Consider the following 144,179-nt stretch of genomic DNA (forward strand, 5'->3'; position numbering starts at 1 on the left):
AAGGTATCTCATTAGAAATAAGGGAGAAGTAACATATAGCCAGCTCTTTTTACCCATTTTTAGTACTCACCTTGTGCTTTCTTCTTCAGGGTTCTAGAAGACCACCCCCACAGAAGATCCAGTGGATGTCTACCCCTTCTTCCTACCCTTGTTTTGTTTCCCTCCTTCCCCACCTTCCCTCTTTTGCTTTGACTAAGTTGAGCAAAGGAGGTAGGTGAGGGAAGTTGGGATTTAGCATCACTTCCATCCATTTTGTCCCTGCAGTAAATCCAGGTGAGCCTTTACAGAACGCGAAGCCCACGTTTTACCTTACTGCCCAGGCGTGATGGAGGAACATCCGATAACATTAGCAGATGTGGCGAGTATGATAGGAAACTTACAGAAAGAAACCCAGGCTCTGTCTCTTTGAGTTGATTCCCTACAGTAAGCCTTTCTGACTCTGCATTCTTCTGATCTGCCTTCAGGCTCTTATGCTACCTCGTTTATGTTTTCTCCTTTCCCATCTAGCACTGCTCCTCCATTGTATCACGACTCCCTCTTCTATACCTTTAGCACCCCCAGAAAAATTTGTGGGTGACTCAGCTAAGTTTTTAACATTTATTAAGTAGTGCCAATTGCACTATATGTGCAAAGCTTCCTGCTTTCCCACTAAGCAATCCAAGGTGGCTTTCGTCTTATCGTATTTAGGTGGTACAGACGCCACTTGGTCAATCCGCTTAGTGGATAGAAACGATCCTCTGTTATATGATTAAAGAGCCTTCAAAGAGGAGCTAAGGCGTTTATTCGACAGGCATTCGTCAATGCAGTCTGTGGACACCAAGTTGTTAAACCTTAAACAAGGATCTGAGGATCTTATGACTTACATCTCCTGCTTTAACAGACTGGTGGCCGAAGCCGGTTGGCCAGAAGCCAAACGAGGTGCTCTTTTTTTACAAACGTTGGAGACGAACTAAAAGATATGTAAGCACAAGTGGTCGACCCTTCAGAAGCCTGTGATGCATTAATCGATCAAGTAGTGAAATTGGATCACCGTTTGCACGAAAGAAAAAGGGAGAAAGGACGTACTGAAACCAAGTACCCTACTGCTAGAGAAAGGAAACTGGACAAACCAATCGAGGAGCCAGAACCCATGCAAATAGTCAATGTTAAAGGACCCCTGAGCCAGGAAGAAAGGCAGAGATGACGGGCTAATAATCTGTGTCTTTATTGTGGCAAATCAGGTCACTTTCTGGGGGATTGCCGTGTTAAACCTCAAAGACGCACGGAGTCAGGAAACTGACTTGCCTGAGCATGGTGGAGACTAATCACTCAGGTGAAACAGGATTAATGGTCTCCCATTTGGTAGGGGTAAGTCCCTCTTCCTATACTCTACAGCATTTTTTATCTCAGCCTAGCTTATTTGGGGTGATCAACTCATAGACGTACAACTCATGCTTGACTTGGGTGCCACTGGGAATTATATTGATTCAGCCTGGGTAGAGAACATGCATATTTCTATGAAACCAAAAAGTACAGTGGACATAGTTAAGACCATTGACGGAAGTCATAAGAAGTCTGGGCCTTTTACTCATACCACCACACAGTAAGACGTGCCCTTGAGACAAACACCATGAAACTATTCATTTCGATGTTATCTCCTCGCCGCAGTTCTAAGCCATCATTGGTCTTCCTTGGTTGAAGAATCACAACCCTGACATTAATTGGGAAGACCATACCATAGTTTTTGCTTCTGAGTACTGTAAGAACCATTGTCTGGATTCTTCTACAACACTGCAACATGTGGCTGGTAGTACTGATTGTACATTACCTTTATTACCTGACTGTTATGAAGAGTTCAGAGAAGTGTTTGATGAAGAGAAAGCCTCTGCCTTACCACCCCATTGGCCTTATGGCTGTCGTATAGACCTGGTACCCTGGGCCAAACTACCGTGTAGTCGCATATTAGCATTGACTGAAAACGAAAACACATATTTGAGGGAGTACTTAGACGACATTTTTATTTATTTTATTTTATTTTATTTAATGCGATTTTATATAGCGCAAACTTTACCCAAAGGTGTCAGAGCGCTTTACAAAAGGACCAATTACATTACATAAGGACTTCGTAGTACATGAGTTACATAAAAGACACAAACAGAAAAACTCTAAATTCACAAAAGAATGGTGGTAAGTACATACGTCTACTACAGATACTAGTGGTTAGAGTTGCATATATACAAGTTGCAAATCACTCAAGATTACTTTAAAAAGCGATTAGGGTTGGACAATTATATATTACATATTTAAAGAGCATGACATTCTTGCCGTTGTTCAGCCAGGAGTTCAGGTGGTGTTGCACTTAGGGGCGGTGGTCTTGGGTCCATAGGGTTCCCCGAGGTGGAGGTGGAGTTGGCCGTAGGGGTAGGAGGGCGGGTGGTGGTGGACGGAAGCAGCATGCTGGATTCCCGGGCTGATTTTGGTGTCGATTGGTGTTGTGGCTGGGGCCCCGCTCCTTTGCCTGTCCCTGCACCGCGTACCTTCTGTCCCGGGGAAGGTCCTCGCCCCGGGATCCTCCAAGGGCACCGCACTTCTCGCTGTGGGCCCAGGCGTGTAGAAACAGACAGCCCCTTTACACAGCTCTAGTTTAGTCACGGGGGAGACAGTCCACTTCGCAGGCCTTCCCAACTAGCCCAGCCCGGGGACATGTTGCATATAGGATTCATTCGCCCATCCCGATCGGCGGCGTCCTCCCCTCTTTTTTTTATACCATAACAGGAAGGGGGTCTTAGGTGCTGCATTGACTGCAGAGCCCTCAAATGCATGACTATTAAGAATCGATACTCTTTGCCCCTGATACAAACTCTGCTCGTTCAAGTAAAAAAAGCCTCTATTTTTACCAAGTTGGATTTAAGGGGTGCATATCACTTGGTTCAAGTAAGGGTAGGGGATGAGTGGAAGACTGACTTCAAAGTTTGGATTGTATGAGTACTTAGTGATGCCCTTTGAGCTGTGTAATGCCACCGCAACTTTCTAATTTTTTATTGATTACAGAGAGACCCTGGATATAAACACCATTGCTTATATTGATGATATCCTGATCTACTCTTCATCTGTGAACATGTCAGACATGTAAAGAGTGTCCTAACACTTCTCAGAGATAACCACCTTTACGTAAAATTAGACAAATGTGAAATTCATGTTCCTGAAGTCACCTTCTTAGGTTTTGTATTGTCAGCGAAAGGGGTGACCATGGACCCCCAAAAAGTTGCTGCCATCACTAAGTGGCCCTCTCCCCGTTCAGTAAAGGAAGTGCAGAGCTTTCTGGGCTTCGCCAATTTTTATAGGCCATTCATACAAGGATTTGCATCTCTTACAACTCCCATCACCAGACCCCTGAAAAAGGGGATGTTGTTCAAATGTACACCAGAAGCTGAAAAAGCTTTTTCCTGTTTAAAAGATGCTTTTGTCACAGCTCCTGTTTTGATACATCCTGACACTTCACAGCCATTCCTATTGGAGACAGATGCATCCCAAGTTGCTATAGAGGAGTGCTATCTCAGAGAGATAGACAGACAGGGCATCTACATCCTGAAGCTTACTATTCTCATAAGCTAACACCTGCTGAAGTGAATTACTCTGTAGGGGATAGGGAGTTATTGGCAATAAAAAGGGCCTTCGAAGAATGGCATCAGTACCTACTCGGAGCTTTGCACACTTACCCTCGTCACCGATCACAGAAATCTGCAGTTCTTGAAGGCAGCTAGGTCCTTATCCATGAGACAGCTGAAATGGACCCATTTTTTGTGTGATTTTGACTACGTCGTTCAGTTTCAGTCTGGCACTAAACACAGCAAGGCTGATGCCCTATCTCGCTTTGGCTATGAGTTCCCTGATGAGCAGAGCACACAAGACCCACCTTTCATTCTAAGTCCTGATTATGTTTTAGGAGGTACTTTCTCAGAAGAATCATTTCGGAAAGAAGTGGCTCATGCACACAAATCAGATGAACTCAGGAACCTAGAAACCAAATACAATGGGGTCAGGATTAACAACTTAGTCTATTTTCAAGGTGGCTTAGTTCTCCCTACACAAACATTTCAGTTACAAGCACTGGTCTGGTGCCATACACACGCTCTGGCTAGCCATCCTGGACACAAGAAAACCCTTGCCCTGCTTAAAAGGCATTTTTGGTGGCCATCCATGAATCAAGATGCCCGGTTGTATGTACAAAATTGTTATGTTTGCGCACAGAGCAAAAGTATCCACTAAGTACCAGCCGGTCTCTTAACTCCTCTGCCTACACCTCCTACACCATGGCATTCCATTTCTATGGACTTTATTGTAGAACTGCCTCCTACTAATCAAGGGCATACTGTCATACTTGTAGTTGTTGACATACTATCCAAAATGTCCCATTGTATACCCTTGAAGAATGTGCCTACTTCTAAAGAACTAGCTTGTGTGTTTCTCCAACAGATAGTGCGCCTTCATGGCCTACCCTCCGTCATTGTATCAGTCAGGGAACCTCAATTCGTGACCCGTTTCTGGAAAGGGATGAACATTGCATATCCATCCTGTCTTCCACGTGCCTTTATTGAAACCCGTCGCCCCTGGTTCTGTTGTACCTGCACAACTTCCCCCTATTTTGGTGGATGATGGTCCTGAGCATGCAGTAGCGTATATTATGGACTCCCCCAGGGTGCGTCGTCGGTTGCAGTACCTGATCCACTGGAAGGGTTATGGGCCTGATGAAAGGACGTGGGAACCGGCCTCTAATGTGCATGCTCCCCATTTGGTTCGCTTATTTTATCGACATTATCCGTACAAACCCGTTGGGGGAGGGATCTTGGGGGGGGGTGTACTATCGGTCTTTTCAGAACGCGCTGGTTGCAGCGGCACCTGTTCCCACATTCGAGGGCGGAGAAGTGAGCCCAGCCTGCTGGTTTCTGTCAGCAGGCGAGGGCGGCTCCTAATTAGTATTTCTAGGAGGGGTCCGCACTAGCAACGCGCTTTGCGTTCCAGCACGGATCCCGCCAGGCCTCCCACTGTTTTTTTACCGACTTACCTGAATCCTGTTGACCGCAGTTTCTTCTGTAGTCTCTCGCTTGTGTTGCTTGGCTTCTCATGTCTCCTTCTTCTTCCTAGGTCCTCTAGTGTTCTTCCGGGGCTTGTCGACACGCTACTCCTTCCCAGCTGGTAACTTTGTATCAAGGGAACTTCTGTTTCTTAACTCTTCACGTCCTGGTAACTTGTCTCTGAAAGACAAGAAATAAGGAAAGGGCTATAAAAAATCATAGTATCTTTGTTTTTTGTTGTATTCGGAGCTGCTTTTTGGAAATAAGAAAAATCACTTCTCTGATGGTTCTATGCTCCTGGCAGGTGATTCTTGAGGTCCTCTTTATTTTTGGTAAACTCCTTTTTGGCTGCAAAGCAGAAAGAAAAAACACTATTACAAAAATCCAAAACCCCACTAGTGTGTTTTTGCTTATTGTGACCTCTGCTCTTTTTGCCTTTTTTTCCGTGCTTCCTCCTTACTAGGGAAATTAGTTTTTTGGTTTTTCCCTAATTGCAGGAGTAACAATTAAATTATTATTTTTGACTAACTGTCCTATCTTCTCCTATGGTGTCTCTATCCTAGGTTTGTATATTATTGTTCATTCCTTGTTTGAATAACAAACTACCGCAGTCCTTCTACATATTGAACATTGTCCTTCCTTTTAGACAGTGTGAGTGTTCTATCGTCCATGGGAGTCGTTTCCTCACACATACTTGGCATAGTCCTTTTAAGGTATCTCATTATAAATAAGGGAGGGGTAACATATAGCCAGCTCTTTTTACCCATGTTTAGTACTCACCTTGTGCTTTCACCTTCAGGGTTCTGGATGACCACCCCCACAGAAGATCCAATGGACGTCTACCCCTTCTTCATTCCTTCCCTTGTTTTGTTTCCCTCCTTCCCCACCTTCCCTCTTTTGCTTTGACTAAGTTGGGCATGGGAGGTAGGTGAGGGAAGTTGGGATTTAGCATCACTTCCATCCATTTCATCCCTGTAGTAAATCCAGGTGAGCCTTTACAGTAATTCCCTGGCCTCTGCAGTCTACATTTCAAGTAGTGGCAGGGTAGAGTTGGATCGTAATTAGAGGTGGCGGTGGGAGAGTAACGTTTGAAGTTCTTTGTTGAAGATAGAGTACAAGGGGTTGGTTCTTGGAGCTGGTGGGCTAGAGTTTGAAATCTTAGGGGTGCTGTCTGACAATGAATCATTCTGAGCACAAGATTTTTTGAAGAGTGGAGCATCAGTTCAAGTTGAAGAAAGGCCACACTAAAGAGTTCATGGGATCACTCAAGATAATGAGTCTGGTGGCCAAGTAGTTAGTTGTCCCCTTGGGTGGATAATACAAACCAGTGTACATTGAGGTTTGGTCTCTATGGGGATCCAGCTGAGAGTAATCAGTAACTGGAAGATGTGGTTATTTTTTGGAAAATGGGATAACTAAATGATCTGCAGAATTGGGTGCTGCTTTTGTAGGGGATAAGGAAATTCTGGGTTTGCCATCCAAAAGGCCATTTCTATGGTCACATTTTAAGGACTAGTGATTGTACTATGTACCTTCTTTTTTCAGAGGAGTCATAGTCAGTGTTACACACTTCTTGCTAAAGCATTAATGTGTGTGGGAAGATTTAGGCTCTTATCCAAGGTGAGGCCTAGTGATTGCTACTACTGTGTTAAGGAGAAATCAGAAGGAATTCAGTTTTCTGGGGGATCATTTGAAGGTGATCTATGATTATCCTGCATTGTAACTCCCTCAGTTTTTTTAGAAATGCAATTAAGTCCTCTGGCGATGATACTTTGAGGAACAATTGAATATATTTGATTCACAAGCAGAATTACGTGTTTGACTTACTTAAGAGAGTTGTCAGGGTTTCATGTGTAAATTGAAAAGTGTGAGGAGAGGGGGGAGTCTTTTGGTGCTCCTAGTTGGAGGAAGTGGGGCTTGAGATATTGTTTGCCAGTTTTATTTATTGTTAGTAGGGTTTGATTCACCCCAAGGTAAACCTGTGCTCTTGAGTCCCATCCTTTTTTCAGGATTTTAACAGGGAGGGATTATTAACTGTGTCAAACAGTGCTGACAAGTCCAAAATAGAAGGCAGGCTTTGGCCTTGTATAAAATATTGATCTATGCATATTCTATGATACAGCCGGCTCTGATTGGTGGGGATGGATAAAGTCATTTTCTATAGTTTTATTGTTCAGTTGTTTATCAAACTATACCACAGGGGTATAACAAGATCCTTGGAATCTTTGCAGCACGGATTATTACAAGAAGATTCTGAGGCGCTATCATATATAGGGAACATTTACATTACAGATGATTACTTCCCTGGACACGGGGGACAGAACAGTGACACTCCTAGTCCAACATGGTATAAAATCAACTTTAAAAATCTAATAATGTGTATTTTAATATGATTTTCCTTGCATATGAATCTTCCCATTGATGATAAAGGATTAGCACCTGACCTCCTGCAGAAGTGCGCTACTTTACAACCTCTAAACGCGTTAAGAAATTACATGCCCTAAAGGTTTTGGTTGAGCTTACTTGCCATATAATACTGAGTGAGTTATGCCCTTGTATGAATTAATCACATCCATATTTTCAAAAAGCAATTGGATGTAAAAACACACAGCTATTTTATGTGGACTACAAGCAGATATGTTGGAGACTAAAGAGGTTATTTATATGTTGGTGGTATGTATACTACATTGCAATGGCGACAGAGTATAAATACCACCAACATGAAGGTCTGTCCACCTAATTTAAATGTGAGCAGACCTTCAGTTTGGCCACAGCGGAGACTACTCTGTCTATGCCATGGCCAAACTTCTCCGAAGATCCTGGGAAGTAAGGGCCGTGTGAAAAATGGCTACATGTCCACCTGCCCAACTTTGATGTGCATGTAGTAATTTTTTACTGTTTCTTATCATCAGGTAAGAAACAGTAAAAAGCACTGTTATGTTCCCCTGCCATGGGAAAAGACTCTCGCATTTCGAGATTATCTTTTTGGAAAGCAAAAAAGAATACTGTTTGCTACAGGGCTACGTCCTATTAATGCAGGCCTGTAGAAAGAGTAAAATGCATTGACAGGAACTACCTTGATGACGGTTCCTGCCAATACTTTTATAAATGACCGCCTGCTTGGCGGTCATCTATAAGTTAGGCTGGAAGTCCCTCCATCATGGGGATGGGGTCATTTTCTCGGTCCCCATGGCGGAACGGTGAGCCGTCTGCTTACATATAAATGTATACTCCATCGCAATAGCCACCATGAAGGCCTGATCACCATTTTAAATGTAGGCGAACTTTCAGTTTGCCCAGAGTGGAAAGTACTCTGTCTTTGCTGTAGCCAAACTTCTCTGATGGCCCTTGAGAGCAAGGGCCTTCGGAGAAATGGCTGCATGTCCACACACCCAATTTAAATGGGCTGACATGTAGTCATTTTTTTTACTGTTTTTTACCACCGGGTAGGCAGTCCCTCCGCCATGGGGACAGAATAATTAACTCTATCCCCATGGTACAACAGCTGGTCAGCCACCTACATATAAATCATCCCCTAAATACTTACAGACACAGGACAATAAGGCAAATCTAGTGATTAGGGCTGTTCTTAGGCCTCTAGGTTACACCCATGTAGTTTATAATGTGGAACAGATGACTCCCATAGTATACCAGTCACATATGCATTTCTAGCTGAGAAACAATTAACTCCTGCTGAAAACATTCTCACTGCAGTACAGACAGCTACACTGAAGAAGTGTCATCAGGCACAGAGAAAATAAATCATTATAGTTACCCCAAACCCAGACTTGTTGCAAGTTCGGACATCGGATCTAGTCTTAGCAGTTAGAGATGGCTATCGACTACTCCAGATGGGTGTTCCCACTTAGGTCTCTTCGTATACAAGGTAGTATAATGAATGCCCTATTCCATTCACATCTTCAGAAGTAAAACGCATTGCTGTTTTTGATTAAATGACTTGATAATTTGACAATATATTATAGAAAAGGTACAATACAAGAGACCTAAGTTGTTGATAGCAACTGACTCAGTCTTAGTTCAAGACTCCATAGGAGAGAAAGTATGACTTTGAAAGACATAACTTTGATTATACTAATGGGCTCATTGAGAGGCGTACTGCTTTTGAGATACAGAACTAGTTATCTGTCTTTAGATGAAAACCTGGGAAAGTATTATATACTGGCAAATCCAACTAAGCAAAGCATTTGCAAGTTGCAAGACCAGGGAATTAATAGTTTATTGTAAATGGTTGTATGTCTAATAACATTGTGACAGAGAAAACTACTGTACTACTGAAAATTACAGTGCTGTAAGTTGCTAGATTAAGAGTTTGAGTACATTACTGAGCACTATGTTTGCATTAGTATGTAATGAGGTTAATTGTATTCAACACTTTAATTTGTTGATTTCATGCAGGTGTCCTTGTTGATTCCAAGCTGGCTTCATTCTTGGTTTGTGCAGACGTCCTTCTATGGTGAATGTAAACCAATGATCAACATTTTTGAAGTCCCCCTACTCATGAATTAATTACAGGTATAAAAATATTCTGATCTTTTGGAAAGGATGGAAATGGGCAACCCATACACTTTACTAATAAATATTCCTTTGTAATTTCAGATCTCCCTCCCTACCCCAACACCCTAAGCCTCACCGGGTCAAGCTAATACCCAGTTCCCCTTTGGGGAAAAATCAAGGATTTGGTGGAGGGAATGTTTTGAGCATCCTATCACCTCTGATGATCATCATGGCCCTGACATTGGAGTACCAATGTATGAGCCTGATCTTGATTTCCCTGGAAAGGAGGCAAAAGTCAAAAGTTAAAGCTGACGAGTGCCTCCTCAAGGTGGCAGAGCTAGCGCAGGAGAAGTTGCCTTACAAGCAAGCTTGGGACCATTTTACAGACCACCTCTACCAATTCTTAGGGTGAAAGGCACTACGGAAGGTAATTCTGCATCCTGGTCCAAAGGGAAAAAAGGAAAATGTTGACTAAGCACACCAGAAACCAATATGTGGCAATTCTGTTCAGCAGAACCCTACCGACACCAAGGGGCCTCCTGAGTAGATGAACACACCCACATTGAAATCTTAACTTCATTCCGGGGATTTTATGAGATTGCTGTGTCTCTAGATTTACACCAAGTGCCAATGACATCAGATAATGCAATACAAGTGTCTGTTTCAACAAGTGAACATGATGCTGCAATATCCACAACTACAACCTATGCAACTGTGGTTTATTATGAATCACCAACAGACCCTACATGAACTGTAATAATACAGCTGCCAGAAATTATGGTTCAGGAAAATGACTCTGATTCAGTTTATGAAGTAAGAGCAATAATCATCCCTCCATTCAATCAGCCCTACAGATGGCTTCTCGCTTGCAGTTTGTACCGTCACAGGTACGTTCTTCCATCATAGTGAAATATTTTTGGATTGGTACTGGAGTTCTGTCCATTTTAGTGTGGGTAATAATGTTGATTATAATTGTGCTACTGGTACATTGGGACAACATCCCTTATAAAACTGTGCCATTTCCAGCGGTTCATTAATTCCAAATGCCTTCTTCTCACAGAGCACAACAGGAATATCATGCTGTGAACATCAGTTCTTATCCTGTGTTGGACGGTGTTTGCGAAAGAGTTCCTTATCAAATCATGGGTCAGACAGAAATTATTCAGACACTCTGGGGCATATTATCAAGACAGTCGATAAAATTATCGCCGCTTTAGCGGCAGAAACTGCCGCTAAAACGGCGATAATGGGCTTGATAATATGCTCTATGGAATTCCAATTGAAGCCCATGCTAGATGTGAAGGACATCTAACATGGGCTTCAATTGGAATTCCATAGAGCATATTATCAAGCCAATTGTCGCTGTTTTAGCGGCAGTTTTCTGACGCTAAATCGGCCATAATTTTATCGCTTGTCTTGAAAATATGCCCCGCTATGTTTTAAAACTCTCATTGGATGACATTGTAATTCCTAGGCTTTTTATAAACTCTATGTACATAAATTCTTTTAAACAGTTAATACATGATTTGAATTTACATGACTCACTGGACAATGAGCATCCTTATTTAAATGCAGTAAATCATCAGGAGATATTTTTTTTCATCATTATGGACATCAACATTTATTGATCAAACAGTCCTAGCGAAATATATAACTACACACAGTAGGGGTATTGTCGAACCCCACCCATAAATAGTCCTACAAATTTCCAGAGAAAGCTTTTCCAATTTAATAGTGATGACAAGTCTGGTCCATCAACGTTTTATCATTCTCATGAACCAGTAAAATGTAAAAAGATGCTGATCACAAAATACAGGTTCACTTATTCCAAACAGCTGATTGATTCATTTTCAGAACAAGGTTATGCATATTGGAAAGAAAGTATAAATGAAGAAAATTTATGGGGTCTAAGTTTTGGCAAATTAAAGACACTGATACCCTTTCAAGCCCGGCCTGGCTTCTAAATTACTTGCAACAGATGCTTCATCCATTCTTTCTTATTGTATACGCCTGAGAAAAGTAATCTAATTAGAACAAATGAAAGTTACTATGTGACGACCCCGAGTTTTGTGTGTGATTTAGCTTTGCAAAAACACTGAAATGTTGTGGTACTACATATATCCTCCCGCAAAGAAATTGTTTGAAAATGTTCCTTGGCTGAAAGTAGATACGATAAATACGTGTTTTTTAAATAAGCTTGTTGATTTTTTGACACAGTAAGAGGTGTGTTTAACCTCCATGGCAGCGACATTTGCCTGGCAAACAACATCCAGAATTCATCAACTTCCGCAGACTCAGTTCCCAACACATTTTGCTGATTTATTGCACATATAAAACAGCATTATATAAAACAGGCTTAGTCCAGGATTTTAAAACCGTCAGATCTTGCTTATTGACTGACTTTAAGACTATGGGGGTCACCTGGTGATGGGGACCGTCCGCCTATAAGTTGGCAGTCCCACATATCAAATCACAATGCGCCCGCAACCACGGCGGCTGCAAAAGGCATTTTTTACACTGAGGCGGGTGCTTCTGGCTGCAGCACCTGCTGCAATGTAAACAAGGCAGGTTTTGCTTTTCCCTGCACTACGTGGCAGGCACCAAGTGGTGCCTGCCACCTGGTGCAGGGAAATGTAAGGGGCACCATAGGTGCAACCCAAGTGCAGTTACAAACTGACCCTGCACGGGGGGGGGCGCAATGGGCCCCCAAAGTCAAACCCCGCCAGCCTTTCCATGGCGGGTTGACCGCCATGGAAAGGCTGGTGGGGAACCTGCATCCTAATCTGGCAGGCAGTGCCTGATAGGTACCACCACCATTCTGTAGATGCGGGGTGGACCGACAGGCAATGGTAATGATTGCGTCTGTCAGACCCATGGCGATCGGGCTTTCAGCCCACCAGCGCACCACCCGCCATTACAATATGCTGGGTGGTAATTGCCCTTACGATGGCGGTGAACCCGCCACTGACATCCTGTCGGTGGCAGGTACACCACCATCATAATCAGGTCCTATGTTTAGATTTATTCCTTCTTTCTTCAGTTCATTGTTTGTCTTTATGAAGAAATAAAACCAATGTGAATGTCAATGTAGATGAAAATGAATTCTATCTGAATGAATGACAATGTTATGAAGTAAAGGCATTCTATTTTGAAAGTGACCTGTTAAACAGGATAAGTGAGAACTGTACTTTGTCATTTCACAAATTTCAAGCTTCCAAAGTAAGAGATGCTTTTTGGTGCATAATGTGTTATAAAACAGTTGTTTATCTGGACATGCCTACGGAACAATAGCTAATAATGGTCTTGACAGTGGGGAAATAATTTGACTGATTAGAGTGTGTTAGACCTGTCAGCCCTTTGGCAGTTCCCTCCTCATTTTATTCTTTTTCCCTTTTCCTTCTAATTTTTTTTCTGTCCACTAACTACTTTTTGGGTGTTGATGTAGAGGCTCTGGGCGCCCTCTTCTTACTATCTGAGGGAGAGGCGCAAGGTGCTTCAATGAAGAAACAGGAAGAGAGAGGGTAGCCTCACAAAATGGTGGTTCCAACTGTCACCTCAGCACCTGGGCCATAGACTGCCATGAGAGGTTCCAGAACCTTCTGGACCACTCTGGCCAGTCAGGCCCCAGGTGATAAATAGAGGGGAGAGCAGGGCGGCCATTTTAGGACGGAGCTGAGAGATGAGATAGTCAGGAGTAAGGCACCTGAGTGGGGAGGTGGCTGCGCTAGGAAGGGAATGGACAGATCTTAGGGTCTGCGTGATTTTCCTCACCAGTGACACCACCATCAACCTTCTGACCGGTCCCTGACTCAGCCAATGACTTTGAAGGTCATCGTTACCCTGGGGACTCCCAGGTAGTCAGTATCCCTGAAGGAGGACCAAGGGAAGAATCGACGTCTGGGACTCCCTTTCCCTCATCCCTGTTGGGCCTGAGATAATGATTCAGACTGGCCTTAGCGATTTCCCATGATCTCTGACTAAAGGGAAGATATCTGTGCCCAGTGAATAAGAAGAGCCCCTTCATCTGCATCGGAGAACTCCTGGCCCCCTTAAGTTCAGCCCCCCCCCTGTCACGAGTCTCTACCTGGAACTATCACTGCCGCCCCCCAGAGGTCGGGAGGTTGCCGGGTGTCCTCCAGAGGTGGCCCGCTGTTGCCGCGGGTTCTGTGGAGAGGCTTAATGTGGGTAACTGATGAGCAAGCGTCACCACTGCCAAGCTGAGGAGATTTGTATTTCGGAAGAAGGGACGAGCTTCGGCCTGGAAGCCGCCGTCCTGCTGTCACATGAGGAGGGGGCCGACGCCGAAGCGCCGCCCCACTGCTGTCATACACGGGTGAAGGCCGCGCCCCCGCAAGCCGTGCTGCTACGGGTGGCTGCGGGCGCGCTTTCCCTGAGGAAGCGGAGTGGTAGTAGCCTGCGCCTGGCCTAGGAGTCTGCTGCAGAATGGGACAGCAGCAGTGAGGGAGTGCTAGAGCGAGGCCCCCTCCAACGAAGGAGTCCACACTACGGGGAAGCCCTTGGGGGAGGTGGTCGGTGGTTGTGCCCTGATTTCGGCCTCGGGGAGATCTCCGTTGTCAGCGTGTGAAGCCCCGTCTGTCCCGTAAAGAGTGGGAACTCCACGCCAGGCTCCGCCGAACTTCCAGAGAGGAGGACACCGATGCGTAATCAGTAAGCGGGGCATAATAAGAAGAGGGGAGAGCACAGGATACTACGGACTTAAGGCCAGCTGATGTCCGGGTAAAGCCGAGTGCCGGTCACAGGGGAAGCCAGGTTTTAAGATCAAAACTCCGGCACGATGTTGTATTCACTCAGGAGACTGTAGTTTACCCATTGAGACTGTCAAAAATAGCGCTAGAAATAATAGATTACTTCCCAGTAACAGATACATTTTCATGTAGGATGCTTATGTGTAACAGCTTGCCTTCCAGTGAAAGAGGGATTTGCTTGTATATTGCCTAGCTGTAACCACCTGATTCACAGCAGCAGAGTAACAGTTCCAAAATAGCATCTAAATGTAAAGTATTGATAATATGCGACAGTATAAGATTTTTGAAGTATAGCGCCTAGAGTAACCATCTGACCAAAGAGCAATGTGTAGACTAGATGACCATTCGAAATCCAGTACTAGGTAACTGTTGTGTGGAGCATTATCTGGGGGACTTCAAACCGGTGCTCCAGGATCAAGGTGCTGGAGTGAAACATCCAATGGTGCTTAGGTATTTGCTATATTGAAGTAAAGAAAGAAATTGTGCTTTTGGTGAATACTATGAAATGCTTTATTCTGAAATGTGAAGCTGATTAACCCCGTTTGAGAAGACAAGATAAAGACTTCTGGAAAACTTTAAAATTAATCGGTGTAGTGTCCTTTTTAAGTGGTGTTGCGTTAAGGTGTGAGCTGAGTATGATGCAAGCACGATATGCCATGTTGGGATAAAAGCCTGTTGGCCTGAGCCAAGCTACCTCTAGGACGTTAGGTCCAACATGTTGGTGTTCAGCGGTGGGATCCTGAATCTGTGCTTGCATCCACTCATTAGCAGTTTGGCGCGTGCCACACCCTACACCTGATTGTTTTTATTGGAGTTTTTCTCCAAGTTGTCTCCCTGATTGGAGTTTTTCAAAATTGTCCTGTCCTGTGGTGTACTTCCTCTTAAAGGAAAGGTCTCCTATTGTAAAGTTCTTTTCTGCAGTGTGGGGTCCCTCCTGGTAGGATGGAGTTTGAGTTGGGTAGGCTGGAAGAATATACTGTGACCCAACTGAAGGAATTCTGCCAGGAGAGGGAGGTATTTTTCAAGCAGGGGGCGAAGAAAATAGAACTCCAAACTTGCTTGAGAGCCTGGGTTATGGCCCACCCTAGCGGGAAACGGGAGGAGGGACCAGGACCGGACATCACAGAAGAAACAGAATTACTTTTCCCCCCTGGGAGCGGCAACATGGACGTAGGACCTAGTGCCCCTTCAAGAGCGGGTAGTAGCGCTTCGGGGGGGAGCCTGTCATCAGCTGATCTGGTTGACAGGAGGGAGGAGAGGCAGTTCAAAATGGATCTGGCTCGCTTGGAGAAAGAAAGGGAGGAGAGGAGGTTCCTCCATGAGCTCCATTTAAAGGAATTGGAACTCAAGACCCTACAGTTTGGAACCCCCAGCAGTCCCGTTGGTGGCAGCGTATCTAGAGAGATCCCCAGGGAGCCCAGACCCTACCTGCCAAAAGATGTAGTCGCCAGCTATGGTGTCGGGGATGACATTGCTAAATGGTTGGCTGCCTATGAGGTCTCCTTACGAGCCCATGGGATCCCCGAAGCACAGTGGGGGGGTGGTCTATATAGGTATATGCCTCTAGTGGGGAGGGATGCCCTGTTAGCTTTGGAGCAGCAAGACCAGACCAATTACCCCACCATGAAGGTCGCCCTAGTTAGGAAGTTTGGGTTGACCCCTGAGAAATTCAGGCAGAGGTTTCGGGGCAGTCAAAAGCTGGCCACCCAGAATTGGGTAGACTTCCTGGACTACGCCAAGAAGTCCTTGGAGGGCTGGGTACAGGGCAGCAAGGTAAAAGACTACGAGGGGTTGTATAATCTGATTTTAAAGGAGCACCTCCTCGAGAAAAGTTTTCCGGAGCTGTGTCAACACCTGGTGGACAGCAAGCTAACTAATCCCAGGAAGCTTGCAGAGGAGGCGGAGATCTGGGCAAGTACCCGGGTATCCTCAAAAGGGACTGGAGGGAATTTCCAGGGGGCTGGACAGGGCGCCCCCCAGAAGAAAGAGGGGGGAGACAAAAAGAAGGAGTTCTCTAAAGGCCCCCAAAAGAGTTCACAAGGAAAGGGATTAGGATTCCCTCCTAAGGTTGGCCCCCACAAACCCTCTTATCCTGACCGTGGTCAGCAGCCTAGGGTTGTCCGTTGTTATGAGTGTGGTGAGATTGGGCACTATAAGGGGGATGCCAAGTGTCCCAAGAGACCACACCCTCCCATTGGAGGAAAGACCCCTGGGGTGGCGAGTGTAGTGCTCGGGGAGGAGTTGTCCCTAGACAAGGACGGTGAATGGGCAGGGCTAACCTTAGTGTCCCTGGGGATTGTGAGATGGTTCCTAAGACCCAGGTGCCCTCAAAAACTACTAAGTATAGGCAATGGGTCACCATCAATGCCCAGAGGGTGGAGGCTCTGAGGGACACAGGAGCCAGCATGACTATGGTAAGGAGTCAGCTGGTGTCCCCAGAGCAGGTGGTTCCCAATGTAATCCACCCGGTTGTGATGGCTGACAACCGAGAGGGTCACTATCCGGTGGTCCAGATTCCCTTTGAGTGGGGAGGGGTTGCGGGTCCTCTACGAGTTGCGATAAGCCCTGCCATGCCGGTCGACTGTCTATTGGGAAATGACCTTAAACATTCGGCGTGGAAGGAGGTCGAGTTCAGGGCTCACATGGAGATGTTGGGGACCCCCAAGTGGACTTGTGCTAACACACGGTCCGGGACTGCCCGAAGAGGGAGTTCACAGAGGTTGGAGCCTGGGACAAAGGCCCAACCAGCTGCCAAAAAGGGTAAGCGGGGTCAGGGGAAGCCTGCCCCGACATCTGCACCTCAGAAGGTGGAGGGGACAACTGAAGTGGTCCCGGAATCCACAGAGGGGGATGTGACTTCCCTGGAGGGCTTACCTACCCCTGCAGACTGGCAGGTGGAGGGAGGACCTACTAGGGAGGAGTTTTGTCGGGCCCAAAAGGAGTGCCCTACCCTTGAGGGTTTACGGCGGCAGGCCGAAGCCCAGGCAGCGGGTAACGATTCGGGGAACTTCCACATATACTGGGAAGATGGTCTCCTTTATAGCGAACCCAAGGCTCCGGTGCATGGATCATCCCGGGCCTTGGTAGTTCCCCAGCGTTACCGAGCCTTCCTTTTGGGATTGGCTCACGAAATACCCTTGGCAGGACACTTGGGACAAGACAAGACCTTTGCTCAACTTGTCCCTCATTTCTACTGGCCTCAGATGAGGATTACGTCCGACACTTTTTGTAGGGCGTGTGTAACCTGCCAAGCTAGTGGGAAAACAGGTGTGAAGCTGAAGGCTCCCCTGGAACCACTACCTGTCGTTGGCACCCCCTTTGAAAGGGTGGGCATCGACATTGTTGGGCCATTGGATCCACCAACGTCTGCCGGTCACAGGTTTATCCTGGTTCTGGTGGATCATGCCACCCGGTACCCAGAGGCTATCCCTCTGAGGACCATTACTGCACCTGCGGTGGCACGGGCTCTTCTGGGAATTTTCACCCGGATGGGATTCCCCAAGGAAGTTGTGTCGGACAGAGGTACCAACTTCATGTCTGCATATATGCGGGCTATGTGGAAAGAGTGTGGATTCACTTACCGGTTCTCCACCCCTTATGACCCCCAGACCAATGGACTGGTGGAAAGGTTTAACAAAACCTTAAAGGGCATGATCAGGAGTCTGCCCGAGAGCCTGCGGAGGAAATGGGACGTCCTCCTACCTTGTTTGCTGTTTTCTTACAGGGAGGTACCACAGAAGGGAGTGGGCTTCAGCCCCTTCGAGCTGTTGTACGGACACCCTGTGCTTGGACCCCTCAGCCTGGTAAAGGATGGATGGGAAAAGACTCCCAGAAAACTTCCCCCGGATGTGGTGAGCTACATGCTGGCCTTTCGTAGACAAATGGCTAGGTTGTGGAAGCAAGCTTCTGAAAACCTAGAAGCCAGCCAGACGGTCATGAAGGAATGGTATGACCGAAATGCTCACCCGGTGGAGCTGGAGCCTGGCCAGAAGGTGTGGGTGATGGAACCTGGAGAGCTTAGCGCCCTCCAGGATCGCTGGTCAGGCCCCTTCGAGGTGATTGAGAAGAAGGGCAAGGTCACCTATGTGGTGGATCTTAAAACCCCCAGGCAGCCCCATCGGGTGCGCCATGTCAACCGCCTCAAGCCTCACCAAGAGAGACCCGAGGTCACTTTGATGATGGTGACTGATGGGTCAGAGGAAGAGGAAAGTGAACCTCTTCCTGATCTTTTTGCGTCCCAAGAGAAGGATGGGTCGGTGGAGGGAGTGATCCTCTCACCATCCCTAACTCCCGAACAGCGGAGAGACTGCCGCCAACTTTTGGAGCAGTTTGCTTCCTTGTTCTCAATTATCCCGGGAAGGACTCATCTGTGTACCCATGACGTGGACACAGGGGACAGCCCACCTGTGAAGTCCAAGTCTTACCGGTTGTCAGATAAGGTGAAGGCTAGCATCCATGGAGAAGTCACCAAGATGCTAGAGCTGGGAGTGATTGAACCTTCAAACAGTCCCTGGTCCAGTCCTGTGGTACTGGTACCCAAAGCTGCCCCGCCGCGCACTACCCCAGAACTCCGGTTCTGTGTGGATTACAGGGGATTGAACTCTGTAACAAAGACCGATGCTCATCCTATCCCGAGGGCGAATGAGCTCATTGACCGGTTGGGAGCTGCCCAATATCTGAGTACCTTTGACCTTACATCCGGGTACTGGCAGATCTCCCTGACAGATGGAGCAAAGGAAAGGTCAGCCTTCTCCACACCTGAGGGTCACTACCAGTTCTGTGTGATGCCCTTTGGGCTCAAGAACGCCCCTGCCACTTTCCAGCGGCTGGTGAACCAGGTCCTCTCCGGGATGGAGGCCTTTTCGGTTGCGTACCTGGATGACATCGCTGTCTTCAGCAGCAGCTGGGAGGACCATTTGTGTCCCCTTCAGGCTGTCCTTCAGGCCTTGCAGCAGGCGGGTCTGACGATCAAGGCCAGTAAGTGCCAGATTGGGCAGGGGTCGGTAGTGTACCTCGGTCACTTGGTGGGACGGGGCAAGGTGCAACCCCTCCAGGCCAAGATTGAAACCATCATGGCCTGGGAACCCCCCAAGACTCAGACGGAGGTCCGAGCCTTTCTGGGCCTCACTGGCTACTACCGACGCTTCGTCAAGGGTTACGGTAACATCGTGGCTCCCTTGACTGAGCTCACTTCTAAAAAGCACCCTCGACGGGTAGTCTGGACCGAGGGGTGTCAACAAGCCTTTGATACCTTGAAGAAGGCAATGTGTGCGGCACCTGTCCTCAGGGCCCCTGATTTCTCCAAGGAGTTCATCCTCCAAACGGATGCTTCGGAGCATGGCATCGGGGCAGTGCTGTCGCAGCTCAATGAAGAGGGTCTGGACCAACCGGTGGTTTTCCTGTCTAGGAGACTACTCCCCCGGGAACAGAGGTGGAGTGCGATTGAGAGGGAGGCTTTTGCGGTGGTGTGGGCTCTGAAGAAGTTGCGGCCATACCTGTTTGGCTCGCACTTCCTGGTTCAGACCGACCACCGGCCCCTCAGGTGGCTGATGCAAATGAGGGGCGAGAATCCCAAGTTATTGAGGTGGTCCATCTCCCTACAGGGAATGGACTTCTGTCCACTAACTACTTTTTGGGTGTTGATGTAGAGGCTCTGGGCGCCCTCTTCTTACTATCTGAGGGAGAGGCGCAAGGTGCTTCAATGAAGAAACAGGAAGAGAGAGGGTAGCCTCACAAAATGGTGGTTCCAACTGTCACCTCAGCACCTGGGCCATAGACTGCCATGAGAGGTTCCAGAACCTTCTGGACCACTCTGGCCAGTCAGGCCCCAGGTGATAAATAGAGGGGAGAGCAGGGCGGCCATTTTAGGATGGAACTGAGAGATGAGATAGTCAGGAGTAAGGCACCTGAGTGGGGAGGTGGCTGCGCTAGGAAGGGAATGGACAGATCTTAGGGTCTGCGCGATTTTCCCAGTGACACCACCCTCGACCTTCTGACCGGTCCCTGACTCAGCCAATGACTTTGAAGGTCATCATTACCCTGGGGGCTCCCAGGTAGTCAGTATCCCTGAAGGAGGACCAAGGGAAGAATCGCCGTCTGAGACTCCCTTTCCCTCATCCCTGTTGGGCCTGAGATGTTGATTCAGACTGGCCTTAGCGATTTCCCATGATCTCTGACTAAAGGGAAGATATCTGTGCCCAGTGAATAAGAAGAGCTCTGTTAGCCCCTTCATCTGCATCGGAGAACTCCTGGCCCTCTTAAGTTCAGCCCCCCCCCTGTCACGAGTCTCTACCTGGAACTATCACTGCCGCCCCCCAGAGGTCGGGAGGTTGCCAGGTGTCCTCCGGAGGTGGCCCGCTGTTGCCGCGGGTTCTGTGGAGAGGCTTAATGTGGGTAACTGGTGAGCAAGCGTCACCACTGCCAAGCTGAGGAGATTTGTATTTCGGAAGAAGGGACGAGCTTCAGCCTGGAAGCCGCCGTCCTGCTGTCACGTGAGGAGGGGGCTGACGCCGAAGCGCCGCCCCACTGCTGTCATACACGGGTGAAGGCCGCGCCCCCGCAAGCCGCGCTGCTACGGGTGGCTGCGGGCGCGCTTTCCCTGAGGAAGCGGAGTGGTAGTAGCCTGCGCCTGGCCTAGGAGTCTGCTGCAGAATGGGACAGCAGCAGTGAGGGAGTGCTAGAGCGAGGCCCCCACCAACAAAGGAGTCCACACTACGGGGAAGCCCTTAGCGGAGGTGGTCGGTGGTTGTGCCCTGATTTCGGCCTCGGGGAGATCTCCGTTGTCAGCGTGTGAAGCCCCGTCTGTCCCGTAAGGAGTGGGAACTCCACGCCAGGCTCCGCCGAACTTCCAGAGAGGAGGACACCGATGCGTAATCAGTAAGCGGGGCATAATAAGAAGTGGGAGAGCACAGGATACTACGGACTTAAGGCCAGCTGATGTCCGGGTAAAGCCGAGTGCCGGTCACAGGGGAAGCCAGGTTTTAAGATCAAAACTCCGGCACAATGTTGTATTCACTCAGGAGACTGTAGTTTACCCATTGAGACTGTCAAAAATAGCGCTAGAAATAATAGATTACTTCCCAGTAACAGAGAAAGTTTCATGTAGGATGCTTATGTGTAACAGCTTGCCTTCCAGTGAAAGAGGGATTTGCTTGTATATTGCCTAGCTGTAACCACCTGATTCACAGCAGCAGAGTAACAGTTCCAAAATAGCATCTAAATGTAAAGTATTGATAATATGCGACAGTATAAGATTTTTGAAGTATAGCGTCTAGAGTAACCATCTGACCAAAGAGCATTGTGTAGACTAGATGACCATTCGAAATCCAGTACTAGGTAACTGTTGTGTGGAGCATTATCTGGGGGACTTCAAACCGGTGCTCCAGGATCAAGGTGCTGGAGTGAAACATCCAATGGTGCTTAGGTATTTGCTATATTGAAGTAAAGAAAGAAAATGTGCTATTGGTGAATACTATGAAATGCTTTATTCTGAAATGTGAAGCTGATTAACCCCGTTTGAGAAGACAAGATAAAGACTTCTGGAAAACTTTAAAATTAATCGGTGTAGTGTCCTTTTTAAGTGGTGTTGCGTTAAGGTGTGAGCTGAGTGTGATGCAAGCACGATATGCCATGTTGGGATAAAAGCCTGTTGGCCTGAGCCAAGCTACCTCTAGGGCGTTAGGTCCAACAGAGTGCATCAAGTGTATTGGATTACAATGTAGTTACCCATCATTAAAAAAGCTATATATGACAAAAGTGTTGTCATCTTGGTCATCACCACCCATGCTGTCCCTGGTAATCATCACACCATCAACAGTATTTTCATGTTTGGATTCCATTGGTGTTGTCATGCAAAAGGAATCAACTTCATCTTCATCTTCAACATCAGCAATGTCTATGTTTCCGGATTCAATTAGTGTCACTCTTCAGATTACTCTGGCTTCATCTTTGACATCTCTAATGATACCACCATATTCATCTTTGGTCTCGATATCATCATGTTTTCCGATACTTATGGCAGCTTCACCAAGAGTCTCATCTGGAGAAAAATCATGACATTGCAACAAAATATGAAAATAAGTGACAGTTTGGGATATGCTTATCATACTTGAAGGTATTCAGCATGGTATATCTAGACCTAATTTTCTATAGCCTCTTTGTGCGAATGGGTGGAAGCTTTTGCATCATGCTTGGCCTACTATTGGTTCTTGGGTGTGTGAAGGGTTAATGGTTGTACACAGGGTGGACACATGTGTTCATGATTTGACATGCTGTCCCCACACCTGGAGCACCTGGCAGATGAATCTTGAGTCTTGGACTTTTTGGCTAAATTTACCAGCAAAAAATCAACTTTAAAACATAAGATGCAGAGCTTTAAACTTAGCGGCCAACGAGATTCTATGGAGTATAGTAACTGGAGCAGCAAAATGATCTATTTCAAAAGGTGTATCATCCAACTATACCATCACTTTGCCCATCCTACCAAGTTGTCAGATCTTTTTTAGGAATAAAAATATGTCGCTTAGATATGTACAGAAAGGTAGAAACAGAAAAAAGACTAGCTGGGGATATAAAACCCAGTTAACCTGCTGATTATTTTGAACACTTGTTCGAGATTAGATGTTAGAAGAGCTAATACAAACAATCTGGCATTGTTTAGTTATTCGGTCTTATGATTGAAAAACTCTGTGTCACAAAAAGTGATACGCAAACTGAAGGGAAGATTCCATTCGGACGGACAGGCAGTGGGATTAAAGATATCTAGCAATGATGGGGAGCTCCAGACACCGATGTTGACAATGCAGATCAGATATAAAATAAAATGTTAACATTTCCCTAAAAGCAGTATTACATGTTAGAATGGCATTAGAGAGATTTTCTTGAAAACTTAACATTGGTATATTTAAGTAACTGATGTTGGGTAGACAGTGTGGTGAATATGCTGGAGATAGAAAACATGTCTGTGAAGTGTTTAAGCAGAATGCCATAAGGTACTTGACAAGAGCTACCCAATAATAAAGCTGTATGGAGGGCAGTGCACAGTATCTTCCACCTATGAGAAACTGAAGAAATGTGGTGGCCCTTCTAGGTTTTTAGAGCCCCAGAATGTGTGGAAGTAACATATACAGAAAGGGTTCTAAGTAAATATAATAATTTGAAAAGAATTATAATTTTTAATTAAACTTATTCTACCTGTAAAACACAGTGGTAAATATTCCACTCTTGTAAGGGTCCAGAGGAATCTTTTTAGTGCCTTATCGTAGTTAAATAGAGCACACAGCTATCATTATCAAGGTCCACCCACTAATGCATACATGGGTCATATCTTTGTTTACTTTAAACCTGGACACAATCTCAAATTCAAGAGCGCCTTTCTAATGACCCGAAGTGCAGTCATTGCATACTGGATATAAAGGGCATCATCATCTACAAAGATTGTTTTCCTAACTGCCATTATTTAATTAAAAAAGGAGGATGAGTTTTTGTGCACTATGCATCTTATTAACGGCTCCATATTCAATGCAAGAAGAAGAGGTGATGGGGGCATACCTGATACTAGAGATGGAAAACTCAGAGGTTACTAATTTTCTCTCTTATACCACTGCCTCGAGATCAGCATAAAGCTGACCAAAGAAACCCCACTCCACTTGTGAAAAGCTTACTCAGCACTGAGTGGAATGTTTGCTATATGGTTATGAGTCTCCACGGGACAGTCTACAGTAACAGCTTCTCCGCTGGTCTGTAGAATGGTTTCAAGCCTTCTGATGAACTCATGTGACCAAAGAGAGACCTATTTGCAGCATACATCCTCATAATCTTCTGGCCACAGTGCTCATTTAGTTATTGGTATTGGTATTTAAAAGCAATGTTGGTCACACTTAGGGGATCAATTGCCCTTGATCAAAGGAAGCTAAGTACTTCTTGGATACTAGAAGGGAAATCCACCATTCCTGATGTCTGTGGTGCCAATGTGGCTAAAAGGTTTTATCAAACAATTGGTGAGGAAGGTATCCAAGGTACAGAGATTTGAATACCAATGATGAAAACAAACCAATAACTCCTGCAGTTCTATGCACGGACAGTTTGTTTTATTGCGCAAAAGGTGGATAATTGATTTATAGGACAGTAAAACAGGATTAGAAATTACCTTTCACATTTGCTAGTGGGACAATTTACAGTGTTGCTAAATTAAGATTTAAGCATCAAGAACACCTGCTGGTAGAACCAGTCTCCACTAACCTTCAAACCAACAACAATTAACAATGATCCATGAGTCTGTTTTTAAGGATGACATGCTATTTTTGTGTTTAAGCACACTATTCCAGGCAATGATGTAATAATGACTCTAGAAATATGAAATAAATGTGCACCATGTGAAACAAAGCAAAATAAATGGTATGTAAGGCCGATGAAAAGGATCATATTTGACGTTGTAACATTTTGCAACGTTCTTGATTCCAGGTCCTTTCAGTATAAACTTTCAGTCAATGGCAGTGACATTAAAGTCAACCCAAGTCAAATGGGTTCACGCAAACGACCATAAAGGCATGAAAGACCGGATTGAACCTGCCAGAAACCGAGTCCATGAACATAAATTCCCATACAGACCACAGCAGTAGTTACTCTACAACCCAAGCTTTAACTAGCTGCTTCAACCCAGATACTCAAGAAATGAGTATTTGGGGAAAAGTATCAATATAGCTGTATCCAATCTCTACTTGCCCCAACATAAAGCAAGACTCCAATAGTAAGTTAGAGTCAGTAAGTCTTCCAGTGGAAACCTTCTAGACGAGAAGGCTACATTTTGATACACTCTTGCAATAAACAGCAAAGCTCTGTTCTGCTGCTATCCTACAGTCCGAAAGACTCCTGAACATTAATCACAAGGAAGAGAAAAGCATAAATAAATATAAAGAGTGACTTATCTGAAGAATACAGACTCAGGGATATATATCATCAATGGACCAGCAGTCAGCTTGCACAGCAAGCCACGGAATATGCACAAGGCAATTTCTTAGCCATCTAGCTCATGGTTCATTATACTGCCATGGTATTGCAATTCTGGAGACTCCTTCAAATGTGAAAAGGTTAATGTCTGAGGGAGTGTGAGGTAGGTGGAGAAACATCCATAATCCGGAATGGTTGAGATTCCAAAAGTGACAATAATGTAATGTTCATTCCAACCGTGTTAGGATCACACACAGCAGATCCCCTCAGCCCCAAAGGTATACTTTACCATTTCAGAGAATTGCTGAGCTAAAAGGTGTCTCTCCATCTCTAACAAGTTATTCTCTCTTAGACGGCGGGGTTAGGATTCAGGTAATTCTGTCAGAGAATCTCTTATCTGCAGGCGATTATAGAGTAGCACTCCACCCTTGTATCCTAAATCAATCCCCATATACAATGATTGGTATTTCACAATTATACAATATTTTACTATGCAGTTCTTGATAACATAACAAGTATAGCAGAATGATCATAATTATTAACAACTCAGCAACTAATCTACAAAAGGAGGGTGAAGGTTAAGAAAGCATCAATCATCTTTCATCACACATCCCTAACCTGTTAACCTAGTCTGCACCCAATGAGTCTATAAAAGTTTTAGCCATCCAACTTAAATGGCTGTATTAATTCACAAAGCATTATTATGCCAAGCCTTACTCTGTCATTCAGTCAGTAATCCAGAATTCAGCCCTCCAGCATCTTCCGTCAGCAACTGGTCTATGTATCTAACTCTGCCCCTTAATCTAATTGATGATCGAAGATAAAAATTGTCAAGCCACACATCATCTTAGTCTAATGTAGATAAATGGCAAACAGTATCAGTGTTTTCAGGGCATTCTTAAAATAATTGTGTGTTCTCGTGTGCACCTTGTTCTCAGAGGTTAGATAAAATCAGTATGATTGCAGACACGAAAGTATGGATGTGATATATATTTGAATGTTGTCGATTTGAACTTCAAGATTTTACCTTTAAATATATTTGAATACAATTAATGTTTTTTGTATATTCAACTCTTGTGTTGCCCTCCATTGTTATAATTATATTTTGAAATTAAGATCAATACAAATCCCAGCACACACAGAGCCAGATGTTTATGTGTCCTGTGTGGGAGACGCAACATCACTGCTGCTTGTCTTCGCAGACGATGGTCCCTGTACTACCTCATAGATCAGTTCAATCAAGCAAAGATGATCTTCTTCAGTTCCCACAGCCGATGCTGGGGAAGCATTTGAAACATCCAAAGCCTGTGTGCTTATAGTAGAGCTGGTATCCAGTCCAAAAGGAGCTGAAGCATCACATGGTAGCTCTAAGAATGCTGACATCAAATGGGAATACGATGAGGACACTGTAGTACGTGGGCCTTTAACGGGTCCAACAATACATCCACGCCCAGTGGCACAACCGATGGAAGTGTTAGACAGAGATCCAATGCACTTGTCCACAGAGCAAGCAGCGGAGAACAGGCAACACACAGTCAATCCAGAATGGTCGGAAGGATTGGAACCAAGACTCACTTAGCTCCCGAATTGAGGTGTGCCCAGATGGAGTACCATGGGGTCACGATAACGCCGCTCCAAGAGCATTCTTTCCATCTCCTTGGTGACTGAGACACCCATTGCGTAGCAGAAATATTTAAATCAGTGTTCACAATAGCAGGATTAGTGGAAGCCATCCAAAAATGTTTCTAAATACGGAGTGTAAAAAAGCTGGACTCGCTCCGAAGACTGCCTGAAAGATGCTTAACAGTCCAGAACCTAGGGTCTTAAACAGGTGTCCTATACCCTTGTATCAGACATGTTAAAGATAGGCTGCATGATTTCTCCAAAATGGAAATGGCAGTTAGTTCGTACCAGTGCCTGTATCTCTGCTGAGGACCTTGCGACCTGAAATTGATAAAAATTCTCTCGGGCTGAGTTTAAGGGCACATCTTTTTGTAAAAGCATGGCTTTCCTTCAGCTCAGAGTATCAAACCATATAAAGGAAACAGTCAACGAAGGCCATAACGGCGCCTCCCTGACTGTGTTGGTCAATGGAAACAATACTTGCATACAACAAGTAACCCTGGAACTTACTGTGATTAGATATGCGATGCCTGGAAGCATCCCACAACAACCTTGATCATTCAACATCAAGTAACTCCCATTTGAGAGCAGCTTGAACACCGAATTAATCACAGCAGCTGGGGAACCCTTTAAATGACAGGATACATTCGCAACTGAACCGTTGCAAGCCCTGTGAAGCATAATATCCTGGCAAAGTAGAGACCCACTTGATGAAGTCTCGGAGTCTGTACTGCTGAGGAGCACTTCAGTGTCCCCATTCCTGCATCTAAATCTATACAGTAATTCCCAAGATCCATGGATGAAGTCCTTACCCATTGCTTCATATGTGCCTACCTGGTTGTATTCTAGGCAAAACTGAAATTGGAAAGTTGTTACTGGCAATGATATATGGCCATTAATTAACCATTCTGTGGACGGTGATTCTGCCATGATGAAAGGTAATTGGTCTAATTTCTCAATGTGCAGCATTGTATATTTTGCATCTCTTTGTGCCATTCTCGTGTGTCTCTTGTGACAGTGTCAAGATTAGTAGCCAATCTAGGCAGAACTTCCCAACACTGTGGGCCCGATTCACAGAACTAACTTAAGACAAAATCCTAAACTTACTACCATTTTGGTATTCACAGAAGGCACTTACTAATTTTGGTATTCACAGAAAGCACTTACTCATTTCAGTATTCACAGAAGTTAGGAGTCCTAACTTTAGGACTCCTAAATGCCTTCTGTGAATACCGAAAGTCTTAAAATTAGGATTTTTCTCAGTTTAGTAGTAGTATAGTTAGGACTCCTAACTTTAGGACTCCTAAATGCCTTCTGTGAATACCGAAAGTCTTAAAATTAGGATTTTTCTCAATTTAGTAGTAGTAAAGTTAGGACTCCTAACTTTAGGACTCCTAAATGCCTTCTGTGAATACCGAAAGCCTTAAAATTAGGAATTTTCTCAGTTTAGTAGTAGTATTAGGACTCCTAACTTTAGGACTCCTAAATACCTTCTGTGAATACCGAAAGCCTTACAATTAGGATTTTTCTCAATTTAGTAGTAGTAAAGTTAGGAGTCCTAACTTTAGGACTCCTAAACTGAGAAAAATCCTAATTTTAAGACTTTCAGTATTCACAGAAGGCATTTAGGAGTCCTAAAGTTAGGACTCCTAACTTCTGTGAATACCGAAGTGAGTAAGTGTCTTCTGTGAATACCAAAATGAGTAAGTGCCTTCTGTGAATACGAAAATGGTAGTAAGTTTAGGATTTTGTCTTAAGTTAGTTCTGTGAATCGGGCCCTGTATGATTTCACCATCTTCAGATGTTCTCGTTGTACATAGCGTAAGTCGGGCCTTTGGATACTAACCCTTTCCGTGGTACCCTTGAATCTTGATTGACACCTATTCATGTCACTAGGCCAAACCAACCATCCCTTCCAATTGGGACTGTCGAATTGTAAGAAACGCCATGCATGATGTCATCTAGTGTACCCTCACCATTTTCTGTAAAGTTTTGCCATCCCTCAAACTGTGTAGGCGAGGGAATACAAGGTGTGTTCAAGTCCTTAATCCAGGCTAACCCAAGACAGGAAGTCTGTTGCACACTGTGGCTCAGGAAGATAATTTGTTGTGGTATGAGGCATGCTCTAAATAGTGCCTCAGTTCTTTGAACCTGCCATTCCTTAGTACCCAAGACTGATTTTATATCTATAGTGTCCTTCCATAGGTCAAAACCCTGTTCAGACAGTCGGGGAATAAAGGACGCAGAGTATATCTTCTTTGTGTTGGTAATCATATTTTTCTTTGCAGATGTACGTGCAAGCTTTTAGTAATATGAGCGTGGATCTGATGTATTAAATCCAGAAAAATAAGCAAACTTTTATGCAAACATTTGGGAACTACCTTTCGACGGTGTTGGGCAATGTTCTCATTGGTGGTATGTGAAAACATTGCGTGGTGCACTCGTTTTAGGCAAAAAAATCATGTCCATAATGTTGGTAACAGTACATAGTGTCAAACTCACATGAATCATCAAACATATCATTTTTTGTAAATGCTTCGGACAGTTCCAAATCAGACAGCATACTATTTACAGTTTCAAAATCCCAGTCATCAGAGTATTTACTGGAGGTGATGATATAATTTTAATAATTTTTAAATACCGGTGGTATTTTCAAATGTTCAGTAGCACCAAATACATCATATGAAACTCTATCCCAAACTTCAATTGTTTAAATTTTCATATAAGAGAGGTCTCTTTGTTCACGATGAGATGACGTATGAGTTTTCAGTACCAAGTTCACATGATACGTTCTGGGCGATAGTGTCAATTCACAGGCAAGAAAAAGAAAGTCACTAAACCTATCCTGAAGAGTAGGAACTGTATGCCAGTTGCTATCCAGAGCTGTAGCCATGGCGAGAATAGGTATGTTTTTTCAGCCAAAGGTAGAAATCATGAAGTTGTTCTTTGCGGGAAATCGGAACTGGCGGTGACTGATGTTCACTTGGAACCAGAGAAAAAGTGTTGAAATCAGAATGATGCAGTTTGATCTATCTTTGGTAGCTTAGCAGGTTTTGTTCAACTTGCAGATGTCTCCTGTAGAATCATATTGATTTAGATGTTAGTGGTAGGCCGAATTGATATCTGTGTTTCGTTTGTGAGTTGATGTTCAATTTCAGTAGGACCAAGTTCCAGTTCATTGTTGGTAACTTCATTACTACGTATAGAAGACTCTTCAAATGTTATCAGTCTTTCTGTCTGAACCTCCTGTATGGTAGCGAGAGGAGATCGGCGGCTACCCAGGAGCCCACACGGCTTGCTATTCAGTATTGGCCACATACTGTGGTTTGATCAGATCAATGGAGACTATTTCTCTATTCTTTTTTGCCGGCAAGAGGTGGAAGAAGTACTGTTCTTGTTCGTACAACAGTCAGGACAGGTAAAGGCGTTCTGTCAGATGGCCCAAATTCTTTCTTGTCCACATTCTTTTCAGTAACTAGATCCCGATTTTTGGGGCCCAGGCAATTCTTGACATTACTGTTTTTACTTCCCCAGTGGCAGTGCATTTTATTTGGACGTTGCTCTCTAGTGCCCGGAATTCATTGAGTTCCTGTAAAACAGCCAAACAGTTATCGATGTCAAATAGTTTTTCATCTACCACTGTACAGGCACAATCGAGGTCAGGTACCCACATTCTCGTCCCAAATAGGACCTTGAAAGCAGTACGGCCTCCTAAGGAACTTCTTGGCATGTTATTAAGAGCCCTCTGGACCCCATATAGGTGATTGACCCAACTGCCACCCGAGCCTAATACCCTTGCTGTTAAGGATTGCTTTAAGTCCCGGTTTTTTCTTTCCACAATTGAATTTCCCTGGAAATGATACAGATAGGAGTACCGCAATGCTACACCCAAACTTCTCATGGCTTCCTTGTAAGCCTGAGAGCTAAATGCGGGGCCGCGGTCAGAATGTAATGTGCCAACTGTGTATTCCCCTATGAAGACTCGCAAATCCTTTATAACAGTTCGGGCAACAACCCAGTGCTGGGGCCAAACCCACAGGAATCTAGAGCATGAATCCACTGCCACCAAGATCACTTGTAAGCCCCATCAAATTGTAGGGGGCCACGGTGTTCCAAATAGACACAAGCAAGAGGTCTGTCTGAAATCAGTAGTGGTGTTTGTGGTTGGCGTGCTATGGTTGAACCCTTCATCTGCTGACAGATGCTGCACTTAAGGACAAATGCTTTTTTCTGTTTTGTTAAACTTGCCACTAATAGCGTTGTTTTATCAGTGAAACTGTCGCAGTAATCCCTGCATGTGCTGAACCCAGACCGTCGTGTGCAGCTAAAATTAAACCAAATCTGCGGTCCATCTTTGGTCTTACTCTATCCCCCACTCCTAGAATTTAAGCATACAGAATATTTTGTGCATCTAGCTTGTAGGAGTACTTGAGTGGAAAGCCTTTTGGTATGGCTGAGCTGATTTTGCGTCAAACTATGACAGCTACCATTCTCTGTCCGTCTATTCTCGTGCTAAAATGAATGATTGGAGCTACAGCAGCAGTTTGCATGGTCTTGGCGGCTTCATGAGCCAATGAATTCCCTTCTACGTGAACGCCATCACGTTGATGATTCAGCGTGTGTATCACGTGAGCCCTTGGCATGTCTTTTTTCAGTTCTGCCACTTGTTCCCAAAGCAATTTGTGCCTTACTGTGCAACCTTTTGAGTCTTTAAACCCATTCAGACCCCAATAGTGAAGCTATTCACTGTAAGATTGGACACAGTGCAATGAATCGCACACTATAAGTGAGGGGAATACCCGATCCATATTTATTAGTGCCAGTAATAGGGCTTTTAATTCTGCCAGCTGTGCTGTGCAGTCTCCTAGAGACTGTTTTTGTACTGCTAGGATGGAACTTGCTGTCCCGCATATGTACTTTACTTTTACAATCGCACAAGCTGAGCTGTATTGCTGTTTACTTCCTATGGCAGGCTGTGTAGAACCATTAGTGTAAATAATGTATTCATACTGATCAAAAGGCATTATTTAATTTGGGAGAGGATATTCTTGTTCATATTGCAGGAATGCTTGTGTTTTTAATGTAGAATCAGATTTCTAGTCTACATCTGTTGCAGCAAGAGAATTTGCCCATTGTATCCTTCGTGGATGCAGTGCTTTTGCGTTTGGAATGCTAGCTTTGTAACAGCCTATAAGGCCAGTACTGGAGTTACGACAATTATTCGTTTCCCCTGAGCCAGTGCTCTTTCTCTCACTACTGCAGTCTGTACTGCTGTCAGAATTTGTTCTGTAGAAGCAAAATGCATTTCAGCGTTTGTGTAGACGTGTGATTTGTATCCTATGGGTACTTTTTAACCTTCATTGAAGGTTAGGTAAGTGCACCCTGATTGACCCGCGATTACACGGCTCACCAGATTTGTGGTATTTACACATGTGTGTAGGTGTTAGGAAACTATCATGTCAGCTTGTAACGAACAAAGGATATCCATTTGTTCCTGTCTCCAATGTCGAACTGAAAAATCAGGTCTGATAAAATTGTAGAAAGGTTTTACTTTTTCTGCGTAATCAAATATGTATGTTCTGCCAAAATTTAGGAATCCCTATATAGATTGTACGTTTTTCAGACTTTTTGGTGGTTGGAGCAGCGTGCACGTCTTCAAAAAGTTAGCTGCTAGTCTTTTCCCTACACTTGATAACTCTTATCCCAAAAATAGGACATTGAGGTGGGCTATTTTAATTTTTTTTATGTTGAATTTGTAGCCCTCAGAGGCGAATCCCAAAATGATGTTGCTCACACTGATCAAATGATCCAATAAATCGTCATCCGTCCGATAAACATTATCTACATTGGACAATGACTCCTTATCAAAATTTAGAAGTAACTCTAGCTGAAAAAAAACCGAGGGCTACTTTTTTTTTTTTTTTTTTAACAGATTTTATTGGCATTTAATATCAAGCTGAATGATTTTACATCATGAAACCCATACATTCTGGACAGATCCAAAGGCAAAATACCATATGGCCCAGCTCGTGGTCCCTTCCTTCAGAGTCCTTTTTTCTGTCGTCTCTTCTTGGTGCCTATTTGTGGACCGCTGGATATGCCCTTTTAACCCCTCCTCCTCCTCCTCCCAACCACTCAAACGATTAACTGAATCCCCCCTCCCTAACCCACACTGCTGTCTTCAGTATATTTCCAGAACTCGGAAGGATCCCTCCTTGTGTCAGACCGTGTGGGAAATTCCGCTGCAGGTATCCCCAGGCCAGTAGCTTTCCGTCCCTGGAAGAATGGTAAATGTCCATCCCTATTCAGGATCCCCTGTGTAATCTCTCCCTGTCTCCACCGCTATTGAGGCTCCTGCTGTGATGGCCTCTCAGGGGTAGAAGCGTCAGATGCCTGCCTGCGTGCTGTATGTCATTCAGCAACACCTCCCACGCCCTGGCTCTCTCCTCCGTACCTATCCCCCGCTGCGCATTCCTCATAAGGATCCTGCTCTCACAGCCTGCCCATTTTACTAGCTCCGCTTCCACCCCTGTACACTGGGGCCCCTCGGGTCTTTCCAGTTGAGGGTAATTTCTCGCTTCGCAAGGACAAAGGCGAGGTCTTGGAACCTGTCCGTGGTTCTAGTTTTAGCCGTATGTGGGAACCCACCCAGCAGTACATGTGTCGGTGTGCATGGAATTACCCTCTCCGTGATTCTACCCGTCTCCTGCTTCACTTCTGTCCAGTAATGTGCTAAAGAAGTGCAGCTCCATATCACGTGGAAGTATGTCGCTCCCACCATAGTACACCTCGGGCGTCCTCACTGGCAAAATATCGATTAATACGCTCCGGGGTAAGATAAGCCCTGTGGAATGTATAAAAACGAATTAGGTTAAAGCGGGCATTTCTGGAGACCTCAGCCGTTCGTTCCAGCGCTTTCTCCCAGTTCTTATCCGCTATTGGAACGGTGATATCCCCTTCCCAATGGTCCTTCAGTCGGTCTAGTGGCAATATGGTATCCCTCCCAATGGCCCTGGAAAGGCATGCGACCGCCTTGATGGTTCCCCCCGCCAGACTTATATATTCGCAGGTGGCCTGTCGCATCGATTCCGTCATCCCTGTCCCCCAATGTCATCTCAGGGCCCCCGTAAATGCCCCATAGAGTAGGAAATGCTCCTGGGGAATGCCCCAGTCAGCACTAAAGTCCTCAAAGGATAGCAGCTCCCCCTCTCGGAAAAGATGTCCCACCGTTGTAGCCCCCACCTGCACCCAGTCATTTATATCCCACCAATTTCCTCCATGTGGTAAGGCGTCCAGCATCGTCATCACCATTTCTGGGGAGTATGGCCTATTCGTAGTGGTTTTCTGTCGGCACCGACTCCAACACCGCCTGATCACACTATGCTTGTTCCTACTAGCCTGTCTGGGCCGAGCAGTTCCTAACAGTGTGCGAAACACCTCCATCCTGTCTGGAGTGAAGGGTGGTACTCCTCTGTCCTGGTCAACACTTCCCGCCACCCACTGCGTTAGCCTCTGCAGTTGCCTGCCAAATAGTAAGTCTCCATATCTGACAGGGCCAGGCCCCCCTCTACTTGGGGTCATTTCAGCGTGCTCAGTGCTACTCACCTCCGGCCCGCTCCCCATATGAATGCCGAAAGGCAGGAATCCAGTTCCCGGAACCAGGCCGCTGAGATCCACACCGGTAGTGTGGTAAAAAATGTAGAGCAGCTGAGGGAGAGCCACCATCTTAAGGAGGGAGACCCGGCCCATCACCGAGAGAGGAAGTTTCTCCCAAAAGGACATGCTATCCCTAAGGGAGCGTCGTGCTTGTTCTATTTTCCCCTCTTTTACATCTGCCATGTCATGAAAAATGCGCACTCCCAGATATCGGAAGCACCGGGGCTCCCACCTCAGGTCACCCAGGCACCCAGGTGGAGGCATGTCTGCCATCAGCGGGAACAAACTGGACTCCTGCAAGTTTACTGTAAGGCCCGATAAGGCCCCGAACTCGTCCATCATCCTCTGCGCTCCTGGCAGATCCTCCCCCGCCCGCCGCAGGAACAGGAGGAGGTCATCTGCGTATAATGCTATGTTATGCCTCTGTTCCCCCAACTGCAGCCCACAATAATCGTTGTCCAATCTTGCTACACATGCCAGTGGCTCCATAGCCAGGGCAAACAGCAGGTGGGAGAGAGGGCACCCCTGGCGCGTACCCCTCTCCACCCGATACTGTTCTGACATCATGCGTCCTGTGCGGACTCTCACCACTGGGTCAGCATACAACAACTGTACCCATCTCAGAAACACTGGACCCAGGCACATCTTGTTCAGAACCGCATACAAGAACCCCCATTCAAGGCTATCTAAGGCCTTTTCTATATCGATAGTAAACACTGGCCCTGCCTGATGGTCGCATGCTCCGAGCTCAAGGACCGAAAGCAGGCGACAAATGTTCATGGTTGTATTCCTGTGGGGAATAAATCTTGCCTGATCGCGATGCACCAGAGATGTCAAATGCGGTAGCAACCGCATTGCCAGTATCTTACAAAGAATCTTAAAGTCGAGATTCAGCATCGACAAAGGCCGATATGCTGCACAGTCCCGGGGGGGTCTGTCGGGCTTCAGCAGTGGGATCACCACTGCCTCTCTAGTAGTGCCTGGAAAGGTGTCCCCTCTCTGCCGCCTCTGCATACATCTACACAAGCTTGGGGGTCAGTTCTTCTAAGTATGCCACATAAAATACTTTGGGGAGCCCATCTGTGCCCGGGGACTTCCCTCTGGCCAGTGCCTTAACTGCCACCCTCACTTCGCGTTCCGTGATCACAGCCCCCAGCTGGTCTGCATATTCCACCTCTAGTGTAGTCAGAGGAAGGTCCACTAAGTAGCCCTCTATGTTCCTGTCTCCCCATGGCCCGAGCTCTTGTAGAGCTGCTCGTAATAGTCACAGAACCTCTCGTTAATGGCATTCTGTTGGTATAGGGAGTGTCCCTCAGGGCCCGCAAGCTCCAGAATTGTATTGCCCCTAAAGGCTGGACTAGCCAGCCATGCTAGAAGTCTACCGACCCTGTCCCTCTCCGCGTGTGTCCTTTCCATGTAGGTCTTATAGTCGAAACACCTCAGTCGTTCCTCCTGCACTGCTACCTCCTCTTTCTTGTCAAGCATCGACTGGCAGAGTTCTGGGTGGCCCGGGCAGTGAAGTTCCACCTCTTGCAGCGCTTGGTCAGCTCATTCCATGTCTGTCAGTAATGTGCACCTCACCCCAATGGAGAGCGCCATGCATCGCCCCTTGATGACCGCCTTGAAGTCCTCCCATTCTGTCACCCTCAGTCTGAATCTCATGTAGGAGCACCTGGTCTTCTAGTGCCTCAGGCTTGAGGCGCCATGTGGTAATGGGTTGCCGCTGGGCCCCCCAGTGTAACCTGGTAAGTAGCGGGTTGTGGTCCGATACTGTGTGAGTGAGGTATTCCGTCCCTTGTAACTGGGCATGGATATCCGAGGAGCACAGGAAGGTGTCTGACCTGACATGTAAGTCATGCACATGGGAGAGGTGGGAATATTCCCTGTTCAGTGGGTGCATACGTCTCCACGTGTCGACCAACCCCCAGTGAGATTGCCAATCCCTAAACGCCCTGGCTACTCTGTGCACTGGGGACTTCCAGAGTGGTGGGTGAGAGCGGTCAAGGGTCGGGTCTGCTATACAATTAAAATCCCCCCACACAATAATTGACCCTGTCAGATACGGTGCCAGAGCCCCAGACAGGTGCTCCAAAAAGAGACCCTGGTCGACATTTGGGCCGTAGATATTTATGAGTGCAATATCCTTCCCGTCTAGCCTTCCCGTAACCACCACATACCTCCGCTCCGGATCTACCTTGTGGCCAGTATGTTGAAAGGGGACCCCCGCTCTAATCCAAATGAGGACTCCTCTGGCAAATGCTGAGTATGCAGTGTAATATGCTTGCCCTCTCAACCTGCACTATAAGGCCGCCCCCTCCGAAGCCAGTGTTTGCGTTTCCTGTAGCATCGCTATATGTATCCCTCACCTGTTCAAGAGGGAGAAGAATTTGTAGCATTTGTGTATAGAATGCATCCCTCTGACGTTCCAGGAGAGGAAATTATATATTGGTTGTGTCATCATCGCGGAGTAGCTTCTCCATGAAGTCACCTATTCATTGTAGCTTGTGTCCCTTCGAACCCATAGACAGCAGTGCCCCCAACTGAAATTAACTAAACTTCCCCAACTCCCCTTCCCCAAGAAAAGTGAGAACATCTCCCTCATCCAAACTGCCCTCCGGCACAGTATCAGTCAAATACTCAACGTTCAGGTGGTAGCTAAACAAATGCTCGACTGGAGGGTAACCCTCTCCTCCACCCCCCAGGTCTCTCCATCCCGGAAGTCATTGTTGTGTTGCCCCTCCTGTGTCCCACATTCCCCAAGCAGTCTCGGGCTATATCCCCCTACCCCCAGCTGCAGAATTCGGCATATACTTGCGTGCTGTGGATAGTTCACATCAAGTCATCCGCCATTCTAGGAATCACGCCCGGCACAACCTGACTGGCATCCCCCACTGTGTTTGAGCTGGTGTCAGAGTCCGAGTCCCTCTGATCTTCACCCGAAAGGGAGGGGTCGCCCTGTGGGCTTTTGGCACTCAAGGAGGTTATGGCCGCCATGGCGCTCTTCCTGTCCCGGCGGGCCTCTTCCATTGTCGGTTGGCTCTGAAGCATCCCCCCCTTCCCAGGGGAATGTGCGCGAGCATTCTCGGGCTGGTCTCTGCCACTACATCGCCGTTCCCGCAGTCCCGCTCCTCTAACCAGTCCCACACATCCTGGGGGGCAGTAAAGAATTTGGTCTCTCCAGCATGCACTATTCGCAGTCTAGCAGGGAATACCATGGAGTGCGACACCCCCAGTTGTCGCAGTTTCCTTTACGCGGCCATGATGGAGGCTCGCAGTCTTTGGACCTTCCTGGAGAAGTCCAGGAAGATCTGAACAATATTGTTCTCCACTTTGAGTTGGCCCTTGAGGCACGCTTGGCTTAGCACGTGGTCTCTGTCCTTGTAGAACAGCAGGCGGGCCACCATGGGCCTCGGAGGTCTCCCCGGGAGGAGCACCCGGGCTGGGACCCTGTGAGCCCATTCCAGCGCGAAAAATGGCGACAGGCCCTCCACCACTACTTCGGTGTGTAGCCAGTTCTCCAGGTAGGCTACCATATCTGCCCCCTCAACTTTCTCGGGCAGTTCAACGACCCGTATGTTATTCCTTTGTGCCCTGTTTTCCGCGTCTTCCGCTCTCTGCTCCAGCATCAGGATCTTTTTTTCAATATCCATGATCTTGTGTGCGGATGTGAACACTTGAGGCTTCAGGTCACCGACCTCTCCCTCCACCAGCGTGACGCGGTCCACCCCTTTCCGATGGTCTGCCCTCAGGAGGCCCAGATCTTCCCAGAGTGTGTCTATCTTTGTTTCCACAGCCGTCCACGACGTTTCTATGGCCTTCAGGATATCATGGAGTGATGCGTCTTCTAAGGGGGGCGGTTTTTTCACTGCGAGTCCCGGGGCGCAGTCGCGTCTCCCCGCTATCTTCTCCCGCTGACTCCTGTTGTTCTGTGTCCCGTCGCTTGTTAACTCTCCCCATCCTGAGAGCTGTATGAGTGCAGTCCAGGCAGCAGGGGCACCAGCGATGTGCAACTCCGGACGTGTGTAGGACTCTTCCGCAGCAAGGGACCTGCGGCGTGCGCCTCAATCGACAGGCGCAGTGTCAGCCCAGCAGCGAGACCACCCCGAATGCCGGCAAGGAAATCCTCCTCAGCAGTGTGCCCCGCCTGGACGTCCCACTGTCCTAGCCAGCAGTATGCATTCAGCCCGGCCGGGTCACCAGGACAATACGGGCTGGCTCCCAGCCCCAGGCTCAGTCTCTTACCAGCCCATCCCCCTCTTCCAGCCTGTAGTTGTGCGGGTGAGAGCTCGTCCCTCAGCACCGCCAAATTGTACACCCGCTCACAGCCACCGTGTCTCGGTCGCCTCCACTGCTCCAGTAGCGCAGAGAGTGGGAAGGAAGCGGCCAGATGTCCACTGCTACAGTTCACCCACCTCAAGCTCTCCCCGCCCTGCAGGAGCCACTCCCCACGTTCTCCCTCTGTCTGCACGGACGTGCACGGGGATCAATAAGTGTAGCTGCAGACCCTCAGTTCCAGGTGCAGGAGCTGGGCCCCATCTGGCTGCGGCTCTGCCAGCTCCTCCCAGGACCTCCCAAAGACTCTCTCGGGTCTTCTGGCCTGCTGAGGCTGTATCTCGCACCTCCCTGGGGGGGCCCTCATCTCCAGTCGTCGGTCTCAGCGTATGTCGTCCCTGGGACCTCAGCGGCTCAGGGCTTCCGCCGCCGCGTCACTGCCTTCCCTTGCTGATCAGGGCTCCCAGCCCTCACGCCGGTCACAGCAGACTCCCGCGGCAGCATGGGGCCGGTGAGCCGCCGGGTGTCGTTCCTTCCGGCAGAAGCCCTCCTCAGGCCCTCGGCACCAGGCTCTCCATCCACTATGCCCGTGCCGCCCGGTCCCTGTTAAGTCCCACCTCTGGGCGCCAGTATCTGCCAGGTTCTGCCCCTCAGCTATCGTACCGGAGAGTCGGTTGCCAGCTGCTCCCCAGAGCCGGAGCTCAGAGTGCAGGCGCCATCTTGCCCGTCTCTACAGTGTCTCTTCTCAGCAATGTTTTCAACTTGAAGGCGAGCCGCTGTTTCTCGAACGCCGACACCCACCTGCTGCCCCAGACTTCCTCCACCTGGGGGTGGGTTTATTTCTCGAGGGGCACCTCGATATCGGGCAGGATGGGCTGTGATGGGGGTTCACCGGCAGGAGCTCCGGCTTAGGGTCCCTGCTCCATCGGCGTCTAGCCCAAAACCCAGGGCTATTCTTATACCCTTGGGGCAGTCTACAAAATTGCCCCTGGAGCCTAAGGATGAGAACTGCTTTTAGGCACTATATTTTGGCAGAAAAATCCATTTGAGATATCTAGTGTTGTTTTGTATGTAGTGCGGCAATGAGTGCATTCTGTACTGCAAATGTATTTGTGAAGGCATTCAAATGTCTGTAGTCTAAAACTAGATGGTATGAATTGTCAGGCTTCATTAAGGGAAACAAAGGATTGTACATTGGAGAGGTGCAATTTTCTATTACCCCCTAGTATTCAAGTTGATCTAAGATCTCCGTGACTTGTTTCTTCGCTTCTTGTTTTATTGGGTACTGTCACTGTGGAGTTGGAGTCATTTTTACTGGGATTAAATGGTGAGGTGACTTAGCATCCCACCCTACATGATTGCGATATAATGTAGGAGCTAATGCTTCTGCCCACTCCTGCGCGTATAAATGTTGTAGTGATTTGGGAATGAGTTCAGAGAAAGCTGGCAACATTTCTGTTTCTCCCTTTGGGCAATCCATAGCAATTTCAGGCGACCAATATTTTTCAGTCAAAAGGATGCCACAGCCATAAGTCAGGTTCTCCCAAAAGAGACCTTTAATTTTTCTGTATTTTTCCCCCTCCATTTGGAGTGTTATTTTATATAACAGGTGTGGGACACTTAACCTGATTTCAGGTGTCTCCACTGTGATATATTCATTCAATGCCGCTGTCACCACAAATTCCATCAGGTTCTGGCAAGCTATTGGTACTTCTGCTGCACTGTCTAGCAGTGTCAGAGCCCATTCCCCGTTCAGAAGTTGAGTCCTCAGCAGCCTGGGCATTTCTTATTTTAAGGCCAGCTACTTTCCTCTTTTTAAATTGAGGTTTTGATTTTGGTGTATCTTCTTTTATATTATAATCTGAAGTGCGATGTGTGTCTCTGGACTTTGTTCGTTCTTCTGATCTGTGGTCTGACCGTCCTCCCCTCTCTCTTTGATGAACCCTGTAGGAAAGAGAGGAACGTGTACCAGTATCCTCAGGTTTTTTTTTTTATGTTTTCACAATTCCTAAGGTTGTACCTCCTTTTCGGTGGGGTCCTGCTGAGGAGACCCACCCTTTAATTGCAATATATTATCTCTATTCTTTTGTTTTTTACTATCCCATTTCTTTTTGGAAGAATCAGGTGCTTGGTTGGTGTTATCCTTTTTGGGATCATCCATGAGTTGAGGTTTTGTTGCTCTAGCTCCCAAATTATCTCTACCTAATTCGGCATATGTATCTTTGATGATTGTAGGTAATTCATGCTCTTGTTGTACAGGAGTGAAATTGCCACCGCTGCTGCCTCCCCTTTTATGTTTGCCAGCATGATCGTGCATACCTGGGCAAAATTTCCCAACAATTTCATCCCGAAGTTTAGAGCAGGTTCTGCTCCATACTCATTTTGTATCTGTCTCAATACGTCTGGGGTCATTGCTATTGAAGGTATACCATGAGTTCTGGTATAGAGAGAAGCGAAAACTGTACCCCAAGAGGTACAATCTTCTATTGGGGGAGCTATCACCATTGTTAAGCAGATTGTTAGCATTCTGTGCTTTTCTCGAGTGTGGGAGCACTGCCTCTAACTGTGTGATTTGTTATGCTAACCAGAATGGCATTTGCTCACGTTTAGTGTGCATTCTTTACATAAATGCGTTTAGTGTTTTTGGGGTAATTTTAGTTGCAGTCCCTTGTAGATGAGCTGTTGGTGAAACCCTCGTAGGTTGAAGTGAGAGTGTTCTCCTAACGAACTGTGTTAAATTTCTGTAGAGTTTTATTATTTCTTTGTGAAGTGGACGTAAGTCTGCTACTGGCATTGTGTCAATGTCTGAATGTGGTGTGTAAACCGCTGGGATAGGCCAAGTTGCTCCGTTTCTGCTGAGCAGACCAAGTCTTACTGTATCTGTTGTGTGTGGGAGGGCGCCTTTAAACCAGTTTATGTGTTCCTGGTAGGTGTCAATATTCTTCTGGTGTTTCAGCCAGAGTGTAAGCATGAAATGCATTTGTGTGTGAATTTGACACATGAATAAAATACTTCTGTCCTCAAGGACTTGTGTGCCTCAACCACTAATGTTACAGTCCCACCTAATGCTGAGACTCCAAACTTGGCTAGTTTTAAAGTGAGTGCATGAATATTCATCATACTCACTGCAAAATGTGGCCAAGCTGTAAAAATGGTTTGGAGTCTTTTGCTTTCACTACTTCTACCAGATGTTCTCTTTTTAAAATCTATCTTTCTTCTATTTATTTTATTATTGTCCATAACATCTTCTCACCAATTGTATTTCCTTTGTATTTTGGACTTTTTTTGTATGCCTTAACACCAGCTCTTAGTATTATTTATCTTCCTCTAGGTACATTGCTGGAACATGTTGTTTCTAATTGTGTTTGTCATGGATTAAAACTTTTCAGCAGTCCAGTTCGTATGTGTTTGTTTTTGGGGGTGTGATATGTACAGTGTTGCACTTCAGTCACTTCATTTTGCCTATTATCTTGGTCTGTGGTTGCATGACAATGGTTTGTGAGACCATTGTTTTTTTTCTCTTTGACTTGGGCCATCATTATTTTGGATACCACTGTCAAGGCAGCACTGCTGAAGGCCATTCATTCATCTCTGATTCCCATTCTGCATGTGTGTGTGCGGTCATGATTGAACAAATCCTTATGCACCCCTAAGCAGACCAAAGATTCCAAATATTTCCACTCATTTTTTTTTCTTGTGACTCAGTTCAACTAAGTCACAAGATGGCTGCCAACACTTGAAGTGTTTGCAACCAATCAGATCTCAGACACAAGATCATGAGGGTTCATGGATCGACTGCAGCCACAGTTGTATCTCTGAGAAATGTTTACATTTCTCAAAACCTACTGAATGGATTTACACCATTTAGCAAAAAGAGTGCTTACTGGACCAAGAGCTATTGTTCTTCCAAATTTGGGGTAATTTCGTTCAGCAGTTCAGGCTGTAGCCATGTTTAAAATTTCCAATTCAAATTAACATGTAGAAAAAGCTTTTTGGGACCCTCCCATTTTCTAGGCCGCCACTTGACGGGTCACCCCAAAACTTTTAACACAGCAGCCCATTAGTTTTGAAACTTTCTCGCCAGAGTTGTTGGCAAATCAAAAAACTCTTTCCCTATTTAAACTAGGTCCTAACTATAACTACCTATAACTAAATATATATATATATATGTATGTATATATATATATTATATATATAGATATATATAGATATATATATATCTTTTCCAAATGCTGCAAGGTGGCACACACGCGAGCAGAGCGTACTGGCTGATTCAATCCTTCCGTAAAAATTCAAATAGGTGCACTCTCAGTATAATGGACATACAACCAACTGTTGAGATGCAAAACAGTTTATTCCACATTATGCTGAGAGCGCACCTATTTGAATTTTTACTGAAGGATATATATATTTATATATATAATATATATATGTATATATATATATTATATATATATATATACATATATATATATTCTCCTCCTGTGTGATCACGACTGTTCGCAGTCGAAATACATAACTGAACTACATTTCCAACTGCCATGCATATTCTCCGTGAGTGTGCGCTTTGCTTTGCCTTGGAGAAGAATTAATTAGTTCGATGCACTCCGCCAGCACATGGCACCACCTACCTACGGGCCCGGAGATCGGAAGGTGCTCTTTCGTGCTGTGATGTATATATATATATATATATATATATATATATATATATATATATATATATATATATATATATATATATTTATTGAAAAAAACATTGGTTTCAGGGACGTTATAGTTAGTTGGACATTTCACTCATACAAAACCATAGAAATTCCCCTGCTATAGTTAGTTCATCAGTGATGTCACTAACCATGCCAAGAATGATGTAATATGTGACGTCATCAGCAGTGCATTGCAGTGCATTGCGGGTGCGCGAGTTATAGTTAGCTGAACTAACTATAACGGGGGAATTTCTATGGTTTTGTACGAGTGAAATGTCCAACCAACTATAACGTCCCTGAAACCAATGGTTTTTTCAGTGAATTTCTAAGGTTTTTTAAGTGCTAATTTGTAACTATAACGTGCCTGAAACCTATGTTTTTTTCAGTGAATTTCAATGTTTTTTTAAATGCCAGTTTCTAACTATAACGTGCCTGAAACCTATGTTTTTTTCAGTGAATATATATATATATTATCTGAGCTAACTATAACGGGGGAATTTCAATGGTTTTTTACGAGTGAAATGTCCAGCTAACTATAACATGTGTGAAACCTATGGTTTTTTAAGTGAATTTGCAAGGTATTTTAAATGCTAATTCCTAACTATAACGTGTGTGAAACCTATGGTTTTTTAAGTGAATTTGTAAGGTTTTTTAAATGCTAAGTTATGTATGTTTTATCATATTTTTTATATATTTATTTTACAATAAGCTACCTATGTATACAGTTATAGATTGACTGTATCCTGTAATATGGAATGGCTCGTTTAAAATGTTTTTTTTTATTTTAAGGTTTTTCACCATGCACGCACGGTGCGCGCACCCCGCGTTTTTTTGAAAAAAAAATTAAATGTCTTTTTCACCCTTCGGGGTCCTTCAGGGACCCCCTGACAAAGGCTAGGGGGTCAGGAACTCTCTACCCTGCCCCCTTTTCACGTTCTCCACCTTTCTTTTTCACTGTCACACACAAAACACACAAAATGGCGGCCGACACTTCCTGATTTCGACCGATTCGAATGTTGACTGACATGTAACCACCAATCAGAATTACGCTCCCTCACGTTACGGTGCGCGCCTATAGATATTTATGTACTTTTAACTGCGATTTTCTTAGGAACTACTGAACAGATTGACACCATATATGCAAAAGGCACATGCCTGACCTCTTTGCCAAATTTCAAGTAATTCTGTTCAGCCGTTCGGGCTGTACCTTCGACTAAAGGTCCTATGGGAAAATGCATGGGGAAGACGTGTTTTGGGACCCCCCTTTTCTCTCAGCCCCCGCTTGACGAATCACCCCGAGACTTTCAGGGTAGGAGCTGAGCGGAGCGCCCCATTAGTTTTGAAAATTTCGCGAGGATTCGTCAACCGGCGCCAAAGTTATTCAAAATAGAATTTTCAGATTTCCTATGGAAACACGGTCCTAACTATAACTATCTACTGGCGACCGCCAGTAGATAATATATATATATATATATATATATATATATATATATATATATATATATATATATATATACATATACATGTATATATATATATATGTATATAAATATATCGAGAGAGAGTTAATGAGAGAGAGAGGGGTATAAAATTATTGAGGGCCAATACAGCGTAAAAAGGTCAATGTTTTCCAGGACACCTCCAAAGCACACATACATGACGGTGTGTTTTGTGTCTACAGTAGACTTTTCACAGGTATTTTGCAGAGTAAACTGTAATTAATATGTCATGCAGAGAATTATAACAATGGTGCTCTGTTGCACACAGGAACATCATAAGGATAAGGTCAATTTTTTCCAGGACACCTCCAAAGCACACATACATGATGGTGTGTTTTGTGTCTACAGTAGACTTTTCACAGGTATTTTGCAGAGTAAACTGTAATTAATATGTCATGCAGAGAATTATAACAATGGTGCTCTGTTGCACAGAGGAACATCATAAGGATAAGTAAACTGAAAATCTGTGAACATTCTGATGACTGGGAAGGATTATCTACAGTTATCAGATCACTGAGAATGAATGCGAACATGTTTGAATTTACAACAGTCACTAATTTCTGCTTATGTCTACCTTAAAAAAAAATGAGCTTTAAAAAAAGGAAAAAAGTAGGTATCAAGAGTGTGCACGCCGCTGTGGCCTAACAGAGGTATTGTCGCCCGAATTAACAATCTCCTCTCCTCACCTGCCGATTACAAGCTACATCATCCTACACTGGGCATGAGAGTACGTACAGTTTAAGCTTGTTAGGCCCAAAATGTAAGTAATGTGGCCAGTCCGGTTCATTACGGCAATTTCACAATACCATCCCTGAATGGAGTGTAAGCGCTATGGTGCCCGGAGGCCATGGAATTCAGCAACGCTGCTAAATCCTGCAGAAACGCACACCTGCCACTGGACCTGTTGATTTCAGCCACAAGAAAAGCTTCCCGCTCAAACAGTTCAAAATCACTAGTTACTCCAATGGACTCATGGATCTTGTGTTTACAACTTTATGTTAGGTAAAAACAGGTGCTTGGCACTCAGGGGGAGCAGAGTTCAGAAGCTAACTGAAAGAAGGAAAACAACCTGAAACAAGAGGGGCGTCGCTTGTTTTCGAATGGTATGTGTAGCATTAGCTTTGGCACAACGCTATAAAATGACCCAGGTTTGTAAAGTGCCAGGATACCCATATTACCAATAGTGCTCTGACACGTGTAAACAGTAGCATGTGTAGCAGATGCACACTGCACTTTCAGTTCACACAAATTACTTGGAGAGGTGGAGGACCGAGGGCTCTCATGTGTCAAAGTATTTTCCCACAGACATATAAGACCTGATTCACAAAGGTAAATTACACTTTTGTGTACGTTTACAATTAAGATTAAATTTACTACTGTTTGGTACTCACAAACTACACTTTTGTAGTAATGTACACTTTTGTAGTAAGTCCAGCACTACACATGGCAAACCACTGGTACTGCAACACCCTCCCAGAGTAAATAATAGGGATAGGGATTTACTACAAAGGTGCAAGTTACTACAAAAGTGCAGTTTGCAAATACTGCCAAGTAGTAAACTTACTAAAAAGGGTAATTTACTATAATGTGCAGCTTGTGAATAGCATTTTGTAGTATGTTTTGTAGTACTGCAAAACATACTACAAAGTGAAGTTTATGAATCAGGTCCACTATGGAAAAAGAAGACCTTTGTCACAAGGGCCTTACTTAAGACAGACACACTAAAGTGATTTATTTTGTTGAAATGCAATTCACAATACTGTCTATTGGCTGGTAAACATGTATGATTCAAACATGCATTGGCAAAGCCAATCGGACTCGCCTGTGCAAGAGCTATTGGCTTTGTCAATGTTTTTTAGCCATGTTATACACCAGAATGCCTGCTGTTTAGCATGGCCAAAATTTAGTGGGGTAAAAAAGAGTGGTGTGGAATGGAGGGTCGTAAAGCAGTGTAGAGTGAAGTGTTATGGAGTGGCATAGGGTGGTAGAGTGGCGTAGAGTAGACTTGAGTGAATTGAAGTAGTGTGAAGTGGAGTGTCATGAAGTGGCATAGAGTGAAGTGGTGTAAAGTGTTGTGGAGTGTCGTGAAGGGAGTAGAATGTCATTGAGCAGAATGGCGTTCAGTGGAGTTGAGTGGCGTGGAGTAGAGTGTCGTGGCATAGAGTGTCATGGAGTGGTATGGAATAGAGTGGAGTTGCATAGAGGATGTTGTCTAGAGTAGAGTGGAGTAGAGCAAAATAGATTGTTGTTGAGTGCAGTAGCATAGATTGGAGTAGTGTAGGAGAGTGGAATGGTACAGAGTGGAGTAGGGTGTTGTAGAGTGGAGTGGCATAGAGTGGAGTGGCATAGAGTGTCATAGAGGGGAATGGCAGCGGAGTGCAGCAGAGTAGAGTAGTGTGTTGTAGAATAGAGTGTAGTAGAGTGGCATAGAGGGAGTTGGGTAGAGCATCGTAGAATGGAGTGTTGTAGAGTGGAGTAGAGTGTTGCAGGCTAGAGTGCCATAGAGTGGAGTAAAGTTTAATGAAGCAGAGTGTAGTGTCGTAAAGTGGAGTGTTGTAGTGTACAGTACAGTGGCCTAGAATGAAGTGGCATAAAGTACAGTGGTGCAGAGCAGATTGGCGTAGAGTGCATTGGTTTTGAGTAAAGTAGTGTAGACTACATTGGCTTAGAGTGCAGTGATGTAGAGTAGTATAAAGTAGAGTGGTGCAGAGTAGATTGCAGTAACGTAGAATTCAATGGCCTAGAGTGGAGTAGACTGGCCTAGAGCATAGTGGTGTAGAATGCAGTGGCATAGTCAGAGTAGATGGTTTCAGAGTAGATGAAAGTGGTGTTCAGTTGAGTAGGGAGGAGTAAAATGGTGTGGTGATGAGTGAAGTGGTGCAGGGTAGAGTGGAGAGGTGTAGAGTAGCATAGAGTGCAGTGGTGTAGAGAAGAGTGGTTCAGAGTGCAGTGGCATGGATTACAGTGATACAGAATAGATTAGAGTGTTGTAGAGTGGAATAATGTAGACTTTAGTGGCATAGACTGCAGTAGAATGCTTTAGAGTTGAGTGGGGCAGAATAGGGTGCAGTAGCGTAGAGTGCAGTGGCACAGAGTGCAGTGGTGCAGAGTAGAGTGGTGTTGAGGTCAGTGGTGGAGAGTGCATTCTTGCAGAGTAGACTGTTGTACAGTGCATTGGCGTAGCACAGAGTGCAACGGTGCAGAGCAGAGTGATGGATAGTAGAGCGGTGCAGAGTAGACTGATGTAGAGAGCAGTGGCGCAGAGTAGAGTGGCACAGAGGGCAATGGAGTAGAGTGGCATAGCATGCTTAGATTGTTGCAGAGTGGAATATAATGGCATAAAGTGCAGTGGTGACGAATAGTTGGTGTAGAATGCAGTGGCGTATATTGCACTGGTTTTAAGTAAAGTGGTGTAGAGTGCATTGCCATAGAGCACCGTAGCGTACAGTAGAGTGGTGCAGAGTAGTGCAGCATAGAGTGCAATGGCATAGAGGGGAGTGGCATAGAGTGCAGTGGAGTAGAGTGGATTGTTTCAGAGTAGAAGGAAGTGCATAGAGTGGAGTTGTGCAGGTTAGAGTATAATGGCATAGAGTAGAGGCATAGAGTGCATTGGCATAGAGTGTAATAGAGTGGTATAGAGTGGAGTGGCATAGAGGGGAGTAGCAAAGAGAGCAGTGTCGTAGAGTACAGTGTTGTAGAGTGCAATGCGTAGAGTAGAGAGGTGCAGAGCACAATGGTGTGGAGTGGCATAGCATGCAGAGGTGCAGGGTGTCGCAGAGCAGAGTATAGTAGCACAGAGTGCAGTTGTGCACAGTAGTTGGCGTAGAGTGCAGTGGCATAGAGGGCATTTGCATAGAGTGGAGTGGCATAGAGCGCAGTGGCATATAGTGCAGTGGCGTAGAGTAGATTGTTTCAGAGTAAAGGCGTACAGTGCATTGGCGTAGGGAGCAGTGTTGCAGAGTAGAGTGACTTAGAGCGGAGCGGCCTAAACTGGAGTGGTGTAGAGTGCTGTGGCGAAAAGAGCAGTGGATCATAGTAGAGTGGGGTATAGTGCACTGGCATAGAGTAGAGTCATGCAGAGTAGAGAAGCGTAGAGTGCAGTGTGTCACAGTAGATTAAAGTGGCATAGAGTGTAGTGGCATAAAGTGTAGTGGCATAAAGTGAATTGGCATAGGGTGCAGTAGCGTGGTGTAGAATAGAGCTGTGCAGTGTAGAGTGCAGTGGTGCAGACTAGAGTGGCAGAGAGTGCAGTGTTGCAGAGTAGATTGGCAAAGAGTGGAGTGGTGCAGAGTAGAGTGGAAACTTTCTGAATGTCTCCAAGATGTCATTAATGAACCAGACAGCTGGCTGTCTGGTAGGCTTTGAGCCAAAACCACTATTGATTACAGTGTGTTTGGATACAGCTGAAAACAGTGCGGAGTTTCTCTTGCCTTCCTGACGCCTAAAGCATATTACCCATTATACGAGTTTTGTGTGAAGGTTATTTCTTGGAGGCACACAACACCTGTTTATAAGTACACCAACATGTTTGCATTTTCCAAACAGGCAAACATTTTAAAAATGGTGAACTCCGTACTAAATCTCATGACGTATATATTACTACACAAGCCTATTCATTATTTAGGCTGTGAACTGACACTGACGTTTCCGATCTTTTGTACACTATACATTTCACATTGCTTTTATTATGTTTTTAACATTGACGGGCTGCTTGTGTGATTTCAGTAAAAACAGTATTGAACAACAATATGTTAACATTCACTGTGATTGTGCTTGTCACATGTAATAGGTTTGCAAACAGTGATGAAGGCAAGGAAAAAGACAGAGACAGAACAGGAAGATCCGTACACTTTACCTTGTGTGAACTGAATGATGCTGTGGTTGCCTTTATCCAGGTTGATCAGGAAGCCGTGGTGGGGCCCCTCAATGACCCGGAAATACCCTTGGCTAACTCTTTAATGCCCCTGGTTTGCTCTTTAATACCCATTGCTGCTCTTTAATACCACTTGTATGTTCTTTAATACCCCTGGCCTGCTCTTTAATAGCTTTAGCTCGCTCTTTGATACCCTTGGCTCACTCATTAATACCCCTGGTTTGCTCTATAATACCCATGGCTGCTCTTTAATAGCCTTAGCTCGCTCTTAGATACCCTTGGCTAACTCTTTCATATCCCTTGTTTGCTCTTTAATACCCATGGCTGCTCTCCAATACCCCTTGCATGCTCTTTAATACCCCTGGCCTGCTCTTTAATAGCGTTGGCTCGCTCTTTGATACCCTTGGCTCGCTCTTTGATACCTCTGGCTTGCTTTTTCATAACCCTGGCATTGCATTTGTGAATCTTGGCCAGTGTGTGTTGATGCAATCCAGTCTGCAAGCTGTTAACCCAAATATATGGAATGGAGCACTCACAGGCATCTGAGGTTAGTCAAACATTATTTTAAATGTACGTTGGGTGCATGCTTGCAGGTGAGAGTGTGTTAATGTGAGAGAAAGCATGCGTATGTATGAGCATCATTATCAGTTTGCATGTGTAAGAATGTGAATGTGAGTGAGTGACAGGTAGTGAGTGAAAATTAGTGAGACAGCCGGGAAACATACATTAAAACACAGTCATTAAATCGCACTTCTTTTACAACGCAACTGTTACAATGCAACTGCCTTAACATCGCATGCTATTACAACGCATACCATTACAATGCATGCCATTACAACACATTATAAGGTAGGTAATGGAGATTTTTAAGTTTTAGGGTGGGTATGGGTTTTGGGGTAGTTGGGAATAGTAATTTTTACCCCTATGCTATCCAACACTTTCCCTACTGTTGCACTCACTGGAGTTTGATTAGTAATTTTTACCCCTAAACTATAAAACACTTTCCATACTGTTGCACTCTCTGGAGCGGGAATGGTAATTTTTATCCCTACGCTATACAACTTACCCTACTGTTGCACTAAAAGTATTATGTGTTGTAATGGTATGCGTTGTAATGGAATGTGTTGTAATAGTAGTTCTTAAAAATGTGTTGTAATGGGCATGTGTTGTAAAAACATGTGATGTTATGGTAGTTGTGATGTAAAAACTGTGTTGTAAAAGCATGCGTTGTAATTGTATGCGTTGTAACGTCATTTATTCGAGACAGAGTGGTGGTAAGTGACCCAAAGTGAGTCAGAGTGAGTGAGAAGCAGAATAAGTGTGACTGCATGCAAGTGAGTTAGTGTAAATAAATAAAAAGAAATGTAGGAGAGTGTTAGAGACTGAGTGAAAATGAGTGTGTGTGAGAACGTGATATTGTCTTATTTTTGTTGCACTTTGATGGGTGACAGAAATGAAGCTGCTCACCAGTGCTGAGAGGTACTTGTGGCGCCGTAGAGCAGAGAGGGTTTTACTGGTGCATGAATCTTTGTTTCCAGTACATATGGTGCTACCTTCTTCAGTAGCCGCAGTTGGTACCAGGCTGTGTGTTTGTGGCTGTGTCTGCAGGTGTAAAACATGAACAGTTTTCATGCAAGGCAGGTAATATGACCAGGTGAGACTTTGACAACAGTGTGACTACAAGCTTGCCTCTTCACCGATGAACTCATGAAGCACTACTAGTGTTTTATATACGTATTACGGATCAAAATACACCAAGTAGGTGTATAGTTTCTATGTTGGAAGCAGAGTGTATGATGTGATAACACTTTGTGCTTATAAAAGTAGGAGTGGTCTAAGGGTGTGAGATTGATTGTCCTGATGAAGGCCACAGGGAAGGATGGCAGACACATGTTGACCGAACTTGTAAGAAAGTAGCGCTATTATACCCACGTTTACTTTATGCCTTTTTCTTCCCCTATTTTTCATCACACTGCCTTGAGGACAGAATAAAGCATATGTTTTCCTACCAGACAGGTATTTTTAACTTCACTTTAAAAACAACCTTCAACTTCTATCCAACCATTCGGATGGATGAAGTACAACACAGTGCTCCATGTACCCACAGGTCGCAGCATGCCCCGCTCCGCAGTGGAACAGGAAGAACCCTATGAGGAAGCATGGGGTGAACCTGGTGGGTGAAGGTTACACTATAGAAAACTTTTTACTTTTTTGCCCTGTGAGAAGATTAGCCCACATAAATGAGTAGGGCTCCAGATTGTTGATGTACTTTCACAAATAGAAAGGATGGGCCTCTGTAATACCTCTTACAGTCCCTGTCGTTGATATATGATGAAGTACTGAGTCAGCCCTGCTGGTGTTAAGACCTGTCATTTGCACTTTGAATACAGCTCTTGGAAGCATAGACTCCACCTACAGTACTTCTTTACCATCGCTAACAATGGGATATTCTCAAAAAGAGATGTGACCCTGGAGTGAATGCGTCATCTGAGCCACTGAGTGCTCCAAGAGAGGGAATGGCAGCTCAGTCAGTTAATGCATCTGCCTTTCAGCTCAGTGCGTCAGCTGTTGGTTTCCATAAATAGGCCCGCTACAATGAGCCAGAAAATTAACTGACCTCCCCCTCTGCACCATATCTCTTATGGCACCAAGAGAGACAAATAAGTGAGCCAGACCCTCCCTAGAAGAATCCCCTTCACCCATCTCTCTGTCCATTATTTCACCCTTCGATCCAGTCCATACAGCCATCCACTCATCCTTTCACCCTTTTCCATCCATACTTTCATCCATCTTTCCTTTCAATCTTTCCTTTCATCCTCCAATGCTCCCTTCCATCGACCCATCCTAGCACCCGCCCCTTTACCAATGCCTCGTTCTCGCCCTTCCACCTATCCCTTCACTTCCTTTCCTCTGTTCACCCTTCTTCCACACTTCCATCTACCCTTTCACTCTTTCTTCCTTCTGATCACTCTTCTTTCATAATTTCATTCATCCTTTCTTCTGATCACCCTCCATTCACCTTTCCATCTATGCTTTCGCTCTATTTTCATTCTGCCCATTTTATTTTTATTCTCCATCGATCTTTTCACTCTTTGTTCCTTCTCTTAACCCTTGCTACACCCTTCCATCTATCCTTTCACTCTTTCTTTCTTCTGCTCACCCTTCCATCCGTCCTTTCACTCTTTCTTCTTTCCGTTCACCATTGCACCTTTCCGTTCACTCTTTCTTCCTTCTGCTCACCTTTCTTTCACCCTTCCCTGTAGCCTTTCAGTTTCTTCCTTCTTTTCACCCTTCTTTCTCCCTTCCATCTATCCTTTCACTTTTGTCTTTCTGTTCATACTCCTTTCACACTGCCATCTGCCCTTTTACTTTTTCCCCTTTGTTCACTCTTCTTTCACTATTAGATGTATCTTTTTACTCTTTCTTTTTTCTGCTCACCTTTCTTTCACCCTTCCAGCTAGCCTTTCACTTTCTTCCTTCTGTTCACCCTCCTTTCACCCTTTCATCTACCTTGCACGTTCTTCCTTCTTTTACCATCCTTCCACCCATCCATCTATCCTTTCACTTTCTTTCTTCTGTTCACCCTCCTTTCACCCTGCCATCTGTCCATTTACTTTTTCCCTCTGTTCACTCTTGTTTCTTTCACTATTAGATGTGTCCTTTATATCTTTCTTCTTTTTATTCGCTTTAGCTTCATGTTCATGCTTCATCCTTTCCCTTACCTTCTTTCATTTTAACCATCCTTTTCACAGTTTCCTCCTTTTCTCTAAAAATATATTTCTCCATCTCTCGCGCTCTCCTTTTCCCCTTGTTTATCTTCACTCTCTCTGTCTTGCTTGCTGTACTTGTCTTGATTAGAAGGTTTGAGCCACAACATTTTGAAGTTTTCTTTGAAAACAGAAGCGTCCCATGGAAACTCCTCAAAGTGTGTGTGGCCCTGTGACAACCTACTCCCCCTTCCGTCCCCCTCTTTGTAGCTGCTAGAATGGGGGTTTGTGACGCCTCTGCCCTCTGGGATGGCCAGAAGCAGCCCCCGCCTTTCTACAAAGCCACAAACTGCAGCAGCCAGCCCCATATAAAACCAGCTAGTTGTTTAAGGGCCACAGTGCATCCCTCCTCCCCCATTCCCTACGTGTTTATTAACCACATGTTGCTTGAAGCTGTGATATAGCGGCGCATGTTAGTTCTTCTTCTTTACTACAGATTTTCTAAGTTTAATGAACTGGCCACATCCCCCCCTAAATGCCTGTGCAGTGAATCTGGAAGCCTTAATATCGCAAAAGAGCCTGGCAATCAGGCCGTCAAGTGATGGATAAACGCCTCTCTCCTGAGCAGTGTTGCCAGATTTTTTCACAACTTTCAAGCCCAAAAGCAACGGAAAAATAGCCCAAAATAGCCCAATGTTTCCACTCCATTAACTTATGTATAGCCTGACTACAACATTCAAAAATATACTTCTATTTCAAGGATTATATGTTTAGTACCCACATTAATCAGATTACCTATATTTTGTACACTAAAATCAAAGTTGGTCAGTCAGGAAAACAGCCACTCACTTGATATCACATGGTGTGGAGCAAGCTGCCCAAAAATGTTCTGGGTCCAATTTTGAGGACTGCAACTGCGTAAACGTTCTTCTTGGGAAAAGTGCACTTCAGCATGAAGTTCCTTTTGCATACTCACGTCAGGCCACCCAGAGAACAGGCAATATAGGCCAATGCTCCATGTTTTTTCACACTTGTTTTAATGCTCCAAGACCAATGCTGAACATCTCTCTACATACGCAAATTACGTATGTTTCATACTTTTTGGTACTCATCAGAAAATAGCAGTCCATGGCATGGGGTGCAGAGCTTGCTGCTTGATGTTCCCATGAGCTAATACCCGATAACATATTTTTTCTTGCAGATTGCATATGTTTGCAAAAAATGAATACATTACAAAAATTGCATGCATGCTCGTGCCAAGCAAGTTGGCTATAACAATCCTTGCTTCAATTGCAGCTGCAAATGAGACAGCAAGATGGAAAAACTAATTTTGAAATAGAAAACGGTGGATTGAGGCAGGTCCTACTGCTTAAATTATGAAGGTACTATACCAAGGTCTGGCGGTAATTTTTGTGGCACAGTTTGGGATTTCCATAATGTGGAATAGGTAACGTAATGTCAGACTGTGGCACTCCGGTTGCAAGGCGTTGTTGCCAAGACAAAGGTCAACGCTGCACTACATGGGAAAATATAGCACAGCTACAGCTTGTGCTTAGTTGCTGACAAAAAGACTGTTGGGCGGGTAATGAAAAGCTTTGCATCACATAGAATCGAGGCCTCTGGACCATGAAGTGTACATACAGGCAATTCCCAAGAGTAACAGTACGATGGCTGCACTCTCAGCAGTGCCGTGACCTGAAAAGACCATGCCTTTCTTGTCTCCTGAAGTCTGGTGACAGCACCTTAAATATTTACTGCCTTAAAGACGTATACTATCATTAGTGCAGTGGGTGTGAGAGGCCTACTTCACTCCAATTAGGGGTGAGAAGCCTTTCCTCCATGAGTGCGCCCATCTCACGGGCCACAGTGGTTGCAAGAACCTACCTACCTTATGATCCTTTTGCTTACAGGAAAGGGTATTTAATCCACAAACTCATCACAATGTGAAAGAAACACGATTTTTAAAGTGTACCAAGCTTAATACAAAATATAAACCTCAAATGAAGGTCTGCACGCATTACAAACCTGCCAAATAAGCTAGGAACTACAGATACTAACAACGAAGTATGGACGAATTACATTCGGACATTCACATTGACAATAGCCCAACCTCCAACAAATGTGAGAACAATTGAATTCCAATGCTTGTTTCACACAGCTAACACAGTTCTGTGTGCGCGGCGAGGTAACATGAAGTCTTGTGGCCTGATCAAAGAAAAATGGTATGAAAGCAAAGAAAAATGGTACGAAGGTGCCTGCAGGCGAGTCATAGCTGCCTATGTTTCAGATTGCTTAAGTGTGACATTTTCAAGTTTTTGGTGTAATTATGAGTGACATTCAACGACTACGAGTGACACTTTCCCACGAACAAAAATCGAGTGAAGAAGATGAGGGAAACATATAAACATCAGAAAATACAGCCCTTCCAGCAACAAGAAACTCTATGAAGATCTTAAAACTATTTCAAAGCACCAGAAATGGAAGGACACTATCTGAAATGGAAAATAGACTACAAAGTTGCAACGTTTTAAGAGTGCTTAGGTGACCCATTTTCAAGGTTTCAGAGTACTTATGAATGACATACAACTACTAATGGTATGACACTTAGAGTGACACTTAGAACAAAATCAAGAAATTAAGTACATGGGAACAGATAAAACAAAAGAAATTACACTGATTTGAGCAAGGACAAACTATAAAAGAATTGCTGCAGAGCACCTGATCCTACTGTAAAATGATCGTATGCCCACAATCTACTCACATTCTACATGATTTTACTCTTGTGATCACTACTTCTGCTTTGCGAAACCACAGACAAATTGCACGAACACCGTGACAGGAAGCTAGTCGAGTATTTCATATGATTTTGCCTTGGTCCTGCCAGCGTAGCAGCAATGTGTTTATGGGGGCCCAGCAGGATTTGTTAAAAAAAAAACTGATCCAGTCTGGTGCTAGTCACGCGCTGACCAGTGACAGAACCTGGCAGGCTGCTGAGGCATGAGTGCATTAAAAGGAGTTTGCCCTGCCAATAAACAAGTATTTCATACCGTGGGCGGTGCCTAAGCCTATTTTTTATAATCATCAATGTTATTGTTGAGTGTGATTGAGGAATGGCGTCAGGGGAATATGCGCGCTGGTATAATGCAAGTAGAAAACCCCTCCCTCCACCTACTCTTTTCTCTTCTGCCCCTACTTACTCTCTGTGCCTTCGTTCCCATCCCAGTGCTGCTCTGCGTCTCTGTCCCTGTGTGTGTTTCCCTCACCCCTTCCTGACCCCCTGTATCCCACCCCTCTGTGTGCTCATCTGCCGCCCTGGCTTCCCTCGCATTGCCCTGTGTTTTGTTATCACTCCCTAGTGTTCCCGTGTACTTATATGCCACTTATCGCCGCTGTGAGAAGTTGGCCTGGCATATGCTGGTCACTAGTTATAGTGGCCACCTTGCACCAGTCCAATTCGACTCTTATGGTAGATAGGTTTAAGACAACCTTTTAAAGAAAGCTCTCCTAGTGGTAGCTGTGGAGAGCAGCCTTCAGGCTAAGTCTCAGAGGAATGTAAAGCAGCTTGTTTTACCTTATAATCTCTTGAATTACCAAATGAAAGGACACCACACAGGTATATATATCAAATATATATGTATTTATTACTAGACACACTCTACTAATCTCTTTATGAGATTAGAAGCCAGATACACATTCAAATGTCAACGTTTCACAATAAATTAGGCACAAATATGGCTGGAGCCCTACGGGTGTACCAGACCATATACTAAAAAAATGATATAAGAATGTTGACTTGCAAAATGACAAGGCCTAGGGCCTGGGGAATCGCTGGGGCTTCACTACTGCAGGGTTAGCAGGTAAGTAACAGGCCCACGGGAGACGCGTGCAGTGTGTGAACACAGCCACGGGTTCCAAGGTGCAAGTCGCGGTTTGATTTTTAAAGTTCTAGGGTACTTCGAGGAAGTCTACAAGCAAGCCACTTACAAAGTAGTACTTCGAGGGCCAACACACACTAGGGCACCGGAGTGCACAAGTTACCTCACCCAGGGAAGCCGGGTGCATAGGTGTCTTTTGGTGTCGGGTCGCGTCGCTGTTTTCTATGGAGACCAAAGAAGACTTGCTGCTTGCGTCGACTGAAGAAGTGTCCGGTGGAATCCAAGGGTGGATTCAAGATGGAGGCGACCTGAAAATTGAAGGGACAGTGTTCAAAGTCACTTGCCAGTGACCGGTGGCCAGGAAGATGGCTGACCACGCATGCCGGGTGATTTCAGGTCGTTGATGGTATTTTGACTCTTCGCTCACGAGGTCCAGAAGGGATCGACGATGACCAGCAGCTGGATTCGGAGTGTCCCATAACGTCTGCGGCAGATGGCGGTGTCGGCACCTGGATTGGAGCCAACAAGCCTTGGCAACTGCAAGTCTTGTGTAGACTGAAGAAAGTCGATGGTGCAGACCAGCAAGGGTGAGTGAGGGCAGGCCTGGAGCAACCAGGGAAGCCCTTTTAATCGATAAAGAAGTCTTCGGGGGACCCACAAGCCAACGGGCAAGGGATTGCAAAGGTGCCTCTTCAGGAAATGCTTCACAGGAGCCCACGGTCACTCGGGACGGGATAGGCCTCTGATTTTCACTGCAAAACCTGCTGGAGGATTGGGCCACAAATGGTCTAATGCACAAGTTCATTGAATGTCGTGAAGGGTTTGCACTCGGCAATAGTGCCCGGTCCCCAGGTATTGCTGTTCCTCGTCATTCGTGGGGTCCACTCACCACAGCTCTACTGGGGACTCAAAATGGCCGTCGAAAAGTCAGGAAATCCACTTCTGGGGCTGCAGGGACTTCGAACTCCGGCAGGAGCGGGAAAGTTTGCAACCGTTGATTAAGGTTTTTGATGCCTGCCAAGCAGGGGAGTCACTCCTTGACTCCAAGGGAGATTCTTCTGTCTTTCAAAGGTAGTGGAACGTCAAAGGGCCAGGATTCTTCTTTGTAGGGCGTCGTCCAGGGTTATCTGTTTTGCAATGGTAAAGTTTGCTATCTGATAGTGAAGATAGGGGAGGGACTAGCTCTATGACCACTCCTTTAGGAGGGTCAGGGGAGGGGGTGGTTACACCCACTTCCCTTTGTCCAGTTTCACACCAGAGCAGGGACAGGTAGCCCCTGAACCGGTTTGAGCTGGCATATGCACAGAGGACCCTACTGCTCCCCCAGTGCAGGACTTCAAAGCACTCTAGGAGAGCACCCACCCAGCTCCAATACACTAAATCCTGTCTGGAATGTGGTGACACCTTCCTGTGACAGGATGCCTTTTGTTGGGCTTCCTCCACTGCGAGTTTCAGTCAGCAGCAGGAGGGCAGCCCAGTGTCTGTGCTGGTAGCATCCATTTTGTCGTTTCACATGTTGTCCCCTCTAGAAGGGTGGGATCATGCTTCCACATCATGGACTGATGTGGGGGGTATGATTCCAAGTTGTTTGACACCAAACACGACATGTTTTGATGCAGTCATTCCAAAGTTAGCATTTTAATGCACTTAAGAGTATATGCTTTAACCGCATCCACAAACAGCCATAGAGAATAGACTCTGGTAGCTGCAGAGGGGCCCTGCTCAGGCAGAGGCACCCCCTCACATTGTAAACCACGCACCCTCCCCTCAGGATTGATAGGGCCTGCCATAGGGGTGGCTGATAGGTTTATAAGTGTGTGTATGGTGAGATATAGAAACCTATATCTCAGTGAGGAGTGCTAACACTACCTCACACAGGCTGCAGTAGCAGGCCTGTGGTATCAGATTGTGAATGCTTCCCAGGGGTGGCATAATACATGCTGCAGCTCCTGGTAGGCCTGTGAAGTGCCATTGCCCTAGGTACCTAAGGTACCATATACTAGGGGCTCATAAGGTACCACAGTATCCAATCACTAGTGCATCTAATATGCACAGCAAGTCGTTTAGAGAGAACAGAGAGACTGGGGCCCTGATTAGCAGGGAGCCAGCCAGACTATAGCCAGAAACCAGTGTATACATCAGAAAAAAAGTGGGGTCAACATAAGTGCAGATCCTACTCTCCTACAGCCGCCCCAGCATTTCTCTGTTCTCAGCCCTCTCCTTGACTTCATCACCCCTCCCAGTCCCCATGTTCCACTCCTATGTGCACACATCTGTCACCCAAGCATCCTTCTGTTCTTATCCCCTCCTTGCCCTGTATTTTAATGATAACGTCCTATGTTCCACTCTGTGTGCTCATCTGCCCCCTCACCCCTCTAGTCATCCCTCTCTTTGCCCTGCGTTTTCATCACCCCTTCCTGCCCCCAGTGTTGCACTCTGTGTGCTCATCTGCCACTCCTCGCCTCCCCTACTACCCTCTGTTCTCATCCTTTTCCTTGTCTGGTGTTATCTCGCCCTTTTTTGCCCCCTGTGCTCCACTTCTCAGTGCACACATCTGCCACTCTCTGTTCTCACCCTCTCCTTGGTTTTGTGTTTTCATCTCTCCTTCCTGTCCCGTTTTCCACTCTGCGCTCATCTGCCAATCCTCGCTGCCCCCTGCATCCCTCTGTTCTCACCCCTCTCCTTGTACAGTGTTTTCATCAACCCTTCCTGACCCCTGTTTTCCACTATGTGCGCTTGTCTACCGCTCCTCTACTGAACGGATTTACACCATTTAACCAAAAGGCACGACTCTGAACCAAGGGCTACCTTTTTGCAAAATTTGGTGTAATTCCGTTCAGCAGTTCGGGCTGTAGCTGCGACTAAAGGTTCCTATGGAAAATTGCATAGGGAAAACACGTTTAGGAACCCCCTTTTTTCTTGGCCTCTGCTTGACGAATCACCCCGAGACTTTCAGGATAGGAGTGGACCGGAGCTGGCCAAAAGTTTTGAAAATTTTGCGAAGATTCGTCAACCGGCATCAAAGTTATTGGGACTAGAATGTTGCGGATTTCCTATGGAAAATAGGTCCTAACTGTAACGACCTACTGGCAACTGCCAGTAGGTGATATATATATATATATATATATATATATATATATATATATATATATATATATACATACATATATATATATTATCTACTGGCGGTCGCCAGTAGATAGTTATAGTTAGGACCGTGTTTCCATAGGAAATCCGCAACATTCTATTTTGAATAACTTTGGCGTCGATTGACGAATCCTCGCGAAATTTTTAAAATAGGTGGGGCGCTCCGCTCCTACCCTGAAAGTCTCGGGGGGATTCGTCAAGCGGGGGCTGAGAAAAAGGGGGGGGTCCCAAAACGTGTTTTCCCCATGCATTTTTCCATAGGACCTTTAGTCCAAGCTACAGCCCGAACGGCTGAACAGAATTACTTGAAATTTGACAGAGAGGTAGTCCTCAGGTCAGGGATGTGCCTTTTGCAGGTCTGGTGTAAATCTGTTCAGTATTTCCTGAGAAAATAGCATTTAAATCAATATATATATATATCTATAAGCACGCTCCGAGCGCATACGGTAAGCTTACCGTACGCGCACGCTGACGTGCGCGAGCTTAATTCTGATTGGTGATTACATGACTGTAAACATTCGAATCGGTCGAAATCAGGAAGTGTCGGCCGCCATTTTGTGTGTCTCAGACTGATAAACAAAGGAGGAGAACGTGAAAAGGGGGCAACGAAGAGAGTTGCAGACCCCATAACGTTTGTCAGGGGGTCCAAGAAGGTCCCAAAAGAATGAAAAATACATTTAAATTTTTTTTTTTTAAATCGCGGGGTGCGCGTACGGTAAGCTTACCGTACGCGCACGGCAGAAAAAAAACAATAAAAAAAATAGAAGTAAAAATCAATTTAAGTGTTTAGATATTAGGGGGCTCTAAAAAGAGCCGTTGTGTTTATGAAGTGTTTTTTTTGTGGTACCTACAAGTAAGTACCGATGCAGAGTCTAAAGTTCAAGAGGAAGACTCTGTTGCCTTCATCAGTGAAATGTACACCGTCTCCTCTATAAATGCCTTGCATGTTGTAACGCAAGTTGTTGTGGTATATAGAACCCATACCATAGTCTCTGAGGAAAGCAGAAATAGATTTGTTGACGTGCTTTCTTGCTTTGTCAATCTGTGGACAAAATTGGTTGGACCAGTTCCACTTTTGCCTTTGGCATATATTAGAATATACAAAGGCAGATTGAGGAAAAAGCGACATCAATTGCACAAAGGTGTCCTTAACAAGCATTTCCAGACCTACCCCAGTTAAAGTGCCTAGGTCATTTCCACCACAGTGCACAATAATAAGGTTAGGCTGTGGGAGATGTAGAAAGGTTTTCACCAAAGGCATTAATTGGTGCCACTTTAACCCTCTCTGACCAATCCATTTAATGTCTACATTTGGCAAAGCAAGGTCTCTCACCATACCTCTTTTTTCTGCATACTTTTCACTCCAGAAGACATAGTTGTGACCTACAATCCACACTGTGAACATCTTTCAAGGAGATCTGGATGCACTCAGGAGGTGTCTTTTAGTAGAATGGCAATATGAAATGAAAGACAGTTGTAAAATGGAGGCATAAATATTTTTTTAATGAAAAGAACTCATTGGCTGTTTCAAACCATTCTACACTAAAAACTAGGCTGTATGTTTACAATTATAAAAGCATGTTTTGCATTGGTTGTGAAAAATGTGTTCTAACAGAACATTAGTTTGGATTTGCTGTTAGGTTTGAACAGTCAAGCACATTTGCTCTTTGGATTTGAAACATTGTGTGCTGAACTTCTGACCTCTCTGCTCACACCAGTGTTCCATGAGCTGTTGCTATGGTAGCAGGCAGAAGTGAAGTTGGGGGAAGGGTTCATTTGGAAAGGGGTTGAAGTTTTCAACCAATAGAAATGTGTGATTTCATTTGAAAAAATGTTGGAAGCACTGAGATTTGTAATTAACATGTATATGTGTGAAAAAAGTGAGGGAAACATTGCCATTTACTGGTTCTGGTGGGAGGAGAGAGGTGTACAGCTCAGATATTCTAACTCTGAAAATCTGCTGTTTGAGTGCCACATTTCTTTCTCAACTAACTAATTTTAAAGGTGAGATATGAGTTTGAGAGGGGATGTATGTGGTGATTTTTGATATAAATATTAGAATTGTGATTCTTCTTTAAAAGTTATGTTTTACATTTTGTGGTTTGGGAGATATTTAACTGTCTTGAACTTGTAAAATATTATGGAGTATGTTTTCATCATAAGTTAAGGTGTACTGGTATCACTGAGGAATACTGTTTTGTGCCTAGAATCAAACCATGAGTCTGTGTGCACACAGGAATTGTTGTCAGAGATTTTATTTGTGTTGGTCCGGTTCTGTAAGAATGGCATTTGTAGGAAAGGGTCAGCTTTTTTTTTATAAATATGATGGTTTTATTAATAAATAAGTTATTTTGGTGGTCAGGTAAGTGTGCAATTTCTGTATTTATCACACATTTAGTTTCATGCTCCCTTTTTTTCACTTCTCGTCTGTCTGCTTTTCTCATTTCCGTTGTACTCCCTCAAGGACCTTGTAGGGTAAAAAAAAAATTCTTCTTTTTAAAAATAAATAAATAAAATGCGCGCACGGTAAAAAAAAATTTAAAAAATGTATTAAAATGTTTTTCAAAAAGTTGTGAGGTAAGGTTGGCTCTTAAAAGAGCCGTTGTGTTAATACAGGGACAGAGGAAAGAAAGAATGGGAATATTAACAAGGTCCACAGATGTGTTGGTCTATCTTATTGTTTATTAGGGAAACACTGGTCTCCCCATGAACAATTAGACCATAACATGTGGTGCACCTCATTTGTACCCTCTGAAATCGAGGGTTTGTTTCCAGAGGAGCAGAAGAGGGTGATGCTCCCACCGCAGAGGAAGGGCTCGGCTGAGCTGCCGAAGATGTACTCGGCTGAGCTTCTGCAGGTGTGCTCGGGGGACTTACTGAAGGGTTTGCTTCAGTATGTCGAGCAAAAGTCCTGGGATGTACATCCCTAATGTGTCTTGTCATAGTGTGATTACCAAAGGAATACTTCTTCCTTGGGTTACCTCTAGATAAGACACGGTCACAAAGTGAGCAGGTGACTAATGGAGCATTTACCTTTTTCTGCCCCTCTGGAAAAGTGAAATACTTCCAAACAAAATAATTCTTTTGTTTCCTCCTTCTCTGTCTGATGATGCTGCTGCCCTGCTCACTCTCAGAAGAGGTCTGCTGCTCTGCCATTGTATCCCAAAGACAATTCAGCTCCTTCTCCTAGAGAATCACAAGCAGTAATGAGGGGAATGGGTGTGGTGTAGGAAGATTCTGGAACTGAAAGTAGTTTAAACCAATCAAAAGTGTTGTTTCTTGATCACATGACCAACCGTACGCGCACGTTAAGCTTACCGAGCGCGTACGGTAAAAGTACGCATGCGCGTACGAAAGACACGCGCGCATGCACATTACAGGCACGCTCGTACACTTCCGCGTAACGTGCGTGCGCGCGTGCGCGTGTGAGGCATGCGCTTACGCGTCGCGTAGGATGTACGGACGCGTACGCAAATTGCGTAAGCATGCGCAAACATAGTATAAATATTACGTACGCTCATTGTACATAAAGCGCAGCGTGCGCTTACGGTAAGCTTACCGTACGCGCACGGTAAAACATTTTTTACAAAAGAAAAATAAAATAAAGGTTTGTTGAAGATATTAACTATGTTATACAACTATATCTAACCATTTATTTAAAAAAGGTGAATCTTTCTATATTGAAGAATGCATTAAAACCATGAATATATACATAGGTAGAATAGTGTTTAAAGGAAAAAAGAAAAAAAAAAAATGATGTAAAAAAATAAACAAATTCAATGAAAAAACCATAGGTTTCACACACATTATAGTTAGGAATTAGAATTCAAAAAACCATGCAAAAACACAGAAAAAAACATAGGTTTCACATGCATTATATTTAGAAATTAGCTTTTAAAAAACCTTGCAAATTCACTGAAAAAACCATAGGTTTCACACACGTTATAGTTAGGAATTAGCATTTAAAAAACCTTGCAAATTCACTGAAAAAACCATAGGTTTCACACACGTTATAGTTAGCTGGACATTTCTCTCGTAACCATTGAAATTCCCCCGTTATAGTTAGTTCAGCTAACTATAACTCGCGCACCCGTAATCCACTGCTGATGACGTCACATATTACATCACTCATGACATGGTCAGTGACATCACTCATGACATCACTGATGACATCTAAAATGACATCACTGATGACATCACAAATGACGTCAACAATGTGATAAATTACAACATCTTTTCACACCCTTATAAAACCTTTGATATACCAACTCAAAATTACAGAGTTCCATTCTCATATCCATAAATAATGCAATACCAATAACTGCATACCCACAAATTAACTTTTAGGTCTTCATACACCTCCACACACTCACGTGTAAAGTCACTCATAGTTACAGTCACTCCATAAAAAAGTATCATATGAATTTATACACACACCTATATAGACACTCACACACTACCAATCATCCATAGAGGTACTCTCACACCTAGTCATTCATACAAATAATCACACTGCCATTTACTCACCTATGCAGTTATACACAATCAAGTTCCCTTGCTCACAAAAATAGTATCACATTTTTATGCTCTATTAGACTCATTGACAAAAGTACACACTCATCCATACAGTCACTGTCACAATCACACATTCTCACATCTAGCCACTTATATACTCTTACACACATATATACTGCCTTTCACATATGTCGTTAGTCACAAATGTACCACTGAGATATACATTCAATCCCTAACACACCCATACATACACTCACTCAACCATACAGTCCATCACAGATGCACTCTTAAAACCATGCAGCCATAGAATCACCCACTCACACATCTATGCATAGAGTCACACACAGCCTACCACACAAACACTCAGGAACCCATACAGATACTGAGACAAGCAATCAATAACTCATATAGACACTAATATAGGTATTCACAAAACCATGCCGCCACTTATACACCAACATACAGACACATACAAACATTTACACAGTTTAGTCACTAGTCTGCAGTAAGATACATTTAATGACTCACTTATAGAGTCAGTTACGCACCACAGAAAATCATCCATTTACACACTTGTACACCCACTCATTCTTCAACAGGCCTTTCCCTATATATATTAAACATATTAAAATTGTTAAGAAACACAGACTCAATGGATGACGTCATCAGTGATGTCATCAGTGATGTAATTTTAGATGTCATCAGTGATGTCATGAGTGATGTCACTGACCATGTCATGAGTGATGTAATATGTGACGTCATCAGCAGTGGATTGCGAGTGCGCGAGTTATAGTTAGCTGAACTAACCATAACGGGGGAATTTCAATGGTTTTTTACGAGAGAAATGTCCAGCTAACTATAACGTGTGTGAAACCTATGGTTTTTTCAGTGAATATATATATATATATATATATATATATATATATATATATATATATATATATATATATATATATACATAAATAATAAGAGAGTCCCTAGATAAGAGAAACAAAGACGCTCCATTGATAATTTTGTTACAGGTTCAAACCCATTTGGTACTGGGTTAGTAAAAGAAACCTGGGAACAGAGGGCGTGGTTCCACAATGACTACCTTCTGACACAGGTTCTCCATGGATGGGAGAACCTGTGTCGGAAGGTAGTCATTGTGGAACCATGGGATGTTATTGTTTAATCCAGTCTTGAGTGTATTCAGGTGAAAACCCCATCTTTGTTATTTTTCAAACAGGAGAGGCTGTACATTTGTGTTCTCTTTAACTGATTCAGCACACATAACTCCAAATCATTTTCTGAATGTTTCACCTCCAGGTAGTGTGTACTCATCTTTGTTGTTACCCTCTTGTATCTGATGCCTCTCCTATGTGCACTGATGCGAGTTTTCATTGCTCTTGTCGTCATCCCTACCCATCTCAAATCAGAGGCACCAGATCAAGGAGACACAATGTCTTGTGTTGCAGTTTGTGTGTTTATTAAAGATCCACATTTTGTAATTTCCTATTTCAATAAATTTGTGTGGTTTAGTAAACCAATAGATATTGATTTGGCCACAGGTGTAGTGACCCGTCACCGGGGGTAGCATTCATTTGCTGTTATTTTTCTGGAATGATTTCTGTAGAGGTGTAGTGTGGATTAGATACGTATCAAATTCCTTGTGCATTTGAAAGTAAAACGTGTACGATCAAAATTCAGGGTACCACTGTCGATGTGCCATCTTTTGTTAATAATCTTTTTTTACTGTGTTAGAACATGGAGTATAGGTAGTGACACCCGAGTGAACTGCTAGTGATGGGGTCTTTTGGTTCCAGTAGCTCTTCCCTTTTGTTATTCCTGGCTCGCTTTTGAGTCTTATTGATGAAATGGTGTGGGTATTTCCTCTCATGTAGTATTTCTCCCAAGGTCTGAGCTTGTAGGTCATAGTCCCTGAGGTTACTACATTTCCTCCTAATCTTGAGGAATTGTCCAAAAGGAAGATATTTCCTCAGTGCTCAAGGGTGATAGCTGACAGAATGGAGTAGTCTATAGTGATTTACCGCTTTTCTGAAAGTCTTAGTCCTTAAAGTCCCATTTTTGATCCTGGTGGTAAGGCCCAGCAACAGGAATTTCTGATCAGAAACGCGCTTGGAGAACAATAGGAATGAGCTCAGACTGCTAATGCACGCGATGAAGTGATCAGTAGTTGTCAGTTTTCCTTTTCATTCTATCAGAATGTTATCTATAAATCTTCGCCATAGGTTGATGTTGTCCTTATATGGGTTCTCATTGCACAAGATGTGATTCTGCTAGAAATGTGACATGCACAGACAGGCCAACCTTGAGGTATAGGTGCTCCCCATTGAAGTCCCTTGTTTCTGTAAATATAGAGTATTCTCAAATTGGAAGAAGTTTTTCTTCAGTGCTAAGAATGCACAGTCCATGGTGAAGTGTATGGGCATTTCTGGGCTCTCAAGACTTCCTCAATTACGTCCAATGTTGCATCTTGGGGGATTTTAGTATACATTGACTCCTTGTTGAGGGTGATCAAAAGATCAGTAGGTCCCTTCATAATCTCGTCAGATTTAAAACATCATTGCTATCTTTTAGGAACACTGGCATCTGTTCCACTAGAGGTTGTAGAAAGAGGTCACAGAATTTGGAAAGGGGTTAGAAAAGGGCATCCCAGAGTGGGTGACAACCCTCAAAGTATTGTAGGTACAGTCTAAAAATATTGTGTCTTTGGGTCTTTTTATGACGAGGAACTTGGCTTCTCTTTTCGTGATCCATCCCATTGTTTCCCCTTCATTGACCAAGATTCGGATCTCTTGTGACAGTTTGTCAGATGTGTTAGACCTGGCATCCTTGATGTGGTTTCTCCTGACTTTTTGCCTTCTGACCTCCTGTTTTGCTGACTTCATTTTTTCTGACTTTGGGACTCTGGGCACCTTACCACTGCATGTGCTGGCTACTTAAAACATGGTAACATTGGTTTATCCACAACTGGCATATTTAATTTATTTATAAGATCCTAGTAAAGTGCACTACATGTGCCCAGGGCCTGTAAATTTAATGCTGCTAGTGTGTCTGCAGAACCGATTGTGCTACACACTTCAGTAGCCATTTAAACATGTCCCAGGCCTGCCATTGCAGGGCCTGAATGAGCAGTTTTAAACTGCCATGTCGACCTGGCAAGTTAACCCTCTTGCAAGGCCGAAACCTTCCTTTTTAATACATATACGCCACTCCTAAGGCGGACTCTGGACAGCCCTAAGGGCAGGGTGCAGTGTATTTATTTAAAAAGCTGGACATGTACTTTTACTTTTTTCATACCCTAGTAGTGAAAAACATGTAAATTCATTTCTCACTACTGAAAGGGTCATCACTCCGATAGGGTGACATTGGGATAACCTTATTACGTTTTATAAGTGTGATTTCCAAATTGGGAAAAGATAGACTTTTTGAGTTTGGTGTCTCTGGACTCACAATTTAAGATCAAAACTTATGGTAAAGTCAGATTTTAAGTTGCAAGTCTGAAAATGGCACTTTTAGAAAGTTGCAATTTTCTTACTTTAAACATTCTGTGCCTTCTGCCTGTCTCTAAATCCAAATCTGGGGTGAGTTACAGCTGGGCTTTGTGCATTTCCTCTAGACAGCCACACCCAATGGAAGCGTAGGTATGACTGATGGGTCATCCACATCCCGGTACGGCTATCCTGGGCAGAATGGGCAGGAGGAGCTGACACATTTGAATAGGCTGTGCCTGTTCCCATACAAAGAGCTGCATATCCCCCAGTAGTGAGTCTAGAGTCAGGGCAGGAAGGGCAGAGTCTATGTGCACTTCAAAGGCCTCCCTTTGTAGTCTCCCCCACTTCAAAAGCACACCTGTGTAAACGTACTAGGCCCCAGACATCGCCAACTTTTTACACTTCTGACCTGAGGATACTCTGCCAGTGAGAAGGACTGCTGTGCTGATGAAAGGACTGTATCTCTGCTGGACCCTGCTGGACCTTGTTGGTCTCCTGCTCTGCTGTGTCTGCCCTGCTGTCCTCCTTGCCTGGAAGTGAGAAGGGCTGGACCTGCATCTCTACACCCCAGAACCAAAGTGACTCCAAGGGCCTGCTGGCTTGCCTCCTGTACTGTAGTCTCAGGGACATCAAAGACTTCCAAAAACCATGCTACAGCACCTGGACTATGCCAACTGTGAGCCCTGCCAAGGGATGCCAATCCAGTACTGGGCCCTTGGAAGTGTTTTTTCTGTGCTGTAACAAACAAAATCCATGCATCGCTATAGTTGCGCCGGTCAGAACCAATGTATCTCACTTCCTTCGTGGACATTGCATCACCGGCTGTGCAGCTCGACGGCAAAGCATTGCCTACATCAGAAGAAGCTGCAGATTAACTCATCTCGATTTGTACAACTCGGAATCGACGCAATGCTTACATCCAGAGGGATTGACCCCAACGCATCACCTCCTCTGGTCCATTGATTGGGCCCAGGTCACGGCACAATAAGGTGCTCTTTCAGCGGGACAAAGTTGGTCCTTGTATCAGACCCACGTTCCATCGCGGTTGGCCTAAACATTTGGATTTGACCCAGTCAAGCGCAACCAGATTGCCCTGGCTGGCGCTTTATGCTTTTAAGCACTATATTTGCAGACATTCTTTAAAAATTCATAACTTTGGTTATACTTATTGGATTTTTGTTGTTTTGGTCTTGTTTTGTTCATTGAATTAAGCACTATTTTACTAACCCCGGGGGATTTTTTGTGTGTATGTTTTCTACTGTTTTACTATTTTAAGTGATGCACCATACTTTACACATTGCCTCCTAAATTAATCCTGCCTGCTCTGTGCCAAGCTACTAGAGGGGAGGGCAGGTTAATTTATGTTGTGCATCGGACCTACCCTTCCTAGGATTGTGGTTCCTGCTTGGACAGAGTGCATACCTCTGCCAAACAGAAACCCAATTTCTATCAAGATGGATCTTCAGTCAACACTCTATAGTATTTGGCATCTGATAGTTGTAATCTGAGTGACTATAGCTCCACCCTTATTAGTAGTTTTTTTAATTATAGAATCATCCATAGATCGGGTGTACCGAACCTGTCTGTCATCCCTGGAGAGGTACACAAAAGTATCCTTCCTTTCCAAATATTATACACCATTCTGTACAGCCTGTTCAAAGGTAATGATCTGAATCAGAAATGTATTGCTGGCTGGTGTGAAAGTGGAGGTATTTCCCTAATCCTGAGTTGCCTATGCTTTCCTGATCAGGTTTATTCTGGAAGAATGCTTGTACATGGGTTTTGTTCTGAAGAAATTCCTCAGTTAACAGTTTAACTTAAATCTCTCCATCTGTGGGGTAGGGACAAAGCCTAGGCCTTTGTTGATAAACTGCTGTTAAATTGCTGTCAACTATCTGGGAGACAAGTTTATAATTAAGTTGTTCTCTTTCCTCTGTTTTGCTCTGTGTCATTATATGGGGTTCCTCTTTTTCCTATTGGACATGTTGTCACCTTCCTTTTGTTCATCCTCTGTCCTGGCCTTTGCCTAAAAATGGTTGGTCTTAGGACGGGAACTGTGGAGGCCACAATGGTTGGTGATAGTGGTAGGGTCCCATTTGATAGGTGTGGTATCTAGTAAGCCCCTTCTCTCTTCACAACTGCTTCACCCATCAGAGCTGGAACAACTGCTGAATGTATACTAAATCACTGGGGAATGAATCGCAAGTCTTGTATGTAACCAAGGTCTGGGGCTGTTGTGGACTTAAAAAAGCCTCATTCACGATTTTAACCTTCGGTGCAGTATATCTTAGCTCTCCGCCTGTTAGGTTACGTGAAAAGCATCAACATCGGGTCTTTTTTTATGCTTTCCTCCACCTAGAGGAGGACCCTCAGGTTTCTAATAGTTGTGATTAGAAAAAGTGAGGCTGTGATTCAAGTGCGATTAGAATTACCTCCACAAGAACCCCAGACCCTGGTTACATACAGGACTTGTGATTCATTCCCCAGTGATTTAGTAAACTTTGGCAACGGAAGCCGAATGAATCCCAGCTTCTCTCTCCTCCCACTAATTACAAGACAACTGCTGAATGGCCTTTTCTTCTTTCTGTGTACTGCTACCATCGCGGCAGTTCTTTTTCTTGGGCAGAAATCTTTTTTGAGGTAAGGGTATACTTTGTCTTTGCTAAATCATTTGATATCAATCAATCAATCACAAGACTTTATTTCAGTCATCAGACCATGAAAGTGCAGAGTGCATGTATACATTTTTTACCCAGTTTACATGTTAAAAGAGAAATACATTATTTCCTTTAAAAAGTAACATTCCATCAAATTATAAAACTTATTGCATAAAAATATGATCCATGTAAAACTATACAGGTTAAAATCTCACAGTTGATTAATGAATTAGGAATATCCTCACTCTCTAGGGCCCTAACATCCTCGCCAGTAAGATCTATTCAATAGTCTGTTCGCTTATGCTAGTTTAGGTTCCCGACTAGATAAACCCAGTGCGACTCATACTGTTCGACTTAGTGGGCGAGAGGAGGAATTAACTTTGCGTCTTCCTTCTTATTTTTCACATTAGGCCCAGATATTTTGCAAGCGCACAAGCAAATGGGGTTCCTGCATCCAATTTTAAGATACGTAAGGCTACACCATGTTCTTTGGTTCCCAGCTATTTACAAATAGGAGTTATCCATATTCTTCTAGGGCCAGAATATGCTTTACAGCCAAAGAGGACATGGGCCATTGATTCAGTGGGAGCAGGACAGCAGGGACAAGACTTGCTTTGGGATGTCTTACACAACCATGTGTTTGAGAAAGAGTTCAAGGGAAGTGACTCATACCTGAATTGAATATAAAGATTTCTATCTAGAGGTGACTGAATAATATCAAGATAGCCTTCTAAATGGCACTGCAATTTAAAATCTACAAATTCGTCTGTTAGTCTGCCCAGTTTACTCCTAAGAGATTGGTACTAGCCCACTGTCCCTTTAGCCCAATGCTATCGAGGAGCTTTTGACATTTTTGATCCAGCCTACCTTATTGAACCTATCTAGGGTGCAAACTTCGTGAAGATCCGAGGCAGCGATGTGACTGCACAGCTGCGACATTGACACGCTTCTTCTCGTTGAGTCATGCTTCCAGCTCCCAGCAACACACAGGCTTCTGCAGACAGAATTCCCAGCAAGGAAATTCAGAGGGGAGCTGGTGGTGAAGTCTTGTAGCCCTGAGGTTTCAGCAGGAGGCAAGCACAAGTGCAAGCCCTTGGAGAAATATTCTGCAAGATGATTAAAGTTCCTTCTCCTTTCCTTGGCAATAAAGAAACCACTGTAGGCCAACCCAGCAAACAGCACACTGGTAGATGGGCAGTCCAAACTCCTGCAGCTTACTTGGTTCTTCTCCTTTGCAAAGGTTTGTCTTGTTTTCCCAGAAGTGATCTAAAGTCTTGGGATCTGGGCCCCCATATTTATACTGCTATTCTCTTTGTTCTCTGAAGGCAGAGGGTACTGTACCAAGTCCAAACCAGTTCTGGGTGCATTCTGCCAGTGCACACCTTCTTCCTTTGTCAGTGTGGGCCAGGGACATCAGACGCACCACAGGAGGTGGAGCCAGCATTGTGAAAGGCAGGCACAGCCCTATTCAGGCCCAGGTGCTACTACTCCCACCACTCCCAGTGCAGATAGGTCTATTCACCCTAGTGCTGACTCACCCTGTCTCCTGGAGCCCCCCAGCCCCTGTCACTCACAAACCAGATATACAATACACAAGCTAGCAGAGGCAGGCTGGATGGTTAGGCAAGAAAATACCTACTTTCTAAAAGTGGTATTTTCAAACACAGAATGTTAAAACCAACTTCACTAAAAGATGTATTTTTATCATTCTGAGTTCAGGCATACTAAACTTGAATTTCTACCATGTTCCCTGGGTCAGTTGGGATTATAAGATGTTATAATCAAACTGCCCATTCTGGCCTATGGGGACAGGTAGCCTTGCAATAGTGAAAAACGAAATAGGGTGTAATTCACTATCAGGTCATGCCACGCACATCAGGGCATGACCTAACTTTTACATACAATGCACCCTGCCCTAGGGCCTACCTTAGAGGTGTCTGATATGTAGAAAAGGGAAGGTTTAGGGACTGGCAAGTGGGTGCACTTGCCAACTCGAGATCGCAGTCACAGACTGCACACATGCTCTGCAATGGCAGGCCTGAGACACACTTTTCAAGCTGCTTCTGTGGGTGGCACAACTGGTGCTGCACGCCCACCAGCAGCATTTGATTTATAGGCCCTAGGCACACATGGTGCACTATACTAAGGTCTGACAGGTAAATCAAATAATCCAATCATGGAGTCACTAATCAATACATGAATTTACATTAGGGAGCACTTGCACTGGGGCACTGAATAGCAGTGCCCAGCTCCCAAAGCATCTAAACCAGCAAAACATATCAAAAACAGAGGAGGCAGTAAGTGAAAAATGGTAGGGAGACTCACGCCAATGGTACCAGGTCTAACAATTTCTCTTTCTCACTCGTGGAACGAAGAGGCAGTCTCATCTCTACAGTGGCAGATCAGGTCTCTTTCAGCTATAAGGTGAACCACCGCAAGGAGGGTGTGTGTGGCACAAGGCCCCCCAGCTCATCCATAATCCCCAGCAGTATCACCTTAGGGTCGAGTTCCAGCCAAAGCCCCAGCACCTGCCTCATCCTAGTGGTAATTCCCTCCCAGTATTGCTGCTATAAGGTGAACCACCGCAAGGAGGGTATGTGTGGCACAAGGCCCTCCAGCTCATCCATAATCCCCAGCAGTATCACCTTAGGGTCGAGTTCCAGCCAAAGCCCCAGCACCTGCCTCATCCTAGTGGTAATTCCCTCCCAGTATTGCTGCACTACAGGACAGTCCCACAGTACATGGTTTAGGGAGCCTGGTGCTGGCAGTCGTAGTCGTGGCCATTCATTGGCTCTGCTGCTCCTATCATTCTTCACCACAGGGTTTCTAATGCTCGACTGGGAGGCGGGAAACAATCCGTTGGTGTAGAAAGCAAGAGGGGTTCCCCACAAGGATGAACGCATCTGGGCACCCTGGTGGGGAGACACAGTTGAGCTCGACTAAATGTTTCCTCGTTGAGCTGCAGGCTGCTCCCTACATACTGGTTCAGTGATGATCATTGACTTTCATTCCATCTCAAAATTTATGGACCCCTTTGGTGAACCTTGATAGATGCCTTGAATATCATGGGACGGGTATGCTCAGACGTGAGTCCTGTGCTCTCCATGCCACTGGAATCAAGCTATCCTGGCTGAAGAGGGGTGAAACCCTGAAACCGGTCCTAGGATGCTTGGTTCCAGTCCAGGGAGGACCTGGCTTGGCAGGTCGGGCTGGACTGTTCCCATGAGGCACAGGGTCAAGACTGATTTGCATATGGCTGGGTTCAAACTGGAATGGCGTGGTGAGCAACAAAACGATGGATTTAGGCCCAGATCTCTGTACTGGGGTGAATGTATGACATTGTTCTGCATTCTGTCCATCAACTGTTGTTTTTGCATTTGAATATCATGCACTCGGCTGCTGCTTCGCTGGACTGCCGATAAAAAGATGCCTTCTTGTCTTTGTGCCGTATTACGAGTTCGGTGGTCCATTGAACCACCGAACCCACTGGCAGTCCACCCACCTCATTTGGACTGAGGTGGTTGGACTAGCACAGGACTGCAGCTGCTGCCAAGGATCCACAATTCCTGGTGGTGGCGCAGCAGTCTGAGGCCCCTAATATGCTGGCAGTGATGCTGCGGCACTGCCAAGCTTATTATGAGTTTCCTCCCCGCCATGAAAAGTGTTGTGGTGAGGAAACACCATGGGGTGCATGCAGGAGGGCACATAGTGTGTCCTCCTGTCTGCATACATCCCCATGTTCCTGTACAGAATGAAATGTACAACATTGTACATTTCGTTCCATGCGGGAACATGCTTTGACGTTCTCATTGAGGAGCCTATTTTAAAGGCACCGCCATGGGAACATCAAAGAACTGCCTGCAAGCGACTTAAAAAGTTATAACTTGGCAGGAGGTCTGTTTTGGTTATGGCGTTGTGGGAGGGGGGCGGCAGCACGGCAGCCCTGCTCCTACACTGCCAAAGCCATTATAAGGCACTTTGTCTTTTTTACTATCTTTTCTACGCACTGCAACTCTGCTGTTGCAGATGTCCACGTGACTGCGTCATGGCACTTTGGTTTTGTTTTGTTTGGTCGTCTTTATTATACCTAAAATCAATAAAAATATTTTATATAAAAAAACAGAAACACATAGCAGAGGAATGGTAAAAGGAGAAGGATTTATGTTATTGTGGAGAAGTGTGGCTCAATGGTTAGAGCGGCAGACCCTGATGCAGAGGTCTGGCCCGGGACCAGGGTTCAATTCCTGCCTCGGCAGGTCTTGGGCTCAATTTCCTTGGACCTGTTAATTCTCACCTCGGTGCCTATTCTAATCATGAGTCCCACTCTGCAACTCTGGGCAATAGCTTGCTTAATCTCCACAATGGCCCCAACAGCGCTGGGATGCCTGGCTTCACCTTGGGGGTGCCCAGGAGTGGACATTTCACACAGAAAAGCCAGGAAGGGTTCCACAGTGGTATGAGTAAAAGCGCCAAGACACCCTAGGGTAACAGTGCGCTATACAAGTACAGCACATTTACATTTATTAGAGGAATACTTTACTAGTGACACTGGACATTTGGAATGAACCTTACAGGGATCATTGGAGTTCTATAATAGATATAGAGTATCATAGATAGATATAGAGTATTGAAAAATTAAATACCCTCTGCTAAATTGATTCTTTTGGTAACTTGACACGTATTTTTACAGAAAAATGAAATCATAAAAAAGAAAGTGCACTAAACGTGTTAAAAGGCTTCATCAAATGAACGTGTTGCGTTGCAAGAGCACAATTGCTTAATTGACTTATTTGCAAGTTGGTAACCTTTTAAGATGAGTGTAAATTAAAAGCAGAAGAATGTTAATCTCCTCTGTGAATGCCTAAGGAACTTCGTTGATATTATTATGTTAATGATGCAAAAAATATATCACTGACATTAGAAAGAGATCCATAAAAATGTGGTAAAAAGATTTCATGATGTGGGCAGACTCAAGTTATCTCCATTATTCCATGCTAAATTGCGGATCTCAGATGACTGTTGTACTCACTTTTCATGCAACCAGAGGAGGCCTGTGATTGGGTGGAAGCATTCGACAAGCTGGCTTTCAGTTAGCCCCAAACCCCCTCACCCTTTACCCCTAGTATGGTCCATGAGACAAACACTGTTATGTCACTGGAAGTTGAGACAAAGAGACACCCTCGCTCGCACGAGCTGAAAGAAACAGTGTGATGTAGTGGCCGTTGTAGCCTCTATGCAGCGCCTATCAACACCGCATTTGCTGTCATCAGACGCTAACATTTTGGGGGACAAACAGATTTTGGAGGAACTTGCTTCTATCATGCTGACTCTACCTGTATTTGTGGCACAATCCACAATATATCAGAGTGGGGGTCCCTTTCAGGCCTGATAGGATACATATTGATACGGAAGGCGACTGTCTACTTGTCAGAGGCACACTTAACGGTCGGCCACTGAATCTGGGGATTATTTAGGTGCCACACACTGATCTAGCTTTTTGGTCTCAGTTGATGATTACATTGGTGAATTGGCCTAGTGCCCCCTGGGTGTTTGGAGGGGACATCAACGCTGTCCTCGACGTTCACCCAGTGGTGTAGCAAAAGTTTAAGGGGCCCCCCTGTAATGTACACAGAGGGGCCCCTGCTCCAGATTTAATCCGGAGCGCTCAGGCCTGAGTAGTGTGCTGGGGGCCCCCCACACTGCGGGGTTGCGGGGCCTGTGTTACGCCCCTGCGTTCACCCGGACTGATCGACACCCCCTCTTCCACAGTCCTCTGTCTTGCTTAGCACCATACTTCTTCACCAATGACTGACTCATTGGAACTTACATGACACATTTCGACTTAAATACCGGACTCGTCTGGAACTTTCCTTCTGTTCCCAAGTTTACAAATAACACTCACACAAATTTGTTAGCTCATCTCCTCTCCATACAATAGTAACCTCCATACATTACCATCCCCAAGACCTCTCTGGCCTTAATCTTCTGGTTATGGAGCTGGCTTGGAGAGATAAGTCGTCCTCAATTCCCACTTGGAAACTCTCAGTAACAATGCTAAAGTACACAGTCTTCTGTCAGACATTGCTTGTACACATTGACAACTTTTTTCAGGAAAACATTGGGCCCTTCTCTTCTCCTTTAACAAGGGGGTTATGTATCAAAACCAGAGTGGTTGTCTGCACCAAAGATGTACAATGGTGGAAGCCTTTCTTTTGCAGATGGAACAGTCCGTTGTAACCTCTGCAGATAAATTAGATGAACGGCGAGCGGTGCAAGCCGACTTTTTCAACAAAGTTAAGTTGCTCCGCTGTCATGACTATGTTACTTACATCACTAGGTCCCATAAGGAAGCTGTCAAACCCAGCCACCTGTTGGCACAGTGGGGTACACCTCGCCACATTGACTCGTCCCCAGTAGCTAGTTCCCATACTTAACAGGCCATTGCCTCCACCTTTCACACAAACTACAGAGTGCGCTACGCACCCCCACTGCTGATGTCAGAAGTCATGGTCTGCCATTTTGTCTCTAATATACCCTTCCTCTGTTTATCTCAGGAGCTCAGGACGTCCCTTGACACTACAGTTACAACCCAAGGGATTAATTCCCTTTTGAAGGACCTCCACGTGGGAAAGTCCTGGTAATGGATGGCTTGCCTTCCGAGTTATATGTCCAGTTCACTCACACCCTGCTGCTCAAACTGGGGTTACTCTACGATGCCTTTAATACAACAGGTTCTGGTAGGAAGGTAGGATCCTTCTGCATGGTTACCCGCACTTTTTGCTTGATGTAATGCTGTTTCTGACTAGTCTTACTGGGATCCTGCTAATCAGGACCCCAGTCTCTGTGCTTTCTCCCCTAAAATGTTATGTTCAGTACATCACAGATTGGATACTGAGGTACCCTTATCAGTCCCTAGTATATGGTTCTAAGGTACCCAGGGCATAGGTACCCCAGATATCCTCCGTGGGGTGAAGTATGTATTATGCCACCAATGGGAGACCATTCAAACTGTAACTACAGGCCTGCCCTTGCAGCCTGTGTACGCTGATGCTAGCACCACTTATGAAAGATATAGGTCACCTATATATAGGGTCACTGCACTTAAAACCTATATGTCAGCCCTATAGCAGGCCTTTACAATCCTGAAGGCAATATGCTTGGTTCAAAGTGTGAGGGTGCCCTGCATGAGCAGGACACCCCTACAGCCTATGGAGTCCATTTTCCTGGGTTGTAAGTGAAGCAGCCATATACCATATAGAGGGTCATTGGATAATTACACGATGACCATCTCAAAATCAGCTGAAATTAATCCTATCATGTTTGGTATCAAACATGTTGGAATCATACCCCCACACACAGTTAAAGGTGTCAGAGGTATGATTCCATGCACTGTAAAGCTCTTCCGGGAGGCCCTCAGTGCTCCCGGTGCCAGTCTTCTAGACCCAGACAGCACAACATGGCTGCTGCTGACCAGAGACACGATTCAGCCCTCCTGCTGCTGAGCCAAGCTCGAGGAGGGAAGGCAGAACAATAGGTATCCTGTCACTGGGAGGTGTGACCACCTCCCAGACAGGGTTTAGTTTATTGGGGCCGGGTGGAAGCGCTTGCCAGCGCCATTCAGTCTGCTTGAAGGGCACACTTGGCGCCCTCCTTGCATAGTCCAGTTCAAATCAGCTCAGGGAGCCGTTGGCTCCCGCTCTGGTGCGAAACTGGACAAAGGACATGGGAGTATCCTCCCCACTGTCGACCCCTCTCCTGGGAGGGAAGCCTGAATTGTCCCAACCCTTTCCATAGTGTACTTAAGGGCTTACCTGAGGGTGGATCCCTAGATTCATTGTTGGACAACATCTATTTCAAGACACCACTTCTTCTTCAACCATTTGGGTACTTTGGACTTCGCTCTGGGCATCAAGGCTGCAACTGGGAAGACTCCTGCTGCTCCTGATCTCGACGCCCTGCTCTTCTGCTGCATCGTCCATGCCTGTACACCATACAGGACCCTTCCAATGCCTGTGGGCATCCAAGACACCTGAAGGAATCTACCTTGAAGTGAAGGAGTCACTTCCCTGCATCTGCAGGCACCGCAACTAAGCTGACCAGTCTGCTGACCCTGGGCTCCCACGGACTTCAAAAGGTTCAGCAACACAGGTGGTGGTTCTTCACATCGCTCAAGGCCTGCCCTGTTCTGTCACCAAGATTGAGGCCAGTATCCCTCGTTGGAGCCGCATGAACCAAACCCCTGTGAACAGCATTGACTTGCAGTTGCAAAGAGTTGTTGGCTTCCTTCCACCAAGCTCTTCAGGCTCCAAGTAGCCCCAACCTCCAGCATCTCCAGTGACCAAGATCTTTGTCCTCACCACATCACTTGCACTTTGGTGCGCTGCTCGAGGTCCTCTTGCCACTCCAGTGCCTCCGGCCTGTGGGTCCTCTTGAGGGTCATCTTTGAATTCTTTGGGCTCCCCTGATTGCTCGGGCCTGCCACGACTCCCCTGCTTGTGGTGAGTCATGGCAGGCTCGAGCACTGCACCTTCTTTGCTTTCCACGTTGTTTGCAGTTGCCAAGGCTTGTTGGTGCTCCCGACAGACACCGACCCCTCAACTCACAACATCGACGTGGGACAGCTTGTGAACGGCTCCTGGTCTTCCACAGCGTCACCTGGTACACACAGCTGCAGCTCCAACGTCACCGTCATCTCTCCTAAAACCCTCAACATCTGTGGGCATTCATCTTCCGTGCCTCTTGGTCACTCCTGAGTGGCATAGACTCTGTCCTGTCACATGGCCCTTGGGGACATTGTTGTCTTTTCTAAGTTAGCATAAACACGCTCAAGATTGTCCGCTGCTTTGCACACGTTACTACACAGGTTTATTTTGCAAATCTTTTTTGCCGTTTTCACATGAGAACCTATTGCTGTGTTCACACTGTGCAGGTTCCTGGGATTTAGTCTGAACATTGGGAGCAAGGTCGAACAACAGTGTCCCTTTTTATTCTGTTCTGGTCAGGCCCTAGCACCCAGACAAAACATACCGATGCAGCTGTTGTTTGGGAATACGTACTTTGGTTTTATTGAAATACACAAAGGTTGCATACACTTGGAGAGGGACCTTTCCAGGGAGAAAGACAGCACCTATGATGTAGATCTACCATCTATAGACTGAGGTACGAGTTCTGCAGATAATGCACAGAGATCTTCTGATATATAATCATTCTGCTTCTGTACAAGGGGACGGAGATTAGGCTATACTGTCTTTTTATAATGACAGGCCCTTTCATGATTTATGGACTAATTGCTATGCTTACCATATTTGTGTTAAGCATTTTCCTGTTTGTTGTGGCACGTATACTGCATATTAGAGCACGTTAGTTAAAATAAATATTATAAAGTAGCTCGTGTCTCTGTCGGATCTTATTGGGACAAGTACAAGAGTGTGAGCGAAAGGGTGTGTCTAGCAACCGCAATTCCTGAGAGAGTCGGGAGTATTGTGTTCTGGGGTCTCTAGTCACTTGTTTCTCTGTGAGTCAGTAGGAGAGCAAGTGAGACACTATAGCTAGTTGGTCCCGGGCTCATGTGTACGAAGGTGGTAGAATGACTCAGTCCCCATACACTAAGGTCCCATAACCCTGTGCAAAGTTCTGTGTGTTCACAGAATCCCTGCAACAGTCCCCTTTCAAGCACCCATTCTGTGTGCTACTTTCCGCACTGCAGATCTTTCCTCATTGGCCCTAATGTGGTTTAAGTCTATCTAAGGGGAGTTACACTGTTTGAGGCAAGGGTCCTATCTGTCTCTTATATCAGCTTACCAACAGATCTCTGCCTATTTTATTGACATATGATTATCCTAGGTGAGTTTATTCTCCCCATCTTCTAGGCCTATGTCAACTTAAGCTGAGTTATCTCACTGTTTGAGGTAGGCTCCCATCTTTCTCCTATATCAGTTCACCAGCAGAGCTCTGCAGGGTTCCCCTCAGTAAACAATACAATTTAGCTAATACAAGCTTTCCCTTTACAATATATTTCTGTGACCCAGGCAAGCATGTCACTCGCAGAGGGGACCCATATCTATACTATAGTTGCTATCTAAGCCTGGCTGCTGAGTATAGTCTTATATGTCATAGCTGACTGTAGCTAGGATTTCTTTAAATGGTGGGGTAGCGAACCCCACACATAACCCTCAACCAATAGACCAAAGACATCCCAGCCTTGGGGGGAGAGAAATCTCCTTCACAAAGAACTATAATGCCCTGTGGTGAAAGCCAGAAATCCCTCTAAGCCATAAAGCAGATCCGCCTGCTTTTGACCGAGACCATCACCATTGGGACATGGGACCTAAGGATCATGCACAAGACAGGCAAGTCAGCCCAAGTGGTAGCGGAGATGACATACTACAACCTTGCCCTACTTAGCATCAGCGAGACCAGACGGACACATTCAGACAGAAAAGACTGGCTCCAGGAGGAATGCTAAAGTATTCTGGACATGAGGTAGAGAATGCCCCGTACACTAAGAGAGTAGAATCAATGAATATAGATAGCAGCCAACAGAGCTTCAATTGGATGGATAGCCCACAGTACCAGAATCATTACAGCGACCTACCACACAAAGAAAAAGAGGATCAACATCAATGTTATCCAGTGCTATGCATCTATAAATGATAGTGAAGAAGAGAAAAACGTTTACAATAGATTCCAGTCCATCCAGGTAAAATGCACTGAGAGACATCACCATATTGATGTGGGATCTCAATATCAAGACTGGAAGCGACAACACCGGGTACGTAGAAGTCATGGGCAACCACGGCCTGGGGGGCTTGAACAAGAATGGAGAAAGGCATGCAGATCTCTGCACCCTGAACAGTCTGGTGATAGGTGGCAGTGTATTCCCACACAAAAGAATATACAAGACAGCGTGGGTGTCATCAGGCCATTCAAAAGAAAATCAGATCGACCATGTCTGCATTGGCAAGTAGTTCTGGAAGTCCCTGCAGGATGTGAGAGTGAGGAGATGAGTGGACGTAGTGTCAGACCATTACCTTGTCATGGTCAGGCTGAAGCTAAAGCTGAAGAAAGCATGGATAGAACTGACAAACTGACACCAGCAATATAACACTACCCTGCTAAAAGATGCACAGAAACAGAGTGAATACTCAGTCACCCTTGGCACCCAAGCCCTGCAACAACTATAGAGCAGAGGAGAGCAAGTAGAAAGTATGTGGGAGAAGATCAAACAAACCGTTATATCAACCTGCCAGGAGGCAGATTGAGGACTGGTTCCCAAAAAACTGCAGCATAACCAATGGATCTCCACCGTTATTCTGCAACATTCAAGGCAGTTTTACTACTCCTAAACTGAGAAAAATCCTAATTGCAAGACTTTCGGTATTCACAGAAGGCATTTAGGAGTCCTAAAGTTAGGAGTCCTAACTTTACTACTACTAAAATGAGAAAAATCCTAATTTTAAGACTTTCGGTATTCACAGGAGGCATTTAGGAGTCCTAAAGTTAGGACTCCTAACTTCTGTGAATACCAAAATGAGTAAGTGCCTTCTGTGAATACCAAAATGAGTAAGTGCCTTCTGTAAATACCAAAATGGTAGTAAGTTTAGGATTTTGTCTTAAGTTAGTTCTGTGAATCGGGCCCATAGATCCTGCACAGACCAGATTGCAACATTGTGCATCATCATTGAGCAGTCGATGGAATAGAACTCCCCCCCTCTATGACAACTTCATCTACTATGAGAAGGTATTCAACAGCGTTAGAAGAGAGAGGCCCTTTAAAAACTCCACCACTACGGTGTGCCCGATAAACTTTTACTCTTAAGAATCATCAGGTACTCTTATGAGTGAATGGCCTGCAAGATAGTCCAGGGAGGAAACTCACAGAAGTCTTCCAAGTGGGAATCAGAGACTGTCAGGGTTATTTTCCCTCGCCTTGTCTCTTCCTGCTTGTTATAGACTGGATCATGAAGACACCCACAGCAAGGAGAAGAAATGTAATCCAGTGGACACCTTGGATGCAGCTGAATGACCTTGACTTTCCAGATGACCTGGTCCTCCCCTTTCATGCCCATCAGCAGATACAAGAGAAGACCCACGATGTAGCAGCCATTGAAACTAATTTGGAATGTTTTTTGATAGGGACATTTAGGTTGATAGACAGATATAGAACGTAAAACAATTTGCAGATGGTAACTACCACAGATGTCCAATTCAGGAAAGTACTTATTTGGCCTTATGAAGAATTGTTATTGTGTTGCTTACCTGGATTACTGTAATGCATGCAACACAAGCCTCCCAGACACTTGTGTCACCAGCTTAGGTAGACCCAGAATGCTCCAGTCTTCAGGTTGAGAATCAATTTTGCACAGGTTCCTGGTGTGAGAGATGTTTCAGGCACTGTCAAAGGATATGTTAATAGATTCACAATGTCAGTCCCAGACCTCCCATAAGGAGATGTCCACTCATATGAAAGAGACAACAAAAGACCTCCTGTGGGAAAGACAGGGGAAATAAGGGAAAGGTACCATTGATGCAAAGACACTGGAGGCTGAGGAGATGGCTCTCCCAGTCGCACCAGGGCAGTATTTGTGCCTAAAGGTTCATCCATAGAAAGCAAAGACACGCTGGTGGAGAGGAAACAACAGATATAGGAGATTTTGTCTCTCTTGAGAAAGCTTTAACAATATGAGAGAGGAACAAAATCTCCACAGGAGCCTTAATGTGTTTCCCATTCCAGAAGCAGTAAACAGCATTAGGTGAACCACCAGGAAACCGTCCACCAGCCCTCGGGAAACAGCGAGATGCCCTGCACCATGAGGTGAACAAAGGTGGTAAGCAAAGCCACATCACAAGAAGGCAAAATTAATTAAAACCCTATGGAACTCTTCAATGCCCTTGGAAAATGTAAGCACGTATTGACAAAACCAATAGCATTTTCCTATAAGAGCTATTGGCTTTGGCAATGAATTGTAGGCATGCTGTACAGCAGCACGGCTGCAGTGCAGCATGGCTACAAATAATTTTAGAAAAGCGCTATGATGTATGTATGATGCTACATTATTTTTAGCCATGTGATCCCCACTCCTTTTTGAATATCCTCTCCCCACACTCATGCCCTTCTTCTCCCATCCCTACATCCATGCTACCTCACCCCTATCCTACTCCCTCGATGGCTGAGTGGTCTCCTGTGCGAGTGGGTTGGGGATGAAGCAACACTGAGGGAGGGAGGGAGTGTGGACAAGAAGGAAATGGTTGGAGGGACAGGGCAGTTTGGGTTGAAGCAAAACAGCGGGAGGGAGGGCAGGAGAGAAGGACAGAACGGGGGCAGGCAAGAAGGGATGGGGAGCACATGGATAACAGGGAGCAGGTGGGAAGGGCTAGGATAAACACACAGACAGTGGAGGCTGGGCAGAAGGGGCTGGGATAAGCATATGGATAATGGAATGTGGACAGGAGGGGATGAATGAAGTACATGGAAAATGGCGAGTGAGCACAGAAACTTGAGGGTGTGCAGAAAGGGCAACAAAAGCAAACAGACAAGCACACATACAACAGAGGGTGGGGGGAACTGGTTGAAGCAGCACATGAACAATGGAGGGTGGGTAGGATGTTGATCCAGCATTTTCTGGGCCCACTTGCTTAACACTGGTTCTCCGATGGACCTCTTTAACCTGACAGAAAGGTGATGGGAGTTAGCATTTGCATCAGTCAAATTTAATTAACTGTGCAACCCATTTGGCTACACAATGAGGACCAGGAATCGGTAGCTAGGATTATTACAAATTCAAAATCATGTAAAGATTTACAACTTTTAAAACCATGCTATAGATGTGCAAGATAGCAACTGGCAGTCTAAGCCTGCACAAGAATTTAAGGCATACCAATATAAGACAAACAAGCAATTCAGACACAGCAGTACAAAAGATTAGAAGTAACACTTGATGGTTAGAAAAGAGTCCCAAATTGTGTTGTTTATGAATTAGCAATCTAAATTTACTAAATCCAGTTCAGGCTAGGAGAATGGATTTGTAACCTAAAGGATCTAAAAAAAGTCAGGGAATTTCCATGAAACAAATCACAACAAGGCAAGGGGAAAAATTAGATTTGAAAGTGTTAGCATCTCAGAAGCTTGGTCACGAGTCTTCTATGGGTCATGGAATAAGTGGTAGCCTAAGCCTCACTTATAGAAAAATCAGGGATAACAATAGAGGTCTAAACCTCTGTAAGTCCCTAGGCAGGTGATAGGTCTGCAAGGAAATCTACAAGAGAGATCTGCATAGTGTCTGCAGAAGGGGTTCGGCAGGAGAGAATCTGAAAGAAGTCTAAAGGACATCTGTCTAGAGTGAAAGGAGCATCTGGAATAGTTTGTATCCTGAAGAGGTGAACACTAAATTATAACACACGAAGGGGGCGATTACGATCTCGTCTGGAAAGCATTCCGACCGAATCAGTTCCGGAATGCTTTCCAGATGACTCGGATCGGGGGAGTACGACTGAGCAATTTGGATGCATACGGATGCTTCCGAATACGATTCGGTCAGAATCCCATTGACTTCAATGGAAGTCTGTGTTCCAAACGAGAACACAGACTCCCATTGATGAAAGGGGTGGCTGCGTAAAATCGTGCACCCTGGGCAGGCACCCAAAGGTGCCTGCCACACTGTACATGGTTAGAAAGGGGGGGACGCATGGGTACCCCCACATGCCCCATTCAGAAGGCCCAGGATAAGGGGGTCCTGCTACAGGCCCACAAAGACAGATTCCAACAGCTGTTTTGTTCCGGGCAAACCGAATCGGAGTTGCAGTCCGAATCTGTCATCATAATTGCTCGCTCGGAAACCGAATCCATAGAGCTGTACGAATCGGCTCCGAAAAGCTCGACCTGTACGAATGCCTTTCGGAACTGATTCGGTCAGCCCTAACGGTTTGCGGGCATCGTAATCAGTCGTTCGGAACTGGGTACGATTCGGTTGGAAACAAGGGCTCTGTGTCGGATTCGGCAAACCCGAATCCAATTCAGAGACCTTCCGAACAGCATCGTAATCGACCCCTAAGTCTCTGGGTAACACCCTCTTTGTACAAATCATAAGGAGTCCCTTTCTCAGGTTGCACGCTGCAACATCAGCAGGTTATCCCACACTGGACATGGGAATTACATCACTTTCTCACGCACAAGATGTTTCGCAACATTGGCTTTATAGGTCTTTCAGTTAACACTCTGGTTCCCTATGTTCCTTTGTCAGACTCTTTCTCTATCTCTAGTACAGTAATATATCTATTCTACAACTATCAGTGCATGTGAATTCCTACAAGAAATTTCATGTTAGCAGAAAATGGAATACAGAATTTATGCAGCATGGTGAAATACAGGCCTAAATTGTCAGGACAAGTTAAAGCATTAACTCAATGGTGCACATTTAATATGCGTGCGTACATTTAAACATAAATGAATATATGTTTTTAGTGTATTAGATTCACATGACGTAACATTCAGTAAGTCTCAAAATAATCACCTGTCTGTATAGCTAGGAACTACATTTAACTCGAATATATGTAATATTAATGCAAATATCACATAAACTTGCTAGTGTTTCAGGGGAAATAGCGTACTATATTCATGAGGATGTTTTTTATTTATATTCTAGCCATTAAACGTTATTTTTGATCCCAAAGAACAAATTATGAAAATCAAATTTCTTTTAATAGTAAGTACATTATCTACTAAGTAAGTATAGATTGTATTCATTAGGATTTCAATTAATATCACACTCAGTTATGGCAAAACAGATGATATGAGTAAGTTCTCTAATCCTACAGTGAATGCATTCTTTAATAATGATGTTAAGTGCAACACTTACATTAATTTGTTAAACCACACAAGAAACATATGCTAAGTGCATTGCATGTGCAAGTCATGTATCTGTTAATTTGTTATGTATTTGTAATGTATAAAGGGTTGACAATATTGCACTGTACCAAGGTGAAAGAGGAAAAATACAAAGGGGTTAAAGTATACAATGAAGACAGCTGGAAAACTCACAAACTCTCAGAGAGTTCTTAAACAAAAAGAAAAAGTAGCGCCTGAAAAAGCAAGCAGTCGAAGAACACAGCAATGAGTCCATGCACCATGGTAGGGACAAACACAAGAAGAGGTAGGTAAGCCTTTGGAAGCTGATGAATAAGAAGCAAGTGAATAAGAGTGACAATGAAGCCACCCAACAGTAAACAATGGGTGGCCTCTAATGCCCACTGTAGGGTAGGTAACACAAGGTTTAGAGAAACCTAAAAAGGTGGCAGACGTGCAGTGAATGATGTGAGCTGCAGATGTTCAGCCTTACAACAAGCTAACACTGCTAGGCATGCAGGCTAGTGTTGCTGAGCATCCACGGGGCCGCCTTGCCGCTCATAGTGCCTATATAGGCAACACTCCCCACCCAATGACAAAAAGCATGCACAATGGAATAAATAAATACACAACACAACTTTTTGTTGGGAAAATATTGCTGCAGGTTTATTCCATACAAAAGTAAGCAACATGATGTGTTATCTTACGGGCGATCCAAGGGCAGGTAGTGCTGCCTAACCTATGCTGCCCTGCCCACCTGATGAGCCAAATTGCACTGTGGCCAACCCAATCAATGCTACCAATTATGGTGTGATCCCCCTCACTAGGATCACGTGGACCACCTTCTTACTCACGCCCCTTTCAGGGCAGAGAGTAGCAAGGCAAGCCCCCAGTTGTTCAGGCTTACAACCGCCCTAAGGACTAGAGGAGCGCCGACGATTTTCTTCCAAGGACTTGCCATGACGACTCCTGGGATTTGGCACTGGCACCCCTATTGTGCTCCTAAAGAGGTACCCTTCTGTACCCTTCCGCCTCCGGATCGCCCTGTAACTCCGCCTGCAACACAAAGAACTTTACGAGGTCCTACCTAACCATGCTCCCCAGCCACACAGCGGGTAAGTGGTAGGACGGGAGACGGCGTGTCCAGCAGCAAAGAGGGTGCCAGAATGGCAGGGCGAGGTATAAGTACCTTCCCCCAACCCTCTGTGCGCAGGAAATGACGCGGCCTGTGCACCGTGCTGAGGGACTCCTCCCCCGAGTCCCCAGACTAGAGGGGTGATGGTGTGCCTAAGTGGCACTAAGGGGGCCGCCCTTTTAGGTGGCCCACTGCGTGAGCGGCAGGCAGCCGCATAAATGTTCTCGAAGGAAGTTCTGTAAGCAAGACCCCTTCGCGCAGACAATATGCCCCAGCCACCAAGCACCGGTAATCCGGCAGCACCACGGTAGGGAGCGGCAGTTTCTCCTGACAAGATATTCCATTTAAAGGTAGCGTTTGTTCAGCAGTGTAGCCAATATCATTTTCTGTTTAACATTCGACCGAGTCTCACTCCAGCCTACCTAGTGACCCAGCAGAGCTACAATTTGCAGGTACAGACTGTCATTCATTCCAAGGGTTTGGGCAGCTATAATCTTTTGTGTACATTCACACGTTCAAAAAGAAAGCAGCTCAGCCAGAGGGCCAGAAAGATACTCTCGTGTTCCAAAATTGCACAGAACTGTGTGAAATTGTTCATTTTGGCCTGGGCTATTCGGGCATTATATTTCCACGCACCCATCCCACAAGAGAGCAACATCTGTATGCAGGGTTGTCATGTGGTAAGCAACATTCGTGGCAGGATGCAGTCCGGGTGTTAAAGTACAGTAACAGACATCTCGCCTTCATACCACGAAAGATTTAGAAACCTCACCTCTAGAGCTGTGTTCCTCTTTTCTCTGGTTTCGAAAACTTTGCAAAGCCTATTTGTTTTTAATTAATTTCGTCTTAATTCATGTCGCATCACAAAGATTGGACTTTTGTGTCTTTTTTGCCCTGTGCTGCACATCCTAAGGAGGTGACCAGTATCTAACGGCATTTAAATCTGTGATTTGTGCTTGAAAATGAAATACATTAATTAATCACATCTCAGAGGCGCATGTGCCGGTCCAACAGTTGTTTATGTGAAGGCTTAAATCCCCATTATGTAGGATTAGGAAGAGGTAACAAATAACAATGGGAGCTTGGGGGGCAGCCGGGCACGGCGAGGTCTGCCCCCGGGCAGATTGGGAAGGAGGGGGGAGTGGCCGGCTCGCGGCCATTTTGTATAATTTGGGCTACATTGGGAATAGCCCAAATGTAGCCCAATTTTCAGGATGTAGCCCAAGGGTTATTTAACCGTTTTTCGCGCTCTCCCAGCCACCATTTTAGGTTTGGTGACCTGGTGGCTGGGAGCGCAGTGTCGGGCAGGTTTTTTGTTAGGCCTAGTGGTTTATTAGTGGTGTGGTAGTCGCTTTCTTGGTGGTTGAACATGTCTGGTGGCGATTATCGTGTTCTTGAAGCTCTGAGGCTTCTTAGTGAGGCTGGGCGTATGGATCTCGTTATTCCGGACGTGGTGAAGGCCGCGCCCCGGTGAGGCGCGCGTCGGCTGGGGTGGCGGCCGCCGTCGCAGCTTGCTCGCCCCCCGTAAAGCTGGTGGTCATCAGGTGAGTGTCCGGGGCCGCACGTATGTCTGGAGCGTGGCCCCAGGTGGTAGGGAGGCGGCGGGCGTTGGCACGGATGGCACGGAGGTGGGGGTGTCGGGTGGGGATGCGGGTCGCGGGAATATATCTTGGTGGGGGAGTGCGTCGGGCGTCTCCCCGCCGCGTGGACGATCCGTTGGGGGCTGCTCGTATGCCAGGGGAGCGGCTCCGGCGGCGGGTACAGGGGACGTGTTGTCTGGTGAGGGCCACGGGGATGTGAGTGGAGCGGCCCCTGCATATTCGGTGTTAGCGGCGCAGCGGGGCAGCGCGGTGACAGGGAGCGCTGCCCGGAAGGCTGCGGGGAGGCGGGAGGGGAAGGGGAAGGTTCTGGGGCTTGCAAAGGCGGCGGGATTGAGGCATTGGAGCGGGAGTGCGTCGCGGGGCCGCTCTTATGCTAGGAGAGCAGCCCTCAGCAGGAGGATAGGACAGCCAGTGCAGCGTGAGGTGCAGGGGGGGCTGCATAGCAGTAAGGGTGTGGAGGATTTTAAGGAAAGTGGGGTTGGGGGTGAGCAGGCCCCTCTGGTTATGGGCAGTTGGGTGGGGGCCTGGTGGGGTGCAGAGCCTGGGAGTAGGGCTTGTAGGCTCCTCAGCTCCAGGGGGTGTGGGGGACAGGGCAGGGCAGGAGAGGGGTGGGCCAGCGGGAGGGGATTCCCCTTTGCTGATAGAGTCGGAGGGGAGTGAGCGGGACTGGGCGGGTCTGGACATTTTCTCGTCCTGGTCGGAAGGGGTGTCTGGGGCGCCAGGGACCGGGGAGTTGGAGGGGTTTGGGGGAGGTGTGGGGTCTGGGGTTGTGGGGGGGAGGGGTGAAGTCCTTTCGCCGCGTTTGGAGGGTGAAGGGTGTGGCTGGATTGGGGGTGCGATGCGGAGGAAGCGGAGGCCGGGCCGAGTGTTCAGGGGGGAGCTGGGGCAGGGTTTTTGGAGTGGAGTGAAGGGGAGGAAGAGGGGGGCGACGTTGAGGAGGTGGTAGATCTGGGTGCAGTGGGGCGGGCGGGTAGCTAGCACTCTAGGCGCAAGTAAGAGGGGATGGGATGGGAGGCAGAAGAGAGGTAGGCCCAGCACACCAGACCATTCCTTTTTGTTGCAGGCGGTGGACCGACAACCGGAGCATCGCGGGGTGCCAGACATGGTAGGGCTGGGAGCGGCCCAGTGGCACCAAGGAGAAGGGAGGGTGGAGCCTCGGGCGGCATACCCAGTACTGGCGGGGGATCCCAGCGTAGCCGGCATAAGTAGGCCCGGGACGGGCTCGCCGGCCCCAACACCCACGGGGTCGCAGCGCCCCGGGGGACAACGCGGACGACGGAGCAACGCAGAGGAGGATTTTTGTTTGTCTCGTAGGGTGCAGTCTGCACCACCAGCGGAGAGCGCTGGGGGTGTGAGGCAGGAGGAGCTTGATTATGAGGAAGATAGTATGGAAGAAGGAGAGGTGCAGGATTTTGAAGAGGAGGGAGTGGGGGGGTCGAGTAATGCTGTGTCTAGTGTCTTACAGGTGTCATGACGCCAGGCGCTGCCCACGGGTTGGACATCGAGATGGGAGACCAGCTCGGCCCCTCGGCCAGGACGCAGGGTGGAACGGCGGGCGGAGTCCTTGGCGCCAGGTAAGCAGTCTTTGCTTGGGCGCCCTGTGATGGTATCCGTGGGGATGGGTGGGACAGATAGAGAGGAGGGGGTTGGGGGAGGTTGCACAAAGGCGCTTACGTGGTGGATGTTGGGGTAGGAACGGAGGAATCAGGTAAGGGCGTTGGGTCAGGTAAGGTTTGCAGAGATACGGAGAGCATGACGGATAAGAAGGGGACGGTGGAGTGCCAGACGGGGGAGGGGGAGACCAAATTGGAGAGTAAGGAGGTGAAAATAAAACTCTTGCCATACATGGGGTTACAAACCTTTAGGCGCTCACCTGATGCTGTCTACCGAGGAACGGATTTGGAAAGGGGACTATGTGGAGATGCTAAAGCTCCTCCATAGGGAGGTGCGGGCTAAGGAGGGTTCAAAAGAGGAGGAATTTGAGTTGGCTAAGCGGCCGAAGGTGCCGTTGAAGATTGAGAACTGGAGGGCAGCTTTTCTCATTTACGCGAGTGTGTATTGTGAAAAGTTCCCGGAGAGGTCAGTGGCCATGTTTAAATACATGGATGTGATATGGAAGGCGCAGATTACGGGGGGCGGACATGCCTGGGCGCAGTATGATGAAGAATTCCGGGCGCGAATTGCGTGGGACCCGGAGGCAAAATGGGGCAAGCTAGATACGGACTTGTGGCAGCATACGATGGGGGCTTTCATGGCAGGGGGTCAGCAGCAGCAGCCGGGAGGGGGGGCGAGGGGCTAAGGGGCCTGGGCCAAAGGGCTCGTACTCCGGTTAGGGTGGATAATTTGCTGGCAGCCTTGCAAGGATATCCGGAGAGGGAGGCTGCGGAGCGGTTGCGACTGGGGTTTCTTGAGGCGTTCAGACTGGGGTATGAGTGTCTACGGGTGAGGAGGTGGGCGGACAATCTGAAATCGGCGTGGGAACACTCCCAGGTGGTGCAGGACAAGCTTGACAAGGAAGTGCGTGAGGACTGCATGGCGGGTCACTTTCGGGAATGTCCATTGCCAAATTTGATTGAGTCACCCATTGGAGTGGTGCCTAAAAAAGAGCAGGGTCAGTTTCGCATCATTCAGCATTTGTCGTGGCATGAAGGGGGGTCGGTGAATGATTTCATTGACGAACGGGAGGCCACTGTATCTTACTCATCTGTTGACGTAGCCATGTCACTGGTGGTGACGGCGGGCGCCACAGCACAGATGGCAAAGTGCGTCATAAGGTCCGCTTTCCGGCTGCTTCCAGTTCACCCTGATGACTGGGATCTTTTGGGCATCCAATTTGGTGGTCACTGGTACGTGGACAAAGCGTTGCCGATGGGATGCTCTATGTCCTGCACGCTTTTTGAATGTTTCAGCACGTTCCTACAATGGTTGTTTACTTAACGGACGGGTCACCAAGGAGTTACGCACTACCTGGATGACTTCTTTTTTGTGGGGACCTCAGGCTCCACGGACTGCCAGAGGGCTCTGGACAGTTTCAATGAGATCGTGAAGGAACTGGGCGTGCCGTTGGCACCAGAGAAAACTATGGAGCCCAGTACGGCCCTTGCCTTTTTAGGAATTGAGTTGGATTCACGGTTGATGGAGGCCCGCCTTCCTGCGGACAAAAAGCAGCAAATGTTGGGGCTGCTGGAAATCATGTTGGCAAAATAAAAGGTTACGGTTAAGGACATACAAGTTCTGCTGGGCCATCTCAATTTCGCCTGTCGGATGGTCAGAGTAGGGAGGACGTTTTGTAGGTGACTGTGTAGGGCATTGGCGGGGCAGTGGCCTCCACATCATCATGTACGGCTGTCGGCCGGGGTGAGGGAGGATTTGAGGATGTGGCAGTTTTTCTTGCAACATTTCAACGGGATACCTTTGATGAGGGAGGCAGACATGGTGTGGGATGTACAGACTTTTTCGGACGCGGCAGGGAGAACTGGTTTTGGTCTTTACTGGCAAGGGAGGTGGTGTGCCGAACCCAGGCCGGAGGAATGGTTGGAAGGTGGCAGGAGCATTGCCTTTTGGAGTTTTTCCCCCTGGTGGTGGCAATCACGCTTTGGGGGCGCTTTTGGCGCACAAGAAGGTCACTTTCAGGATTGACAATATGGCAGTGGTGCACATTGTCAATCGACAGTCTGCCAGAGATGAACAGGTTCTGAAATTGTTGAGGGTCTTCATGTTGGGGTGCTTGAAGCATGATATTGCTTATCACGCGGTGCATGTGCCAGGTGTGGACAATGACATTGCGGATGCTTTGTCTCGTTCGCAGTGGGGGAGATTCCGTGGGCTCGCCAAGGACGCGGACAGGACCCCGACCAGAATGCTGCACCAGCTGCGGTACGTAGGCAACACAGGATGTTGCAACTGGTTCTAGGTTCATTAGCCCAATCCACGAGGACAGCATATCGGGCGGCATGGGAGGAATTTTTACGTTCTGGGGCACGGTGGCGAGCTTCTTGGGTGGCTAGACAGGAGGATGTTATCCAGTTATTTTGGGCTTGGTGGAGAAGGGCCTTACGGAATTGCATTTGTCGGGAAATTGTTGTGGGGCTATGCCCCCTCCGCAGGGGAACTTGGGGCATGTATTTTGGAGGGATGGGCGAGGGAATGTGGACGCGCTACCCGGAGGCGGAAGCCTTTGTCATTGGAACTGTTGGCAGGGGTGCTGGGGGTGTTGCCTGGGTTGTGTTTTGATGCAGGGGAGGCGACTCTTTTCTCCACGCTCATGTCCTGGATGTTTTTCGGGGCCTTTAGGGTCTCGGAGTTGTTGGAGTCCAAGGGGGAGCGGGGTTTGTCTTGGGGGGAGGTTTCCTTTAGTGCAGATGAGGTCCATAAATGGCTCAAGAAGGCAAAAACGGATCAGAAGTACAAGGGTAAATGGGTGTCTTTGAAAAAGGGGCGCACAACGCCAGTTTGTCCTTTTCGGTGGGGTTTGCGGTGGAGGTCTTTTTCGGGGAAGTTGGGAGGGTTAGTCTTTGTTTATGGGGACGGGCGGTGCGTCAAGGCTTCACAGCTTTTAGCGGTACTGCGGAACGCACTGGGAAGACTGGGGATTGACGGGATGGAGTTTGGGACGCATTCTTTTCAGATTGGGGCAGCTTCAGAGGCTCACTCTAGAGGCTGGGAACGAGGGGACATTATGAGGTTGTGCAGGTGGTCTTCGGATTGCTATCAGCGTTATGTGCACAGCGTCTCTGGGGGGGTGATAGTTTAAAAAAAAAAAGGAAAAAAAAGAAATTTGTGGTGTTTCCTGTTGCTCATTCTTGTTTCTCGTTGCAGGTTCCGTTATGGGTCCCCTCGCCAGGGAGATGTCCATCTGGATTGTGGGCCATTCTTTTGTGAAGTCCAGGCCCGCTCGAGCTACTGTGGGGAAAGTTTGGGGTTCAATAAAGATTTATTCTCGGTTGGTTGGTGGGGTAGGCGCGGGATGCGGTGGAATGAGCTTTTACAGGTGCTCAATGGGCTTTTGGTGGCTGGTAGGTGCCCGGATGTGTTGGTTTTACACTTAGGGGAGAACGACATGGTCAGGGAGACGGGATTGGCGCTTATGCGTTCCATGAAAAGGGACTTGTTGTTGATTAAAGCTCGGTGGGCAGGGTGTTCCATTGTATGGACGGAGTTTGTTCCTCGTAGGGTTTGGAGAGGGGCGGTCAATCCCGGGGCAGTGGACAAGGCCAGGCGGAAGTTGAACACTGAAATGGTGAGATTTTGTCGGCAGTCGGGGATTTGCCAGATTGCGCATAGGGAGATTCGTTACGACACGCCGGATTTTTACAGAGATGATGGGGTCCACTTGTCCCGGCTCGGCATGGATTTGTATCTTTTGGAATTGCGGGAGGTGTTGGCCCGGTTGTTAGGTGTATACCGGCGTTGAGCGGGGAAGCGGGTTGTTTGGGGGGGGCAGAAAAAGGGGGAGTCGGCGTCTCCGCCTACACTCCTGCCTTTTTCTGGGTGGCGGGGTGGTTGACAGTTGGCCGGGATTGGCAGTAGTTTGTTGTTATATGTTGGTAGTTTAGGAGCAGGAGCAGGGAAAGGGTAACTAGGTGGGATAAGTTTAGTTTAGAGGTTGATTAGTTACAGTAGCACAAAGGCAGGTAGGGATTAGGGTCAGGGGAGGTTAGGATATGGAAAGGCTAGATTGTGTAGGATCGGTTTATATTATGGTTATGGAATGTTATGTTGTATTTTGTGGGGTGGGGGGATCTGATGTGGGGATTGTTGGGGTGGGGGGAGGAGCAAGGGGTCAGGAAATTCTTGTATAGTGAGGTTTTAGTTTTGTAAGGCAGTGGCCAAGGGATGAAATTGTGATATGCACCTGTTTCAATAAAGCGGCCTTTTTCACACACAATAAGTAGGCCTCGTGTCGGCTTGCCCCCCCCTTTTATCTCCCAATAGGAGCTTGGGGGTATCCGAGCACGGCGAGGTCTGCCCCCAGGGTAGATTGGGAAGGGGGGGGGAGTGGCCGCCTCGCGGACATTTTGTATAATTTGGGCTACATTGGGAATAGCCCAAATGTAGCCCAATTTTCAGGATGTAGCCCAAGGGTTATTTAACCGTTATTCGCGCTCTCCCACCCACCATTTTAGGTTTGGTGACCTGGTGGCTGGGAGCGCTGTGTCGGGCAGGTTTTTTGTCCCCTCCCTCCCTCCCTCCCTAGTTTTAGGTTTGGGGGGGGGCAATTTTTGTTGGTTTTCTTTTTTGTATTGGGGTTTTTTTGTGGGCTGCATTTGTTGGAACAGGTACATAGTGGGTATTATGTTGTAATTGTCGGTTGGAACAGGTGCAGGCGGGGTGGTTAACAGTTGGCCAGGATTGGCTGTAGTTTGTTGTTATATGTTGGTAGTTTGTGAGCAGGAGCAGGGAAAGGGTAACTAGTTAGGATAAGTTTAGATTAGAGATTAGTTAGTTACAGTAGCTCAAAGGCAGGTAGGGATTAGGGTCAGGGGAGGTTAGGACTTGGAAAGGCTAGATTGTGTAGGATCAGGTTAATTTATGGTTATGGAATGTTATGTTGTATTTTGTGGGATGGGGGGATCTGATGTGGGGATCGTAGGGGTGGGGGGAGGAACAAGGGGTCAGGAAATTCTTGTATAGTGAGGTTTTAGTTTTGTAAGGCAGTGGCCAAGGGATGAAATTGTGATATGCACCTGTTTCAATAAAGTGGCCTTTTTCACACACAATAAGTTGGTCTCGTGTCTATTTGCCCCCCCTTTTATCTCCCAATATACCTGGCGATCTGTGACCCATCCACTTGATTCGTGGCAGTTCCAGTCACGTAGACTTAATAAACGTATTCTTTCTAATCTGCCCTACACAGGCCACCGTCCCTATCAATTCTGGCTACGCAGTTGATAAACCACCAATGAATATTCATAAACAGGAAATACTTCCATCGTCTACAGATTTCTCGGGATAAGCAGGAACCTGGTCGCTTCCAGAAAATGTCCAAATACCGAACGGTACTGTCAAAGGGGTGAGTACAAGGCTGCGTGAATCTTCCTCTATCCCTAATGTTTCTAGTCTGGCGCCAGAAGAGTTTTGTTCTTGAAAATGGCACACAAATTTCCTTTTATTATCAGCCCTGTAGCATATATGTTAATTAGGGGTATTAGTGTTAGCGGTTGCTACCCCTGGCTTGGACGCTGGTACTCCCGACCATGCACCCGCTACTCCTGCTCGCAGATGTCATAAATGCAACAGTAGAAACAAAGAGTAAACTGGGCTCTAAGGAGTCTTATTAATTAGGAGGTAACCAGGGGTATCTGGTGTGACACCTGGCTTGCCCTCTGGCATTACTGAGCCTGTCCTTGCCATCACTGTTCTGGGGGGGTCAATCAATTAATATTTACTTTATTCGATTTTGGAATAAAATCGTACCATGAGACATGTGATAAAAGGTACAAAATAATTACACATAAAATATACAATAAAATGACATAATATGCAAATATAAAAGACATCAAATGCCAGTTATCTCCAATATCATTCTCTATCGTGCAGCACAATAAACCCCCATAAGAAACTTTGACACGTTAAAACAAACTTAATGTGCTGCTAAAGGTTGTAGATATAAACAATTAGCTAAACGTCAGCACGCCTGGTCATTTATTGCCAAGTCGCAACCATGCATTGCGGCATCCCATATCCCCAGCACTTATGCTGTCCACTGGAAAACAAGATTTATGGCACTTGGGCTAGGGGAGTGGCCTTTCCTTAACCATCAGCCGAGGCGGTGCCGCCCAAGTGAGAGTACAATCTACAGGGGCTGTGGACACACCAAAGAATCACTTGAGCACGTTGTATGTCTTTGCCCCACACTGCTTAATAACCGTAGGTCCACCCTAAGAGGCGAATGGAACAAACTGGGTGTTCGTTCGGTCTAAACCCTCACAACAGGGTCCTGAATGTTTTGTTCATAAGGTTTGTCATCTCAGCAGCTAGCATGTTCAGCAAACAGGGGGTATAAAAAAGTAGTCCTTGGTAAATCTATATTGGATGCTATTTTTGAGTAGTTCTACTGTTTAAGAGATAGTTATTGACAAAAAATGTGTTGCACTTTACTATAAAGTACAAGTACATTTGTTGTTAAAAGACTTGCACCAGCACCTTACCAATACTATACCAACCGTACTAAGGAAGAGAATCAGATCGCTGTTTTTGGGCAATTGAATTTTTTAAGAGTAAGTTGTTGACTAAAATCAGTTGCACTTTACTGTAAAGTATTAGAAGTATACTGGCTGTTAAAAGACTTGCACTAGCACTTTAGTGAAACCATATCACCCGTATTAGAAGAGCATTCGAATGTTTTTAAACTTTTAGCCTATATAATGATATTTATGTTAACTTTCTGGAATTATCACTATTCATTGAAGATGAATGAATATCTTTTTTTTAAACTGCATGTGCTATGTGTGATTATCCAATTAAAAATATTGTAAAGGTTTGTGAAAACAACCATTAACAATAAAGTTACAATTATGACAATTAGGTCTGGTCTGGCAAAAGTCCAAGTATATAAAAAGAGATTTTAAGAACTCATGCCAAATAGATTGATATAAATGGCATATCAAAACAATGTGCAAAGTATTGCATTTAGAGAACAAATACATGTGGGTGGTTCAGAATGCTTAAACCAGAAACCCTTAAGACAGATCAATTTATGGTACAAACCCAACATAAATTAGGTCAACAAATGACGCTGGTGAATAGGCATTTCAAGTAGAAGGTATGGATCTATCTCGGGAATGGTTTTTACCATTGCATATATTTGAAATAACGGCTTAACCAGAGCTGAGGCTACCCTCTCAGCACTCAACAGGCACTCTATGATGAAATACTCTCTGAACCAAGCAACCTCTTGTTTTAATAATTCCCTGAGGGTTTGTGAATAGAACGGGCCTCCCAAGGGCTTTAAGAGTCTCTTTAATGGAGGCCAGCCAGGGAATATTGAACATATTATCCAACTGCATACTATCATAAATGACTGATCTATTAAGAGTTAATTCTTCCTTTAACCAAACTGCACACTACAACAAATGAGGTCGCAGCCGTATGTAATCTGCCATGTATCTCATCCAAAGCTCTTCATGCAGTATCATAGTGGGGTCCATTACCTAACCCCCAGGAGACCCCTGAAAAATGTATTCTTTGCCACCCCAATTAAATCTAAATTCACGTAGCTCTCCGATCTCACTACCAAAGGTGGAAATGGGAATACACTTGGCTTTATAGATCTCTAACATGGTTCTCAAGGGCTTTGACCCAAGCATGTAGAGAAGTCACTGACTCCAGCACACCCCCTCTTAAGGTTTCCAAATGTTCTTCTTTATTGGAGGTTTCTAACAGAGCCTAGCGTCTATTAAAATTCCTAAATAAGTAAGTTTTTTCACCTTGCTTAAAATCTGACCTTGGACAGAGAAGGTGGCACTTTTAATGTTTTTTGGACCCAAAAACCATAAAATATGACTTTTTAAAATTAGTGAATAAATTCAGACTACCCATAAAACCAACAAAAAGATCCAAAAGCCGCTGCAAACGTCTAGCAGTACGGGCAATTAAAATGATGTCATCTGCATAAAGGAGAGCCGGAAGCAACCTGCCCCAGACTCTCGGGACATCAATGCCCGGTTAAGAAGTGCATTCTTCAAGCGATTGATATACATAATAAAAAGGAAAGGGGCCAAGGTGCAACCCTGACAGACTCCCCTGCTGAGAGTAAAGTACTTGGTGCATTGTCCATTACTGCCATAGCAGACTGATGCCATCAACCCACAGTGAAGGTCTCAGAGGAAATTAACCAAATTTTGCATCACCCCCATGGAACTCAGCTCTGCTCAGAGCTTCTATCTGTTGACCTTATCAAAGGCAGAGCTGAGGTCCATGAAGGCAAGATGATGGGACTCCTTTTTGGCCAGGGTATATTTGTTGATGACAAGATGGAGATTACGATTTTTCTCCACCGTGCCCCGCCTTAAGCGAAACCCATATTGGACATCGGACAGTATTTTACCATCCTCTGCCCAATGTGTTTTCAGTAAAACCCTGCCTATAATCTTAACCTCAACCTTGAGCAGGGAAATAGGCCTGTAACAAGAGTGGTCATTCCTACACCCCTTTTGAACACAGCTACAATAACCGAATGACGCCATGCCCCGGGAAGGGAACTACAAATGGCGATAAGTGTAAGAAGAGGTGCACAGAGATCCACAGAGGACTTAAACAAGTCCCTGAAAACCCCATTAGCACCAGGTTCTTTTTCCACAGGCAATTATAAGATAGTGTCTCTGACTTCCTCCCAGTACAGCATCCGCTTCCCACCCTGTACAGGGAAAGAAAATGAAGGAAGAGTATCACCCCCCTGATATAAGGTTAAAAAGTGGTCCTCCCAAACCTGGGCAGGGACTGAAGCAGCTTAATCTGCTGTCCTATTCACCTTAAAGAAAGGGTGGTTGACCACCTTCCAAAAAAAAATGCCATCTGCATAAAGGAGAGCCGGAAGCGACCTTCCCCAGACTCTCGGGACATCAATGCCCGGTTAAGGAGTGCATTCTCCAAGCGATTGATATACATAATAAAAAGGAAAGGGGCCAATGTGCAACCCTGACAGACTCCCCTGCTGAGAGTAAAGTACTTGGTGCATTGTCCATTACTGCCATAACGGACTGATGCCATCAACCCACAGTGAAGGTCTCAGAGGAAATTAACCAAATTTTGTTCCACCCCCATGGAACTCAGCTCTGCTCAGAGCTTCTATCTGTTGACCTTATCAAAGGAAAAGCTGAGGTCCATGAAGGCAAGATGAAGGGACTCCTTTTTGGCCAGGGTATATTTGTTGATGACAAGATGGAGATTACGATTGTTCTCCACCGTGCCCCGCCTTAAGCGAAACCCATATTGGACATCGGACAGTATTTTACCTTCCTCTGCCCAATGTGTTTTCAGTAAAACCCTGCCTATAATCTTAACCTCAACCTTGAGCAGGGAAATAGGCCTGTAACAAGAGTGGTCATTCCTACACCCCTTCTTGAACACAGCTACAATAACCGAATGACGCCATGCCCCGGGAAGAGAACTACAAATGGCGACAAGTGTAAGAAGAGGTGCACAGAGATCCACAGAGGACTTAAACAAGTCCCTGAAAACCCCATTAGCACCAGGTTCTTTTTACACAGGCAAATATAAGATAGTGTCTCTGACTTCCTCCCAGTACAGCATCCGCTTCCCACCCTGTACATGGAAAGAAAATGAAGGAAGAGTATCACCCCCCTGATATATGGTTAAAAAGTGGTCCTCCCAAACCTGGGCAGGGACTGAAGCAGCTTAATCTGCCGTCCTATTCACCTTAAAGAAAGGGTGGTTGACCACCTTCCAAAACAAAATGCTGTCTTTCTGTGCGCTTGTCTGAAGTAGGTCTTCCCACAGCTCTTTATTTAGTTCAGTTTTCTAAGTTTTACTGCGGCTTTATAAATGGCCCTGCACTCTCTTACCTCCCACCTGTCCCACAGTTGTTTTTCAACGCAGATATAAGAACCTCACTGGTGTTTGTACAGCTGTTATCAAACCAGCGACAAGGCATCTGAAAGTCAATCCTTGCCGACCTAGAAAGGGCGTTGTTCATGTAGGAGCAGATCTTATCATACGCCAACAGAATGCTATGCTGGGAGGCTCTACATTCAGACAGGTCTGAAACTCCAGATGGCAGGTAGTTACTAGCTTTTTAATAAAGGTCTCGGGTATAATTTTACAACAATTTAGACTACATTCCTGATTCATTGATCTAACCTGAGTTTTAAGACATTGGAGGGATTCTACCAATTTGGATTCTCAATGAAAACTGGTGACAAGAGGGTTGTGGTCACTAGAGACGTTCCAATTACATGAGAATGAATTAAGGGAAGAGAACAGACTCCAGAAACATAGATGTAATTAATATGAGATCCACAAACATGGCCCTAGAAAGTGGGGGCAATGTTGCCTGTGAGCAGGCTCTCTAGACTCATGAGATTGACTAAATTATAGTTGGGCGAAAGCTCATTCACCAAATACCCGTGCTTGAGATGAACTTGAGCCCAAAAGTCGGCTTCCTCTTGATCTCTTCCCTCATAAAGATAGCAACCTCTTCAAGTGTAGAGATCAAAATCTCCAAGAATCAACAAAACCGTGTGGGTACTAGAATGACTAGAAAAGAAAAAGTTCAGGAAAGTGCTAAAAGAAGACAACACCTCCTCAATATCAGACCCATGAATCGCATTATAAATATTCATACACAAGATCCTTGAATTGTTGTTAAAGGAGAGAACAGTAAGAAAAAAATTAACTTTATAGGTCAGATATAATTTCACCAATGTCACAAGGCCCCCGCTTGCTCTCCCTCTGGCAATGGCAAGGCATTGATTGAAAAATAAACTGCCATCCAAGAAAACCCCTGTGTATCCCATATCTCCTGAAGCGATATAATGTCCTAAGGGGCTAAGATCTTTGACCTTTCAGAATCATGAAATTACTTGCTCAGGGGTGCAGTATTCCGGGACATAACTTGAAAAACCCTGGGGACAAGGGGAGGACACATCAGCAGAGATACTAAGATTAGGATCCCTCCCCAGTCAATCTTGGTCGTTCAAACCATTTAAGGGTTAAAATCTATTGGACAGAACAATGATTGAGCCAGGGTTCTCAAATGGCCTTAGAAAACCAACGACGAAGGAGCCCCTAGACATTGGTCTAAAAAATAACCCAAGGTTAAAATTCTGATGCCATTGGGAATTGTTGAATCAAAATGGACTTTCGAAAGCTAGCCCTGTAGCTGTTACAAAAGTTAACTAGAATGCAGTCCCCCCATACGATTTGGGTGCACTATCTATCCATCCCACCAAATGTAACATGATTCTTTCATCATATAATTTAGGTCTGATGTATGGGGCAACCCTTCCTACAAACCAATGTACGACCTTATTTTTAAGCTGTGGGAAATCCTCTTGGGTGGTTTGTAACGCAGGCGGAACATTGACCAAGACCACAACATAAAGGGTACAAGCCGGTGGAAGATGCAGAACGCGGGGGAGATGGTACAAATCTGAGAGTCACCCCATGTGGCCTTTCTGGGATGAATGAGGAGAGACCTGCTCTGGGCTAAGTACATGCAAGGCCAACCTGGACCCACCCACAGGGATAGCACTAACGGCACCCGCTGAGTGAGGCACCTGGTCCCCAACAGAGTTGTCTGGTTGTTAGAAACAGGGGTCTCTAGTTGCCAATGTGTGGTGGTTTTCCATGGTGGATGCCTGGTCTCTCCAGCATCCGTAGTTAGAACTTTTAGTGTGTTTCAATTTTATGTTCTAATGCTGAGTGTGTTCTAATTGTCACTTGCACTGCTGCTGGCTTGATATGACTGCTGCGCAGTACCTACTGAAATACAATAAATCTACTTCTGAATCGTGATGTCTGCAACTCATTCACAATTATGATGGCGACGAGCTACATGAGGTACTTAAGAACCTATGGAGCTTCTCTGGCTGAGGAGCGGAAATTTTAAAAGTTTCTTACCTGGTCGGAACTGTCTTGGAGCAAAGTCCACGAGGAATTGGTGGCGGATGCCGATCTTGCGTCGGAGGTGATGAACAGTTTCTAAGACGTTTGCCTTTTCAAGTAACTCTCATTGAGCAGTGTCTCCACCGTTGCGCATACTCCCCAGCGGCCTTTGTGCATGCTCCCCAGTGGCCATTTCAAGCAGGGGCTGCGTGCAGTACATGTCGGCCATTTTACATTGTTGGCAAACATGGTTGGCAGAAGCAGCAGTATACTGAGATTAACGGCATCACGCTCTTCACTGATCTATTCAGGAAAGTGACTTTTCTTTAACTCTTGACCACACTTGTGTGTACCGGCAGCACACTATTTACCCAGTGACGCACTGAAAGCGACGATTTGGTTGGAAACGCTAGCTGGACATGGTTGGCATACTGAAATTGACTCACATCGCTGTGATGCGCACACCTTCAACACAGTGCTTTATTTAAACAGACTCGCGGGAACGTGCACCGTATGGAGTTCATTATTGCCATCTTCATTTTTGTTCTTTTTTTCCGGTTTTGCGTTGCTGCTGAAAATGTTAGAATTTTTAACGTGCACACAGACTGTGTTTCATTTGCACATTACTTTCACGTCATTTCTAGCAACACAGGTGGCTAGGTGGTTCCCCACTGTCAATTTTGTTTAAAAAAAAATATTTCTTAAAGTTGCGGATAGTTTGAAACAACTTTTTAAGGCTTTTACTGTACGCTCAGGTAGGAGTTCTAGGAAGTGGCATCTAGACTGTGTGAAGGATCAACATTGCAAGAGTAGGATTAACACAACACATTGTCTACTGAAATAAACACATGCCTAATCTCAATGGTGACACGCACACTGGCGTGTCAACGAAATTTACAACGTATAGAAGTTTCTGTTTAAAGCTGCAGTCTGTTACTCAGTCTTTCCCAGAGACACCAGAAAGTCCCCCCATTGTGCCGAAAAAATGATACGATGCCTTCGTAACTTAACTGAGGGTCATAGGTGCTTCTAGATATCATCCTGAAAGGAAGAAATACCTGCTTTTACACTGTTTATGGTTAGAAGGTAGGTCAATTTTCAAACATTTGCTGCCTTTGGTCAGAGGAGAGAACGAAGAAGGCATTGACGAGTATATGGAGACTGTTAAGAAACTTGATTTACGATTTGATGTACAACCACGTTTAGTTGTCATTCGTCACAAATTCTTCAAAAGAGAACAGTAGCCTGTGGAAGATGTGGACACCTTTGTCTCTGCGCTCAGGCAGTTGAGTGCGGATTGTCAATTCAAGGCTTTTACTGACCAATTAGTTAGGGATCAATACATTTGCAAATGTGCTGACAAGTCCATTCAGCAGAAGCTTCTTTCATTGGCAATCCCTCTCTAGAGGAAACTGGCTAAAAGTATTGAACTGTCTAAAGCTTCAGTATCAATTCAATTCAATTCAAATCTTTATTTCGGTTATTGCTAACCATAAAAGACATACATAAAATATACAGTTCATCATTACAGAGACACCAACCATTTTAGTGCACAAAAAATATTGCTATCTAAAATATGGACACAGAGCGAGGGGCAGGGTTTCACTGGTCCAGGCAGTTTCTCAATCTAATACATAATTTTAAAAATTCCTTCATTTGGAGAACACTGTCACTGTGCAAAAGCTGCAAGTACAAAAGAGCCGGTCTGATTTGTTTAAAATCAAGTTTTTTTAAAAGAGTCACTAAATATAATTTACGAGGAAATTCATAAAATTTGCATAAAAAGATAAAATGCAGCATATCCTGCGGAGACTTTCCGTCGCAGCCGCAGGGCGCTGCCAATTTATTAAAAATGTCACATTTGGGTCGAATAAGCAGATGATGAAATTGGTTAAACCTAAATCTGGTCAGTAAAAATTTCTCATGTGAAGAAAAAGACCCTTCCAAATATGGTTCGATGGCCAAGGTAGTCTTAAGCATAACAAATTTTCTCACACTTGGTTTCTGGAGCTCCACATCTTCTCTTGCGGTCCTCTTATCACACAAAAATAATTGTTTTATGTGCTCCAGATCTCCCCTGTTAATTGATTGTGGATTAGAAAAAAGATCAGGGCGACCAAGTTTGTCAAAATTTGTTTTTAAATAGCTTAACCAAGGAGAACTCAATGCCTTGTCCAGTGACATAAAGTCCTTAATGATTAAGTGTGTTAGGGGTATGTTCTCATTTAGCCAGATTTTAAGCCAAAACATCAAAGGGCGTAAGGAAAGCAAGTCGCATATATATTGGGACCCCAACTCCTCATGGACGGCGAAATTAGCCGTACCAGATGGGACACACAATAAACGCTTCATAAAACGATTTTCAACAATCTGTAATTGCTCTCCATTAACATACCCCCAAAGTTCACTACCATAGGATACAGTTGCCACAGACTTAGCATTGTACAATTTCAACATTGCACAGATTGGCTTTTTTCCCAATTTGGTTGCAAAATTAAATATTGATGCATTAACCCTCACCATTTCACCTTTTTTCTTTACAAGATGGGGTTCCCAATTTAATTTTGTATCAAAGAGAACTCCTAGGTAACAAAATGTTTTAGTTGAAGGTATTATTTCTCCGCCAATCCTAAATTGGAAGGGTTTTCTTGGTTGCTGACCAACTTGTAACACAAAGGATTTAGAGTTATTTACCAAGAGGTCTCTATCTCTCATAAATGTATTAAAAGCTGTTAATAATGATTGCAATCCCCTCTCAGTCCTAGATATAAGTACTGCATCATCTGCGTAGAGAAGTATTGGAATTCCTCGCCTGCCAACTCTTGGACAGTCAGCATGAACATCTTGTAGCACCCCATCTAAATCGTTAATGTAAAAGTTAAAAAGAAAGGGGGCCAGGATGCAGCCCTGCCGGACACCCTTTCCAATACTAAAATTATTAGATACACTCAAATCCAGGGAATATCTCACATTGGCACTGGTATTATGGTGCAGGGCAACCAAGAAATCAACCAAACCGCTATCAACCCCTTTAGACCTCATGGATTGCCACAGCTTACACCGATTGACACAATCAAACGCTGAAGACAAATCCATAAAGGCAAGATGAATGGTACCTTTCTGTATTATGGTATATTTACTTAAGATCAGGAAGAGATTAAGGCATTGAGTAATTGTGGATCGGCCTTTACAAAATCCGTACTGCGAAAGAGACATAATGTTCTTTTCCTCCACCCACTCTATCAATCTTTGCAGTACGATTCTTCCTACAATCTTGACCATGGAATCTAATAGAGAGATCGGGCGATAGCAGTGTGGGCTGCCCTTGTCGCCCTTTTTAAAAACTGGGACGATTGTGGAAACACCCCATGATCGTGGGCATCCTTCTTTTACTGCTGCGTTAAAAACTGATTCTAGAATCGGTGCCCAAAAGCTAGGATCAGATTTGTACAAATCAGGGGGGATCCCGTCCGGGCCAGGAGCTTTTCCCCCTGTGATTCCCTGTATACCCTCTAATACCTCAGTTCTATTAAAAACAATCTGCACACCAGTTTTACTACGGACAGTAGTAGTATCCGTGTCCTCTGTACAGCAATATAGTTTTTTAAAGTGCTCTTCCCACTCCTCCTTAGATATATGACTTTCAGTACCATTTCCCGGGTCCTGTGTCAGAAATGGTTTTCTCATCAAAGCCCAGAAAGCTGTACTACTTCCAAGGGTGGCAGGATCTAAGATCGCTAACCACGCCTCTTCCCTTAGAGATTCCTTATGTCTTGCAATAGTATTTTTATAAATCGTTCTACATTGCTGGACATCAGCTTTTATCCTAGGCTTGGATGACAATGCTGCTCTTAGATTTTTGGCTGCTAGAGTGCAGTCCTTGTTAAACCACTTTGGACCTTTTAGGGAGTCTGAATTTTTTGTAGGAACTGATAGTAGTTGAGATACCTTCATTGCTAACCGGTTGAAGGCATTTAGAACAATGTTTGGTAGTGCATCTACTTGCGTGCACAACGAAATCTCGTCAGCACAGGTAGTTTTTATTTTGGTGTACAGCTGGTCAGGAGTTACCATAGACCATCTCAGACGGCGTCTGCCATCAGTGGTTTTCACCCTACCGATGAGAGATTCCACTCTTTCTTTTGCTATTAGTGGACCCCTCAAAAGAGCAGTGAGAGGATTGTGGTCACTGAATTCACTGGCTTCAATAGAGAAGGATCCTACAAAAGACTGCATAGCAGAAGTTAACATAATAAAATCGATAAAAGTTGCCCTGTCATTCCCCTTAAACGTTGGGGTATCAAAACGTTTATTTGGGGCCATCAATGCCATCATAGGGGTTAATTCTAATTCATTAAGCATGTCATTCAAAAGTTCCCCCTCAGTTGTGTGCTCAAAATGAAAGTTCTCACAGACCGGACAATTAATTTCTGTGATCAATTTAAAAAGAGGGTCTCCACAGGGGTGAACATTAAAATCCCCAACCACCATGAGGTTGTGAAAACAACCCTTCATGGAGTTACTAATAAAAGAATGCAGTGTAGCTATCTGACTAGAATTGGTGCTACAAATAGTGGAATTATAAAAATTAACCAGACCGGCCGTGCAATTTTCTCCATTTAAAACTAAACCAATAATGCCAGTGTGGTTAGTTGTAATTCTCCGAACCTTACAACATAAAGCTATAGATATAAACACAACCAGGCCCCCCTTAGCTCTGCCCCTATTTGTTGCTACTGCCGGTACGTAGTAGGCCTTAAACCCTTCCAGGAAGTAATTACAATCGATTGACCAAGTTTCCTGTAAACAGATAATTTGGTACTTTTTAATATACTCAATCCAATTGCAATCCTCCATTTTGGAACCAAGACCCGCAATGTTCCAGGATATTATATTATTAGAGATATTGACAGCCAAATTACGTTCCGAACATTTCATATCCGTTAAGCCATGAATTTCCTGCCCGCCCGATACCTCCTGTCAGTCACATAGCTCTAATCCCGAGAGGGCATCAAATCTATTATGAGTTGCAATGTTAAAATCATTACCTCTCTGTAGCCCCACGTTGTAATCGAACCCATCATTAAGGGGCAGAGACTGTGAGGGTATACGTGTTCTAAATGGGCCAGGGGTTGGTGGATTTCTAATAAAATGGGAATAAAAGAACCCCAGAGGACGTATGCAAATACTGTTGGGAGTGTTGGCTAATGCAGCACCTCTAAGTAGAACTGTAGCAGCATGCTGAGGATGCCTAAAATTAATAATAATGCAGTCACCATTTATTGTCTTGCTGGACGATCCAATCCAGCTGACCCTTCTTGTCGTTAATATTTGATCTGCATACTTAACGGGAAACCCACAATTCTTGTTAAGCCAGAAAACTGTCCTATTCTTCAGAGAGTCGTGATTTTCTTCAGTCACCTGATGTGCTTGGGGCTGAATGGGCGGGACATTCGTAAGCACAGCCACATAGGGAGCACAATCAGGAGGAAGATTTACATGACGAGTTTTCTTTGAGTGGGTATGGATCAGATTTCCCTCAAGAGATCTCGTATTAATGGTATTCTGCAATGTTATTGTCGTGGGACCTGATAAGACAGGGTCAACAACAACCACTTTATTCTGTGTGTTAATCTGCCTATTTAATGGGATATTGGATACACTACTTTTTGGTGATCCCGGGTCAGCCACGAATGGATTATTAATGGCTGCATCTGATTTACTAGATACGCCAGCCAGGTGCGATTTTAACAGGCCACCCAATCTATCAACTTCTAAGGCCATAGTATCTAATTTATCTAGCAGTGGTTGCATCAGCTCTACAATTTTTTCCTCTAATTTTCCCTCCAGAGAGTGAAATAGGAGAGTTAATGATTCAGGGGCGATATTAGAGCTCAATCCGCCCATGCCACTACCCTCCCCTAGATTCTTTTGCAGTCCCCCACTGTTAGAGACTCTATTGCCCCTCCCGGTTTTACTCTTGCAATGGTTGCCCGTGCGCTTAGCTTGTGCCTTCCTGCACAGCCTTATTGGTCTTTGCTTGGGTGAAAGGGGAGACAAGGGTGATGAGTCTTCCTCAGTTAATTCTATTAATTCAGATACAACTTCAGGGTCATCTGCAGTCTGATCTATGTGTATTTGCGCTGTAGTAATTACAGCCGCCCCACTTCCCCCGTTCAGGCCATTTATAGGAACTGTAACTATCAAAGGAGGCGGTTGATCGGCAGCATCATTACCTCGCCCTAGGGACGCTCTACGGGTGTTGTTAATTTGGGTCACCTTTTGCACCAGATAGTTATCCATTGTGCCAACCCCCTTGGTGGGTTTATTCGTCTTAGCCTTATGCATATTAGCAGTAATCCTTGGAACCAAGCGCTTTGTTCTTTTTTAGCAGGGACTATATAACCCTCTAATTTATCTTACGCCCACGTTACACAACAATGAATAGTTACTACACAGAGACTGTCTACAATACATACAATGTCCGTGGCCCAGTCCAGTCTCTTCCGTCCTCTGAGGGCCTCAGAGGGCCCGCCCTTTGCCCGGGCTTAGCCCGTCGCCGCCCGCGCGCGTCCCGCGATGCGGGAGAAGCGTCGCGCTTTTATGCGCCTCCGGGCGCAAGGCACTCTGGGGGCTGTGGTCTCCGGTCTCCGTTCTCCGGCCGCGAGAGATGGCAATGGCGGCGGGGAGACACAACAGGGAAGTCCCCGGTAGCGGCGCCAACAACACCAGCCCCAAGACACAAAGAAAAGTTCACCAGCAGGTAGGCAGCGTTCGAATTAGTCAGGGTTCCCGCTCTGTAACACGAGCGTCGCGCTTTTATGCGCCTCCGGGCGCAAGGCACTCTGGGGGCTGTGGTCTCCGGTCTCCGTTCTCCGGCCGCGAGAGATGGCAATGGCGGCGGGGAGACACAACAGGGAGGTCCCCGGTAGCGGCGCCAACAACACCAGCCCCAAGACACAAAGAAAAGTTCACCAGCAGGTAGGCAGCGTTCGAATTAGTCAGGGTTCCCGCTCTGTAACACGAGCGTCGCGCTTTTATGCGCCTCCGGGCGCAAGGCACTCTGGGGGCTGTGGTCTCCGGTCTCCGTTCTCCGGCCGCGAGAGATGGCAATGGCGGCGGGGAGACACAACAGGGAGGTCCCCGGTAGCGGCGCCAACAACACCAGCCCCAAGACACAAAGAAAAGTTCACCAGCAGGTAGGCAGCGTTCGAATTAGTCAGGGTTCCCGCTCTGTAACACGAGCGTCGCGCTTTTATGCGCCTCCGGGCGCAAGGCACTCTGGGGGCTGTGGTCTCCGGTCTCCGTTCTCCGGCCGCGAGAGATGGCAATGGCGGCGGGGAGACACAACAGGGAGGTCCCCGGTAGCGGCGCCAACAACACCAGCCCCAAGACACAAAGAAAAGTTCACCAGCAGGTAGGCAGCGTTCGAATTAGTCAGGGTTCAGTAAAAGAGTTGGAGAAGAAAACTGAAGATACTGTTGCGGCTGTCAGAGTCAAAGACTCTAGAACCTCCCTGGTTCTACATTCGGATAAAAGATCAATTTTCAAACAAACTGATGTGTGTTATAGATGTAGGAATACTTCTCACACTAAAGGAAACAAGTTTTGCCCGGCCAAAAGTGCTACGTGCAGAAATTGTGGCAAATTTAGAGATTTTGCCAAAATTTGCCAAAGTGTTAGAAATACTAATTATGGGCAGCCAAACAAAGGTCAGGTCAGTTTTGTTGGTGTGGCTAGTGCATCTGACTCTGTCAACAATGATTGTGAGAATATTCGAAACACGCAAGATGACTTGAGAGAAAGGGTCATGGTCGTGAATGACGATCAAGTCATTATTGGGGAGGCTCCAATTGTGTCGATCCATATGTTGAGATTGGTGTGGGTGATAAGAAGCTTCGGTTGTTGGTGGATTCAGACACAAGAATAACTATGATTGCTCAGGAGATATTCGCAGAAACTTGGTGTGATTGTTCTTTAGAACCCCCTGACAGGACTCCAGTCACCTATGAAGGGCGAAAAATTGAATTCGCTGGTTACTTTGAAGACATTCTTGAATTCAAGGGAAAAAACATTCTTGGCAAGGTTTTCGTTGCCATCAAAGGTTTGTCTATTTTAGGCTGGTTTCACCAGGTTCTCTTTCAAATGGTCCTCAGACCTGGTACAAAAGAAAAAGTTATCATAGTTGATTCATTGGATTACACTGGAAATTTGATTCTTGAATAACCCTCAGTCTTCGGTGGCGGTTTGGGTGAGATCAAAGGGTTTACTCATGAGATAAGAGTGAAGGATGGTGCCATCCCCATTAAACACAAAATGAGGAGTGTTCCGTTTAGAGTTAGAGAGGGCTTGGATAAAGAATGTAATGAATTGTGTTAAAAAAAAATCATTGAGCCAATTGAATAATCTTTGCGGCTTTCACCTTTGGTTGTTGCAAGGGAAAAAAATGGCGACTTGCGTGTCTGTGTTGATTTGCATAGTTTAAACAAGAACATTTGGATTGGCTCACACCCTTTACCCAAAATATCTGAGTTATTGGCTTAAAGGGACTAAATGGTTCACGAAGTTGGATCTTGCTTCTGCATATCACCAGGTGGTGCTGGATCCTTCTTCGAGACATCTTACAGCCTTTGTGTCACCCAGTGGTACTTATCAATATTGCAGAATGCCGTTTGGCCTAGCGTCTGCGGCAGCTGTTTTTCATAGGTTTATGAGTTATATATATATATTTTTTTTTTTGTATTCCTCATATGCCACCAGATGAAAAGGGCAATCTAGATGGGGAGCCCCTTCCCCTCTGCCCCCAATATGTATGTCGCGGTTCCGATGTTTAAAGCCCAGGGGGAGAAAGAGAAGGGTCTAACCCCACTAGCATTTTACTGTTTGCTCCGTCCACTCCAACCTAGTCTCACTGAGAGGCCCCTTAACGATATTGGAGATTGAGCCCCAACAGTGCCCAGGTAAAATCATCGGAATACCTTCATCAGTTCCGCCAGGCCATTAGAGCTGCCCAAATCTTTACACCACTTGAAGGATCACAAGCAATATCGGACTCACTTACAAGGATGATGTGTTTCAAACAGTCTGGGAAAGTGGGTGCCTTCTCGTTTTTCCACGCCCTGCAAATTTCTCGCCTAGCCAATAACATTACATAAAAAATAAATTTAGAGTCCATGTCACCATGTCGATATTCCTTAGCTAGCCCAAACAAGATTATCCTTGGAGTAATTGTAAATTGTGTATTCAATACTGCTGCGATGAATTCGCCTATTCTAGCCCAATAACTCACAAGCAATGGGCAATCTACAAACATGTGTATGTCGTCAGCGGCGAGGAACCTACAACGAGGGCATCGATGTTCTAGGTTTGTAATTCTTACTAATTTCTTAGGTGAAATGTATACTCTATACAGGGTAAACAAATGATTCCTTTTGAGTGGAGCTGACTTAACCACAGTGTGTAACATTTTAAAGGAATCCACCCACAGTTCCTGAAGATTGTTATGATCTAAATCAACCTCCTCACCCCATATTTTTAAGAGTTCGGCCTCTGGCACTTCTTCTTCCTCCATCATGGCCCAATACCAAAAGGCTAACTCTCTTTTCCAAGTCCCTTTCCTATTTACTAAATCAAACTTTGTATTAGGTGAACAGGACGTCAACACGAGAGTTGCCCACCAACCCGATAATTGATAATATTTAAACCTGGTGAGTGTACCCCCTGTCAATCTAAAGAGAGAATCCCAATCCATAAGCTGCGTATCCTTTAGAAGATCTCCCCAGTGTGTTATACCGGCCGACCTCAAGGGGCGAGCTAGTTGGTCCTTTAAACACTCGGGAGTCCCTGGGGAGTCCCAAATCGGGGCCTGGGGATCATAGTAGGGAATTCCCAGCTTTTTCCTGAAAAAAACCCAATTTTTTTGAGCTGCTGTTAAAATCTGGTTTATGAGTTATATGTTGAAACATGTCCCTGGAGTTGCCGTTTTCCAGGATGATGTTTTGATTTTTGGTGAAACCAGAGACAATCATGACAAGTCGCTTAGACAAGTTTTAGGATTCATGCAGGACAAAGGAGTTGTCCTTAAAAGTGAAAAGTGTCTGTTTCTCAGGAGAAAGTGGAATATCTGGGTTGTGTGGTGTCGCATGACTGTGTGGAGCCTAGACCGGGATTAGTTAAGGCCATTGTGGACGCATCCACCTACCCATAAGACTGGTCTGAAGTCTTTCATCGGACTTCGTGAATTCTACTCTAGATTAATCAAAGACTATGCATCTAAAGTTCAACCTTGAACAAACATGATGAAGAAAAGTGTTCCTTTCACATGGGACAAGAACTGTCAGATTGTTTTTGACTGGATCAAATCTCAGTTGGATGGTTACAGGATTCTAAAGCCCTTTGATCCAAACAAAAAATGTATCATAACTGTTGATGCTAGTCGTTTCGGGTTGGGAGCTATCCTCACCCAAGTCTATGGTGACACTGAATACACGTTGGGCTATGCCTCCAGGGTACTGAGGGGAGCAGAAACAAACTTCTCAGTCATTGAGAAAGAGTTGTTATCCTGATGGGGGGCCATAAGGAAATTCAATCCATTCATTTGGGGAAACCATTTTGTTTTGAGGACTGATCACAGTCCTTTAGTTTCTATCCTGTCAGGTGAAAAATTAAAGAGCACACGCCCAGAATTGCAAGACTTTCTACTAAACTGTTGCAGTACAATTTTGATGTTGTATATTTACCTGGCTCTAGGAATGTTAGGGCGGATTTCCTGTCCCGCTCCCTGTGTCAGAGTCCGACTCAATATTGGAAAAAGATGATGATCACGATGACTGCTTTGTTGCTGCAATCGATGTTGAAGGTATGTGTGCTGTGAGTGAATCTGAATGGAGCAGGGAGTTGGCTGGAGATGCCGTTCTTGTACAGGTCATGAATTTTATCAAAAAAGGATAGCCTAGGCTACGTTATGATGTTAAATATTGGAGATCTCTGCCGCTTTCTCTGCTAGGCAGAGCAGCCCCATTCAAAATGCTGGCTCTCCCGCGCTTCTTGTATATCCTTCAAAACTGCCCTATAAGGTTCCTGACTCTTACTTTAAAAATATTGAAAGTGAGGTCCGCTTACAATTAGTGGCTATAAATCATTGGCTGTACCATTCTCCGATAGACCCTGCATATCTGCTTGACAGATATCAGATGGGAAGAGAGGGGTGCTTAGGAGCTCTATATACAAAAGTCCGGAAGGGGAGGTACTTGGGCCCTACTGCGCAGACGGTCGACATCTGGCATCAGGTAACTAAACTTGTGGGCTGGACCGAGTTTTTTGACCCAGGCCGCGCCCTTATGGTCTACTCAAAAACGTGGGCTCCTGTGTTATCAACCAGGCTTTGATAAATGGGACACAATTGGAATATCCACCATAGGTCATTTAGTGATGAAGGGCAAACACATTACATTTAGTGAATTACAGCAGAAATATGACTTGGCTCAGGGGGAGATGTTTTGTTACCTGAAGGTCCACCACACACTCACAACAGCACTTCCAGACCTGGATACCCTACCGGAATCATCCCTTTTAGAGGATCGGCTGCTCTCTGAACCCATTCCAGATATAGCCATATCACTAACATATCACAAACTCTGTAACAATTTGCCAGATCCCTTTCAGGCTCTGAGAGACAGGTGGCACGCAAATCTAGGGCAGGCAGCACTGATGTCACCAAGGGAAGCAGCTATCACTCTTTGTTTTCGGCTGATCCAATTAAACATCGTTCACAGATCGTATCTCACGGGGTGACTTTAGCAAAAATGGGAACCAGACAGAGTGCTCTATATCTGCGGAGCTGTTACCAAGAGGCAACCTTTTATCACACTATATGGGATTGTACACTCCTAAGCCACATATGGGAAGGGGCGATGACACACTTACTGGAAGCCACTGGGAAACGGATAACACTCACACCACCACTGGGGCTTCCTAATATTTGGGAAGCTACTGCTCTCACAGAAGTGGAACAGCAATTAGCCATGCTGGGATACACACTAGTTAAGAGAGCGATAGCAATGAAATGGGGGGGGCAGCTGACCGACTGTCGACTAGGACGTGAAAGTTGAAATGGATAAATACATGTTTGCCGAAAAAGAAATGTATAAATCTAGGGGGTGCCCTAACGAAATGGGATAAAAAATGGGGTGGATGGAATGCTCACAGAGGAGACATATGTGTATCCCCAACTGTCGAAATGGAAATGTCAAGGCGCAATAGCCATCTATCCGAATTGCTGGACTAATTGAATGTTTTACCACAGCTATATAATGTAATATGTTTGAAAGATATGCATACGAATGACTTGTGATTCTTTGAAGTTTGAAATTAATAAAAAAGAATTTAAAAAAAAGGATGGCCTAAAGAAAACAATGTTACTTTTCAATTTCAAACTTTTGTAAAAGTTTCTCAAGAACTCACCATTGAAGATGGTATTCTTTTACGGGGAGAGAGATTGGTACCTCCTGAAAGTTTAAGGACGCGTTTGCTTAATGGTGCGCATGAAGGGCATTTAGGCAAAACCCCTACAAAACGCAGATTGAGAGAGGTGTTTTGGTGACCACAAATGGACACGGGTGTTGATGAGCTTGTTGACAAATGTGTGGTTTGCGGATTTGCGGATAAAGGCTTCAAGGTCAGGACCCCTCCCATGCATCCTGTTGAATTCCTGAGTAGACGGTGGGAAAAAATTGGCATTGATCTTGTTGGCCCTTTCAATGTACTTCCCGTGTCCTCTAGGTTTGCTGTGGTCGCTATTGATTACTATTCCAAATGGCCTGAAATTAGGTTAATGGGTGAACCTACCTCTAAGAACATTATTCTTTTTCTGAAGGATGTTTTCTTAAGAGAAGGGTTTCCATCTTCTATCGTTTCGGGCAATGGCATACAATTCGTCAGTTCTGAGTTTCAAAGTTTTCTAAAACAAGGTGGTATTGTGCACCACAAGAGTTCGCTTTATTATCCCCAAGCAAACGGGCTGGTTGAGCGCCTGAATTGAGTTTTGAACAATTGTGTCCAATAGGCCATTGCCAGCAAGTGTGTGGTGCAAAATGTAGTTCAATCCATGCTTTGGTTTTACCGTAGCACTCCACATTCTTCCACTAGGATTTCACCTTTTGAACTTTTGAGGGGGAGGAAGCTTCCCTCTAAAATTTTCCCTGGTTGGATGTCCAATTGGGTTAAGATGAATGTTATGGATAATGTGGATAAGTTTGTCAGATTGAATGTTAATAAGGTCAGGAACAGCAGAAAAAACTATTAAGATGAGAGGAAGAAAGCTGTTCCTATTAAAATATCGGTGGGTGATGTGGTACGCATCAAAAGTCCGATCCTCCCGCCCAAGGGACAAATCAAATTTTCTGATCCTCTTATCGTTGAGAAGGTGTGTGGCAATGCCATTAGGCTTAATTACAAGAACTGGTGGAACATTGCCAGGGTGGTCAAGTTGAAGACTCAGCAGGTGTTTGACTGTAGTGATGTCGTTGATGGGTGTCATGCTGATTCTGTCAAGAATGATCGTCCTGATACAGTTTCAAAGAGAAAATAGGAGAACTGCTCTGTTCTTCGCAGGAGCAAGCGACATTGCAATGTTCCACTGAGATTCCGTTGATGTCATCTATTTTTATGTTTATCAGTTTATGTTACTTACATTTTTATTGCTTATTCTTAGATAGGATTATCCTGTGTACATTTTCCTTTGTTTTTTTCTTTTCTTTCCTTTTCTACCCTGCTTAGCAGTTGTTATTTAGTTTTTTTTTAGGTAAACTTCTGGGAGGAGAAGATAATGTAGTGGTTCTCTATGGTGGATGCCTGGTCTCTCCAGCATCCATAGTTAGAACCTTAAGTGTGGTTCAATTCTATGTTCTAATGCAGAGTGTGTTCTGATTGTCAGTTGCGCCACTGCGGTCCTGATATGACTGCTGCGCAGTTCCTCCTGAAATACAATAAATCAACTTCTGAATCATGATTTCTGTGACTCATTCACTACACAATGTTTTGCAGTTTTGTCCAAGTAGGGACCCTTTTTCCTAGTCAGGTTAAGGGGAGTGCCCTTCTAAAATAACACCTGCTCACCACCTTGGTAGCTTGGCGCAAGCAGACAGGCTTATCTCAGAGACAGTGTGTAAAGCATTTGTGCACACATACAGAAACACAGTGAAAACACTACAAATGAACACACCAGTTAAAAAAAATAAGCAATTCTTTATCTAAACCAAATAAGACCAAATGCGACAAAAATCCAACATGCAATACTGTAAAAATAGGTACTTTGCAAGATAACCTATAAGTTGCAGAAATAGCTGAAAAATACATTTTTTCTAAGTCAGTAGCTCTGTCCTGGGGCTACTGCAATGCTGAAAACAACAGAGTCTAACAGTTCCAGCCGACCACTTCGGTACAGGCCAACTAAAGCGTTGACAGACTGATGAACAGTATCTTTCTATCTGCAGCTGACACATTGATGTGAGTCGGTCGGGGCAACCGTCGTGGTTGAGTTGCAAAAATGAAAGCGGTGCAGGGTGCGGTGCCCTCATGATGCGGTGAAGACAGCGGCTTGGTGACAATCGTCCAGACGACGTCGGTGAGACCAAGGCTTTCGATGCGGGTTGAGGGGGTGCCTCCTGTGGGGCCTTCAGGACACGGAATCCTGCGACGAACTCGGTGACAGATTTGGTTGCACTTTTCTTCTGCGGCGACTGCAACAACGGTGCCAGAGACGGTGCCCAGAAGAATGGTGAGGTCTATGCTGTTCCTGAGACCTCTTGAAAATGGGCAAGCTCCATTTCCAAGCCCTTGGAGATACTTTCTTAAGCAGGATACACACACAGTTCCTCTCCCTGTCAGAAACAGCTACTGCAGGCCAACTTCAGACAGCACACATCAAAGGGGCAGTACTTCTCCTCGAGTTTCTTCCAGCTCTTCTCCTTAGCAGAGGCTCCTCTTGAAGTCCAAAAATGATCTAAAGTTCAGGGGTCTGGGCCCCACTTTTTATAGCACATATTCCTTTGTTCTCTGGTGGCAGAGAAGCTCTTTGCCCAGCCAAAACCAGATCTGTTCTCTCTGGTGCAGCTGTCTGGCAGGAGGGGGAGACAGCATTGTCCCAGGCAGATCAGGCCCATTCAGGTGTGAAAGAAATCTCCTCCCCCTACTCTAAAGGCAGCCCAGATCTATTCAGCCCAGCCCTGACTCATTCTGGAAAGGCAGGACACACATCAGCACCCCCCCGTGGTTGTCTGAGAGAATGCATATCTCTAGCCCCTGTCACTCTGAAGCCAGACAGTCAATCCACAAACCAGCAGAGGCACACAGGATGGCCAAGCAAGGAAATACCCACTTTCTAAAAGTCGTATTTTCAAACACACAATATAAAAAACATCTTTACTAAAAGATGAATTTTTATATTTTGAGTTCAGGCATACTAAACTCCATCTTTCTATATTGTCCCAATTGGAAGTTATATTTATAAGATGTTATACATAATCTCCCATTCTATCCTATAGGACAGATAGCTTTTCAATTGTGGAAAACGAAATTGGCAGTTGTCACTATCAGGATATGCCACACACATCAGGTCATGTCCTACCTTTCACATACACAACACCCTGCGCACAGTGGGACCTTGGGCCTACCTTAGGGGTGACTCACATGTAAGAAAAGGGAAGGTTAGGGCCTGGCAAGTGCACTTGCCAGGTCAACATTGCAGTACTAGACTCCACACAGACACTGCAGTGGCAGGTCTGAGTTACCTTTGAAAGGCTGCTTGTGTGGGTGGCACAATCAGTGCTGATGGCCAACTAGCAGCATTTGATTGACAGGCCCTGGGCACACAAAGTGCAGTGTACTAGGGACTTAGTAGTAAATCAAATACCCAACCATGGAAACACAAATCCATCATAACAATTTACAGGGAGAGCATATGCACTTTAGCACTGATCAGCAGTGGTAAAGTGCCCAGAGTCATAAAACTAACAAAACAGGTCAGAAACAGAAGGCCAAAAAGCTAAAAGTCTGGGGGTAAACCCACTCGACAAGCCAGGTTTAACACTGGTGAGTTGTGTATATTGCTTCTTACAACTGTGGGAGCACTGATGTTGACAACCCTTGGTATAGCGCCTATTGAGGTAAGAGGATTCTGACTAGAGCTCGGACGTATTGCTGAGAGTGGCTCATTTACCTGTGCAATAATAGTCAGAGTGTTCGGAATATGGGGGTTCTACTCGCGATAATTTCAAACTGGTCTCCAAGGGACCCAATAGAACTTACCACAGTGCCCATACTATCTTCCAGCGTGGCAAGTCTGAGGGTTATATTATCAACGGCTGCTAATATTTTTCCTTCAATGGAACTAGGTACATTCTGCATGGAGTGCTCATTTACGGTGGTCACCTGACCCCTATTAGATTTCCTTGTGATGATTGTACTAGGACGCAATGGAAGTAGGGGCGCTCCCCTGTTCCTTCTACCCTTTGAACTGGGAACACAAGTTATACCACTCCCCCCCTGCTGCCTCTATCCTGTGTAGCCGTCGGGACAGCAACAACTACAGAGAATGAACCATCCCCCAAACTCCCTCCATTCAGTGGTTCTATATTAACACAGGCGGGAATAATTCCTGTAACTGAGGAAAGAGAGACCCCAACTGCTGCCAAGGACTGCTTCAAATGACTGCTGCCAATGAGTCCAGTCTGTCTGGAGTGAGTTATTGGACAAGTTTTCATTGACGAGGTCTCCAACTGCGTTATTTGGAAAAGATAAGATCGAACTACCGATTATAGAACGTTACTGGTTCTAGGACATTTGTCAATAGTGTTCCTGGCCTCTGCCGTCCTCTTCCCCATGGCACCAGATGATAAGTGGTTATCAGTTACTAATCTATGACCCCTGGCAGAACTAGTCAGAGATAGCCTATAAACAGATAGGCGATTTAAGCACAAACAGTACCTTGATCCAGAGAAAATTGGTCCTAACACCGAAGGCCAGCTGACAAGTGGAAAAACCAAGAGGGGTGGCCCAGCCCAGCCTCTTCAGGGCTAAGACGGGCCCGTCTTGGCCCAGTCTTCATTCAGGCCCATCCCTTCACTGCGGTCTGGCGAGAGCACTTTTAGTGCGATGCTGATTGTCCCGCCCCTCCCGGCGCATGGTGGGCTTGTGGACTAAATCCCACCCCAGCCGATTAGGCAAGTAGCTGCAGGCGAAGTAATGGGCAGGGTAGCTGCTGACTTGAGGAACCCATGCTGCTGGCTGGCGAGAGCGCTTTTAGTGCGATGCTGTTTGTCCCCGCTTCTCTGAGGAGCACGTGGGCTGGGGGACCGAGTCCCATCCCAGTCAATCAGGCAAGTAGTTCCAGGCGAAGTTATGGGCAGGGAAACATCTGACTTGAGGAACCCTGTCCACAGGGGTCATAAAATCAACAGTAGGAATAAAAAGTAAACTGTGCTCTAAAGAGCTATGTGCTCCCCTGACGTGTCCCCAGCTGGGCCTCACCCATACCCTCTCAGCAGCAAATACGAATCATTTAATGGGATAAGGCGGGGCAAAATGGAATGTGATAAAGTCATTGCAGTGTGATGTCACTTCCGCTATCCAAGCATTCTGCTAAATCGATCCCACTGTTACATAATAGTAAGAAAGGTTGCTTTAGTTCACTGAGCATTTAAAAAAACGTTTTTTTTTACCTCCAGCTATGCATTTTTGAATAAATGTTGTTGGTGATAGCACTGCTGATTAGATTTGCCTTACGCCGTTATCACCTTAAAAAACTGAGGAGACAGGGGAAGCCAACCAAGGTTAATTCAAACTGAGCCCTCCCTCTAAATTATTGACTTTCCCCCGTCTCCTCTCTCGGCAGGCTTGTTTTAGGAGATCTCAGCAAGCGACAGCAGCTTGGCCGCATGCTTCATTTATGAGCCAGGTATTTAGGGCCGGCTGGCAAGCCACCAAGCACAATTCCCTTTAGCTTTTGAAGCAAGGTCACGTGACTGCTCTCGCAACACAAATGAAACTACAGTTAAGCAATGCAGTGCAGAGCTCTGGGCCAGAACTGCTGATCGCGGGACCTGGAAGGTTTACAGCTGCTTAACCTTGCGTGACTCTCCGGACCACGCTTGGTGGCGCAGCCACAGCCGCCATTTTATTAGTGCAGAGAATCCCAAAGACCTTCTTCTGTGCAAGAGGGCAGCAGAACCCTGCAGCGTGCCAGCTCCTTTATTGAAGTTATAAAACTCTCTAATCGAGTTTTTTAATCACTATAATGATGGAAAGCATTACTTTCATTTAAAATGAGTTAGGAAGAGGCCTTCGCAATGCCTGATGCCATTAAGGAGAGTGCTCCCACCTCCGAATTTGCTCTTCAGTCCAATGTGCTTTTTTTTATTTTATAAGGCTACACAGGTAATACAACGTATGGAATAAACGTTTTACCTAAACTAACGTGTATTTACATAGGAGGGTTAAATTGCAAAGTGTTGTTAATATTAAAACATATATATATAAAAAATTGAGGTTGATGTAAGGTCTGTTAAATTGCATTCATAGTTGTAAAATAAAACTGAAAAACCCGTGAAATACGTAATTTATTGTTTGTTAAACAAATCGTAACTTGCACAAATGCCAAGTGAACCATAACTCACCCACCAAATTGGAGAGCTTATGAACTCATGAAACCAACAAAAAAAACAAAAAAATGAACACCCCTAACATCATTAAATAACAACACATATCCAAACAGAAAATTATACTGTATCCATGGTTCCATCATTTATAACGTCAATGATAAGATGACGTATGTCACTAATGATAACTCCGATGTAATTTGTGATGTCATTTCCAATATCATGTGTGAAGTAATAAGCAGCACGTTTGATGGGTGAGTCATGGTTTTTATGGCAGGAGCATAAGTTATGGTTTGTATAGCCAGGCATCACTGGCAAATGTCTGTGTTTTCTGTTCATTTCTTAACCATTGATTTACTTCGACTGTTGTTATCTATCTATCTATCTATCTATCTATCTATCTATCTATCTATCTATCTATCTATCTATCCATCCATCCATCCATCCATCCATCCATCCATCCATCCATCCATCCATCCATCCATCCATCCATCCATCCATCCATCCATCCATCCATCCATCCATCTATCTATCTATCTATCTATCTATCTATCTATCTATCTATCTATCTATCTATCTATCTATCTGAGTTATGTGTCAAGCGTATATGTTTTGTCATTGTTTTGTTCTGATGTACTTGATTTCCACCGTCCGCTGTGCTGTGCACAACAGTGGTTGGCTGCCTGTTTGCACTTAATCCAAAATGGGCAGCCAGTCATTGCTGAGCTTGGCCTTCAACTGTGCACAGAGAGGCTTTGCAGCAGGGCCTCCTTGTCTGTGGCCAGACACTGTGTCCAACCCACTGCAGGTGACAACCTTTGGATCACAAAGCTGCCGTAGATGGGGTTGGCCCATAGAGTGAGACCTATATATATCTCAGATCAGCTGACAGGGTACCGGTGCCTCTGAGAGGTAGTGATACAGAGAAGAAAATGTGGAGGATGGAATCGGAATATATAATCAGGCTCAGCAGTAAATTTCCTTTTCAGACTTGAATAATGTGACAAATAGAAAGTACTGAAATTGGCTGATAATTTGAGATAATGTATTTTTGTAAAGCATTGAGATTTGCTGTTATGCTTGCTCCAAAGGGGGCCATTCTCGAAGTATGATGAGTTACTTTTATTTTGTGCATTCCAAATACATGTGAATTACTGGGAGGTAATATTTGAGGAAAACCACGTCAAATGTAAAACCCTTGGGTACGCCCCATTTTTTCATTTTTTGTGTCTTATGTGTCATCTCCCTTATTTCAAGCCATTATAGTGATTTAATTTCAAGAGTCCAGATGTGACTTTAAAAATATTTCTTCTATGTTTATGAACTTTTACATGTTTTTAAAGGGGGGGGTGCGCTAACTCGTATTTTGGGTCGTGGCGAAGACCTTCCAGGTCGAATTGTGTTGCGAATAAAATTCCAGCGATAAACACACCCTGGAGTGCGAGCCTTTTTGCGTGAAACAGATTGAGTGCGTAACCTTGCAAAATCTATAACGGTTCCCATGACCATTTGCTTGCACCAACCCTGTTTGGTGGAAGAAGCCAGAGTACTGCGGGTCCTTTATATATAGGGTTCCCGGTTTTATGGTATTTATTTTTTTGACATTTCCGCCTGTATTTATCCATATTTATTTTTTGCTAATTTTATCTGTATTTATCCATATTTACTTTGGAATTTGTGGAAAAATGCAGCTGAAATTAGTATATTTCCACATTTATTTAACCGGTAAATATGCACTCATGCTTGAATGGCTATGAGGTTTCAATGTTGTAAACCCCCACAAAAGATAAATCAATGCACTGATAAGAAAATATGCATATTTCAGTATCAACTTTGTGCATATCTCCTGCTGTTAAAACCTCTTTACTAAAATTCCTTTCTTTTTTATCCCTATACCTATCAATCCACACAGCAATTGGCCTGGCAGTCATGGCAGACACTATATAGAATTGCTCAAAAAGCAACCCAATTTCCGTTTTTATCCACATTTAAAAATAAATACAGACAAGAAAATAAATGTTTTCTGTCTGTATTTATCTGTAAAAATCCGTAAAAACGGAAAACAGGGAGCCTTATTTATATATAAATGTAGAGAGAGAGAGAGAGAGAGAGAGAGAGAGAGAGAGAGAGACCACCACTATAGCACTATAGTTACTATAGTTACGGTTGAGTCAGTGTTTTATTTGGAACAAGGGAAAGGCATTTTTTCTTTTATTAATACCTTTCAACCTGTTTGAAGAATTTGCAGTAAGTTTTAAAAAAACAGTTCATCCACATTGGATCTTTCACTGCAAGTTCTGGCAAGCGTCGACCAAGAAAACGGGAGTTCCCAAAAGTGCTATTTTCTATTTTAATTTAAGTTTTTTTGCTTTTCAATACAGAAAACAAGACAGTATCATGCTTTTGTTGGTTTGCTTTAAATCTATTCAGGAGTTTCCGAGAAATTAGTATTTAAAGAGGTGCTTGGATTGGGCTTGATGAGGTTAACTTTTAGGTATATCTGGATCATTATTCAGTGGATATCCGTTGATCTAGATCGCAAATACCTATGAATCCAAAATGTTTAAAAATAAACCAACATGATTGTCCGGCTGAGTTTTCTCTCCTATTGGCCATTTTGGATAGGCAGATCTGGTTCCGCAACCTTGGATCCAAAATAATCTGACTGGCTGGCTGCAACATTGATAGAAAATGTTGCTGCCACTTTTACCGGACTCAGAGACCAAGTCCCCAACTCCTGAAAAAGTTAGGAAAGAGCACATAAGGGAGCAAATCGAGCCCACCCTGACCCCCAGACATGCATGTGGGTAGGACTCAAAGGCACTCCTCCTTTGACCTTTGATCATAATTTGAAAACCTTCATTTAGTTTCAGAAACTGTGGATCCCAAAGGAGATCCACATATCCAAAAATAGCCTGCAGTCATCATAAAAACTTTATTGAGCTTAAGTGAGGCATAAACGTCGGAGCAAATAAAATAAAAGCAGATACAGTATTGTATTGTATTGTTGCCTGCAGTCAACTGTGCAAGGAAGAAGGCAGTGTGCAGTGGGGGTTGACCACCCATGGCAGGTGGGCTGGCCAAAAACCAAGCACTGCAGTCAACATCTACTGTGCATTGTCCAAGGCCATGTGGAGTGGCTGATGGATACCTGCAGAGATTGGGTGCAGGGCTTGGCCAAAGGTCATTGGACGTCCATGCATGAGGGTGCGGGGCCTGTAGTCCATGCCACTGCACATGACCTTCAGCTGTGCATAGCAGAGATAGGATGCTCATGAACTTGTAGCCAACCCCCCCCCCCCAAACACAGCCAAGGGACATGCATGGGGTTGGCTGCTTGTGGAGGGTTGTACACAGGACTTAAGGTCCTGGCCAGGACATGCTGCCAACACCTGTTGTTGATGGCCAAAGGCCATGTGCAGCAAGAGTTGCCTACCTAGGGACAATTTGGTGAACCGATCATTTGAATGTGGTATATGATTAAAACAAAATCCAGAAATACACAAAAAAACAAAATTAAAGTAGAGTTATGTTTGGCTTTGTTATGAAATCCATTTAAGAACATAGTTAAAGTGCAGTTATGGTTTGAATAAAAAACACAAAATCACTGAAATTCGCAAGTTATGTTTAGGACCACAATCTATAACTTACACAACAGCAACGCAAGCCACAACTCTCATGCAAAATGAAATGGCAGGTGTGGCATCCTCTAGAATGTGGGCTCATGAGGCAGTTGGAGGAAAGAGCAGACGCCTTCACTGCCCTTAGTGCATGATGGTGTGCCAGTATGATCACTAAGAGGCTGTGGTGCATGGCCTATGCAAACAGATGCTGTCGGGAAGAGAGCCCAGAGATAATGGTGTGACCTATGCCGCTATGGTCCAAGCAAGGATCCAGCACCGCCAAATGATAGTGAAGCAGGTTGCAGGAGTAGGACATCTGGCAAAGAGCAGAAAAGGGGAAAGCATGCTTTTTTCAATCAAGGAAGAAAAAAGTTGTTAAATTAGAGGCAGTGGAGGAGCATCTGCCAGACAGTTGGTTAAGTTAGAGAAAAAGAGATGATAAGAAAATTGACAATATGAACAAATCAGTGTCAGTTATGAAAGTACGACTCGGTTAGAATGCGCCCAGGTTGTAAGTATGGAGACAGCTTTGAAAATTGTAGAGTAGAAAGTGCTACATCCAGACAATAGTTTGGACACTCTTGAGCCCCAGGCACATGAACAAGGAGATTTTAGAAACATGGGGCCAGATGTACAACCGTTTTTTGCGGCCGCAAATGGGAGATCCTCGTGTTTGCGACCGCCAAAAAGGGTAATGGCATGTACAGATGCTATTTTGCGAGTCACTGACTCGCAAAATAGCATTTACGACTCTCGCTATTAGGAAAGGGCATCCCTTCCTAGTAGCGAGTCACCATGCCATGTACTATTGTTTTGCGACCACATTTGCGGCTGCAAAACACTCACAGTTTACCACCTACTTTAAGTAGGTGGTAAACCACTCGCAAACAAGAAGCGGTCCCCAGTGGATCCCTTCCCCTTTGTGAGCATGTGAGAAAATATTTTTTAAGAGCAGGCAGTGGTCCCAGGGACCACTGCCTGCCCTTAAAAAAATGAAACTGAAAAGTTTCATCTTTCTTTTTTAAATGCAGCCCGTTTTCCTTTAGGGAAAACGGGCTGCATTTAAAAAAAAACTGCTTTATTAAAAAAGCAGTCACAGACATGGTGGTCTACTGACCCCAGCAGCCCACCAACCCTGTGAGTGCTAGCCATTCCTAATGGGGTCGCAAATTGCGCCTGCCTCATTAATATTAATGAGGCATGCAATTTGCTACCCCAATCGCAAACAGTCTCTGAGACACTGTTGTGCATCCCAATTTGCAAGTCACAAGTTGCTAGTCGCAAATACGAGGCAATTTCAGAGTCGCAAATTGGTGAGTCGTACATATCTGTCCCATGGTGGTGGAAGCTATGGCCTGCTGGATAACAAGAGTGAGCAACCTGAAAATGCAGAGCGCGGAGAGCAGCTAATATTCACATTCTGGGATTTCCTGCATTGACCCCTGATGCCCCTATAACGAAAGCAGTGCATTGCATGCCGGTGCATGGCAGCTGCTTGAACGCCTGAGCAGGGGGGAGGGCACAGGAATGCACTTTCTAGTGAATCTGCCCGAAGGATTTGCTGATTCTGACTTCCCAATTGTTGAGCTTAAAGGCTATTGATAGTTTTATGCGTTAGTTGTGCTGGCCTTTCTAAGACAGTGTTCATGTACAATGGCTCATTTAGACGGTTCTCTGACTGTGCTACATGCGATGTGGATAAAGGGCTTGGATGAGACAATTTTTACACTTTTGGTTATGATTTTATAGTATCTTTCTGTTTATACTAAGGCCCTGATAACGAGGTAACTGGAGTGGAATTCCCAGGAGGAGGAATTCCTTTCTGCTGGATCGTAACTGGGCTGGTTTTCCTGCGCCTGGATCTCCAGGGTTCTGGAACAATAGAACCAATGTTCCTAGCCGGAAGACATAGCTGGTAAAATCGCTTTATGTATGGACTCATTAGCACAGTCCTCCTGCAAGGCACAGAGGAACAGCTAATGCTCTCCCTGTCAGGCAACAGCCTCCCCTTCCTTCTTCTACCTCACCAACCACCCTCTCTTACCTCCCATAGGCACTTGCTGCTCAGAGAAACTGGCAAACAAATGCATGAAACACCCCAAATTAGGAATTCCATTTAGAATTCCAGCTGGAAAAAAAGGTTCTGCGCAGTTCGTCTCCGTTCAGTGGGGGTTAACTGGTAGTAGCAGGATATACGTGCAGAGATGGCAGCCGGGATTGTTCATTCCTGCCCCCTGGTTTCTCCACACAGGCAGACTCGTGACTTGTTCTGAAGCCCTCGTTTGTTTTCGTATCTGCATCAATTAAACACTGGGCATATTCTTGCTACTTTCAGGACTTGGCTCACCTACAATGTACACTACGGAGTGTAGGCTCACATAAATCAGCTATATGTTCAAGTCATTATGTAAATTATGACCATATGACCGGTGGAATTCTAGTCCAAAAATGAATTACAAGGAGACACACATTTGTGAGGACTATAAAAGATCATTCATTGTGACTTCTATTAGTTTTTCATCTCCATATAGTATCATGGGATGACTTTCCCTTTTTTATCAGGAAATATTATCAAGTTCTGTTGAGGAGATGATAAACACATCGTTCATACATTCATTGTATCATTCTTTCACCTGGAAAACAATAACCTCATTGCACAGTACCAGGCGATTTTTAAAGAGGTTTATATGGAAAATAACAAGTAGTTTACCTTGTAAATCGAATACGTTTAGCAGTGTTTATTTAAAAAATCTAGTGAGATTAGCAGCTATTGAAGTCAGTGCCCATTACTTTAAACCACTGAGGCGTCTCTGATAGGATCTGACAATGAGAGCACTCACAGACAGTCAGTCGGGACCTGACTGGGGGTTTTCACGATTCCGCTCAGACTCCTGTCTCACACTGCTTGAGAGACTAGGAGAGTAACGCGCACAATTCCTGCAATCCCCGCCGTGTAAAAAAGCGAGAGCTACTGAGAGCTAATAAAGAAGGCATTACATGGTAATGCGGATCCAATCCCATTATAATCACAATGCAAATAAAATGTGTGCCTTGGGATTAAAGTGTAAGAGAATCATAAAGCAGATACAGAATTCATTTTTATTTGTTTTATTCTTTAATCAGAGCCTTTCCCTGTAAGAGAAGAAGGAATCCCTTCAAGGCAGCCGCATTGTTGTGTTTACATCGAGAAATCTCCTTTTCTCCCCCTCTTTCTCTTTCTCTTTCTCTTTCTCTCGCCCCCTCTCTCGCTCTCTTACTAGCACACAAGCCGGAAGACCTGTGAAGTCTCCTAGAAGCCCCTACTCCTACTGTAAAACAAAATAGTTTTAATCCATTAATCGAAAAGGATATGAAATAGAGCATGCATTTATCATTCTTTTAGTTTATTTATTTATTTATTTTTAGAGTTTTCTATAGCGCGGACCAGACCCATGGAAGGGTATCAGAGCGCTTTACAATGAGGGCACAATACGAATAAAACAATTTGCAATAAGAATAGTATACATAAGATCAACTTATTTACAAAGTTCGTAAGGTCGCAGGCGTGAGAGTATTTCTAAGCAATGGGTCGAGAGCCGCGAAGGTGTCTTTCGAGGGATAGAAGGGGCAAGTTTAGGGTGTACATCTGGAATGGTCCATGTGATAGTTTACGGGAGGAATTTGCACACAAGGAATGATTTGCTTCTTTTTTTAACAGAAGAGTATAGGAGATTTTTCTGATGTAGGGAGGAAGCGAGTTCCATATTCTTGGTGCTGCTCCAGAGAATGCTCTGTCAGAATTTCTTTTCTTTCTAAAGCGTGAGGGCTTCAGGAGTAAATTATCACCTATCCTTGAATGTCTGATTCCTCCAGATAAGGTCAGTTTTTGGGAACGGTACTGGGGAGTATTGTGGTGAAGCACTTTGTGAGTGATGCATGCCATTTTTAGGTGGATTCAAGTTTTAAAAGGAAGCCAGTTGACCGCTTTCAGGTGTGGCGATATGTGGTCAAATTTCATGGATCCTGTTAGGAGTCTTGCTGCGGCGTTGAGACAGGCTTTTAATGGGGCGGTTGAGATTTTGGGAAGTCCCGCGAGGGTGGTGCATCCGTACTCCAGCCTTGAGATGATTGAACTGCAGTTTTGAGGTCCTGGTTATCGATGAAAGGTTTCATTTTCCTGAGATAGCTAAGGTGAAAGCGTGCGTTTTTAGCTAACAGGTTGATGTGTGTTTACATGTTAAGGTTCTTATCTAGAGTAATTCCAAGTGGTTTGGTGGAGTCCACCAGAGTTGGCGTGCAGTTAAGTGCAGTGATCAACTTGGACCATTCCTTTGTCTCCTGGGAATTATTAGGGGGGGAGATTAGAAGAAATTCTGTTTTTTGTGAGTTTAGCTTGAGGAAGTTGGTTGTTAGCCAGTGGATGGTCTTTTTGAGTGCCATGTTCATCGATATTATATCTTCAATGGAGGAGATCTTGATGTAAAGTTGAGTGTCGTCCGCGTACATGTGGTAGGCTATGTGTGCCTGCTGTAATAGTTCGGTTAGCGGTTCGACATATAGGTTGAATAGGGTGGCGGATAGGGTAGAGCCTTGTGGTACACCCAGAGGGTTTGGTGAGGAGCGAGAAAGATTTTTGTTCACCATGAAAGATTGCGTTCTGTTTTCTAGAAAGGATTTTAACCATTGAAGGACTGAGCCAGATAAACCCATCCTATTTTCCAGTCTTTTTAGAATTTTTTCGTGATTGACCGTGTCGAAGGCTGAGGAGAGGTCAAGCAGGACTAGTAGACAGGTTTCGTTGCGGTCAAGAGCAAGGAGGGCATCGTCCACTATATGTAGAATGGCTGTTTCTGTGCTACGGCTGGGTCTGAAACCCGATTGGTGGGTGTTCAGATGGTTGAAGTCCATGATGTGTTGGTTCAGTTGTTGTTGAACACATTTTTCCAGGACCTTGGCTAGCATGGGAATGTTAGTTATGGGTCGGAATTTGTTGGGGTCGGAGGAGTTCGCAGTCGGTTTCTTTAGTTTAGGGGTGACCTTGCCTGTTTTTAGGCAGTCCGGTATGTGCCCTTGCGCTAGCGAGGCGTTGATGATTTTGGTCCAGAGAGGGGAGATGACTTGGTAGATGTGGTGAAGGAAATTTGAGGGGACTGGGTCATTGAAATGGTTGTTGAGTTTGGTAGTTGCAAATGTTTTTGTGATGTCATTAGGATCGTAAAGTTTGAAAGTGGACCAGTGAGAGTTATTTTTTGGCAAAAGTAACTCGGGTTGATCAGGGATTTCAGCTTGAGAGTGCTTTGGGGTGGATGCGTTCGCTGCGGCCATGTATGGTAAGCTCAAGTTGGAGCGAGTTTGTTTTAGCTGTGAAAAAGGAGGAAAATTCTTTACTGCTAAGCTGTGATTTTGCGGTCAAGAGAGAGGATTTAGCCAATTTGTTAGATTGTTGTTTTAGAATGTCAAAGAGTTTCTTTGGTCTGTTCATGGCATTGTCTAGTTCTGATCTAAACAAGTCTTTTTTGGATTGAAGAATACTTTTGTTATAGGATTTTTTAGCTTGCCGAAGTAGTTTGAGATGGAGAATGGAGGGATGCTGTCGCCATTTCCGTTCTGATGATCTAAGTTTACGTCTTTCTTGATTTAGGGCTCCGTTAAACCAAGGGTTTTTATCTTTGTCTGGAATTTGTTTGAGCTTAGGTGGGGCAGCTTGGTCAAAGATCTTGGTCATCATGGAGTTGTAGTGGTCGGTGAGGTCACTGACGTTAGACATGTTGTTGGGGGGGATGAGAACTTTCTCACAGTGGGAGGCTAGGGTGTTCCAGTTGAGGTTTTTTGTGTTTCTTATCCATTGTTCAGGTTTGTTTTGTAGTGGGAAGGTTTTCTTGGTAGCGGAGGAAATACTGAAGGTGATGATGTGATTGTCAGACCAGTCACAACGGGTGATCTGGATAGATTTAATCGTGTTTTGTTCAGAGATGAGCCAGTCAAGAGTAGCACCTTTAGCATGAGTGGGCTTTGAGATAGCTTGGATCAAGGAATGGTTTGCTAGGAAGGTTTTGAGGGCGTGGACCTGTTTGTCAAGGGGGTTTTAGTGCTTTATTGTTTGGATTCTCCTGAATGCAGAGATGCTAGATACTACTAGGAAGTGCTACAATAATATGCAAGGTCAACGTTTTTATAGGGAGTTGGACTACTGCATACACAAGCACAAATATTGTTTTTATTAAAATCTACAATGTGCAACAGTAAACAACAATTCAGAAGTCCCCAGATTTTTCGATCTAAAATGGGATCTGCGGGTGAAATACAAAACAGTTAGCAAAGCCTTAGCACTGCTTTCTAGACACCAGTCTGCGCTAGGACCCTATGCAAAAGAAGATAGGCTGCTGGCCCCCATTGTGTGCATTGGTGAATTGGAGTCTACAGTATGCCTTCTTATAAAGCTGGAGACCCTTGACCACTATACCTAACCCTACTATGAGAATATTCACTGTAACAGTCTAGAATTTCTTTGCGAATGTGGGGTTGGCTATAAGCGGAGGACCAATAGGACTGAAGGCTCCTGCCCATGTGGCTTTGTTTGATAGTTGGTGCTGAGATAAGACTCTGACATTTTTAGAATGTATAAAGGAGGCCCTATTTTGGGGTTTATGAGAGTCTGGGATGAATTAGGCAGGCGATTGATGAAGACACCTCTTGTGGGTTTGCTCTGCCTGCTGCAGCAGGGCAGTCGAGTGTCCCAAGCATGGAGAGAGTTCTGTGAGAGATACAAGGACATTTTAACCTTCATGTCAGAGTTCTTTAGGAATGACAAAGCCTATGGGGCCCTCGCTCTTTTGCTCCTGCAGCTCTCGGAAGCTTCAAAGAGAAGCCATGAGGTAAACAGCTCTTAATTGTCCCTATGTACCTGAATTGTTCACTAGGTATAAGCCCTCAATAGTTAGCAAATGTAGCCCACCCTGCAAATGCCCAGGTATTTCACTACCCGCGGGCATGCCAGGAGGCTGATCTGTTTCTCTTTAACCAGCTGGTGGATGTAAATATGCTTTATTCAAGACAATTTACCATTGAGAACCTTACTCTCCTATGCATCTGCTGCTCTTCTTATACACCTTAGGATGGAAACAAACTGACTGTTGTACGTGCATAACCTACAAAACCTTTCTCCACGTACTGAGTTTCATGACGTATCGACGTCACATGACGTGAGTCACTGTATGTACACATCAATGCCTAGTCTGTGCCAGTAAAATCAGTAAGTGCATAAAATTAGTAATAATATATATAGTGCAGGACCTAGCACAAACATACATTAGCAAAGTCAATGGGTCTAGGTTTACTATGCTACTGCATGCAGTATAAGTGCACTAAAGCCAGACACATTTAAGAAACAAAAGTCGTTCTATATTCAAAGCATCCTTGCTTTTCATACAGCTGTGTTTCTGTTCCTAAGGTATCCTAGCAAGAGAGGTTTCATCACAGAACGTCTTAAGTTTCTATGACGTATATAAACAGGAAGGGATACAATGAAGCCTCTTTTGCCTCCTGACCTTTATTTGACATTGAAAAAAGAGAACTATATTGAATGCAAGGGAGCCTCTAATATAGACAACCTTTCATCTCTATCTAGGAAAATAACATAAAAAATACCCGACAAAGCGATATTACCAAGAAATTGGAAGTAGTAAAGTGCAGGAGGAAAGGGAAGGAAGCGCGAAGGAGAAGAGGCACACTGGCTAAAGACGCGGAGTTGGCAGGGTGGAACAAAAGGGATGTGTATGTGGGGGAAATGAGGACCAAGCAGGGGAAAGAGAGAGGGGCGAAAGGGAGGGATGGGTGGGAGTCCGGATGGAAGAAATGAGAAGCCAGACACAGGAAAAGTGAGGGGCAGGAGAGAGACAGCAGGAGCGGGCACAAGTAGGGAAAGTGGAAAGGGTGGAAATGAGCATTGATGAGCCAACAGGGAGGTGTGTTTCTGTAAAGTATTCCCTTATGGGTTGTGTGTCAGAATATCATACAGCTAAACATCATTTACAAAAATATTGTCCCACTGATTGCAGATTTTCTATCCTTCACTTTAATAGGGGGATGTTTTGGTAAATGATGCTTAGGGCACAATATTTATGCCAGACGATTTCTGACAACAATATTCTTGTACCAGCGGTGGCTCCTCCGCTATGGTGGAGGAGCATTGCCCCACTGCGCAAGAAGGAAAAATAAAATGACAATAACATTTTGTTAATGTCATTTTATTTTTCCCGTTGCATGCAGTCAGTGGCCTGTGTGCAGTGTGGGGCGGGGCGGGGCTGGCCAGAGCAGGGAAGGAGTGGTTTGCACTCCCAAAGTGCACATGAACTATTTGGCCAGCCCTCTAGGGCTCACCACACAGTTCATGCGCACTTTGCATGTTCCTACCAGGATGCATTACACAGCCTGGTGAGGAACATGCACAGGCTCCTTGTTCGAGTCTGAGCGCCAATCCACGGTGCTCAGACCAATCACAACGCTGCATTCTCATTCTCATTACAGTGGCAGAAAGAGGCTGGGGAAACAAAACAGTGCTTGAAAGGAGTGAACACAAAGCACAGGTTACCCATATTTGAGATAATGGGTCAGTTTACTGTCAAAAACCGCGCCTAAAATAAGCAATGAACCGGTATTACTTTCCTGACATATGTCTCAAAATCTGATCTGTACAGGGGCCAAACTCAGGACATGCTTGAGTGTGGTGCGTCTACCAGTGTAGAAAGCAAACAGGTTGTGTCATCTGTTATCCTCATCAGTGCAGACGATCCTATCTCTGGCAAACTTTTGGTTCAAACTTCGGGAATACCGTAATTTCGCTAAAATGTGACACTAAAGCTCAACAAAAAGAGGTTTCTGCTACAGAAAGAAGAATACGATGAGAAAACAGTAAAAGCAAAACAAAAATTAATCTCCCAAGTATAGCAGCAAAACAGACACTTCATTTGAACGGAATGCTCCATACCTCGGTCCATATTAACAAATCCCTCTGCTTTGGAAATCAAATAGGTTACATCAATCTGCGACAAATGAGAAAATGGGAACTCTAGCTCCGTTCTCTGTCTAGTTCCTCCGGTGCTTCAGATTCAATCTGGGGAATGAACTCCAATCACAGGTCTCTGCTTGGTCCTTGATCAAGAGAGAGAATGCCAGAGAAAAACCAAGGCAGCCCTTTCCTGGATTGGCAGTTTAAGATGAACTTGGTGGTGGATCAATTACACACAGAAACAGAAAAAGTTCCTTCAGGAGGGGCCATCTAATCTCTATTCAATAGTAGTATCCTGGTTTGCCGCCTCAGAGAATGAATAGTAAATTATTCCTCATTCTTATTACTCCGGAATCAGTGGGACCACCTGATTTGGGATTACCATGATCGAAATTGTCGGAGATAAATATTATGTCAAAAATATCATTTACCAAAATATAGTGTTTCTATGCTTATGATGTGAATGACAAAAATATTGAGTCAAAAATATTGTGGAAGAGATTATCACCCAAAAAAGGTAAGAATATTTTATTTAACAAAAATAAAAAATATGGATTTTAAATTAATGTACTTAAATTATTAAATTAGTTAAAAATAGTATTTTGTAAAAAACTGTTTTAAAAATTAAATTATTATATATATATATATATATATATATATATATATATATATTTATTAATATAAATATTCGTACACAACAAGCTCTCTATATAGGATCATGTGATTTCCATCTGTGGTACCTGTTTCAGCACCCTGTGACTGCACCGGAGAGTGTTCCCTTGGCTTCCTATTAGCTCAAGGAAAACGATGGTCCAGGCTCTCATAATGTGTCACCTGGTGTATGGTAATTCATTTAAGGTAGCAGTAAAACGTATTGGAGCAGATGGCAAAGTCTTAAAATGGTTCTCCTCATTACTGCATAACCAATCCCAATTTATAAAAAACAAAAACTCGATGTCCGCAATCTCACCCACAACCCGAGGTGTCCCTCAGTCCTCTCCCCCACACTCTTCAACATTTACATGAAACCCCTCACTATCATTCTAAAACAAGCAAATATTGCTTATCATCTCTATGCCCACGACACCCAGCTGTACCCCGAAATATCCTCCCTTACAGACATCCTCCGACTCAACTCTTTCAAAAGTAGAAAGTTGGCTAACCCTCAACCACCTCAAACTCAACCAAGAAAAAAATGAAATTCTTGTCTTCTCCAAACACGACCAACCCCCTCAGATCCAAGAATGGATAAACAACCTAGACTCCCTAAACTGCAAACCTACCCCAGCAATCTCAGCTAAATCTCTAGGGATCTCTCTGGACACAAGACTTAACATGAGCTTCCACAAAAGCTCCACTGCAAAAGACCCCTTCTACAGCCTAAAATCCTCAACAAAATCAAGCCTTTCATAACCCCCAAGGACCTAAATATCGCAACCCAAGCTCTAGTTCTGTCCAGACTTGACCATGGAAATGCCACACTAACTAGGGAAGCTAAAACACACATAGCCCCTATGAGAACCACCCTAAACGCAGCAGCAAGAATGGTCATTGGTTCCAAGTAACACGACCACATCACCCCTGCATTGCAGGACCTAAACTGGCTACCTATCTAAGCACGCTGGTGTTTCAAAACAGCCTGTCTCCCCCATAAAGCCCTACACACAGGCAAACCGGATTAACTCGCAGCCACACTCACTAAAGCAGGACAATCGAGAAACCTGACAAGCTCCAACTCGCTCCTCCTAATCCCACCAAAAGACATAAACAAAAAGCCCTCTCCCACTCTTTCTCAGGGAGCACCCCAAAAATCTGGAACTCTCTCCTTTATTCATATCAGGACTAACCCCTCCTTCACGAATTTCAAGAGACAGCTGAAAGAATTTCTCCTCAAGCGTCATCTCTATGCTTCTGGACAATGACATCCCAACTTCGTTTTTTTTCCTCGAACTGTGTAACCTCCAGTATCTAGATCTTTCATTGTACTTTGCTTTTTATGCTTCTATACATGAATGCTGTTGTTAAGCGCTCTGATACCCCTCGGGTCGTGTAAGTGCTATATAAAATTTAAAAAAATGTAAAAAGTAAACAAACCTCTCCTGTTCAACCTACAGGTCGTACAAAATACAGCAGTTCATTTAGTCTGTGAACGCCCTCCCCGGTTCTACTTCTGAACCCACCCTAATTGGCTTGCACTCGCTAACTGTAAAGAACTGCAATTTGTTTAAACTCATGTGCCTCATACATAGAGCACTATTTGTCAATGGCCCTTCCTACTTTCGCCCAAGGGTATCATGGTACCACCCGGGTAGAAACCTGAGGTCTAAGAATAAAGCACTGTTAACCCGACAAGGCATACCTATGACCCGAAATGGGGGGCCATTTGTTCATATAGTTACTCCCTCATCACTTGAACCGGCTACCCCTTTAAATTCTCTCCTGTCAGGATATTGGTAGGTGTAGGAAACTGCTGAAAAATTGCTCTTCTAAGTTTTAGAGCCTGCAGTATTAGCGCCAGGATACTGCTGTGGGAGTGAGAAGTTACGCTATACAAGCATAGCTAACAAAATATAACAGTAATTAAGCAATGTTTTTAATACATTATTAATTATTGTTGTTTAATTTGAAACATCATCAGTAAAGTTAAAATTAACAAACATATAAAACAATAAAAAAATGCAGCTTAATTAAAATATTAAAATGTATAAATAATGTTTTATTTAAGACTTCAAACTAAACATACAAATAATATATATATAATACACACACAAAATGATATATATATATATATATATATATATATATATATATATATATATATATATATATATATATATATATATATATATATATATATACATATTATCTACTGGCGGTCGCCAGTAGATAGTTATAGTTAGGACCGTGTTTCCATAGGAAATCTGAAAATTCTATTTTGAATAACTTTGGCGCCGGTTGACGAATCCTCGCGAATTTTTCAAAATAGGTGGGGTGCTCCGCTCCGCTCCTACCCTGAAAGTCTCGGGGTGATTAGTCAAGCGGGGGCCGAGAAAAAAGGGGGGTCCCAAAATGCGTTTTCCCCATGCATTTTTCCATAGGACCTTTAGTCGAAGGTACAGCCCGAACGGCTGAACAGAATTACGTGAAATTTGGCAGAGAGGTAGCCATAAGGTCAAGGAAGTGCCTTTTGAAGGTCTCGTGTAAATCTGTTCAGTATTTCCTGAGAAAATAGCACTTAAAACCATATCAATATCTATACGCGCGCACCGTGCGCGCACCCTGCCGTGCGCGAGCGCAATTCTGATTGGTTGTTAGATGTCAGTAAACATTCGAATCGGTCGAAATCAGGAAGTGGCGGCCGCCATTTTGTCTCTCGCAGTCTGAGGCAGTGAAAAACAAAGGTGGAGAACGTGAAAAGGGGGCAGGGTGGACAGTTCCTGACCCCCTAGCCTTTGTCAGGGGGTCACTGAAGGACCCCCAAGGGTGAAAAAAACATATATTTTTTTGTCGAAAATGCGCGGGGGCGCGCACGGAGGGTGCACGGTGCGCGCACGGGACGCACAACGCTTCGTTGGCGCACGGTGAAAAACCTGAAAAAAAAAATATATTAATAAATACATAACTTAGCATTTAAAAAAACGTACAAATTCACTTAAAAAACCATAGGTTTCACACACGTTATAGTTAGGAATTAGCATTTAAAAAACCTTGCAAATTCACTTAAAAAACCATAGGTTTCACACATGTTATAGTTAGCAGGACATTTCCCTCGTAAAAAACCAATGAAATTCCCCCGTTATAGTTAGTGCAGGCAACTATAACTCACGCGACCGCAATCCTCTGCTGATGACGTCAGATATTACATCACTGATTACATATGTGTCTTTCTGAAAAATAAATATTTGTAATATATGTATAGCTCAAGATTAATGGAAGAAGACATGGGTAAATAGGTGTCTAAATACAGTGATGTAATATCTGACGTCATCAGCAGAGGATTGCGGTCGCGTGAGTTATAGTTGCCTGCCCAAACTATAACGGGGGAATTTCATTGTTTTTTTACGAGGGAAATGTCCAGCTAACTATAACATGTGTGAAACCTATGGTTTTTTAAGTGAATATAAATATATATACAGATATTTTAACAATTGAAAATTTACAAAAAGAATATCAACAGTAATATTTTTATAATGTAAACATTTCACAAAGCAAATAATATAAACCCAATCTAACCAACATTTGGAAATTGCTGGACTTTGGAGGGCTTAGATTTACTATTCCCACTCCAATTTTAGCAACAGTAGGGAAGGCATTGAACTTCGGAGGAGTTAGATTGATTATTTCCAGCCCAATGTAAGCAACAGTAGGGAAAGCGTTGGACTTCTGAGGGGTTACACTTACTAGTACCACACCAGTCTTAGCAACAGTAGAGAAAGTGCTGGACTTTGGAGGGGTTGCATTTACTACTCTGACTCCAATTTAAGCAACAATGCACAAGGCATTGCACTTCACAGTGGTTAGATTTATTATTCCCACTCCAAACTAAGCAACAGTAGGGACAGTGCTGGAAGTCAGAGGGGTTTGATTTACTATTCTAACTGCAATCTAACGAACAGTAGAAGAAGAATTAGACTTAGACTTCTAGTATAAACAACAGTAGGGAGAGTGTTGGACTTTTGAGGGGTTAGATTTTCTATTCCCACAGCAGTCTAAGCAACAGTAGGGAAAGTGTTTCACTTTAGAGGGGTTATATTTACTATTACCACTCCAGTCTGAACAACAACCGGGAAGGTGCTGGACTTCATAGGGGTTAGAATTACTACTGCTACTCTAGGCTAAGCAACAGTAAGGAAAGTGTTGGACTTCGGAGGGATTACATGTACCATTCAACTAGGAAACTGTAGGGAAAGGGCAGAACTTCAGAGGGCTTAGATTAGCTATTCCCACTCCAATCTTAGCAACAGTAGGGAAAGTATTGATCTTCGGAGTGGCTATATATACTTTTCCCACTCACATTTAAGAATAATAAAAACATATAAAAAACATTAGTTACAATGGTAAAAAGTACAAAAAAATAAATTAAGACAGGCACAAAAGACAAGGTCATAGCTTCTTTTGTGACGAAAATATGATCCTAAGTAGCTTCATTGTACTTGCTTTCGAAGGCACTATCATACAACTAACTTTGGAGTCTACTGGCAATGTATGTCAACAGGTCAGTGGTTACAAGTCCTCTGCAAGGCTCTGGGTCCTTGTACATTACTATGGACATTTCTTGTGTTACTTTTTAAGTAATATACCAGAAGCCCCAGAAGCAAGAAGGGCCAACTTAGTTGGTTTACCCCGAGATATCTGACATCTTGAAAACCTCAAGAATCAACCTCCTAAGTGTTGGAGGGAAGGATACAGAGGGACAACAGGGGCTACATTTTGACCTTGACAAAGTTAGATACCGCAAGGGCAAAAAGTGTAGGACGCATTGATTGGCTTGTGGAAGATGGAATTCTCATATAGTGGAGGCACACACTGATTTTAAAGTTAGGGTCCTACTCACACTTTTTAATTAATTGTGCCTTAAGTACTAACCAACAGGGTTAAAGCTTTTTGAAAACCAGACTAGTTGAAATTATATGACCAAGGTGCCCAAGAGAGGCTAGGATTTTTTCGATTATTATGCCTAAAGCTGATTACAGATGGAAGGTTAGCATGTGGCAATAATTCATCAATTGACACAGACTAACCGTTTAATTAACGAGTATAAAAAACAAAAATGTATGCATTTTACTTTTTATCACAGATTTTGAAATAAATATTGCTTTCTGCTATCCGAATCTACTTTGTGTGTCTATAAACACATGGTCCTGACTGAATGAGTGTGGTAGAAGGAACAGACAAAAGGGAACACATAACCATCACACCTCCAGGGCTGGCTATCTCGACAAAATAACTCACAGATTCATAGTACTGTAGTTGGAAATATAGACAAAGGAGTGTAAAAGGTGAATATAACAATACCTATGCATGGTTAAATAGACAAAGGAATAGTATAGAGCCATACCATTAGATTGAATTTACGGGCAAAGGAGCCTACCAAATTATACTAGTAGTAATAGTAGTACTTCTACAACTACATTTAGATAAACTGACAAAGGAACACACAGAGTCATTCTATAAGAATGATATGTATAAACAACGGAACCAACACCAATACAATGAGGTTTGAATGCATAATAATGGTATTTCGTATTTATTTATGACTTAATATTATAGTTTTTGGTATTTTCAACTGCTGCAAAAACCACATGAATCTATAACACAAATTTATTATAGTCCTTTTGCTTACCACAGATGCGTAAAAGGCTCAGCTGGCCTGATGACAATCTCTACATTTGGTGAGTCAGGTCCCCTGCCTCAGCCAAGAGTATGACTGGCTTTTGAAGAGACTTCTTGGCAGCTGCTTAATTCCCTGTGTTGATTTAACACAGAGTAGTGGCACTTGTTAAACTTGTTTTCACTTTAAAAGATTATGCGGAATTCCTTTCTTGCTAAGGGTGGAGTAATAAAAAGAAGCAGAGATTGTTATTAAACCAAATCACACAGGGGCATATTATCAACGAATTATCCTGCGTTAGCAGCACTTTTCTGCAGCTAATGCGGCGATAATTTTATCATAGTATTAGCAAGCTGCAGCTAACGTGCTTTAGCGTGAGTTTTAGGGCGATAGCGGCCCGTTTTTTTTATCTCAAAGCATGTTAGCGATATTTATCGCTAATAACATGCAAAGTAGGCATTCCCGTGCAACAAGGCACGCAAATATCACTACTCCATGTTACCAAGGGGCTCCTGGAAATTCTAAAGAGCCGAAACACTGGCTCTAACTATAGTTAGAGCCAGTTACTTAAGACCAGAAAATAGCTGGTCTTAAAAATGGTGAAAAAACTTGGGCCCATATCTCTGCAGGTTTTGGCGCTGGCCAGTGCTGCAAGGAATGTTGCAGCGCTGCCCTGTGACAAAACTACAGTGCAGGAATACGCATAATCAATAAGATAGTGCGCATACCTGTACCCCAGACATGAAAAGTGTTGCTGCGCTGCAACAAGACACTTCTCACTACGCCCTTCTTGTGAAAGCATGGATGCGCTGTAATCACTGGACAGCGCTCTATGAAACAAGTAATGACAGATACATCAGGAATCCTGACGTATCTGCCAGCGCTAAAAGTCACGCATTGCTGCAGTTGTGTCACAACCATGACACAACTCCAACAATACATGAGGCCAGCCTATCCCTGTGGCACTGCCTCACCCTTCCGCCTGCCATCAGACAGGCGGAAGGTACTGACGCAGCGCTATTCATGAGGGGTGCCCGAATGTTGGTGATGTTGGAGATTCATCGGTGGTGGTTGCGCGCTGCGGTGTCATCATTTGGAAGCATTGGTGGAGTGTTGGTGCGGAGGGAGTTGACGAGATGTTCTTCGCTGGCCTTGATCCAGCTGCAAGGGGGTGCGATGATGGCGGTGGCGTCCGGTGGGCAAGGTGAAGACGCGATGTTACCAATGATGGTCGGTACAGGAGAGTCCGGTGTTGTGGCTGTAGTTGAAGTACCCGCTGGCGGAAGTGACATGCTCGACCGGGTGTCCTGCTATGTGGCCTGTTGAGGTGACTTGCTGCTTGCGTCTGATGTTGGTGACCCTCCCCAGGAGGGGGTGGTGCTCTGGTCACTGGGGTTGTCCAAGTGGAACTTGAGTTCACAGAGATGAATGTCGTCGGTGGATGGGAGACCCTGGGGTGCAATGAGGTCTACAATGGTATTGGAGAATGTGGGGCCATGGCCCGGGGGGCCTGCACTTGACTGTGCCGCAGATGATGTTCTTGGGCTTGGTATGGATCTGGGAGTTAACGTGGTCCATGGTCACCCTTGGCACATTAGAGTGCGTTGTCAGTCGGAGTGTGCCTCTGTAGGTGATGGCAATGCCTCCTCCTTGACAGTCAGGGTGCTCCTTGTGGGTGATACTGCAGCCGTCAGTGATGGCAAAGGCGATGTCCAGCATGAAGCAGAGGTTGGCCCTGGCAGGCGAGGTGCCGTCCAGGGTTGATGGCAAGGAGGGTGCTGGGGTCGTAGCAGTGGAGTGTCCAAGAGAAGAGCTCCTTGGTGCTGAGTGCGGTCCTGGGGCAGACGGACACAAACGGCGTAGCCTATGGGTTGCCTTTGGCACGGGAGATAACCATTACAATGCAGGTAATACATTGTGAACAACGCAACTCCAAAAACGCTGGTGCCTTAGCATCGCATTTGATCACAACGCATTGTGAGATCAGTAATGGGGTAATTTAAAGTTTCTCAGGTGAGTATGGGTTTTGGAGTAAAATTTGAAAATGTATGTTTTTTTGCAGTAAAATATGAAAAACTGGGTGGTTTGGGGGTAAAATATGAAAAATGGGGTGTTTGTTGGGGTAAAATATGAAAAATTGGGTGTTTTTGGGGGTAAAATATGAAAAATGGGAGGAATTTTGGGGTAAAAAATAAAAAATGGGGTGCATTTTGGGGGAAAAAATGTTATGTTATGTTAAAAGTGATTTGTTAAGTGCGCGTACACAGGCGGTTTCTTGGCGCTGAAGAGGGGACGGTTGCAGTCGCAAACTAGTGAGTTCAGTTATATGCCTGGGAAAATAGCCAAGTTTTAAGTGATTTCCTGAATTGGGTATAAGAGCTTGCCATACGCAGTACAGGAGAAAGATGGTTCCAGAATTGAGGAGCCAAAGTCCTAAATCTAAGGCCCCCATATTTCTTCCATTTGAAGAGATTGGGGGACAACAGGTTCTTATTAGAAGAGCGTAGGTCAGGCGAAGGAGTGTACCGCTGTAACTTGAGGCGATGAAGACAGGACCACGTCCTGAGAGAGCTTTACAGATGCTACAGTCTAGCTTAAATAGACAGCGTTGGAACACAGGAAGCCAATGGAGGCTTTTCAGCAGTGGTCTCACATGTTGGGGTTTCGGCTGACCAAAGATCAGCCTAGCCGCTTGATTCTGAACCAGTTGCAGGCGATGCAATTGGTATGCTGGTATACCAGCATACAGAGAATTTGCGTAGTCAATACGCGAGATTACCACGGCAAGGACGGCTTGAGTCAGGGCCTCTGTGGACAAGAATCTACTGATTTTTCGAATTCGTCGCAGATGAAAAAAACATCCGGAGACCACTGAGCAGATCTGAGCCTTCATAGTTAGATCATTACTGATCACAATTCCCAGACTTTTAACCGTACTAGCTGGGAGTGGGGGGACTCCCCAGTAACAGAGACCAGAAGTTGGAGTTCCAAGGGTTGGCCGACTCGCCAGTGAGGATCTGCACGGTTTTGTCAGGGTTTAATTTGAGCTGATTAATATTCATCCAATCACTAATGAAATTCATTGTGGATTGGAAACTCATAATAGATGATGCAGATGAATCAATGTTAAACACCAA

The sequence above is a fragment of the Triturus cristatus genome, chromosome 3_2, assembly GCF_964204655.1.
Source record: "Triturus cristatus chromosome 3_2, aTriCri1.1, whole genome shotgun sequence".
Taxonomy (NCBI): domain Eukaryota; kingdom Metazoa; phylum Chordata; class Amphibia; order Caudata; family Salamandridae; genus Triturus; species Triturus cristatus.